The following is a 142,294-nucleotide window of genomic DNA, read 5'->3' as shown; positions in this document are numbered from 1 at the left end:
CGACCGACACAAGATCTGCGTCGACCGATGCAAGGTTAACTTGCATCGACCGATGCTCCCAATGCATCGACCAACGCATGCTCGACATAACACGAAAACCCTAGAGTTTACGCGCCGTCCTCGCATCTGCATCGACCGACGCACAAAGTGCATCGACCGATGCAATGCCGAGCATCGTTTTCCTCCGAAGCTTCTCGCTGGATCTTCGTTCCTACAACCACAAAACTCGATCCCAAGCAACAAGAAAACTTCCTAACGTCCAGAACAACGATCTAACAAGTCTAACAACACACAACAAGCAAATTAGAGAGTTCTCTAGCTTAGATAAGCCATGGTCCTGCACTTACCTTTGCCAAGACGAATCTGAACCTAAACACAAAAAGAAAACGCTTCTAGGAAGCTCCTACAACGATCCCAGCTACAAATCTCTACAGGAACAGCCTCAAATCTCCAGAAATCCCCAAAAACACCAAGAACACTTCTCTTTCTCTTTCGTTTCTCTCAAAAGCGGCTAAACATGCCTAATGAGACAAAACACGAGTTTAAAGTTTTTCCTTTACCTAAAATGCAGCGTTTGAGTTAAGTCAAAACGCAGGAACTCGACCTTGCATCGACTGATGCAACATCTGCATCGACTGATGCAACTCCCAAACCGGAATTTTGGTTCACGGATGTTACAATTCTCCCTCACCAATCTAGATTCGTCCTCGAATCTCGAACAACCATCAGCCAAGGACTCCTGTGCAACCTCTAGGCGATGGACTCACGCTCCAGGTGTTATTTTCTCTCGACTTTTTGGACTTTCCTTTACTCATAGGCCTAAACCTTGAGTTTTCATTGGCTCCTCATCAGATCTAAGTCTGCATGCCAATGTTGGCTCCTCATCGGGCCTAAACCCGCATGCCTTAATATATATAACGAAAAAAAATCCAAAACTCGTCTCTCGGGTTGCCACCCTACAGCGCGCCCCCGGATCGTCATCCAAAGTGGATATACCAACCATATTCCCAAGCCACAGAGTCTCTGAATATAGCAGTACTAGGAGAACCTAAGTCCTCCAAGAGCCGCGAGCAAACAATTTGGAACACGTCTGAGTCCTATCCCTATCCAGGTTTCCTTCCTGTGGCTCGTGTAAAACACATATTCCCTCACTGGAATACCTCATGACCACTAGAGGATCATATACATGCCACAAGGGCCGCCACAAAGGCTAAACAAAATGTCCTAAAGAGGACCGCCACCAAGGCCAAACAAAATGTCCTAAAGAGGACCGCCACCAAGGCCAAACAAAATGTCCTAAAGAGGACCGCCACCAAGGCCAAACAAATGTCATAAACAGGACCGTCACCAAGGCCAAACAAATGTCCTAAAAAGGACCGCCACCAAGGCCACACAAATGTCCTAAAAAGGACCGCCACCAAGGCCACACGTCCCGAAGGACTGTCACAAAGACCATCTGTCCCGAAGGACTGCCTAAATAGGCACTCTGGCTAAACAGCCCGCCACAAAGACCATGCAATTGGCTAAACAGCCCGTCACAAAGGCCACACAATGGCTAAACAGCCCGCCATAAAGGCCACACACGGCTAAACAGCCCGGAACAAAGGCCACACAATGTCTAAAAAGACCGCCACACACGAGCACACTGACTCGCAAGTCCGCCACTAAGGCCACACAAGCCACTCCAAGGCTCTCCACAGCTAAAATGGAAAAATTCTAACTCCCGTAAAACTTTCCATATTTAGCACTTTCCATTTTTGGAAACTTTCCACTTTTGGAAACTTCTGTTTCAGGAAACTTTCCTCCAAAACACTGCCTCACGGAAACTTTGTACTCCGAGCACCACCTCATCTTGTTACTGAGTCGCACAACCAACCATCCCAAGCGACCGAGTAACAAGAGAGATGGGCTGGAATACTCCATTCCCGCTCCAGCCACAGATTATAGATGGGACCAGGCTAAACAAGCTCAAGTCGCGGTTTGCTTCTCATACCACTTCTTTAACCTTGCCTTCATCTTCACCTCAGGCTCCCAGGTCTGATCCTCAACACCATCAAAGTCCCAAAGGACTCTTATCAAAGGAATCTTCTTCTTCCGAAGTTCCTTGATCCTCCTCCTGAGAACCCTCACTGGTCTCGCCTCCAAAGTCATGTTAGGCTGAAGATCCTCCGGAATCTTAGCCAACACCTGCTCACACTCACGAAGACACTTCCGCAACATAGACACATGGAAAACCTTATGGAATGTATGCATAACCTCAGGTAACTCCAGTCTATATGCCACTGGTCCAACCCGCTCAATCACTCTGAACGGACCAATATACCTCGGACTCAACTTAGTCTCTGACAATGACCTGTTCGGACCCCGCAACATGGCCATCTTGAGATGCACTCTGTCTCCTACCTGAAACTCATGATCTCTCCTCCTCCTATCAGCATAATTCCTCTGCCTATCATGAGCCTCCTTCATGTTCATCTTGAGAACCCGAATCTTCTCTGAGGTCTCCTAAACAAAACTAGCACCAAACATGCTCCTCTCCCCCACCTGAGTCCAGCATAACGGTGTACGACATGGTCTCCCATACAAAGCCTCATAAGGAGCCATCTTAATACTCGCATGATAACTGTTGTTGTAAGCAAACTCTACCAGGTTCAGGTGATCTGCCCAATGGCCACCCCAATCCAACACACACATCCTCAGCAAATCCTCCAGCGTCTGGATCGTCCTCTCAGACTGTCCATCTGTCTGGGGATGATAAGTTGTACTTATATGCACCTTAGTGCACATCTTTGCCTGAAATGCCTTCGAAACACCAAAGTGAACTTAGAATCCCTGTCAGACACAATGCTCGCTGGCACCCCATGCAACCTGACTATCTCTCTCACATACTTCTTAGCCAAGACCGATGCTCCATCAGTCTTCTTAATGGCCAGAAAATGTGCTGACTTAGTTAACCGATCCACAATGACCCAAATAGCATCAATGGTCCGTGACACTGGCAATCCTACCACAAAATCCATAGTGATCATATCCCACTTCCACTCAGGAATGGGTAAACTCTTCAGTAAACCGCCAAGAACCTGATGCTCAGCCTTCACTAGCTGACACACATCGTAACTCGAAACCCAACTAGCCACATCCTTCTTCATCCCGACCCAATGATAGTACCTCTTGAGATCACAGTACATCTTAGTCGCTCCTAGATGAATAGAAAACCTGCTCGCATGAGCCTCTCTCAGGATCTCCTGTCTCAACTCCTCATTCTTGGGCACACAAACCCGACCGTGCACCAAGATAGTACCATTATCTGAGACCTGATACTCTGAATCCACCTCCTTAGAGGCATTCACCAGCCCCAAATCCTTCTCCTGAGCCAACCGCACCCTACTCAAAAGATCTGCTCTATCTACTGCTTCCAAACCCAACGGTTCCTGTGAAGCATCACACAAGCTCAAAGCACTGATCTCTCCTACCACAGACTCCATCTGATGCTCCTGAGCCGAAGCTACCCTCTTCCGACTCAGAGCATCTGCAACCGTGTTAGCCTTACCAGGGTGATAGGCTATCTCCAAATCATAATATGCCACAAGCTCCATCCACCGCCTCTGTCTCAAATTCAGCTCAGGCTGAGTGAATATATACTTCAGGCTCTTATGATCTGTAAACACATGTACCTTTGCACCATAAAGATAAGATCTCCAAATCTTCAGGGCAAAAACTACAACAGCCATCTCCAAATCATGAGTAGGATAGTTGCCCTCATGCTTCGGCAACTGCCGCGAAGCATAGGCAATCACCTTCCCATGCTGCATCAGCACACACCCCAAACCAACTCTAGATGCATCAGTATACACCACATAGGGTTCTCCCTGCTCAGGGAAAGCCAACACTAGTGTAGTAGTCAACATCTCCTTAAGGCTTTCAAAGCCCTCCTCACACTCCTGTGACCAAACAAAAGGAACATCCTTCCCTGTCAACTTAGTCATAGGGCGTGCTCTACTTGCAAAACCCTGCACAAACCTCATGTAGTAACCTGCCAACCCAAGGAAACTCCTCACCTATGTGGCATTCTGCGGTCTAGGCCAATCCCTGATAGCCTGAATTTTCTCCGGATCCACAGAAACCCCCTTTGCAGAAACAATATGACCCAGAAAACCCATCTCATGCTGCCAAAAACTACACTTGCTCAACTTGGCAAACAACTTCTGCTCCCACAGCTTCTCCAGAACTGCCCTCAAATGAACTGTATGCTCCTCAGGACTCTAAGAATAAACCAGGATATCGTCGATGAAAATGATGACAGACACGTTCAGAAACTCCTGAAACACGCTGTTCATCAATCTCATAAACGCTGCTGGCGCGTTAGTCAACCCTAAAGGCATCACCACAAACTCATAATGCCCATACCTCGTCCTGAAAGCGGTCTTCCTCACATATGCCTCATCTATCGTTATCTGATGATATCCCGACGCTAGATCTACCTTAGAGAACCAAGTAGCACCCCTCAACTGATCCAACAACTCATCAATCCTGGGAAGAGGGTACTTGTTCTTCACAGTGACCCGGTTCAAGCCCCGATAATCAATGCACAACCTGAAACTCCCATCCTTCTTCTTGACAAACAACACTGGCGCTCCCGACGGTGATACACTAGGACGGATGAATCCCTTACTCAACAAATCCTCTAGCTGCTTCTTCAGCTCTGTCATCTCTGCTGGAGCCATTCTGTAAGGAGCCTTGGAAAACGGTGTCGTCCCCGGTTCCAGTTCAATGGTAAAAGGATCCGACTGAGATGGTGGTAATCCCTGCAAAGACTGAAACAGATCCTCAAACTCCTCCACTACCGGAATACCGCTAACCATAGACTTCCCCACTGACTCTGGCATAGATATAGTAACCAAATAAGCCTCACGGCCCTTCTCGATCATCTTCCCAGCCTGAATTGCTGAGATCACAAGACTCCCCGAAGTCGGTCTAATACCCTGAAAAACCAACTTCCCTCCTGGACGCTCAAACTCCACTCTACCCCGGTGGCAATCCAAATGCACCATATGCCGATGCAACCAATCCATCCCGAGAATAACATCATACAATTCCACTGGACTGATAAGCAAATCCGCTGGCCACGACTCTCCTGCGATCTGAATTTCAACCCCTCTAGCTCGTCCAATAACTCTCAAGAACTTGCCTCCCACAACTCTGACAACTCTAGTACGCTCTCCGGGATCTCCTCTGATTTCCGCACTCTCTGCACACTCCGGAGTAATGTAGCTATGAGAAGCTCCAGAATCAAACATAACATGGGACTTAAACCCGCCCACCAACAAGGACCCTACACAAACCTCATGTGTTGAGAACCTAGTACTTTATCACAGGAAAAACATAAAATCTGAACCTACTAAAAATTCACAAAGCTTAAGTACCAGAAATTATACCTGTGATCGCCCCGGCACTGGTTCCACCAGTCTCTACAGTCGTGTAAACCCGTGGCGCCTGCTCAATCCGTGCCACCTGCTGACCTCCAGGCTGCACCTGCTGCAACGCTGCCACTGCAGCCGGCTGCAACTTGGGATAAAAAGGCCTGATGTGCCCTGTCTCCCTACAATGATAACATACCCGAGGCCCTGCCGTCGGAGCACTCCTCTTGGGACAACTAGCAACCTTGTCATCCTTGCTCCCACAACTGAAGCAACTCGCACCACTCGGCTTCTGCGTAGCCTCCCACCTCATGTGGTTTCCTGTGCAGGCCTACCGCCCCTGCTAGAACCAACCTGCTGCTGAGCCTTACTAGGCTGAACTGCTGGAACTACCGCCACTGACAATGCCTGGATTTCCTCCTCAGTCTCTGCTGCAGTCTCAACCAGCTCTGCACACGTAGCATAACTCTGCCCTCTACAGTGAAATCTCAAATCATCACGTAGAGCCCTCAAAAACCTCCTGATCTGAGCCTCCTTAGACTCCATAGCCCGACCCCCATAACATAGAAGTCGACTGAACTCCAAGTCCAGCTCCCGCACTGACCGTGTCCCCTAAGACAACTGAAGGAACTGCACCTCCAACTGATCCAATGCCTCTCTAGGAAAATTCTTGCGGTTGAACTCCAAGACGAAGTCAGCCCAAGTCATCTCCCGCTGCACTCTCCTAGCAGCCACTGATCTCCACCACAACTCAGCATCACCACTCAAATGGTAGACCCCTATGTCCACCCAAAACTCCTCAGGACATCTCAGAGTATGGAAGTTACGTTCCACACTCGTCCTCCACGCATCCGCAACAGTAGGATCTGTACCACCCGAAAACTTCTCAGTGAAAAGACCCCTCATCTCCTTGAGCATAGACAAATAACGTCCAAGAAACTCCCACATCTGCAGCCACTAGCTGCCGCTCCTCCGCCACCACTGGTTGCACTACCTGAGCCTGAGCCGGTACCACTGGTGGTAACCGCTACAACACCTGTGCTAGCATAGCCGCAAAGTCTGCACTAGGGACTCCACCCGCTGGGACCCCCACACCCGGAACCCTAGCACCATCAGCCACTGGAGCATTAACACCGCCCCCTCCGGCCACACTCACGAAACCCCTGGAACATCATGCGACTCACCAACACCCTCAACTGTCGCACTCTGGTCCTCGGCCTCACTAACCTCTGGGACTCTGCCCCTACCACGACCACGACCAGCAACAGTACCATCTCTAGCCATCTGCACTACCATGAACAGAAGACTAAACAAACAATTTCTATTATAACACAGAAACATAAACTCACCGTGGAATCACACAGTCGGCTCGAAGAGGATGTTCTAGGACTCCATGTCACACACAATTGACTAACTCACATAATCAATCAAGACATGCCATCCCAAACATCACAACAGAAACCTAGCGAACCCAAACCTAGAACCGTAAGGGCTCTGATACCAAAATGAACGGACCGACCTTTTTTTTAATAAGAAATATTTAATTATATTATAATAAATAAACTACAACTAGTGGTCCCATATCCACTAGCCACCTAACCACAATCACAACCAACAGCGGAATAACAATACCAATAAATATCCAATAATAACCAATATCATAACCAATAATTATAACATCAACAATATCCAATAATCAAATAACATGAAACATAGAACCAGCAACCTAGCAATGTTCTAATGACCCAACTCTAGCAACCTAGCAATGCCAGACAACATCAAACCAAGTCCCTAGAACATCCTCCTCTTCATTGCTTTGATTCCACGATCACACTTTCCCTTTACCTGCACCACAAACACATATTGCAATGCATGAGTATTTTATAAACACTCAGTAAGGCAATCCTCCCATCTACTGGGCTATACACACAAGCAATAGAGTTATCTCTAACCATCAACAACAATCAACAAACAACAATAAACAAACCAGGACTCTGCATCGACCGACACCAACATGCATCGACCGACACCAAATGGAAGTTGCATCGACCGATGCAAGGTTAACTTGCATTGACCGATGCTCCCAATGCATCGACCGACGCATGCTCGTCATAACACAAAAACCCTAGAGTTTACGCGCCGTCCTCGCATCTGCATTGACCGACGCACAAAGTGCATCGACCGATGCAATGCCGAGCATCGTTTTCCTCCGAAGCTTCTTGCCGGATCTTCGTTCCTACAACCACAAAACTTGATCCCAAGCCACAAGAAAGCTTCCTAACGTCTAGAACAACGATCTAGCAAGTCTAACAACACACAACAAGCAAATTAGAGAGTTCTCTAGCTTAGATAAGCCATGGTCCTGCACTTACCTTTGCCAAGACGAATCTGAACCTTAACACAAGAAGAAAACGCTTCTAGGAAGCTCCTACAATGATCCCAGCTACAAATCTCTACAGGAACAGCCTCAAATCTCCAGAAATCCCCAAGAACACCAAGAACACTTCTCTTTCTCTTTCGTTTCTCTCAAAAGCGGCTAAACACGCCTAATGAGACCAAACACGAGTTTAAGGGTTTTCCTTTACCCAAAACGCAGCGTTTGACTTAAGTCAAAACGCAGGAACTCGACCTTGCATCCACCGATGCAACTCCCAAACCGGGATTTCGGTTCACGGATGTTACACCAGTTAGCTTACAAAAGTTTCCAGATTATTTTACTATTATCTATATCACTCTACTAAAGTTAACTATAATATCTAGATTTTATCTTACAAATATCTAGATTATCCTACATAAATATCTTAATATATCTATCTAATAGAATTCTCTAGAACACTTAAATGTGATGATGATTTTAAAAATGCTTCTAGAGAAATCTAGCACTTAGGCTTAACTTTGGGTTTAGTAAACCCATAATTAAGTTTGACCCAAAATCAAGTTTAACTTCAATAGGTAAGCATATTATTTTGCTCCATTTTTCTTCGAGGTAAGCATCCTCCATTTGTGCTTGATATCTCAATTGGATCACCAAAACGTCTCCATGACGTCTTACGCGTGAATCTACTCCACGTCCTCTTCGGTTATCTCTGTAACCGACTTATGCTTTATTTTTTTCTGTGAGGTAAGCATCCTCTTTTCTTGCTTGGTGACTCTCTTTGATCACCATCACGTCTCCTTGACGTATCATGCATTCCCTTGAACCTTTTTTTTGCTGAGTAGTCTTGCTCTGTTTTTCCAACAGGCAGCTTCTCCATGTTGACGTCTTCCTCACGAACTCAAAACCACTTTTTGCTAATTCGCCATGCTCTGTTTCTTCAAACAGCGGGTTCCCCGTCTTGTTCAACTGAAGAAATTTTATGATTCTCAACTTCATCAAGTGATGCCTTCTTTCCATCCTTGTGATTTACCAAGACATTGTTGAACAAAGTTTCAGAATTATCCTTCCACAATTGCATCTCCACATCCATTTTCTCCATTGCCTCTTCAGAAGATTTTCTATCTCCTTCATCCCTTTGCAGCCTTCTAGTTGAAGGTATTGTTGGTAATTGTTTGTGAAGGTTGACGGTACTCTCTTTTGTCACCACCATCTTTTCCTATTTGGTCTTCTTCTTCTTCATCTCACCCTTGATTTGTTGTCTCCATCTTTCTCTTCTTCTTGGAGCGGAATTCTTCTTATTTTAGTTTTGCTTGGATCAGGCTCAAAGACCAGCATAAGCTCTGATACCATATTATAGTATTGAGAAGAAGAAGAAACAGAGTAAGAGTCATTTGTCTCTATTCTTTTAGAGAAGACAAGAATCAAAACTAAAACTTTTCTTTCTTTGAAAATTGTTATTTACATCAATAAAAAATTGGTTTATATGGAAAACAAATAGACACAACAACACAATGAATTGTGTCTCTTCACACTTGTGCCTCTTCAATGAATTGACACAAACTGCATCGTCAAGACTAAAGCGTTGCAACTGTTTACCGAAATCAATTATCGACCAACACCTGTAACACAAAAAGAGATGCGTAAGTATTATCACAAATACTTAGTGAGGTAATCCTCCAATATACTAGACTACAAACACAAGTAATTAAGATATATACCAGGGCAATCAGGAAATGATTTGCACGAAACTGTCTATAAGTGTCGATCGACACCCTGTCCTTCATACTACTTTACAACTTCCCTCAACACTGCTCTGGTGTCGACAGACAACTTCCCTTGGTGTCGTTCAACATTGTCTCATCCTCCATTGCAAACATGACCTAGTGTCAATCAACATTAACCCATATGACCACATCTCTGTTGATCTTCCTTCTCGACAATCCAATCTACCAAGCCGTTCTCACAAGACCAACACACAAAACCAACAACCATTCAAGACCATCAACCACCAAAAAATACAGAAAAATAAGAAATTAATCCGCACATCACAAAACAATGAAAACAAAAAATCTAAACGCTCAGATAAGTCACGGTCCCACACACCTCGAAACAAAAAAAAAATATTGATTTGACAAGACCGATGCAACACAACCAAAAAAATTCCTAACATACCACAACAACATTCTTATGTCCTTCTCTTCTGCCTCACACACCAGTTCACACACCAAACCAAGCAAAGCTCTTCTCCTTTGATCTCTCACTTGATCTCACAAACCCAAACTCTTTCTCTCTTCTCTAAGGAATGAAAAAATACAACTGTCTGCCACACAACAGTTAGGGCGTCGACTTTTATGAAGAAACGTTTAAGGTTTTCCAAAAATCCGCTTAACCAGCCTGTTAAAAGCTAAACCGACCAGACCTAAAAATCAATCGACACTGCCCCTTGATGTTGATCGACACCCACCAATTTTGGGTTCAGAGGGTTAAAATTCTCTTTCACTAACATAGAATCATCCTCGAATATCACAAAGCAGTCCTCCGACAACCGTCACAACAGTTTGCCCCACTCCTGACCATCCGGCCAACAGAAACCGATCATGAGATCAATAATAATGAAGATTGAAAATATTATCATTGAATATTTTAAATAATGAAGATTTATTAGGGTTAATTACAAAAAAGCTTAATGAAATAAACCAATTTAATAATACATAGAACGTTATCTAAATATTTTTTAAACAACCAAACATTAATTAGAACATTACTCCAAATAGGTAGCCCAAACCGGAGGAAAAAAGTTTACAAAGGAAACTCAAAAATAACATTCTAGAAGACCGAGCGAGGCAATACACCCTCAAATTGGATGACCGAGGGATCTTCGGCAGGGTGAAGCGCGGGAAGGAAACACGTAGCAAGAAGAAATCATCGAGCTGGTTGGAAAACGCTGGCCAATCTTCAGGGACTTGCACTATCATGACTAATTCAGCACAATCCGTCTCGAAGTTCTGATGAACAACACTTCTGGAAAGGATACTCTCCATGGCCCAAAGAAGTGCTCTAATTCCAAATGAAGAGAAGAAGGACTTCGCCGAAGACATTTTGCTCCCAATAGTAAGGTTATCCTATTACAACACCACCAACCCAAACGTGAATTAACATCTGTAACTTTTTAAAAGCCATAGCTTTTGTATCTATGTTTTAATATAATGCTCAGATTTTATTTGGGTTTGAACATCATGAGTTATTTTACCATCTATTAGAAGTTGAGAGATTAAAACCCCACAAAATAATAAGGATCATTTACATGTTTTTGAAAAAGGTGAGGGTTTGCTTTTTACATGTTTGCCGGATTTTAAATAAAACACTCTATTTCAACTTCACCTTCCCCCCCCTCCAAAAAAAAAAAAAAAAAAAAAATTGGAAAAAGCAAGTAATCCTTGTTGATAGAAAGCCTTAAAACTGCATGATATGGTAATTATAAATTTACACGTGTCAAACATAATTTATATTATATTGCCATAATTACCGTTACATTATAATCTTTAGTCAAAAAAATCACTTAGGAAGTATAATTGATGGATGCTATTTTTAGGTAATGAATCTATACTCAATATGTCTTTTTATTTATTATTGTTCAACGCTCAATGTGTATATAAACATGAATTCCCACAAGAAAACACTTCAGAAGTTTTTTTACCATATACAATCGATGACCGCCTCCTTATAAACACATCGGGTCTTCGTGGTAAAGGTCGGCCTCTCATCCATTTTTTTATTTATTTACTAATTTTACGATGGTTTTTTGGTTTTAAATTGAGAATTCTGAGTTTTATATATTAACAAATTTTCATATATGGTTATTCTGAAAGTAGCTCGCACTTGTGAGAAGGGATCTTGAAAATAATTTTAAATTATTTCGTTTTGAATATTCGTATATTTTGAATATGTTTGAAAATTCTGTGAAATGTATACTAAACTTCTCAGATTTCATTATAAATTTCAGATCCAGTAACAAATGATTTAAGTAGACAGACAACTTATAAAAAAATAACTATAGAAAGAGGCTTCTTTTAAATTGACTGTGATTTTAAAGAAAAAAAAAAATGAGTTTTGATCCAATGCTTTGGTCAGGTTTTTCAGTTTTTTTGCGATCATTGGATATGGATATGGCTCCTATTTCAGCGTCAAATAAGACTTTGGTCACCCTGGATCTGTTTCTGTATGACAAGCCACATGATGATCCCGAAGATGCGTCAGACAATAAGCAAACCGAAGAAAACATAAACCTGGCGTCGTTGAGGTTTACGACGGATCAAGAACAAAGAGAGGAGGTGCGCCACAATGTCTCAACAAAAACAACTCTCTACACCGATCCATGGACCATCAAGAAGGAATTGACCAAAAGCAGTATTGGCTATCTAAACTATCTTTATCTGAATGGAAGCATCATTCGTAGCGACATTCTGAGATATCTCCCTATATCTGATCAAAGGGTAGTCGAAGAAGGCCCTGGATTAGCAGTCAACGTGTATGATGAAGACACTGATAATATGCACAAGCTGGTTCTTAAGAAATGGCCCAAGTGTCTAAGCTATATTCTCGGCAGTGCATGGCGTAGGGAATTCGTCGTGAGAAGAGATTTGAAGATAGGCGATGTGATTGGAATATATTGGGATCCTTATGAGTCGAAGCTTCACTTTTGTGTGCTTTCTCGTTCACCCATAAAAGAGTTAATCTGATCATTTACCCCTTTTATGTATAATCTATTGACAAAGGTGTTTTCATCGTTTTTCAAAATAATAATAATTTGACCGTTTACCCCAGTTATGTATTGTATTTATTTATTATAAGCTTTTGTTTGATATTTGCACTTAGAATCACTTCAGTTCATCATAACATTTGTGTATTAATTATTAATAAAAATGTTAACAAATGTTATGATGCTTATTACTCTTTACTATAATTTTTTATAAATTATTTTATACTTATTATACATAAAAAAAATTTACAAAGTCGCATATGTTCATTATGACTTTTCATTTAATAATTTTTCACTTAAGGTTGAGTTTTTTTGGCAAAGTATTTTTTAGTATAAGTTTTCATTTTGACGGCTGTGTTTTTTTAACTAGCAATTATATATGTTTATTATTTATGTAACTTTAACCCTATTCATTATTTTTCCTTTTTTGAAATAATTTTTAGTTTTATTCTTAGCATATATTTTCAAACTATATTATTATTTTCAAATAATTTTATAATATATAACAATATAATTTAAAATTTAAAATTTAATATAACTTTTTTTGAAATACTTCTTCCGCGATATCACGGAAGTTTGAATCCTAGTCAAAATAATAATAATATTAATAATCTACACACATAAAAAGTAGGAGTTACCATCTTCTAAGGCTGCCCACATAGGATTTAAAACAACCAATTAGGATTAGCCACTTTATTATTTAATATTTTTGAAAAATACAATAGTTTTATATATTATTGAAATATTTTAGAAAAAATACAATAGTTTTATACCCTGGTTTAAGGAATATACGGAGAGGCTTAAAATAATTGATTTAGCCACCTATATCATCAAAGTGCACTTATCTTTTCGATCTAGTGAGAGGAGCGTGTTTAAGCTGGAGTAGTTTTAGGATGGGTGACCTTCCGGGAAGTGATTGTCGGAACTGTGCGAGTGAAGACAAAACACAGGAAAAAATCATGTTGTAATGCCCCGACCGCCACCTCTCAGTGGGCCTCATGTCCACTCCTGGCCCATGGGCTCACCTTTCTTAATAGATGTAACATCCACGAACCGGAATCTCGGTTTGGGAGGTGCATCGATCAATGCATAGGGCATCGGTCGATGCAAGGTTGGTTTTCACGAACAAGTTTCAGTTAAACGTTGTGTTTTGGGTTAGGAAAAACCCTGAAATCGTGTATAAAAGGAGTAACTCGAGGGTTTGGCCGAGTTGGGCCGTTTTGAGAAAAAGAGAAGAGAGGAAGAGGTTTTTAAGTGTTCTTGAGAGTTCTTGACGATTTGTGGCTGTTTCTGTGGAGATCTGTTGTTGGGATAGTTGTAGGAGCATGCTAGGAGTGTAGATCTATCGTTTTAGGGTCAGAAACTTCTTTGGCAAAGGTGAGTGCATGACCATGGCTTGTCTAAGCTTGAGATTTCTCTGATTTGCTTGTTTATGTGTTTATATGGCTTGTTAGAACGTTGTTGAGTTACAAGAGGCTTTGGGAAGCTTTTTTGTGGTATTGGATTGTGTTTTGGTGGTTTAGGGACGGAGATCCGGCGAGGAGCTTCGGGGAACATAATGCTCGGCATGTTCGTCGATCGATGCACTTTGTGTGTCGGTTGATGCAATGCAAAGACGGTGCGATTTGACCTAGGAGCGTCGGTCGATGTCATATGGAGGCGTCGATCGTTGCAATTAGGGATTTTTGTAAAATGTCGAGCATGCATTGGTCGATGCAGTGTTAGTGTCAGTCGATGCAGGTGAACCTTGTATCGGTCGATACAAGCTTGTGTCTGTCGATGCAACCCCAGTTGGTGTCGGTCGATGCAATTGTCCTGGTTTGTTGACTGTTTATTGATTGTTGTTTGATGGCTAGAGATATTTTAATTGCTTGTGTGTATAGCCCAGTAGATGGGAGAATTGCCTCACTGAGTGTTGTGATGCAGGTAAAGGCAAAGTGTGATCGTGGAATCAAGGCGATGAAGAGGAGGATGTTCTAGTGGCTTTTGTAGGTTGCTAGAGTTGAGTTAGTAGAACATTAATAGGTTGCTGGTTTATGTTTTATTATTTGGTTGAATCACTACCATTGGTTATTTATTTATTGGTTATTGATCATTGGTAATTTTTGGTTATTCTTCTGTTTGGTTTGGTTGTGGTTAGGTAGCTAGTGGGTATGGGACCACTAGTTAATTATTATTATTATTTTTAAAAAATGGGTCAGGTTGTTTTAATTTGGTATTAGAGCTCTTACGGTTCTAGGTACGGGTTCACTGTATTTCTGTTGTTGATGTTTGGATTTGCATGCCTTTGATTGATTATGTGAGTTAGTTGATTGTGTGTGGCATGAAGTCCTAGAACATCCTCTTCGAGCCTTCAATGAGATTCCATGGTATGTTATGTTTCTTGTGTAGTTTTGGTTTGTGATACACCCAAATTCGAGGATCACTCAGCAGAATTAGAAAGGATAGAAACTCACCAAGGTGCAAGGTGCAACGAGGGAGACTTAATGGATTGAGGGGTCGCACAGCAGTTGCGGAAGGCTGTTGATATTACTAACTCCAATAGCTGTTAGATATGACACACTAGTCCAACAAGAGTAGGCTGTTGCTTGGATATTACACACCAAGAAACAAGGAAGTGTTCTAGACAAAGAACAAAGAGATAGACTCATAAAATGAAAAAGAAATTGATTGATTGATTTCTCAAATGAGATTACATGTATTTATATAGAGATAAGTAACTTGGTAACAAAGCTAAGTATTGATTATTCTTGAAACTATAAAATAATAAAGATACTAAGTTGAGTGAAGACCCAACTCTTGGTGCATGTTTCCCTTACCAAGGTGAGTTGAACTCCATTTTCGTCACTCCTCTTTGACCATAAAATAAAGTGATTATTTTGAGCTTTCTTGGACTTTTATTAGGCTCAAAATAGACTGGACTTGATAGACAACACCCCCAATAGAATTTCTCATGCTTTCTTTGGCCATAAGCTCTTGAATTGACCCATTAAGTGTTTCCTTAATATTCTCATTCTCTTTGACTCCTTGATCTAATTTGCTGATGAGAAACAACATGGGTTGTATGATCTTTTTACCTTGGGCTTAGTAGAAACAGCTCCTGGAATGCCAAACATAATTCTAGAAGCTCCTAAACCAATTGGACCAAAAACTTTTCAGGTGAAGAACTAGATTGACCTCCTTTGGAAAATGAAGTGTATCCTTGTATTCCGTGGGCCACATCTTCTGTTCCTTAGCTTGTTGGAAACATAAGACATTCATTAACATCCTCCAAGTGGTTTCGTGTCGATATTGTTGCTGAGTTGCTCTGTGTAACACGATCTTTAGCTCAGACGTGAAACTGGTACTAGGATAGATCCACTGACTTGAAATATCCATATCTTTCACATATGAACAGATCTTAATGTGATTACAAATACCCGTGGTTCTAGAGTGGATCAATATTCCAGAACAGTTTGGTTAATAGCTTGAATTCTTCTGACTTTGTCGGAATCCTCCGTTGAATGCTCGTAGGTCCAGATCGCGTAGCCATGAGTTCACCTGATTTGTAAATAAATAACTCCTTCATACGAACTCTGATTAGACTGATTCCACTTCAAGATATGCTCTAAATGAGGTAAGAATGTATTCCAAATAGTCGTTTGGCTGGAAGAATTGATCTTTGATTTCGTTCATGTTGTACAAGACTCAAGAATCTTCTTGGATGATCTCATGATCATATCAGTTTGTTTTTATGCTTGTTAGTCTCTGATCTTGGAAGAGCAGTGGTTAAAAGTGTTTGAGTTGTTGGTCGTGGGCGTTGTCGTGGTCGTAGCCAGGAAGGTTACTGAGGCCAGCGAGTATGTGGTCCAGAGTTCCACAAGGAGGCACGTCAGAGTGTCGCAAGCGTATCAAGAGAGACCAGAGGGGTTAGCCGGTGAGCATACCGGGCGTGCTAGGAACCCAGGTATGGGATTGTAGTAGGTGGAGCCCAGGGTCGAGATGATCGCTTGGTAGATCTATTGATGTGCTGTTGGAGTGGTTACCGAGAACGGTACCAGTGCAGGCTCCAGTTGTGCCTCATGTAGCGGGGTGCAGCTGAGGATTGTGGATGTTATGGAGTTTCCTTCATATCTTAGGAGGATGGAGCAATTGTAGATGATCGATACGAGATTCTTCTCGAGAGGTATCGAGCCTAGAGAGGCGGATAGGTTGAAAGATGCAGTTGAAGCAGATATTTTTCTATTTGGTGGGTGATCCAGTTGGATATTGGAACTTGAGTGGGCAGGTATGACATTGAAATGTTATACTTGGACCACGGGAGGTACTTTTGGTCGAGATATGTTTATAGATGTTAAGGCTTGTTGCTCCTGAATGGATGGTGGTGATTCTTCTAGATACAGATAGCTCGAGGGGCTGTGGGCCCTGAGAGTTGTAGAAGGGATGGTGTTCTCCCTGAGGGGATTAAAAGTTTCCCTGATACCGAGATCTCGAGGATGTGGTCCAAGAGTGAGATGGTATGACTCGAAGACGGTGGTCTGAGAGTGAGATCGGTATGGCTCGAAGGTTGCGACCTAAGGGTAGATGAGTTTGGAGCAAGCAATGTCTAGGATGTGAATATAAGCATAACGACTGAATGTAAACCTTGAGAGTTTGAGGGTGGTTCAATCTTCGGTTTTAATTGTGCTGGCTGGTAGGGCCAGGGTCGTGATGGTCGTTGCGCTCGAGGGGCTGGTGGTGTTGGAGTCTCAGAAGGAGGAGCTGTAGCAGGGTTGAGCCAAGCAGGGCACGAATGTTAGGTGCAGAAGTTTACGAGAAGCCTTCAAGGCGGGATAAACTAATCATGGCGAGGATGGTGGTTGAAATTCATTGGAGATGGACTGGATTACTAGGTATAACGATTTGGTAAGCTTACTCGTGGGAAGTAGGTCAAGTGGCTTGAGTTGATGGCTTGCAAAGCATTTGATTCGGTGAATCAGAATATGCGAACTTATGGTACTTATTTGTTTTATTACGCTCATATTGATGATATGATGTGGAGAATTGCCAGGCGAAAAAGCTATTTTTGGAATAAGCTATCTTGTGGAAGTTTTCCTAAGAGGTAAGTTACTAGAGGTTCTTGGACGGAGAAGAGGTGTAAATATTCAGGTGGCAGTCAGTTGATGCTGGCACTCTAATGGAGTTAAAGAAGCAAGCAGAGGGTTTGTTGAGAAAGGGATTCATCCATCCTAGTGTGTCACCGTGGGGAACGCCGATGTTGTTCATTAAGAAGAAGGACGAGAGCTTTTGCTTGTGCATTGATTATAGGGGTTTGAACCAGGTCACCTTGAAGAACAAGTACCCTCATCCAATGATTGATGAGTTGTTGGATAAGTTGAGAGGTGCTACTTGGTTCTCCAAGATAGATCTGGCGTCGGGTTACCATCAGACCCCAATAGATGAGGCAGATGTGAGAAAGACTGCATTCAGGACGAGGTATGGGCATTATGAGTTCGTGGTGATGCCTTTTGGGTTGACTAACGCGCCAGCAGCATTTATGAGATTGATGAACAGGGAGTTTAAGGAATTTATGGACGTGTCTGTCATCGTTTTCATCGATGATATCCTAGTTTATTCCAAGAGTCCTGAGGAGCATTCAGTGCACTTGAGAGCAGTTTTGGAGAAGCTATGGCAGCAGAAGTTGTTTGCTAAGTTGAGCAAGTGCAGTTTCTCGCAGCAGGAGATGGGATTTATTGGTCATATTGTTTATGCAGAGTTTCTGTAGATCCGGAGAAGATTCAGGCTATCAGAGATTGGCCTAGACCGCATAATGCCACGGAGTTCAGGAGTTTCCTTGGATTGGCAGGTTATCACAGGATATTTGTGCAGGGCTTTGCGGGTAAGGCACGTCCGATGACTAAGTTGACAGGGAAGGATGTTCCTTTTGTTTGGTCACAGGAGTGCGAGGAGGGTTTTGCAAGCCTGAAGGAGATGTTGAATACTACACCAGTGTTGGCATTGCCATAGCAAAGGAGCTCTATGTGGTTTATACAGATGCATCCAGAGTTGCTTTGGTTGTGTGTTGATGCAGCATGGGAAGGTGATTGCCTACGCTTCACGGCAGTGGCGGAAGCATGAGGACAACTATCCTACTCATAATTTGGAGATGGCAGTGGGGCTGGTGAATGCCTTTAAGGATGTTGATTCAGAGTATCAGGTCTAAGCTAATGGTACCATATTGTTGCACGGGTGGATTTGTGTGCCCAAGAATGAGGAGTTGAGGCAGGAGATCCTGAGGGAGGCTCATGCGAGCATGTTCTCTATTCATCCAGGATCGACTAAGATGTACCGTGACATCAAGAGGTATTACCACTGGGTCGGGATGAAGAAAGATGTAGCTAGTTGGGTCGCGAGGTGCGATGTCTGCCAGCTAGTGAAGGCTGAGCATCAAGTTCCGGGTGGCTTGTTGAAGAGTTTGCCCATTCCAGAGTGGAAATGGGATATGATCACGATGGATTTCGTGGTAGGATTGCTAGTGTCTTGGACTTTTGATGCGATTTGGGTCATTGTGGTCCGGTTGACTAAGTCGGCACATTTTCTGGCCATTAAAGAAGACTGATGGAGCAGCGGTCTTGGCTAAGAAGTATGTGAAGGAGATAGTCAGATTGCATGGGGTGCTAGCGAGTATTGTGTCTGATAAGGATTCCAAGTTCACTTCGATGTTCTGGAGGGCATTTTAGGCAGAGATGGGCACTAAGGTGCATATGAGTACAGCTTATCATCCCCAGACAGATGGGCAGTCAGAGAAGACGATCTAGACATTGGAGGATTTGCTGAGGATGTTTGTGTTGGATTTGGGTGGCCATTGGTCAGATCACCTGAGTTTGGTAGAGTTTGCTTTGAACAATAGTTACCAGGCGAGTATTGGAATGACTCCTTGTGAGGCGTTGTATTGGAGGCTATGTCGAACACCGTTATGCTGAACTCAGGTGGGGGAGAGGAGCATATATGGTGCGAGTTTTGTTCATGAGACCTTGGAGAAGATTCAAGTTCTGAGGCTGAACATGAAGGAAGTTCAGGATCGGCAGAGGAGTTATGCCGATAAGAGGAGGAGAGATCTTGAGTTTCAGGTGGAAGACAGAGTGTACCTCAAGATGGCTATGTTGCAGGGTCCAAACAGGTCATTGACAGAGACTAATTTGAGTCTGAAGTATATGGGTCCATTCAGGGTGATTGAGCGAGTGGGACCGGTAGCATATAGGCTGGAGTTGCCTGATGTTATGTGGGCATTCCACAAGTTTTTCCATGTGTCTATGTTGCAGAAGTATCTCCGCGAGGATGATCAGTTGTTGGCTAAGATTCCTGAGGATCTTCATCCCAACATTACCTTGGAGGCGAGAGCGGTGAGGGTTCTCGAGAGGAGAGTCAAGGAACTTCAGAAGAAGAAGATTCCTTTGAAGAGCAGATTTGGGAGCCAAAGGCGAGGATGAAGGCAAGGTTTAAGAAGTGGTTTGAGAACATGGCCGCGACTTGAGCTTGTCTAGCCTAGTCCCAGCTGTAGTCTGTGGCTGGAGCGAGAAGGGAATATTCCAGCCCATCTCTTTTGTTACTTGGTCGCTTAGGGGTGGTTGGTTGTGAGACTAAGTACCAAGATGAGGTGGTGTTTGGGATATGAATTTCTGCGAAGCTGAGTTAAAAGAGGAAGTTTCCAAGATGGGAAAGTTCTAAAAATGGAAAGTTTTATGGGAGCTAGACTATTTTTAGTGGTTGTGAGCCTTGGAGGGGCTTGTATGGCCTTTGTAGTGGACTGTTGAGTCATTGTGTGCCCGTGTGTGACGGTCTTTTGAGACATTTTGTGGCCTTTGTGGCGGACTGTTTAGCCAATTTTGTGGCCTTTGTTGCGGGATGTTTAGCCAATGTTTCCTGTTTAGGCGGTCCTTTGGGATGTGTGGGCTTCGTGACAGTCCTTCGGGACGTGTGACCTGTTTAGGTAATCCTTCGGAATGAGTGGTCTTTGTGACGGTCCTTTAGGATGTATGGTCTTTGTGACGGTCTTTCGGGACAAGTGGTCTTCGTAACGGTCCTTAGGGACGAGTGGTCTTCGTGACGGTCTTTCGGGACAAGTGGTCTTTATGACGGTCCTGTTTAGGACATTTGTTTGGCATTTGGCAGTCTTGTTAAGGACATTTGTTTGGCCTTGATGGAGGTCTGTTTAGACATTTTGGCCTTTGTGGCGGTCCTGTTTAGGACATTTGTTTGCCTTAGTGGCGGCCCTTGTGGCATGTTGATGATCCTTGTGTGGTCATGAGATATTCCAGTGAGGGGATATGTGGTTGGTAGGACATTGTGTTGTTTTCTTCGAGCCACGGGAAGAAAACATGGTTAGGGATAGGACTCAGACGTGTCTATAATTGTTTGCTCTAGGGACAGTGTAATGACCCTCACCAAGGGCAAAAATCCCAAAATAAAATTCAAGGAAATGACTCGGGAAAGACTTAAAAAGGAAGAAGATGTAAAACAAAGAAGAACGACCGGAGGAAGTCCGGGGAAATATTCGTGAGTCGGAGAATGGCCGAGCCAAGACTGAAGTGACCGGAGGGGCGATCGAGGCCTTAAGACCGATAAAAAATTAACGGTTTATGCGGAATTGGCATCCGCGGAAGAGTCGGGTAAGTACCAGGGAAGAATACCAAGACGTTCCAGAGATGTCCAGGTAATGTCTGAGAAAAGATCAAGATGACCGAGAAAAATCGAGAAGTTCGGGGATGGTCGAGAAAATTGTCCGAGAGGGCAAGAAAAGTTGTCCGAGAAATACCGAGAGACCGACAGTGTCCGAGAGACCGAGGGAACTGTCCCAAGAAATATTGAGAGAACCGATACTGTCCGGGAAATATCGAGAGGAGTGTCCGAGCGAGACCGAGGAATGCTTGGTTTTGACGAGAAACGTAGGACGGGAGAACAAGTTTTGCAGACACGCGGGAAATTTTTATTTCCTTAAAAATTCGATCAATCAAATTACATGCATTTTCATGCACTAATAAAACTAAGTTAGTGGGCTTAATGGCGATTAGCGATTGGAGAGTGCTAATCACGCTCCACATGCAAGCAAGGAGGGAGACACTTGTCACAATGCACTAAGGGAGAAGAGGAGGAGTTCGACTCTATAAATACAAGACTTGGGACTTCATTCCTCACTTTTTCTCATTTTCTCTCACACACCTAAAACACTAAAGCTTTTTCTCTCAAAGTCGAGAGAGATTGTCAAGAGAGGGAGATCGAGAAAGAGAGAGTTCATCGACGCTTGTGTCGAGAGAAAATCAAGAAGAGAGGGTTATTGTGCCGAGAGAGATCGCCGAAGAAAGATGAGAGAGTGATCGTCGAGAATTATCACTTTGTCGAGAGATTCTGTCGAAGAGTTCGTCGAGAATAGACAAGGATCATGTCGAAGAGATCGTTGAGAAGAACCGGTGATAGTGTCGAGAAAGAAAGATCGAGAGCAAGACGCATTTTGTGATCGAAGAAGGTCGAGAACGAGCCGAGAAAAGGAAGTGGTTGCGGATCGAAAGCGGACAAAGAAGCGGGAAGCTGTTCGACGTGAAGAGGGTGGATATTGTATGATCGAGTGGTGCGGTGAAGTCTGGTAATCATCGACGTTTGCGTAAGAGGTGAGTCTGCGGTAATGCATGTAGAATAGATGCATGTAGTTTCGGTTAAAAGTTGATGCATGCAAATATGGTAGGATTCAAGTTAGAATCACCATGTGAAGATGAACAAGATGCATGATAAGTAATTTGGACTCACTTACAATTTGGTTAAGAGGATTGCATGCACGATGAGACTTAGTGAATTTACTATCAATATTTCTTGCTTAAAATTGGTTGCATGCATGATTAAAATTGGCTAAGTTCATTTGAAAGTTTATTGCTTAAATTCATGTGAGGTTAACGTGAATGCATAAACGAATTTAATGGATTTAAAGGAGTAAATTGAATGAACTTGTGTGAGGAATTGGACTAAAGAGGATTTAAACGGTTAAATCGAATTGGTTGCATGCATAAATAAATAAACTTGTTGCATTAGTTGCTTAAGTTGATTAAATCGGTTGCATGCATGTAGATTAATCATAGGTTGCTTGAATTGTTATTCTTGTTACTTGATGATTAATGCATGTACTCTTGCTTGAAGTTTCTCGCTTATTTATGCTTGATTTTCTTGCTTGAGTTATTGTTGGTATTAGCGAGTCTCTTGAATTTGTTTCTCGAGTCTTAGCTAGAAGAGTGTGTCGATCTTCTGTTCCAAATACGGATGTCACGCGTGAGTTCTCGATGACCACTCGCACGGGACAGTGTCACGGCTAGCTAGCTACTAGCGTGACCGCTACATGACGATGTAGCGTACTTGTGGACTCATGCTGGCGACCTTTGTGGTCTCGGCATGGGAGACGTTGGGGGAACGGAACAGATTATCGAGGGCACTTAGGTGAAAGAGTCTAGGGTATTTCAAGCGCTCCTTGTTTTATTCTAGAGTTAAGGAAGTTGAACCGAGAGCGATTGAGACTCGAGATAGGAGAAAGTAGCTCAAGTATGAAGAGGCCAAGGATGTCGTACCAGGAGTTTCAAGCAAGAGAGCAGCCAGAGACGCGGCCAGTGACCTATCAACCTAGAGGCAGGCTGAGAGTGAGAGCCACTGCCCGGAAGATAGTTTACCCAAACCAAGTCCATATGCGGAACCAACCTTACTGTAAGCTGTGCGAGGGCATTGGACATTGGACAAGGAATTGTTAGAGGACGGAGCTGAGGTGCATGTGTGATCCAACGAACGTGGAGTGTGAGTGGTGCGGGATGCGAGGGCACTTTTCCTTTCGCTGCCCAAACCCTGATCTTATGAGATACAGGAGGCCGTGTGATACGTGTGGGATGCCGGGGCATTTGAACAATCATTGCTGGAGGACCAAACCACAACATCTGCCGATCCCAGAACGTGTTGTGTGTACCGAGTGTGGAGACGCGGAGCATTTTACTTACAACTGCCCATATCGAGCCGTGCAAGAGAGAATGACCTCATTCAGTCGACGTGTGGAGACGGGAGAGAACCCGATAGGACGAATTGATCGAGTGGAAGTGAACCCGCCGGATCAAGCTGGAACCTCAACGTCTGCTGCTTCTACCTCAACCGCATCTCCCGCTGAACCGCCACCTGATTAGCCAGCTAGGGAGTGTGTGTGCCCGTGCGAGGCGTGTACTAGGCTCAAGAACCAGTAGAACTTTGGGTAGTAAGGGAAATTCTTTTGGGGTTTATGTGTAAGGGTTGGATAGTATTCTTTTTGTTGTTACTAGACCTAACCATGTTGTGTTTGTCTAGGATCCGAACCCTTACGATTATCGGCTAGGTGGTGTAGAACCTTCGTATCTTGTGTAAAAGTACTTTGTGTTCTCTAGCCGTATTGCGGTGTTGTTTGTTGTGGTGATATTTAACTGCTTGCTAATCTTTGCTTGTTTGAATTACTTGCTTTGATTGTTGCTTGAGTTTTATAGTTTGCATAGTTAATTATTTGCATAATTAGCTTGCACGCAATCGATGAGGATTCACGTAAGTCACCACAAAGCGCGATCAGACAAAAGAGAAGAAGCTCAAGAAAGTTCAAGAGAGTTCAACCATGACAGAGCAGCCAGTTCGGGTTAAGAATTAAAAGAAGGAGGAGAGAAAAGGAGAAGAATGATGGAGAAGGATGAGACAAATTCAAAAAAAAATTGAAAGAACAAAAGAGCAGTGCGAATCAATCGACAGCGGCAAACAAATTAAAAAGGTCAAACCAAACATGACCAAGGAAGTGCAAAAAAAATAGTGCGTGGTCCGAGGAGTAGGACAAAGAGGATGAAAGAAGATAATGCATAAAAGAAGAAAATATTCTACGAATAGACAAAGAGGGTGCAAGAAAATAGACGGCATTGTAGAAGCATTAATATGCTAAAAGGCGAAAATTGGACAAGATTGGGTTTGATAAATTTCATAAGTATGGAAGTTGAAAAATAGTTTGGGAGAGAAGCTATATGAAGCCGAAGAAATCGAAAGAGGATAAAATCCTAAGGCGTGTAAGGATAAAGGGGTCGGAGGAACCGGAGAAGCAAAGTATTGTAGCTAACAAAGGAGAAAATACAAGTCATACGATGAGCATATCAGGATGTTGGAGTGAATCAAGCTGTAAATTGGAGGAGGAGAGAAGAGTCAGGAACAAGCTGAAGAAAGAGAAGCATTGAATCAAAGAGGTTAAGTATTGGATGAGTCATGGTGCAACGAGGCAAAAGCCTTAGTATTTGAAAATCGTAAAGATTATGAGGAGCCAAGTGAATACTGGAGATGAAGAAGCTTTCCAAAAACATCAGCAAATAGTGGTATAAGTATAAAGTGAGACCTTGGAGACGAAATAACCAAGGAAAGGAGGATTCTAATAAAGATATCGACGTGATGGTAATCACAAGGCAACGACACCTATTTCAAGGAGTATCGACATCACAAAGAGAGGAGGAAAAGGCAAGAGAATTCGGGGACGAATTCTTATAAGGGGGGGAGAATGTAATGACCCTCACCAAGGGCAAAAATCCCAAAATAAAAATTCAAGGAAATGACTCGGGAAAGACTTAAAAAGGAAGAAGATGTAAAACAAAGAAGATGTAAAACAAAGAAAAACGACCGGAGGAAATCTGGGGAAATATTCGTGAGTCGGAGAATGGCCGAGCCAAGACCGGAGTGACCGGAGGGGCGATCGAGGCCTTAAGACCGATCAAAAATTAACGGTTTATGCGGAAACGGCATCCGCGAAAGAGTTGGGTAAGTACCAGGGAAGAATATCAAGACGTTCTAGAGATGTCCAGGTAATGTCTGAGATAAGATCAAGATGACCGAGAAAAATTGAGAAGTCCGGGGATGGTCGAGAAAATTGTCTGAGAGGTCGGGAAAAGTTGTCCGAGAAATACCGAGAGACCGACAGTGTCCGAGAGACCGAGGGAACTGTCCCAAGAAATATCGAGAGAACCGATACTGTCCGGGAAATATCGAGAGGAGTGTCCGAGCGAGACCGAGGAATGCCTGGTTTTGACGAGAAACGTCGGACGGGAGAACAAGTTTTGCGGACACGCGGGAAATTTTTATTTCCTTAAAAATTCGACCAATCAAATTACATGCATTTTCATGCACTAATAAAACTAAGTTAGTGGGCCTAATGGCGATTAGCGATTGGAGAGTGCTAATCACGCTCCACATGCAAGCAAGGAGGGAGACACTTGTCACAACGCACTAAGGGAGAAGAGGAGGAGTTTGACTCTTTAAATACAAGACTTGGGACTTCATTCCTTACTTTTTCTCATTTTCTCTCAAACACCTATAACACTAAAGCTTTTTCTCTCAAAGTCGAGAGAGATTGTCAAGAGAGAGAGATCGCGAGAGAGAGAGAGAGTTCATCAAAGCTTGTGTCGAGAGAAAATCAAGAAGAGAGGGTTATTGTGCCGAGAGAGATCGCCGAAGAAAGACGAGAGAGTGATCGTCGAGAATTATCACTTTGTCGTGAGATTCTATCAAAGAGTTTGTCGAGAATAGACAAGGATCGTGTCGAAGAGATCGTCGAGAAGAACCGGTGATAGTGTCGAGAAAGAAAGATCGAGAGCGAGACGTATTTTGCGATCGAAGAAGGTCGAGAACGAGCCGAGAAAAGGAAGTGGTTATGGATCGAAAGCGGACGAAGAAGCGGGAAGCTGTTCAACGTGAAGAGGGTGGATATTGTCTGATCGAGTGGTGTGGGGAAGTCCGGTAATCATCGACGTTTGCGTAAGAGGTGAGTCTGCGGTAATGCATGTAGAGTAGATGCATGTAGTTTCGGGTAAAAGATGATGCATGCAAATATGGTAGGATTCAAGTTAGAATCACCATGTGAAGATGAACAAGATGCATGATAAGTAATTTGGACTCACTTAAAATTTGGTTAAGAGGATTGCATGTACGATGAGACTTAGGGGGTGGTATTGGAAAGTGGATTGTGAGAATATTTAATTGAATAGAATTGAATTTTTAGGGATGGTAAAAGATTCTCAAATCTTTCTTTATCATTCCACAGATTATATTTGATAATATTTTAATGGAAAGAATAGAATTCTATTAGAATTTAAACAGAAATAAAAAGATATTGCCCTCAGCTTCGTGACCTTTCTCTCTCTCCTTATGGCCGCCATCTTCTTCTTCACTATCCTAATTATCGATCCCATCCACCATTACCAGAGTTGTAACATCCACGAACCAGAATCCCGGTTTGGGAGATGCATCAGTTGATGTAAGGTCGGTTTTCCCGAACAAGTTTATGTTAAACAATGCGTTTTGGATTAGGAAAAACCCTGAAATCGTGTATAAAAGGAGGAACTCGAGGGTTTGGCCGAGTTGGGCCGTTTTTGAGAAAAAGAGAAGAGAAGAGGCTTTGGGAAGCTTCTTTGTGGCATTGGATTGTGTTTTGGTGGTTTAGGGACGGAGATCCGGCGAGGAGCTTCGGGGAAGATGATGCTCGGCATGTGCGTAGGTCGATGCAATGTGAGGACAGCGCAATTTGACCTAAGAGCGTCGGTCGATGCCATGTGGAGGCGTCGATCGATGGAATTAGGGATTTTCGTGAATTGTCAAACATGCATCAGTTAATGCAGTGTTAGTGTCGGTCGATGCAGGTGAACTTTGTATCGGTCGATGCAACCCTAGTTGCTGTCGGTCGTCGATGCATGATTTGGTATCGATCAATGCAATTATCCTGGTTTGTGGTCTGTTTATTAATTATTGTTTGATGGTTAGAGATATCTCAATTGCTTATGTGTATAGCCCAGTAGATGGGAGGATTGCCTCACTGAGTGTTTATAAAATACGCACGCATCTCATATGTGTTGTGGTGCAGGTAAAGGCAAAGTGTGATCGTGGAATCAAGGCGATGAATAGGAGTATGTTCTAGTGGCTCATTGATGTGATGTCTGGCTTCTGTAGGTTTCTAGAGTTGAGTCAGTAGAACATTGCTAGGTTGCTAGTTTTATGTTTTATGATTTGGTTGAATAACTACCATTGATTATTTATTTATTGGTTATTGGTTATTGATCATTGGTAACTTTTGGTTATTCCGCTGTATGGTTTGGTTGTGGTTAGGTGGCTAGTTGGTATGAGACCAATAGTTAATTATTATTAGTATTAAAAAAACGGGTCGGGTCCTTTCAATGGACCTCACATCTTTTCACTAGACTCGTGAGCCTATTCATATCCGACGGTCGGTTTGCTACATCCGGAAGGCGTTAAAGACTTGTTTACCGTTCCTACAAATCACCACATGATATTTCTCTATGTTTTGTCCTCACTCGCACAGTTCCAATAATCACTTTCCAGAGGGTCACCCATCCTGAGACTACTCCAGTATAAGCACGATTAACTGTAGTGTTCTCTCAGGACACTTGACCGAAAAGATAAGTGCATTTTGATGACATAAGTAGTCAAAATCAATTCTTTTAAATCTTTCTGCAAATCGAGGTATCACAAAAGGGAAAAAAAAATTAATCTATGAAAATAAAATAAAATATGTACAACATCTCATATCAGCTAAAACAATTTTAGACCATAGTTCAGAACCATTATAAATAAGATTAATATGCTTCCAAATATGAATGAACATGATAACTTGATTTATCAAGCATCCCAATTTAAAATTTTTATTGGGTTTAATCCGATGTTTTGTTTGAGTAAATATTATAATATATATTTTTATTAAGTTTATAATATTATAAATATTGAAACTGTTAAAATTTTTTAGCTTTTATAAAGTTTAAAAATATAGTAAATTTCAATTTTTAAAAAGTTTAAACTATATTGAAACTTTTAAAAGATTTAAATATTATAGATATTTAAACTTTTTAGAATATTTTAAAATATTATAAATAGTTAAACTCCATAGAAAGTTTAAAATACTATAAATATTTAAGCTCTATAAAAAGTTTAATTATCATTATTGGTTTGAAAAGATTCATGGATCTAAAACGAGTATATGGTCGAAAGTATCAATCAATAACTAAGTTTATGTGGTGACTATGTTGGTCTTCATGAATTGCACAAATCTTACGAGAATAGAGGCGATGATTTTGATCTTGGAGTTTGCTGAGATAAGTTATGTTTACTTTAAAGCAAAAAGTAAATTGTATGATACTTTTAAACAAAAAGGTTCTGAATGATTATTCAATAGAAGAAAGTGAAGAATCAGATAAGGAAGAAGAATAATTAGAGTATAACGAAGACGCAAATGGTGAAAGTAACGATGACAACTACCATGCAAAATTGACAATGAAGATAGAGAAAAATATGAAGAATAAATGAAAAAACACGAAGACATAAGTTGTGGCGATCAATTGAATATGAAAAAAACAAAATTGCTTTATGATTATTTTGATTAGATTTAACTCTTAAACACAATTAATTTTTTATAGTTTTTTAATTGTATATTTGATATAAAATTATTGCCTTAATAGTAATTTAAAGTTTTTATAATATAATATTTCATAACTATCATCCACTATATAATTTCATCTAAATATATCAAATAAAAATAATAAGGTACATCTTCCCTCCCCTATATCACATATTTTACTAGAATAGGACTCGCACAATGTGCGGGTTTTAAATTGTCAAATAAAAAATGATATATAAATATTTTGCTATAAATAAAAACTATTTTTTGGAAGTAACTATATATAAATATTTTTAGTTAGGGAAAAATCATATTCTCGTAGATAAAATTTGTTTTTTCTTTATTTTTACATTAATACACTAATTTATACTTTTACTAGATAAGGGCCCGCACGATGTGTGGGTATTAAAATCATTGAAGAGAATAAATCCTAAACCCTAAACAACTTTTAAAAAATATAAAAAAAAAAACTTATTTCTTGAAGTATATATATAAATAATTTAGTTGGAGAAAAAATCATATTTGTATTTACCTTCATACACTTATTTATATTTTTATATTTTTAATATATTATAACAATTATTACAATAATCTAAAGCTAAATTATATCCCACCAAAATCATATTTGTATTTACATTCATACACTTATTTATATTTTTATATTTTTAATATATTATAACAATTATTACAATAATCTAAAGCTAAATTATATCCCAAAAACTTTTGCCAAATACTCATCATTACAAATATTATTATTTTCAAATTTCAAAAACGTTTCACAACTTATTACAAAATAATTTACATGCAAAGAATTCATCAAAGCAACATATAATATAGTAACCACGTACAATTTTACTGTATGTTTTACCATTAAAAAATATGCTCTTAAACCGTAAATTATTTTATTATTAAAGTATGTTCTTTATCACCACCTATAAAATGTCTTTTAAACAAATTAAACAAATTTTATGTTGCTTGGTATAATTGTAGTTCTTATAATTACTAAAAAAATTTTGTGACATAATTTATTTAACCATGAATTTTTTTTACTCCAAAGATATTTTGGATAAATAATTGGTGAAAATTATCTACTCTATTACAATGGTTTTGTGACCAACCCAATCAAAGTTGAGAATTTGAAAGAAAGTTAATATAACATAATAAAAATAAAAATTTAAATATAATAATCATGATGGTATTTATAAAGCCTTAGATCACTACAAGAAAACATGGATTTGCCGACTGTAAGTTGCGATTTAAAAAGCAGTCGCTAAATTTAGTGACTGAATTGCGATTGTTTTGCTACTGAATGGCTACTAAAATAAACCAGTCGCCTAATAGACGCTAATTCGAGACTGATGCATAATGTCGCAGTTTAGTCGCGATTTTGCGACTTATTTTGGAGACCAATTTTACAGTCGCCAAATATTGCGACTAAACTGCGACTCATTAGCGACTGTTATATTTAATTTGGGCCTTAAACAAAATTTGGGCCGTAACAAAACGGCGAAACCCAAATCGATCTCATCTTCATCCCATGTTTACCCTAATCCCTCCTTTTTCTTCATCTGCCGAAGCAAACCCTAGATCTCCATTGCTCTCAATCGAGAAAACCCAAGATCTTCATCCCTGTCCTACTATCTCTCGATTTTGATGGCTGGAGTAAAGAAAAGAGGAGCAGGAAGAAGAAACCCCTCGAATCGAACCTCTGGAACCTCACAAACGGCGAATCGAAGACCCGCTACTCTTCCCAGCCAATATGCCTTCACGCCAGCGAACGAGGGAGATCCAGACACTGATTCTCAGGGAATTCCTGTCCCAATCCTCCAGCCTCCAGCGAGACCTACACCTTCTTACCGAGACTATCCACCTCCGACGAATCTGTTCCATAACTCGAGGAGCTTTCCTGGAACATCCCCTGCCAGCGAAGCTCCAATCAGGCGTCCTTTTCCTCAACCTCTCGCCTTCGCGACGAATCCACCAGAATTCTCGAGTCAACTTTGAGAGTCTCCTCAACCGTCAGTCACGAACCATCATCGACACTCTCCTCAACCGTCAGTCACAAATCATCATCGACAGTCTACTCAAGTCTCTCCTCTACCTCGACAGTCTCCTCTACCTCGACAGTCTCCTCACTTCTCAAATCATCGACCACCCTCTTGTCAACCTGGTCAACCTCGAGCAGCTTCTGCATCGCATCACAGTTCTCAAGCGCAAAACTCACATGAGGAAGAAGCTGATTCTGATGATGATGGTGTAAGGCAATCAGATCTCCCAGCTGATGTACTCGCTTCTTTGCATGACAGGCTTGTCCAACCAGGCCGTGAGTTGTATACCACTGTCCTCTCTCCCTCATTAGAGCCTGGAACCACTTGGTAAGATTAGGATTTTTAGTTGATAGATTAATTAGAATTTTACTTGAATTGATTAGAATTTTTAGGTTTGTTTGTGTTTGGAGGTTTATTTTAGATTGATTAGAATTTTTAGGTTTGTTTGTGTTTGAAGGTTTCGATTAGAATTTTACTTTTGATTTGTTTGTGTGTTTGTATTTGAAGGTTTCGATTAGAATTTTACTTTTGATTTGTTTGTGTGTTTATGTTTGAAGGTTCGGTAAAGACAAGTCATCACTTAGCCGACAGATTACAAAAGTGTTTACAAACAAGTTTGATGGTCCATTTTACAGTTGGGGTTGTGTTCCTACTGCAAGAAGAGGAAACTACTTCTTGGAATTTGCGGTAAACTTCTATGCCTTTCAATTTGATTTCTGTATTTATAGTTTTTTTTTTGGTTTTTTTAATCACTATGATAACAATCTAATTTACATGTTTTTAGCATCCTTTTTTGTCCATATTTTGCATTGTTCATACCTCTAACTTAGCATTTTTAGACCATTTACTGTAGGAATCAAGTTTTAGAGCATTTAGGGTATTGCATTTCTGCATTTGCATATATTGGATGAAAACAGGTGCTAAAGAGCCAAAAATGGGGAAAAACAAGGACAACTCGAGCATGTACCCGAAAGAGCCACCGAGCTACAAGAACAAGTCCGAACCCAAACACGATCGAAGAGGATCCAAGAGCGCGAAGAGCAACCCGAAGATCCACCCGAGGAGTTACCCGACTCAAGCCTCGTGTACCCCATCGAGTAGACCATCGGGCAGGTCTGGGAAGCTAGGTCAAATGGGTTTCCATATATAAACACCCTCTTTCCCTAGCTCGCAAACGAGCATGCCGCAGACCCTCAAACCAGAGAGCGAGAGCTTCTGTGAGAGAACTGAGCGACTCAACATATTTTTCTTGTTTTTGTACTTTTAATTTGTAGTTTTTCATAGATCCTTTATCCCTACTTTTTCTACTCTACTCTATCTTTTTAATAATGTCATTTTGTTTATTTCTATGGCTTTATCATTCGTTTCTATGTCCGAGTAGTGTAGCAAAGTTTCTAGGGATGGGATAGATGATTAGGTGTTCTTGACCGGTTAGGATGCTTAGGTTGATTGTTATGATAGATAAATTTCCTTCTAGGTTGATGTTCTTAATGCGGTCAACAGACCGACAGGTTGAGATTAGATCTAGGGCGTTTACAATGCTACAGGCCGAAAGGAGTAGATAAAATGCTTGATTAGGTCAATGCTAGAGGTATACTTAACTTTGAGTGACAAAATCAGATAAGTCTAAGTGTACTGACAAAAATGAATTGTTCTTAATGCCTGCTTGTTCATATTGCTAGTGCGACAGTGTGGTAGTATGTTCAAGGTTGATTGTCACTAGTGCGACAGTGTGGTGACAAGGTTTTAGAGGTTCATTGTCTAGGAAATAATTGCTTGAGGCATGTAAGGCATCTGTATTGGTCTAGAACGCTTAGGATTCGATTACCCACATCCTTAGGAACTTTCGTATCTCATTTCTTGCATTTTCTTTACTTACTCGACCACTTACCCGATCAGGTACACGATAACCTGCATCGAGTAATACCTCGAGCTGTTCATAGTTCACTTGCATACTCGATCACCCCACTCGATCCTGTACTCGATTTCTTGCATCGAGTGCTTAGGTCGTGTGGTTTACTTGTTTATATTCTTTTACTTTGTTTATATTAGGACTGTTAGAACGAAACCCCCTATTGCTTGGCTTGACTTGCTTGATTCTGATTGCATCCTATCTGCTAGCAATACACAACCATTTGGATTGATAACCCTTTGTACTATAACTGCATAGGGAATTGATACCCATGGTGAAAACTAGTCTATCAATTTGGCGCCGTTGCCATTTGGTTGTTTTATTTTGCTACGTTTAGGATTTCAGGACTTGCTAGATCAAGTTCGTTTGTTTATATTTGTTTCGGATACTGACTTGTTTGCTTTCGCCTTTGTTTGTTTTGAATCTCAGGTACAACCCGAGCACCCACCCGACCCGTCACTCGATCACCTGGATCGACTTGATCCTTGAGTACACACTCGGATACTTGCCTGTGCATGCAAACGCGATCCAGAGGTAGCCAGAACCTGAGTCCTTTCATCGACAACATCGACAGACCTCGGCTATTCAGACATGAACAAGTTCAACCGGAACTAGCAATCATTGAGGAGACGATGAATAATCAGAACGGTCCACCAGCTCCTCAAGCAAGGACCAACATAGGAGCAGGAGATGCTCCGACTACTCACACTCAGAGGAATGGCATTGTGCCACCAGCTGTGCAGAACAACAATTTTGAGATCAAGAGTAGTCTCATCCAGATGATACAAAGCAACAACTTTCATGGACTGCCAATGGAGGACCCATTGGATCATCTGGATGAATTTGATAGGCTCTGTAGCCTAACTAAGATAAATGGAGTCAGTGAAGATGGATTCAAGCTCAGGCTTTTCCCTTTCTCTTTGGGAGATAAAGCACACATATGGGAGAAATCGCTGCCTAAGGAGTTCATCACCACTTGGGAAGCGTGCAAGAAGGCATTCCTGGCCAAATTCTTCTCAAACTCCAGAACCGCAAGGCTGCGAAATGAAATTTCCAGCTTTGTACAGAAAAACAACGAAACGTTCAATGAAGCTTGGGAACGTTTTAAGAGGTACACAACTCGATGTCCACATCACGGATTCAGTAATGCTTCATTGCTGAGCACACTATATCGAGGAGTGGTCCCCAAGATACAAATGTTGCTGGACACCGCAAGCAATGGTAACTTCCTCAACAAGGATGTTGATGAAGGTTGGGACCTAGTTGAGAACTTGGCTCAATCTGATGGCAACTACAATGAGGAATATGATCGCTCTGTGCGATCTACAGGAGAGGAAGATGCCAAGTACAAGAGGGACATGAAAGCCCTCAATGACAAGCTCGATCAGCTCCTCAACTAGCAGAAGCATGTACATGCTATATCAGAGGAAGAGCAGTTTCAACAACAAGATGGGGAGACTATGCAGCTAGAGGATGTTAACTACATCAACAACCAAGGAGGTTACAATAGAGGGTACAACAACTTCAAGCAAAACCTGACCATGCCTTACACAAACCTGATGCAGCACCTGATACCCCCATCGAGTTTGCCTTCGACAGATTTACTATCCTTGATGCACACAGTCCTATACACTCAGAAGACAGACCTGATCAGCATTAATGCACACTTCGACAATCTCGCCTGTCGTCTGTCAGCCAATTTCCAAAAACTACATAAACGATTTGATGCATTGGGATCCAGAATCCAGGTAATTACGGATAACTCGGCTTCCACATCATACAATCACACGGAATCTGCAAAGGCGATCGCCTTACGCAGTGGCCGACAATTACCCCCTCGAACAGCACCACCGGACATCACCGAGGACAGTAATGTTCAAGATGGGTAGGATCTCGGTGAACCGACCGCTCCTACTGAACAACAGTGCCACTCACCCGGTGCTCAATCCGATCCTCTACCCAACCTCACAACTCGGACAGGTGATCGGGTTGACCCTCCAGTACCTTTGCCTCCTGCAAACAACCTGGGAAGCAAAAAGTAGAAAGAAAGAAGATTCATTCCCCCCACCTTACAAGCCACCTCTGCCATTCCCTGGACGATTTTGAAAGGAACTACTGGAGAAGTACAAGGCATTGTTCGAAAAACAGTTGCAAGAACTCGAACTTCGCATGCCCCTGATGGACGCTTTCACTTTGATTCCCCCTTACCAGAAACTCCTAAAGGATGCAGTTATGGAGCGGATCAAGCAAGTACAGGGGATGGTTATACTCAATCATGAGTGCAGTGCGATAATCCAGAGGACTGCCGCACCTAAGAAGCTCAGCGACCCCGGATCTTTTACCTTACCCTGCTCGATTGGACCATTGAAGTTTGGAAGATGTCTTTGCGATCTGGGAGCATCAGTCAGCCTGATGCCACTAACTGTAGCTAAACGTCTCGGATTTGAGAAATTCACCCCTACCGACATCCAGCTGGTCCTGGCTGATCGAACTACGAGGTTGTCAAGAGGAGTTTTGGAAGATCTGCCAGTCAAAGTAGGGTCAGTAGACGTACCAACCGACTTCGTGGTATTGGAGATGGATGTGGAGCCAAGGGACCCGCTTATCTTAGGCCGACCATTCTTAGCCACCACGGCAGCAATGATTGATGTGAGGAACGGGAAGATCGATCTGAAGCTCGGGGAAGACCTCACTATGCAGTTTGACATCCGGGAGACTATGAAAAAACCTACAATACTGGGCAAACCTTTCGGATAGAAGAGTTAGAAATATTGCGTGATGAGTCGTTTGAGGAGATAGCGATAGGGGATTGTTTGCAAACAGCACTGACAAGTGATGGTAAGGAGGGATTCGTGCATCAAGAAACGGAGCTCTACAAAGAATTGCTTGATACTTATCTAGACGTCATCGAGCTAGAGCTAAGTGAGGACGTGAGAGAAGCTGACAAAGAGGAAATGGTACTCAACGAAAGAAGCCTGGACAAGTCAGTTGTAAACTCCTATGTCATGTTCTGCAGTTGCTCGACACAACCCGATCCGGACACCGACCCGATCGCCCCACCGAGTAGAGTGATCGGGCATCACCTCGAGCAGCAACCCCAAATCACGGATGATTGGCTGGAATCTACGGCACCTAAAGTGGATCTCAAACCCCTACCAGATGGGTTAAGGTACGCTTTCTTAGGACCTAATTCAACTTATCCAGTAATTGTTAACTCTAGCCTGCCTGAAAAGGAATTGCAATTGCTTTGCACCCAATTAAGAAAGTATAGGAGAGCAATAGGCTATACTTTAGATGATATCAAAGGTATATCGCCTTATCTGTGCACCCAACGGATAAACCTTGAAGATGAATCACACTCTAGTATAGAGCCTCAGCGTCGCCTAAATCCAAACCTGAAAGAAGTGGTCAAAAAGGAGATTCTGAAGCTGCTCGATGCTGGAGTTATCTACCCTATCTCCGATAGTACTTGGGTGTCCCCAGTGCACTGCGTTCAAAAGAAAGGAGGAATCACCGTCGTCAAGAATGAGAAAGATGAGCTAATACCCACAAGGACAATAACTGGTCATCAAATGTGTATTGACTACAGGAAGCTTAACGCAGCCTCAAGGAAGGATCATTTCCCCCTACCTTTCATAGACCAGATGCTGGAGCGACTGGCTAACCACCCTTACTACTGCTTCCTAGACGGGTACAGTGGATTTTTCCAAATCCCGATACATCCTGCTGACCAGGAGAAGACAACATTCACATGTCCCTATGGGACTTTTGCCTACAAAAGGATGCCTTTCGGTTTACGCAACGCTCCCGCAACTTTCCAAAGATGCATGACGTCTATCTTCTCTGACCTAATAGAAGAAATGGTGGAGGTTTTCATGGACGATTTTTCGGTATATGGAGATTCTTTCTTATCATGTCTGTCAAACCTCTGCAAGGTGCTAAAAAGGTGCGAGGAAACCAATCTAGTGTTAAACTGGGAAAAGTGTCACTTCATGGTCCAGGAGGGGATAGTTTTATGACACAAGATCTCAGAAAAGGGGATATAGGTCGACAAGGCCAAGATCGAAGTAATTGTCCAGCTGCAACCCCCTAAATCAGTAAGAGATGTCAGAAGCTTTTTAGGGCACGCGGGGTTTTACAGGCGATTTATTAAAGACTTCTCTAAGATTGCACGGCCTTTAACGCGGCTACTTTGCAAGGAAGCGGAGTTCGTTGTCGACAAAGATTGTTTAGATGCTTTCAACAAGATAAAGGAGGCCTTGGTGAGCGCACCAATAGTTCAAGCTCCCGACTGGGACCATCCCTTCGAGATTATGTGTGACGCTTCAGATTACGCTGTAGGAACAGTACTGGGTCAGAGGATAGATAAAAAGCTCCATGTGATCTACTACGCTAGCAGGACCATGGACGATGCCCAAACGAGGTACGCCACAACTGAAAAGGAACTCCTTGCTGTGGTTTTCGCGTTCGAAAAGTTCATAAGCTACTTGGTTGGTTCTAAGGTGATTTTCTACACCGATCATGCCGCCCTACGGTACATTTATTCGAAAAAGGACACCAAACCCAGGCTCCTCAGGTGGATCCTTCTTCTGCAAGAGTTCGACATAGAAATCCTGAATAAAAAGGGGATTGAGAACAGAGTAGCAGACCATTTGTATAGAATGAGAATCGAAGACCCACTCCCAATCAATGATTCGATGCCCGAGGAGAGACTAATGCACTTCTTGGAAGAAATGAGCCACACGATCGGACATACGATAGCCCACTCGATCCCCGAGTCAACCGGGTCGATCGAGTTGATGGCAATCGAGTCAGCTAAACTCCCTTGGTACTCAGACTTTGTGAACTACATGGTGTGTGAGAAATCCCCAAAGACTATGATGCCCACAGAAGGAAAAGGTTCTTCAGAGATGTAAATAGCTACAACTGGGACGAACCTTATCTCTACAAGAAAGGTACAGATGGCCTGTTCAGAAGATGTATAGCAGAAGAGGAAGTCCAAGGGGTATTGGAGCACTGTCATGGGTCCGCCTATAGAGGACATTTCGCAGCCTTCAAAACAGTCCAAAAGATACTCCAAGCTGGTCTTTGGTGGCCAACGATGTTCAAGGACGCACAGCTCTTCATAGTAAAATGCGAGTCGTGCCAGAAAATGGGCAACATAGGTCGACAGAACGAAATGCCTCAGCAGCCAATCTTAGAAGTCGAAATCTTTGATGTCTGGGGAATAGATTTCATGAGAACTTTCAACCCACCTTCGGATGGGAACATGTACATCCTACTGGCAGTCGACTATGTGTCGAAATGGGTGGAAGCAATCGCCAGTCCGACAAATGATCACAAAGTCGTAATAAAAATGTTCAAAAGCATTATCTTCCCCAGATTTGGAATCCCAAGAGTAGTGTTCAGTGATGGAGGAACCCACTTCATTAACAGAGTTTTCGATGGCTTGCTGAAGAAGCATGGAGTCAAGCATAAGGTCGCAACAGCTTATCACCCACGAACAAGCAGACAAGTAGAAGTGAGCAACAAACAGATTAAAGCAATACTAGCCAGAATTGTAGGAATCACGAAAAAGGACTGGGCATTCAAGCTAGATGATGCACTTTGGACTTATAAGACCGCCTACAAAACACCGATTGGAACACCCTTTCAGCTTCTTTACAGGAAAAACTGCCACCTTCCGGTCGAGGTAGAATACAAAGCAATGTGGGCAACCAAGCTGCTCAACTTAAATATCAAGACCGCCTAGGAAAAGAGAGTAATGGATCTCCACGAACTCGATGAGATACGCTAGAGGCCTATGATAATTCGAGAATCTACAAGGAAAGAACCAAAGCTTTTCATGACAAGAAAATCCGACACAAGGACTTAAAAGCTGGAGACAAAGTCCTTTTGTTCAACTCAAGACTTCGGCTGTTCCCTGGGAAGCTCAAGTCAAGATGGTCAGGACCATCCGAAATTAAGGACATTTTGCCCTATGGAGCAGTGACTCTTCTTGATAGCAATGCGAAGGAATTTACTTTGAACGGGCAGAGAGTGAAGAGGTACATGGCAAATGAGAGCACAGAGGAGGAACCACCTCTGCGTCTCGACGATCCCGCGCCAGTCTTAGATAAATTGAAAGTCAAGCTTAGCGACTATAAACAAGCTCACTTGGGAGGAAATCCCAACGGTAGGTCTGTAAATTTGATTTTCATGTTTTTAGTGTTCTCTCTCTCCAGTTCTTATGCCCTACCCGATGAGCTACGCGATCCCATCCTCGATCAACACCTCGGATGCTGGTCCGAGTAAGTCGTCCGTGCACATTACTGAGCTCTCTGACGAACAAACACCGGCACCTGCTGAAGCCGGAGACGACCCTGGCTATACGTTGGCAAGCATGGAGGCTGCTGCAACCTCCTTCTTTACCAACCCATGAGGTACCACATTCATCCAAACTTTGTAAATAACATTGCATTTAGTTTAATTCATTTTGTGTGATTCTTGGATTCTTTTCCACCTTTTATTTACACATGGACTGTGTAATTTAAGTTTTGGGGAGGGTCCTAGAATGTATTTAACATTGTGTTTTATTTTCTTATTTTTTTTATTTCAAATTTTTGCATGCTAGTTTTATTCATTTGAGTTTGCATCTATGTGCATTAAAAAACCCAAAAAATTTTGAAAAATTTCAAAAATAATTAAAAAAAAAAAAATAGAAGAGTGTTCATGTAGTTGCATTTGCATATTAGGATTGAGTCTAGTTTGTTTCATTTAGGATTGTTGCATATGCATCTTAGGGGACAATGATTAAAACTACCTTGTTTAAAAATCAAACCTTAGGATTGAAGCTTTAGCCCTTAGTCACAGTTCATTGTTGCTAGATCAATCTTTGGAAAAAAATGAAAAATCTTTGCTTAGATCCTTTGTGTCGATTGAATGCTTCCTCCACTTGCTTGAACATTAGAACATCTCTATATTATTGGATTTAATTTGAACTTTAATTGTCTTGCTTATAGAACTTGAATACTTGCTCATGGTAACTCTAAAATTCGGGTTAGCACTCCACATATTTACCAATCTTTTCGTTTAACCCGATTCATTTGTCCTACCCGTGAACCCAAACCTTTCTTTCAAACCTTGTTGTGAATTGTTGAGTGAGGCCTTTTTCATTGTGCTATAGGTTGTGAAACCTTGAGAGTATTGAGAACGACAAAGAACTGCCTCTTGATTTAGCTAAGTTAGATTTGAACTAGCTAATAGATTCGGTTTTGAAAGATAGGTGGTTAGAATGTTTATTTGGGGTTGGGTTGTGGAATAAAAAAAAAAAAAAAAAGTCCCTAAGGTTAGAATTAATTAGCTCTAAGTCTCTAAGTATAAAAAAAGAAAGAAAAGAATATATCTATATTAGGAGTTTAGCAAAGAAAAAAAAAAGAGAGAGATAAAGAGCTAGAATTTTAAAGTCTAAAAGTCTAAACCTTAGGGAATAAAAAAAAAAAGAGTTAAAATCAAGGGTGTGGATAGTTAAATTCTAGGAGGTTTAAATAAAAAAATATATATATATATATATATATATATATATTATGAATGTATGAGAAAAGGGTAGATCATCAAGAGTTAAGCTTTGTATGCCCAAATTGTTCTCAGTCTTAGATAGTTTTCACGACTCTCTAGCATTCCACTTTTTGACAGAAACCACCTAAAGATTTGCTTGAAACCACCTTATCAAAAAGCCTTACCCTTGAAACCGATTGAGCTTGATTCACCTTCCATTTGCAAGAATTCGCCAAACACTTAATTGAATGTGAAAGAGATGTTCCTTATCTTTAGTTGGAGGTTGAGCTAGATCGATGCATGGCAGTAAGCATAGAAAAATATTTGTAAGTATGTTGATTGATCTTAGCACCATTAAACTATCTTTAAGGACTATAGCTTGCATCCTTCGGTTAGCATCTTAAGGTTATGAGTCCCCACTTTCAAACCGTACCTTCTTACTTACTTGCTAGAGGACTAGCAAGATTTAAGTTTGGGGGTCTGATAACACTCTAATTTATATGTTTTTAGCATCATTTTTTGTCCATATTTTGCATTGTTCATACCTCTAACTTAGCATTTTTAGACCATTTAATGTAGGAATCAAGTTTTAGAGCATTTAGGGTATTGCATTTCTGCATTTGCATATATTGGATGAAAACAGGTGCTAAAGAGCCAAAAATGGGGAAAAACAAGGACAACTCGAGCATGTACCAGAAGGAGCCATCGAGCTACAAGAACAAGTCCGAACCCAAACACGATCGAAGAGGATCCAAGAGCGCGAAGAGCAACCCGAAGATCCACCCGAGGAGTTACCCGACTCAAGCCTCGTGTACCCCATCGAGTAGACCATCGGACAGGTCTGGGAAGCTAGGTCAAATGGGTTTCCATATATAAACCCCCTCTTTCCCTAGCTCGCAAACGAGCACGCCGCAGACCCTCAAACCAGAGAGCGAGAGCTTCTGTGAGAGAACTGAGCGACTCAACATATTTTTCTTGTTTTTGTACTTTTAATTTGTAGTTTTTCATAGATCTTTTATCCCTACTCTTTTCTACTCTACTCTATCTTTTTAATAATGTTATTTTCGTTTATTTCTATGGCTTTATCATTCGTTTCTATGTCCGAGTAGTGTAGCAAAGTTTCTAGGGATGAGATAGATGATTAGGTGTTCTTGACCGGTTAGGATGCTTTAGTTGATTGTTATGATAGATAAATTTCCTTCTAGGTTGATGTTCTTAATGCGGTCAACAGACCGACAGGTTGAGATTAGATCTAGGGCGTTTACAATGCTACAGGCCGAAAGGGGTAGATAAAATGCTTGATTATGTCAATGCTAGAGGTATACTTAACTTTGAGTGACAAAATCAGATAAGTCTAAGTGTACTGACAAAAATGAACTGTTCTTAATGCCTGCTTGTTTATATTGCTAGTGCGACAGTGTGGTAGTATGTTCAAGGTTGATTGCCACTAGTGCAACAGTGTGGTGACAAGGTTTTAGAGGTTCATTGTCTAGGAAATAATTGCTTGAGGCATGTAAGGCATCCGTATTGGTATAGAACGCTTAGGATTCGAATACCCCCATCCTTAGGAACTTTTGTATTTCATTTCTTGCATTTTCCTTACTTACTCGACCACTTACCCGATCAGGTACACGATAACCTGCATCGAGTAATACCTCGAGCTGTTCATAGTTCACTTGCATACTCGATCACCCCACTCGATCCTGTACTCGATTGCTTGCATCGAGTGCTTAGGTCGTGTGGTTTACTTGTTTATATTCTTTTACTTTGTTTATATTAGGACTGTTAGAACCAAACCCCCTATTGCTTGGCTTGACTTGCTTGATTCTGATTGCATCCTATCTGCTAGCAATACACAACCATTTGGATTGATAACCCTTTGTACTACAACTGCATAGGGAATTGATACCCTTGGTGAAAACTAGTCTATCACACTAACAATAGTCTTCTTTTGTAAAAAACACACACCTGGGATCCCTCACTAACCGGTGTGGTTCAACAAAATTTTTATACCATTTGTCAAAACCGTATGAAAGACATGGTGTCCAAGGCAGCAGCTCAGCGAGATCAAGCAAAACCGAGTTGGATTGAGAAAACTCTTTGGAAAGAAATGTGTGACTATTGGAACACAGAAGAAGCCATGGAAAAGAGTGCAACCACTTCAGCAGCTCGAATTTCTGACCGTAATGGTCTTGGCCCTCACAAGCATGTATCATGACCGAAGTCTTACTTACAAATCGAACAAGAGATGGTGAGTTATCCTTTTCATTGTTTAATAATTTACATCAGATGGTTTATTATCTAACCTTTTCATTGTCTAACTTTTCAGGAAGTGGAATTGGGAAGACCGCCAACTATTCCTGAAGTTTTCATCAGGACTCATACCAAAAAGATGGGACTTTTGTGGATAAGAAGGCGCAAGCAGTTCATGAGGCATATACGCAAAAAAGGGAAGCTAAGTTGGCTGCTCTGGACAATGACGACCAAGCTGATGGTACATCACGTCGATCGGAGCTTTCTCACGAGGAGGATGATGAGCTCTTTCTTCAGGTAATGTTGCTTCTTTCTAATATGCATCATTACTTAAGTTTTTCACTAGTAAGTAATGATGTTAACATTTTCTCTGTTTTGTTATGCAGTCTACTTTCATAAACGATAGAGGAACATACTTTGGGGTTGGAAGCCTAGGGAGTTACATCAATGGGAATCGGAAGTTCCCTGGAAGCTCTTCTGCTTTCACAAGCCTGCAACAACAGCTTGAAGAAGCAAACGGCAAAATAGAGGAACAAGCAGCTCTATAAGCAGAGCGTGACGCAGAGGCTTCACGGGTTGCAGCTGAGGCTTTACGGGTTGCATCTGAGCAACAAGCAGAGATCTCACGCTTGGTGAGCTTCTTCAAGCCTGTAATGTCCGTGTCCCAAAGAAAAGTGGAAAAACCGATCAATTTATGTGAAATCATGAAATTGCCCGGTTTGGTTAAGTTCATTCGGTTTAGAGCCAGTTTTGGAAAACTCTAAGTGATGTAATTATAATTATATGGACGCCTCTTCTCTCTATTTTGTCGTGGCTGTTATTCAATACTTGTGTTGAGAGGAAGACAGAGATGGAGAGAAAGGAGAGAGCCTATTGTGGTGTGAAGGAGATTAAAGGAGAAGGAATAGAATCGTTAGGGTTTAAGAAGAAACAGTTTCGATATATCAAATCGTTGTCAAAGGTAACGAAATTTGGTAGAGTTATTCTCAAGCCTTTCATCATCATTATTTTTTTTACAGAAGTGGATTTGGATTTAAACTCGATGAGTTATTGGCAGTTTTGTGAGACACGTTTTCTCAGACGCGAATTGGGACCATCGGAGATTGTAACTGAGATCGTGGTCTCGTCTGGTTTCTGATCGGCACGAGATTTTGTAGAAAGCTTTTTGACGTCTCTGACTAGCTTTTCACCGGAGGGATTTGATAGTTAATGGTTGTTTTTTATTTTTAGGGTTTCTTCTTTGAGACTGTTCTTTTCTGATGTTTCTGTCCAGTTTTGCTATAAGTTGTTTTTGGTTGTGTGGCTTGTTGCTGGGCTGTTTCAGACGTTAGGAGAGTCTCAACTGGTTGTATTCTTTGTTATTGTCAGTTTGATAAGGTGAGTGCGTGACCATGAGCTTATCTAAGTGATTGGGTTGTATAGCTTGTTTTGTGTGAAGTTGTGTAGGTGTGATGAATGTGTTATTGGATGTTCTGTTCAATAGCTGGTTTGTTATGTTTTATTTGTGGTTGTACTCTTGATTTTCTTGTGTGTATAGCTCGTAGATGGGAGGATCGCCTCACTGGGTATTTCTGGTAATACTCACGCATCTCATTGTGTTTGTGGTGCAGGTAATGAATGTGTAGCGTGGAACCATGGCGATGAGGAGGAGGATGATCTAGGGTCTCAATTGTTGTGTTGTGGTTATGTTAGTTAGGTTTATATGTTTCCGCTGTGCATGTTGATGATTGGTTTATGTTAACTGGAGTTGTCGATGTTGGTTTATTGTTTGGGTTGTAATTAAATATTATGGGATATTTAATTATATTATTATTATTAAAAAAATGGGTCGGGTTGTTTCAAAGACTAACCCAAACTATGTCGCCTTCCTCGAGTCTCAAACCAATGACCCAAACCTTTTTGATGTTCAAAGTTAGGTTCCTTCACTATCCCTACTTTCTTTATGATTATGAAAACTTTTGTAATATTTGTGACTTGTACTTTTGTTATGTTTGGATGTTTTCTACAACTACGATGTTGGATGTAAAATTAAACTTATGTGTTTGTTTAATTTCATGTTTTAGTTATAGTTTTCATAATCAGTTTTGGTATTACAAAATCAAATAATTCGTTTTACCAGATTTTTTTAAAAAATATGATAATTAAACAGTCGTAAAACAGTCACCAAAACGTACACAAAACAGTAACCAAAATAGTCGCAAATGAGTAACCAGATCAGTCGCTAAAGCGTTGCAAATTTAGTCGCAACTTTAGCAAATGTTTGGCGAGGGAAGAACGACCACAATTATCAGTCGCCAATTAGTAGCCCCGTGTCGACTGTTTGGCGACTGATTATTTTAGCGACGCACTATTTAGCGACTACGTATTTCAGTCGCCAATCAGTCGTAACTAAGTAGTTTGCGACTGTTTAGTGACTGTTTTTGTAGTCGGTCATGTTTTCTTGTAGTGGATAATTCAGGTATACAAAATAGAAACTTTATAAACAATCCAAAACATCATATATGTCATAATCACGTTAACGATCGATGCATTATTTACTCCTTAGAAGTATCGCATTGTACCAAAACTACTTAGAACTATTACCTCATCTCAAATATTCTCGAATCTTAAGTTCTCAACTTATTTCTACCTGAATCAAAAGTTATCAACTATTTCTCTATATAAATGGATTTAAACGGTTTACGAACCAAATTCGATAGAAAACAACATAAATCAGGTTTGAAACCAATTTTAAAATGGTTTACCATTCCAACTTCCCAAATTACAAAATCGCTTCTAAATTACTCGGTCAAGCAGTTTTTGTTTAAGTACCGGAATCATTGACATTATCTAGAAGAAAAAACTCTAGATTTTGACCAAATACATCAACCACCGACAAATCTTCAAAACTTATAACGCTACTAACTATAGAATTACTTTTGGAATTTCCATCAGTGTCTCCATCCTCGACTAATTTAGTGGACTTTATATACTTTGATTCCATTTCATTGCATTTGATAGCTTCCATTGAAGAACCCAAACAAATAAAAGACCCAAAATAGATCGGCAAAATTGTATCAGAAAAAAAAATCAAAGATTAAAGCTTTTGATATAAACATGTAAATATTATGTAGATATAATGTTATTTTCTTAATTTGCTATGCCTACTACGTTTCAAAAATAATAATTCTTTTGACATAACTTATGTTATTTTTTTTAGATTTGTTATTCACTATTTAGTGATTAATAATAATATACATGCTTAATGAATTATTTTTTTGTTTATACATGTCAAAATCTAATTGAAAAACACATATAATATAATTAGCGTACAATGGAAAATATATTAGTTTTATCAATTTTCTTTTTTTATTTAGGAATTTTTTTTAGGTATAAAGATGTAAATTTTATGTAATATAATGTTATTATCTTAATTAGCTGTTTTGAAAATTAATAATTTTTTATGTTATTATCTTAATTAGCTGTTTTGAAAACTCATAATTTTGGATTTTTTTTTTTAGATATAAAGATGTAAATTTCATGTAGGTTTTTATGTTATTATCTTAATTAGCTGTTTTGAAAAATAATAATTTTGTAAAATTATCTGTATGATTATCTGTATGACCATTTCATCTTTATTGTAAAATTATATGTATGATTTCTTTTATGTTTTTGAATTATGGATTTTTTTTTGGATGATTCCTTTTCCTTTAGAATTATAAAATTGTACAATTTACAACATAATAATAAAATTTATTATTATTTTAAGAATCTTATTATTTTAATAATCTACAACATAATAAGATTTTGACACAACATAATAATAAAATTTATTATTATTTTAAGAATCTTATTATTTTAATAATCTACAACATAATAAGATTTTGACACATGTCGTGATCTTATGAATTAGTAACTTTTGAAACAATACTTTATATAATAAGATATTTTAAATTTATTATATAAATTATTAAGATAATCTAAAATTAAATAATCAGCAACCAAAAGTGTGACAACCCGTCCTGTGGACCCCACTAGCTCCCCGCTAGCTTGCCCCCATAGGCTTTAAGCTGGGCCTGCAGGGCATCGATCCTAACCCCTCACTGTGGAAAGAAACTATGTCAATTGGTGACAGCTTGTCCTGTGGAAAGGTTGTTAAAGGGTGGGGACCAGGGTTCGAGAAACGCCTGACGCACCAATGACCTATTGGTGGATTTGGATGTGAGTTTCATTCAACGGTGAGGGGTTAGAATCGATGTCTTGCAGGGCCAGCTTCGGGGCTATGGGGGCAAGCTAGCGGTGGGCTAGTGGGGTCAATGGAACGAGTTGTCACAAAAATTGATATTTGTCGCGATCTTGTGAATTAGTAACTTTTAAAATTAAAACATGTTATGATCCGGTGAGTTAGTAACTTTTAAAACTATACTTTATATAATAATATAGTTCGTAATTTAATCTTATAGTCTTCAGACTTCACTTTGACCTGAGTAGAAAGCATAAGTATGTCTTCCCATGTTCTTTTAGTTTTAGACTTTTAGGATTAGTGTCTTAGTGTATTTTATAGTATCCCTGGGCATTTGGATATCCGTTCAGGTTTGGATCGGGTATTTTGGATTTTCGGGTATTTCGGTAAAGGGGTCCTAGACCCATTCGGATATTTCTAGTATTCCGATCGGATTTCGGATAAACACCCATCGGATTCGGATCGGTTTTGGGTATCCATTCAATACCCAAAATATACTTCAGATTTGGGTACCCGTTCAATATCCAAATTCAAATCTCTCCAACTCTGATATTAAAGATGAAGAAAATGTATGGCATACATGTTTTTGTAGAAAATATTCTATTTGTTTTGCATTTCTTCTTCTTTGTGTTTTCTTAATATGTAAAAATAATATTTTGGTATCTAGAGTTCATGAGTATGGAAATAAAAAATGCAATTAAGTCTCTACATAATAAGTAAAATCTTTCATATCTAATTTTTTTTTTAAAATGAAAGTTGTACATAGTATATATAAATAGTGGAGGTTTGAGAATTAGTTAAAGATATTAAAGTGGCAAAATGGTTACAATACACCCACTTAATGCTTTAGGTCATCGGTTCAAATCCTACAAGTGACTATTTTGCACTATGTTTATACATGTTTGGGTTAATTCGGGTATCTATTCGGATATCGGATAATACCCGATCGGGTTCGGGTACCCAGTTTCAATAAATCCTAGACCCATTCGGGTATTTTAAAATTTCGGATGCAGGTTCGGATCGGATTCGGGTCGGATTTTCGGGTTCGGGTATTTTGCCCAGGGCTATGAATTTATAGTTTGGTGAAAAATAAAACCGATGGGTTATCGCCCGTGGAACCGTACCAAACCAATAACAGAATAACATTTACATTTCCCGTTTATAACCGAATAGGAACCGAAAACCCAGAATTGTGGTCGGTTTGGTTCGGTTCGGCCCCTTAATAGGGAGTGAATCACATAAACTGATAAAATAACATAACAATAAATGGTCCATACTTTTAATGTTCATGTGAAAGAATGAGAGTGACGAATTATGGTGAACGCATATGTTTTTGTTGTTTCCTAAGAGCAGTAAAGTGAGCAACAATCTGATCATAGTCCGGAAGCTTAGGATGAACATGCTTAGCTTCCTTTAAACTTATTTCTCCTTCTCCTCCTTTACCCTTTTGATCCGGCAACATTGTAAACACGTTGTACACTATATGGTAACAGTCACCACACTCTCTCCTTTGACGACTTCTCTTTCCCTTGTAGTAGTACCTCCAACACTCCATGTCTTTGGCTATTGGACTGCTTGGTGCTGATGATCTTGCTTTTCTCCTTGACCTCCTTCTCTCTTTTCTCTCTTCGTCAGTCTCTTTGAATCTGAACACGCTCTGATCTTTTTCCACCACTTCTTCCTCTATGAAATAATCCTCATCATCACATGCTTTTCTCTGATCCCTTGGTGCTTTACCACCACTATTTTCTTGCTTTTCATTTACATCCCCATCCGTGAGAGTGAACTTATACACTTCTGCCTCGCTATCAGCCTTTTGTGATGAACACTCTGGCTGATAAGAATCCGAACCCATGACTTCTGTCTCTTCTTCTGCCTCCTCGCTTTTTATTACCTACACACACCAACAAGTACCAATGTATACCATATTACATACTCGCAAGTCGCAACTCCAACAATATTAAGAAGCAAATAAGATTTTATATAGTGATTCAAAGAGTCACCTGTTTGTGAAATTCCGGAGTGTATTGGAGTGCCAAAACTTCTAGACGAAGGCCGTGCTCTGCTGCTATCTCACCCAACAATTTGGACTTGGCATCATACGATACTGTGGTCATGGAGAGTTTCTCTATAACCTGCATTTGAGTATATATATGCTCAGTTAGGTTTTTGAGGTCAGAGATGTAGTCTTTCTTGAACCTTAAGCAAGACGAAACAAGACTTGAAGTTTCTTGAATCATAACGACTTTATTTATACGAGTTCGGTGTTAATTGACACATAAAGAGAAGCGAGAAACATCAATGAACCTGAGGGTTGACACAATTGCCAGGCAGAAGATTAAGAGCCATATCCACAAAGTGCTGCCCATAACGCGCACTAAAAAGAATCCTCAAGGCTCGTAGCTCATGCAAGTCTCCACATCTCGCAGAGGCAAAGACAAGTGTTGAAACGGCTTCGTTGATGCCATCAGGAAGGTCTTTACGTCTCCGAATGTAGGAGAGGTTGAGGATGATTACGTCGGAGAAGTGAAACAACAAGTGGTAGAGAGACATGAGATTCTCATCAAGGTAGAGCTGTTGAGCCCTATGAAGAGCACGGTCTCGTTCACCAATGCGAAGCAACTGAGCTATGTCGTGTCGATAGTGTGTTGAAATAGCGTATTTCTTGTTCTTGAGCAGCTTTAAACGACATTGAAGCTGTTTCACTACACTCTTACACTTGGATGTCTTTCGCCATCCAAACAAAAAACAAAACATTATTGTATCGTGTTCTGTTCGTTTGTGTCTCAAGCCTTCGAAAGATGAACTATTGAATTTGCTCATAATGAGTTAACAGAGGATATGAGAGTTTGTAGGAGAGAGTGGGGGTTCAATCATATGGTTGTGGGGGAAGTGGGATCGACGGTTATTTATTTTATTTGTGGCAGATAAAACGTACTTTTTTACTTTATTTATTAATTTGTAAATTCTGCGTTGGAATTATGAAGCTATTGTTTTAACATTAGTTAGAAAATTATTTTTTACTAAAAATTTGTTCGAAATTGAACTTCTATTAAACTTACACTAATTTAAGTGAGATGATAATTAACGTAATAAACCTCATTGGCTATCATGGAACCAAGAAAAAAACAACAAGAGCTCAGTATACGACATTACATTATCTTCCCTAACACATCCAGAGAGACTAAACGCAAAGACCAGGTAAGAAGAAAAAGGGAGGTGATTGGTGCTCAGAGTTGGGGTAAAGGAGGGGCCTCGCCAAATTTAAGAATGTAAGCAGCCTGGTGAATTGGTCTCAGCTGCAATATGATCTGAGCATCAAGATACGCCTCGCAGCTGAAGCACCATACCGACAAGTCACTGTGCTTCCACATAGATATCAAATATCAGTCGGCATTAAAAATAACTAAGGAAGAAAGAACAAATGTAATGAGAAACATGTACCTATAGCTAAGTGCAAGGCAGTGACCAGTTCGTTGATGATGCATAAGCATGTGCCTGTTCACGAAACGGCTGCATAGAACCTCTTTACAACAAAGGCATAACCAGTTCTCTACTGGATTTTGGCACCTTGTACACATTAGAAAGTAAGATAATTGAGTTCATACAAGAATGATGTCCAAAATCAAATATACTGCCAACAAAAACAACAAAAGCTTTAATATAGTGCTTGAAATTGTATTAAACATCCCTATCTTTTCATATGTTACACTTCAACAAAACTCACGAAGCGAAAAAGTCAATTCAGAGAGACAACGATGGAACTGATTCAAAGTTAACTTTTGTTTGAACTGTTGATAATTGGGTTAATACAACAATGATGTCAAAACTGCCAACAAATCAATCATAAGAACTTTGGTACAATGCTTGAGATTGTATCCCTTAAACACTCTCTACGGCCACAAAAGTATCTTATTCTATCTTCAACTTGAACAAAAATCAAAAAGACAAAGTGCCAAATCATACATTTGAGCGTTTAACTGCAGGGAGAGACACAAAGATAAAACTAATTCTAAGTCAACTTATGTCATGTGCAACGACCTCAACTCAATTCTCACATATAATTAATTTTGTCCCCTATATGCAAGTGGTCGTCCAGGGCTCCAGGCTACAATTCAAAATGCATCAATCTAAAAGAATGATGACAAAAACAATAACAGGCACTCCACAAGCACAAGAGGTGTAGTGCTTTAGATTGTTTCCTCAGAAACTCTGAAATAACTAATCAAAAGTCACAAAGCAGAAGAGTCATTTTAGTCTTCAACTGCAGAATATGGAACTGATTCTAGGTTTAGTTATGACCTTAGCTTAGCTCAATCCCCATAGAAACTTGATTCCATGGCCTATTTGCAATTGAATGTTACACTACTGGTTCAGGGCTACAACTCAAATACAACAATCCAAATACTTGTTCAGGGATACTTCTTGAAGACTCTAACATCTTCAAGAAACAAGCATTCATCACAAGCAGGAACGTATAGAGAGAAACCTAGATATCAATTGATTCTCGCTAACCAGAACACCAAATCAAGCGTCTCCATTACCTTGAACAAGGAGTATCAGGAGTTGGTAAGTGAATCAAATCGGGAGAAAGAGAGTTCAAGTGATCGCAAGATGTACGAGCTTCGACCCAACCCGACCCGGCTCCGACCATCCAGTCTTGCGTTTCTTCTGCAACTACCTGATCAAGAGTCTTGATTAAGAAAACAGTGACATGGATGAGAGACTATTATATCGGAAAAAGAGAGGACGGCTTTGAGGTTACCGGCGGAGAAGAGGAGGAGGACGACGTTGCTTTGTTCGCCATGGATAAAATCCCCGGTGAGAAAACCCTAAACGCACCGTTTAGTAACAAACCAATTTTGACTTTTTTTTTCACTCGGTTGTTACTTCACGTATTTATTATACATGTAGTGGAAATTTTAGGAAATTGGTTAGAGTGTATTATACTAATAATAAATAATAATTCACGTTTTCAAAAACAAGCAAATTCACGTTTTCAAAACAAAATTTTGGGAACCAACTAATTTTATTTTATTTTTTTTATAATGAACAAACTAGTTTGTTTTTTAACACTAAAAAAAAAAAAAAAAAAAAAATGGTGATGATTTTTATAATGAACCAACTAGTTTTTTATCCACTCACTCTTAATGAGTTTATAAAATGGTGATGATTTTTAGGCTTTTTTTCTTTTCTTTTTTGAAAAGTGAATTTTGTAAAGAAATTACCCAAGTTCCGACTCTTTTTGTGTAACAACAAAAATTAACTACAGTATTATTCTGTTCATGTCTCACCTCTATGGTTAAAAGCTCATGAAAAGCTCATGAAGCTGGTGCTTTAAACATCACAAAATACTCCATGTGGTGTAGTAGTTTAAAAGCTCATGAGTCATGAAGGTAAGTTTTGTTCATGTCTCATGGTTTAAGCTCAAGGTAATTAAGTTTTAAAATGATGAAGAAGGATTGTGATTATGCTTTAACTACGATACAATTTTTCATTTTTCTTGTATAACTCTAAATATATCTTATAATAAAGGTTCTTTTGTATCAAACAGACCCAAAAACAAAAAGCATCAAAGAAATTACAGTTGATTTCATGTAATCTGACGTGATATTGAAGATAAACCTAAGTAAAACATGTTTGTAAAAAACCTTGTTCATCAAGAAACAGAAACCCTCCTAGTCAAGCTTCTCGAAGGCGTTGCGGTTTTTGCAGCTTCTTCGCCAGCGTTCATAGATCCAAGACTTTCCGACGAATCCGACCCACCACCTTCTCCTCCTCCTCCTCCATTGTTCTTCTCTCCTCCTCCTTTGCTTTGCAACTGCAGCTTCTTCCCAAAAATCTTCTTGGACTTTATCAAGCTTCTCATTTTGCTTATTGCCGTGGCCCCTGCTTTGTCCATGCTCTTCCTCCCACTCTCCTCCTGCAGCTTCAGTGCGGCTATCTCGCTCTTCAACGCTCTCATCTCCTCTTCCGTTGCAACCGCTTCCCATTCGTCTTCCATGACCGTTGGCACTGATCTTGAGCTACCGTAGGTCCCGCAGCTGCGTAGTTCTCTTGCCATCCCTCTGGGCAAGTCAGGTGTGCTGCTTCCAGATGAAGCAGCCGCTCTCACTTGCTCAAAGAAGAGTACTTGGACTACCACTCGTAATGGGAGCCTGTCGTTTTGCACAGCATGCATACACGCTTCTACTGATAGTTTTCGGCAATCCATCAGTTTGCACATCCTTTTCTTTTCTCCCTTTGTGATTCCTGGATGTTCCTGTGTGTATAACCCAATATCAGGAAAACCAAACTACAAATCGAACAACCAAAAACACAAATTGAAACCAAACTTAGATTGCCTCTCAAAATGTATGCCATAAAAGAGAAGTTACCTTCAGAAACATGTCAATGGCACGGTAGAGACCATCATGTGCGGGTCTGGAGATGCTAGTAACAACCTCAGCGAGATCAATGAATTTAGATGCAGGAAGGTTTGGATCTTTTGCAATTTCAGTAAGGTAGCTATCTATCAGTTTTGCTACCATTAGCTTCGAAGCTTCAGATAATATCCCGGGTAATTTTCTTACTTCCTGAACTTCGAACCCATCGTCATCATCTTGAACCTCTATCTCACTGTTTTGATCTCTTCTCATGAACTCCATAACTATCTTCTGCACTAACTCCACATCGTACAATGTTTTGCTTCCTTGATGCGACTTTATCAAAAGTTCAGCCACTGAAGCTTCCTCCAGTTGCTGTCCTATTCTTCTTACAAGCTGTTCCTTAACCGGCTCTCCAGAGTTAACCGTAGTCACTGCTTTCAGAAGTTTAAGCATAAAGCCGCAGGAGACACAGTCTTTCTCAGCTGGAAGCAACCAAACAAGTGTCTCTATGATTGTCTTATGCTTCAACAAATCTCCTTGCTCCATCACACCCTTGTTAAAACCCAATAATCTTCTATAAGCATAAGCTTTCAAAGCTTCTCCAATCACTTCTCCACCAAGTCTGCATTTGGTTTTGATGTTCATTACAACCCTTTTGTAATAATCAATCTCTAGTTCGCACAAATCTTCCACCCACCAATCATGTGGAACCTCTCTAGCCTTGATTTGATCCGCCCCGCTGATTTCTTCAGGAAGCTTCTTTCTGTTATAAGTATATGACCACTCAACGTGGGAAACATCAACACAGGCTTTACTGGCTATGGCATCAATGCAAAGGCTAACCAGTTTGAGATCCTCAGATAGCGGTAAGAACGGTTTGGTGGTCTGAAGAACAATGATGGAGTCTTTCCAGCTACGGAAAAGACTTGAGTTTAGGAACACATCAATCTTGTAGATGAGATTACCTTTCTCGACTGTCTCATGCATACCTAGATACTCAGCTGCACATCTGGTGGCCACAACGTTGTACGCACTTAGCGTTACTGTCATACCATAACAGAATTTTGCACATGTCTCAAACGCAGTTGGGCCGCCGGGAATACCAGAGATATCAACTTCATCGCTATTGTTCTTATCCGTGCTTGAGAGCAACTTTTGTAGGCATGCACACTTTGAAAGAAGAGGAAACTGCAAAGGATAAATCAGAATCATCAAATAAATCAGTTTGGAAAATCAGCTTTGATAATCTCTTTGTATAAAATGCTAATACTTGAATATTCTTGATTTACCTATATTATTTATCATTCATCAGATCAAACTAATGGATTATGTGAGACTAAATCTAAAATTGATGCTTGATGTCTGAACTATAGGTTTCACAAGATTCAGATGAAAACCGTAAAAGTCCAAACAAATTCACCACTAATGGAAAGAACTATGGACCGGTTAAAGTCTTTTCTGTGGGACTAGGACACAGAGATTTGCACCTTAAGATGCACCATGACTAATCAAATCCTAAGTAAACAGATGTGCATAAGAATGTGAAGACACAAGTCGTTTATAGAACCATGGTATTTACCTTATGCAAACAAAATCTTGATCCATCAACATTGACACTAATGTCACTAGCCAGTTCATTTTCCACGTACCTGCGTTGAGATAAAATCAACATCTAAAGTCAGCTATCATCAATTAGATACTCTGTTTATGATATTTTCTCTATACAAGAACAAGCTTTGAAAGAAAAAGTAATTCATAATGAAAGCTTGATCATAGCCTTCCGCATCAAGATTCAAATTAATAGATGTTTTACAAGATGATAGAAACTTCAGAACATATAAACATTAAACTAACAGCTGCAACAAACAAACAACAAGAAGAAACAAAAGAATAGATTGCAATAATAAGCTAAACTTGATCAAGATTGACTATTACCTGGCATTATTCCCATCAGTTTTGAACGAATCTGGCTTCGAACCAATTTTCATGAACTTCATCTTCTTCCCCTAGGCAAAAAAAGTCTTGAAGAGGTAAAGATAAATGACTTGCAAGAAGACCACCAAAAAAAGCCTGGATCACAACCGCCACTTCTTCCAAATTAGTTTAACCATAACCAAAGCCATTCCCTTAAATAGAAAGTGAGGATGTTCCAAGAACTGAGGGTGGGGACCAGAGATTGATACTTTTATGCAACTAACTTAACTTCTTCCCTTGGAGATCTAAAAGCACAAACACAGAGAAGGACCAAAAGGAAGAAAACAAAGCCTCAAATACAGAGAAACTGACTCTAAAACCAATTAGATTAGCAACATGATTCAAAACTTTTCTTTATTTCCTCTTTATTAAACTGTTAACTTGTAGAATAATCAAATTAAAAAAAAAAAGGTTCTCATTTCAATAGAAAAGCCAATTAGAGAAGCAGATTGCTTCCTTATACACTAGCAAAATGCCGTGAAGCACGGCCAAACGCAGCAACCAAAGGGGACAATACCGTAGCAAAATGCCTCAAGCACAAAATCGAATCAAGATCCACACCCTTAATCACTTCTGGTGTCATTCATTAATTATAATTAATGTAAATGCAGCTTAAGATGATGATTAAAAAAATGGATTAACCTGTGTGGTGACTGTGTTGTGTTTCTTCAAGTCTTCAAGTTCCAACTTTGAAGCACATGTTTCTGGTATTAGTTTAATCAACCGTAGAAGTTTGGGAACCTGCAAATAATAAAAAAAAAAAAAAAAATTAAAAACAGCATCTCGGTATCAGTAGAAGTAAACCACCACAACGGTAGACAAGAAGCATCTTTGTATCTTTTTTTATCCTTTAATTTGTATTTATTATCTTTGCAATTAAAGAATAACCAAAGACTGCAAACTACAGGTTCTATGATCAATTTTAAGTTGACCCATTAGCTAAATCTAAGATTTTTACAAGAAAAACTCATTTCAAAGTTGATTGCTTTATGCAAGTAACAGAGGGTTTTTAAATCACTGATTAACAAAACCCACAAAATCAAGCACAAACTGAAAAAAATTCAGATGCTATGATCAGTTTTTAGTTGACCCATTAACTAAATCTGAGAAATTTGCAAGGGAGAGCGAGAGAGAGGGTTTGTGAACCCTAAAACCCTAATCAACAAACCTATTCAATCAAGCAAAAAAAACTTCATATTTACAAGTGCTATGATCAATTTGAAACTGACCCATCAGCTAAATCTGAGAAATTTACAAGAATAATTCATTATACCAAACAAAGTTGAATGCTTTGGGGTTTACGAACCTTAAGACCCTAATTAACAATACCCACTAAATCATGTAGAAAAAAACTGCAAATTTCAGGTGCTACGATCAATTTAACGTTGACCCATCAGTTAAATCTGAGAAACTGAAATGACTAATTCATCACATACAACAAAGTTGATAGCTTTAGGGTTTTACAAACCCAAAACTAACAAAACTCACTAAATTAAGGCAATGAGATTTCAAAATCAAATTGTGCTTGGAAGCAACTTCGTGAACCAGCAAAAACGAAAAGACAGTTCCCTGAAACAGCTCTCCGTGTAAAAACCCAGAGAAACCCATTTCTCAAAGCTATCACAGTTTTAAAATTCCAGAAAGAAAAAAAAAATTATTACTTTCACATAGTTTAGAAAATATTATCCAAGTGTGTTTGAACTTTGAACATAAAACAGTGGAAATTTATACAACCTTGAAAGTTCTCTCGGACGTTACACACCGAAGTTCTTATTTTTCTTCTAAATTTGATTTCGTAAGTACAATATTTTGGTGAATATATTTTTCTCTCAGTTTATTTAGGCACGCCAAAACTGGCACGCGAGTCTTCTTCTTTCTCTTTTCTTCTTTTGAAAATGGGTTGTTCTCTTTAATTATTTCATTAAATGAAAATGAGAACCTTCATGTCTTCTCTAATTAAGTTAGTCAACATCTCGATAGGATAGCAAGAAATCTATTTCAAATGTGAATTATGATCCTAAGCTTTATTCTTTAGTGCCACGATTGATTAAAAATGTATGTAATGATTTGGGCAATGAAGAGTTTGATTGTTGGGCCAAAAAAACTAAAAAAAAAAGTTAGCCAACATCTAAAATGGTGTAAGATTAGCGAATTCTGTGTTATTTAGTTTCTTATTATCAGTGACTATTTAAAAGTAGTAATTTTATTGGTTATTGTTTATAGTATTTGTAAATAATTTATAGTTTTAAGCTTATTATTGTATTTGAATTTGTGAAAAGTATTTTCTTTTTCTTGTTCAGATCGGAGTTTGAAATCATTCGATAATTGAATTTGTTCTTCAAAGAAACGTCGTTTGAAAATAGCAATAGAGAATAGATCGGATATAAACTGGAATAACCAAAATAAGTTCCATGTGATTTTCTATAGAGCATTGCGTCTCTGACTGCCTGTCGTTACGACAACTTAAATAGCCTTCAGCCTTGAATGGATATTACACGCAAAGCAAATTTAACCATCAGCAGACTATACCCGTAACGCTCATATCCCACTATCTAAATTGAGCTTGTGATTAGAGAATTACGATGAAATAAGTTGTGATTCGAGAATTTAATTAAGTCTCCGAGAGGCTCGTGTGGATGGTATGATGAACTGTTGGAACTGGTCGAGCAGTTATCGATGTGTTGGGTAATCCGCGTTTAATTGTTTGAGCGTGAACAGTTATCGATAGTTATTGATAATGTGTTTGTAAGCGTAGGATGGAATTGGCGAGAACGGTTATTATAACGCCCTAACCGCCACTTCTTAATAGATCCTATGTCCACTCGCAGTCCATGGGCACACATTTCTTAATAGGTTTCACGTGCTCTCACTAGGCCCGTGAGTCTATCCATATCCGACGGACGTTTACGTCCGGAAGGCTTTAAAGTTTCCATCCCAACAAATCACCACATGATCTGTGTTTTGTCCTCACTCGCACAGTTCCGAAAATCACTTTAGGGAAGGGAAAGATTACTCATCCTAAGACTACACCAGCACACGCACGCTTAAATATGGAGTTCTCTCAGGATCCTTGACCGAAAAGATAATGCACTTTGGTTACATAGGTGCCAAATCAATTCTTTTAAACCTCTCCGTAAACCGGAGTGTCACAATTTACTCCCACTAACAGATTGCAACATCCTCGTTGCGCACCAAGATCATCACCATTGAAGGTGTGAGCAGACTCGACTCCACAATCGTCTGGGTTCGGCTATAATACCAACTTGTATATCTCCGACCGCCACCTCTTAGTGGGCTCCATGTCCACTCCCAGTCCATGGCCCACCTTTCTTAATAGGCTTCACGTCGTCTCACTAGGCCCGTGAGCGCATCCATTTCCAACGGTCGGTTTGCTACGTCCGAGAAGCTTTAAACGACTTGTTTATCGTCTCTACAAATCACCACATGATCTTTCCTTGTGTTTGTCCTCACTCGCACATTTCTGACAATCACTTCTCGGAAGGTCACCAATCCTATGATTACTCCAGCTCAAGCACACTTAACTTTGGAATTCTTTCAGTACCCTTGACCGAAAAGATAAGTGCACTTTGGTGATATAGGTGGCCAAATCAAATATTTTAAACCTCTCCGCAAACCGGGGTGTCATAGTTATTGGCGTGAAAAAACATGCGGATCTAACGTAATTGGCAGTATTGGATGGTTCCTGAGTGGAGAGCGTATAAAATGGATTCTGAGCGTTCTTCTTTGACACGAACGTTCTGTGATTGAGTTAGGACTCGAGAGAAAGGGAGACCTAGAGAATTATCGAAATTTATAGAGAGAAATCAAGGATTAAGAGAGGATTGTCGAGTCTGATCGGCTGGTTGTTCTTGGAGCGATGATATTCAGCGGTAATGCGAATATGTATCGAGAAGTGCAGTCACGCATCAACGATGTTGATGGCATGTCGAGATTAAAGATCTGCAAGTCGAGATTGGGCGGTGTTTGTCGTGTTTCCAAGTAGCAGTTATCGATAGCAAGATCGATGATCGAGTTTCTGCATATTTGGGGATCAATGATGAAGATCGAGAGGGTGATGGTCGTGCATGTTTGAGGCAGTTTTTGAGTTGTATCAATCTTGGTTGACGGTTGGGTTTGTTATTGTTTGTGAGTGATGGATGGTCGAGTTTGCCTGGCGGTTATCGAAAGCATTTGATCAGTAGTCCGACAGTTATCAGGAGTCATTAGTTAGTGATCGAGTAATTGTCGATGATTGGAAATTCTATTTGCGATAGCGAGTTCTCTGGTACGGATTACCGAGAGCAGTGATATGTGGTTGACAATCCGAGCGATAGATCGAGGATCAAGTTTTGTGTATGAATGTTCTGATTATCGAGAATCATAGGTTTCTGGTCCGTACTCGATGGGGTGCTATGTGAGTATGATCGGTGTGATGTATATTCCAGACATCTTTTTTGGACTTAGTTATGTGGGGATGGTTGGCTGAGTGACTAAGATCCGAGGAGAAATATTGGATGAATCATTGGTAGTTGATACATTGAAATTGATGTGATCGGAAGATGGTGCAAAGGAAGATCGAGACTTCGGATAGGTTTGGGATGGCGTTCGAGGAGTCATGCACATCTGAGTGTTCATCAGAAGCGATCAACGAACGAGTCTGCTTCTGCGAAAGGCTAAGGTATTTTACTAAGTTTAGCCTTGTTATTGTGTTTTTTGCTGCATAGATTGGATGAATTAGGTTTCTAGCTCGAATTTGATTGTTTTGAGAAGTTTCTGTGAGAAGTTGAATTGTCGTCGGAAGTTTCCCAGAATTTTACTCTCCGGCGAGGCTGCGTTATGTGTGTTTTGTGTGTCCTACGGTCGAGTATTTAGAATCAGGGTTAGGGCATTTCAATAAAACTCTATTTTCAGGACACAATACTAAATCCGTTACAAACCAAAATTATATTTTATGTAAAAGTGGTGTGTGGTTGATGTGCCGCAGATTTCTTCTATAATTGAAGAATTATAGATAAACAGCAGCCCAATCCACACACCACTGATCAACCAAATTAACAACATCCAATAACATGCACAACAGAAACATAACACATAGCCAACTCCAATAAATCATCAACACAGCAAGTGGGTGATATAAATAACAAAGCTTTCCATCGGGCGGCAAAAGTGCGGGAAGCTATGAACACCATTAAGGAGATACAATGTCAGGATGGAAGGGTGGTTGTGAAAGATAATGAAATCAAAGTGGAAGCTGAGCGCCATTTCAGAGAATTTCTGCAGGCTATTCCTAGTAACTTTGAGGGTGGTACGGTGGGTGATTTTGACGATTTATTACCTTTTCGTTGTTCTGAAGAGGATCAACAGGCATTAACACGGGTCGTATCGGGTGAGGAGATTAAAAAGGTTCTGTTCTCTATGCCAAATGATAAGTCACCTGGTCCGGATGGTTATACTTCGGAGTTCTATAAGTCCACTTGGGGGATCTTGGGAGCAGAATTTATATTAGCGGTTCAGTCCTTTTTTGCCAAAGGTTTCCTTCCTAAAGGAGTTAATTCTACCATTTTGGCCCTGGTCCCTAAGAAGGTTTCTGCGCAGGGAATGAAGGATTACCGGCCTATTTCCTGCTGCAATGTCATTTATAAAGTTATTTCAAAAATCATTGCCAATAGACTGAAGCGGGTGTTGCCAAAGTTTGTATCTAGTAATCAGTATGCTTTTGTGAAAGACAGGTTATTGATTGAATATGTGTTGCTGGCAATGGAGATAGTTAAGAACTACCATAAGCCTTCTCTGTTGGGCTGTTGCGCTATAAAAATTGACATCTCCAAGGCTTTTGACTCCGTTCAGTGGTCTTTCCTGTCTAAGGTTCTTATGGCTATGCAGTTTCCTCCTATGTTCTTTCAGTGGATCATGCTATGTGTCACTACTACCTCTTTTTCGGTCCAAGTAAATGGAGAGCTAGCTGGTTTTTTTCGCAGTTCCCGTGGCCTCCGTCAAGGCTGCTCTTTGTCTCCATACCTGTTTGTCATCTGTATGGATGCTCTTTCCAAACTATTGGATAAAGCGGCCGGTGAGCGCACTTTTGGGTACCATCCGCGATGTAGAAATCTTAATCTCACGCATCTCAACTTTGCCGATGATCTAATGGTTCTGTCTGATGGGAAGTTACGATCGATAGAGGGGATCATTGCAGTTTTTGAGCATTTCGCAAAGATTTCTGGTCTCACTATTAGCATGGAGAAGTCAACAATTTATTTGGCGGGGGATACTCAACAGTTGGATACTGATCGGTTACCTTTTGATGTTGGTTCTCTACCAGTCCGCTACTTAGGACTCTCGCTTGTCACAAAATGTTTAACCATTGCCGATTGTTCGCCGTTGCTGGAGCAGCTTCGAAAGCGTATTGGTTCATGGACGGCTCGATATCTCTCATTTGCAGGTCGGTTTAACTTGATATCCTCTGTCCTTTGGAGTGTTTGTAATTTCTGGATGGCTGTTTATATTTTGCCACGAGAATGTCTTGATGAGGTTAACTCCATGTGTTCTGCTTTTTTGTGGTCGGGGACTGAGATGAATACACGGAAATCAAAGATTGCTTGGGAGTCTATTTGTAAACCAAAAACAGAGGGAGATTTGGGGTTGCGTTCCCTTCAAGAGGCTAATCTCGTTGGTTGTTTGAAACTGATTTGGCGATTGGTGTCTCATGGAGACTCCTTATGGGTGAGATGGGTGCACATGAATTTTTTGAAGCAAGCATCATTCTGGTCGGTGAAGGGTTCCACTACTCTGGGGTCTTGGCTATGGACTAAGCTCCTTAAGCATCAGGATTTAGCAAAGCCTTATAGCAAGGTGGAAGTAGGTACTGGTGAGCAAACTTCCTTTTGGTTTGATAACTGGTCGGCTTTGGGTGTTCTTAATGATGTTGTGGGTGGTAATGGAGTTTTTGATTTGGGTATTGCTAAGCAAAGTACTGTAGCGGAAGTGTGGGCTCTTCGACAACGGAGACGGCGTCATAGAGTGGACCTGTTAAATAAGGTTGAGGACGAGTTGCAGCTGCTTTGGCAGAATCGTTAACCGCGAGTTGATAGGGTGTTGTGGCAGGGTCGGAATGATATTTTCCGTCCCAAGTTCTCCACTCGGGATACTTGGAATCACATTGGCATTGCATCGGGGGGTTTGGTTTCGTCATGCTACTCCGAAGTTTGCTTTTTGTGTATGGCTCGCCGCCCTTGATCGTCTCTCAACAGGTTCCCGTATGGTTGCCTGAAATGGGAGTGCGGCGGGCATGTGCGGGTCTGTCAGCTCACCATGGAAACGAGAGACCATATTTTCTTCTCTTGTCCCTTTGTCTCCTTGATATGGTCAGATTTGACTCAAAACCTGTTCAACACTCGGTTCTCAACTGACTGGTCTGTTATTCTTGCCTATCTCTCCAGTCCGCAGCTTCCACTAGGTGACGGGGTTCCTTCTATGCTATGTTTTTCAGGCAGCTATCTACACCATTTGGAGAGAGAGGAATGGCAGACGGCATGGGGAGACCCTGAAGAGTGCCTCTGCCATTATAGCTTGGATAGACCGTCAAATACGAGACCAGCTACTAGCTATTGGCCTAATGGGGGATCGATGATATAAGGATGTTTTCCAAATGTGGCTTCAATCTCGCTTTTAGGATCTATTTTGTTTTCTCTTTCTAACACTCTATTTCCTCTAAAAATGTTGCACTAGTTGTAAAACAGTTTATTTTCTTTTTGAATGTAATTTAACATTAAATTAAAAAAAAAAATCATCAACACAATATCATTTCTAACCATTCTATCCAATAACCTAGCATGCTTCTATAAAAGGTTCCAACATTAATAAACATAACCAAGACCAACAAGAGATAGTCAATAACCTAGATCATCCTCCTCCTCATCGCCATGATTCCACGTTGCATATTACCTACACCACAAACAACAATTGAAATGCGTAAGTATTATCAAAAATACTTAGTGAGACAATCCTCCCATCTACTAGGCTATACAAACAAGCAATTAAGGTCATACACAAGAAACAACATAAAAACGGTCAAAATAGACAATTGGAAACAAAACTGTGTCCAACACCTGCACCACTTTTGCAACGCGATTTCCATCTGTGAAGTCAGATGGTGTCGATCGACACCCAGCCTCTGAAACACCTCCGTTGACGATCTCCACCATCAACCGGCCCTAAAACTCTACCACATCATCTCCCACGATGACACAAACAAGAACAGCCACACATGGCCACATAAACACCACAAAATCACACAAAACAGAAAAGAATCAGTCATACAATCACCAAATAAATCACACAAACCCTAATTGCTCAGATAAGCCATGGTCATACTCTCACCTTGATTTAGAAAAAGATCTAGGACGAATAAGACAAGGAACAACACCAAAGCAACCTCCCTAACACCAACAATCACGAAACCTCCTTCTCTTCTCTTTGACAACCCCCAAAACAGATCTTCCTGCTCCTCTTAACCCTCCTCAAGGCTCCCTTTGCTCTTAGGATCAAACTCACAGTCTCTCTCTTTCTTTCTCTTCTCTCTCTCAGAAGGGACAAACACAACTCGGCAAAGAAAATAGGCTGCTTGTGCCTTATAAAACGAGACTTAGGGTTTCCAAACCCAAACTGAGCAATTTCAAAACAAACCAAACATCCACCAATCTAGTGGTGTAGACCGTGTCGATCGACACTCATCCTAACTTGGGTTCAGGATGTTACAACGTTAGGTTTATAAAATCCCATTCAAGAACTTATAAGAAAACATGACTTTAAATAATTTTCTCCATATCTTTCAGATTATAAGTATTTATACATGTCAAAGATCGAGATCCTGAAATATAGAAGATATACATGAATCAAATATTTTTTAAAAATCTATTCTAAGCGAAAACCAATAAACACAACCAACTTAGTTATTGAGATGTGAACTTTGCTTCTTAGCACATATGGGCCGTTGAAATAACAATGACCCATCAATACTCCACCATACCCTCCAAAAGAATTTTGTCCTGAAAGTTCTAGAGAAAAGGACTTGCATCTTCCTTGATAGCTTTTTCCCATCTCTTTGTTTGTGTCGTCATCATCGCAGCTCGTTCATGTTCAAAGGGTCACTTCCCGAGGCTACCTAACAAACATTCCTTATCACGACCAAGCAGCACATGAAATGAAACTCGGATCCTCGACTATATGAGAAGTGATCGGTGTAGCTTATTATGTTTCCGACGTTGCGTAAAGCCAACTCTAGATTCTAGTATGGTATTAATAGAAAAATTGGAAAAAGTGAAATTTTTTCTTTTTAGATATATAAAAAAAGTTTTTTTGTTACCGCAAGGTGGTCCGAATCAAAGCCGAGAAAAATGATTAAGAAAAAAGGTTTTGATACCACAAAGGTGGTCCGGATCAAGACCGAAAAATATATTACAAATAAGTTTTGATATCACAAGGTGGTCTGGATCAAAACAGAGATAGATGGTGGATCGAAGGTTGTTTTTGATACCACGAAGTGGTCCGAATCAAAAGCAAGATAACTTTGATACCAAATTGATAAATTCTCGTTCAAGAGTTTATAAGAAAACATGACTTTAAATAATTTTCTCTATCTCTTTCATCATAAGATTTATAAGTATTTATACATCTCAAGGGTCGAGATCCTAGAATATAGAAGATATACATGAATAAAAGATGTAAAATAATCTACTCTAAACGAAAACCAACAAACACAACCGACTTAATTATTAATATGTGAATTTGGCTCCTTAGCACATATGGGCCATTGAGATATCTATGGCCATCATAGATATATTATGTTGTTAGGTATATAAGGGTTTTAAGTTTTAACTAACCATTTCACATAAAAGGGATAAGGCACTCTGGGGAGTGGTTAAGATTGTATGAATCTAAGAGTGGTTAAGATTGTAAGAATCTAAGTGTAAGGAAATAGGAAAATGAAATGAAGAGAAATGATATATTTTGGAGAAAATTTTGAATTTGATGATTGTTACAAAATAGGTATGATTATCTATGATAACAAGTGTCTGCCACCTCAATGACATATAAACCCTACATACAATCAGGCATGGCCGAGAGCTAAAGCTTAACAAGCAAGAGCTTTAGAAATCACAATAAATAAGTATTTTTGAGAGAATCAAATTATTAAAACCCTTTGCATTCCAGCGATTAAGCTTCCATAATCTGTTACTCAGTTTCTTGTTTGAATCCCCCATGTGGTAACTTTGTGATACTTTTAATATTTATGGACAACAAATTTTCTTTTTGCTTTAAACAGCCCATTGTTTCTGGCCAGCCATGCATGCAATATATGTTCTTATGGTGTACACTTGTCATTAGTCCTCTAAACTTGTCTTTTTCGTATGGTATAATACTTGTTCACCACTTATCATTAGCCCCTCTACACTTGTCTTTGTCTCTTTAAGTAGAGTATGCATTATTATCATATTCTCCTTGCCACTATAATAGTAGTTATGTGTAAGAAATTTGTAGAACAATGAAAATATAAGAACAAGAAGTCTTTCTAAAAAATTTCTCTCTTCTCCCTTGACTCTTCTCATAATTCACAATTTGTTACCTTCTAGTTTATAACATGTTATCTACATGATGTCTTTTACCACTTGAACTTTTATAAGGTAAATAAAATTTATATTGTTTCAATTTTATGTTTATAGAACATACATATTATAGACATTATGAGAGTATGTCATTTTCGGATTAATCGTCATAAATGGTTGTAATGCCCGTGAACTAGAATTTCGGTTCGGGTTATGCATTGATCGATGCAGTAGGTGCATAAAATATCCATATGAACAAATTAAGTCAACTATTATATGTCTCTTTACTTTCACTTTTACATAATTTCTTTAATCACTAAAATTGTTAGCTCAAAAAACATTCGAATGAAAATTAAATTACATCACAATAGTGCATGACCAACCATGGAGAGAACCTTGGTTCTACCCTCCTCACTTATGGAGAGAAACTCAGTTCTGCCCTCCTCACTTATACAAAGAACCTTGCGTCCAACTTCCTCCACCATGGAGAGAACCTTGGCGCACCATAGAGAGAACCTCCTCCTATGGGAAGATAACTTTGCGTCCTACCTCCCCCACCTTCCTCCCTTGGGAAGATAACCTTGCGTCCAACCTCCTCCACCATAGAGAGAACCTTGGCTTTGCCCTCCTCATGTGTGGAGAGAACATGTTCACGTCTTTTAGCTATCTCAAAGTGGCTTGCTCCAGCAACCAATGAAACTAAAGACCCTTTGGAAACCAATGAAACTAAAGACCCTTTTCTAACGTCTCAAAATCTTTTGATAGTAACTAATATTAAATTTTCTAATGTATTCGTAGAAGTTTATTTGACACACCATGATGTAGTCTCTGTCTCCGAGCTCCTATGGATCCAACAACAACGATTTATGTTTTTCCAATCTATCTATGTTTGTTGCAAGCTTGTCTTTGATTAGCCTATTTTATCCAACTATTAGGTTAGATGACCTTCTCCTTTTTATCTCCTTTTGGGATTGAACGAATGGTAACAACTATGTTTGCACAAAAGAAAAGTTATATGACCAACCAATCAAGGTTGAGAAATTAGAAGAAAATTAATTTGACATAATTAAAGAAATAATAAAAAATTATAAGCACGGTAATATATGAATCTCAAATAATTTAAAGATGAAAATATAAATTACATAAAAAAAATCTAAAACTACTACAATAAATTTTAAAATACAGTATTAAACAATATTTTGAAATCAGGACCAGACCGGCCGGTTGAACCGTGATCAGACAGACAGGTATCCCGGGCCAGTTTCTTCCTAAAACCCAAACTATTTCAAACCCAGAAAAAACCGTAAAACCTCAATTAAACCTGGCGAACTGGTCGTCTAACCGTCAGGCCGGGTCAACTTCAGCCACTGAAACTTTAATTTTGAAACGTGGACTCCTACGCCTAATAATTTTAAAGCAACTTATGCAGCTATATATATTCAAGCACTAATATTCTTCTTCTTCTTTAAAACCCGATGTGGGACAAAATATTATCTATACTATTAAAAGGGAAGCACTTTTTCAAGGCAAAATGAAACATTAGATTTTTAGGACAAATATTATCCTTGAATAAATTATAAAGCATACAATAAGAGAGAGACAACCACATAATCTTATACATTAAAACGCGCGGATCCTTATGTGACCCGAGTTTTCTAAATTCGGATCGTGTTTTACAAATCGGATCAGGAATAAAAAGTTTTGGATCCAAACAGAATCGACCACAATTATGTACAATAAAAGTCAAACAAAAACATATATAATAGAAATATTTTATGGAAGTAAAAACAAATCAGTATCTGTGACAATTAATAACTTCCATAGCTATTATTATGGAGCATTAATCACAAATCCTTAATAAAATATAATTTAATATAGAAAACTATCCATATTTAAATTCAAATTTAAAATTAATCATTAAGTTGAAATCTCGAATATTACCTTATCTAATGATATCAAATCAAATATCTAATTAAACTCAATTGGTTGTTAATTAGCAATTTAAATATGACTACAATTTCAGTGATTTAGCAAAATCATTTTTAATAAGTAAATTAATGTGATACAAACTCTACACGTTTCATATATTTTCTTGATTAAGTTTAAAAGAATTTAAATTATCACATATACGAAATCTTACCTACTTACCAAAATATGTAGTTATCTTAGCTACTTACTAAAGCGGGTATAAATTCAAAATTATATATAAGTAAATATATTTAATTTGGTTATGTATTTTTGAAATGTTTTCGGAAACATTAATTATCAATTTTTTATGTTACCTAATATACAAATCGAACAGTTTAAAATAGATTATATTGAGCTAACCTAATCTCTGTATAAGACGCGTCGAAGTATTTTGTTTCAATCATTCGCAAAATCTTCTCCGAGTATCAATATTTTGAGTTTTGAGTTTTCTAACATTTATTTTTCATTATCTTTTAGTTTTTCAGATTTGAAATTCTTCAAGAACATGTGAAACATAAAAGTCAAGACTATAAAACTTCTAAAATACTAGGTTCGAACCCGCGGTACACCGCGGGTCAAATGTTTTCTAATTTATGAGTTATGATCTTTTATGTTTATTACTAAGTAAATTTTAGTTTACAATTATTTAATCTCTATTAGGTTTGAATCCGCAGTATCGAGAGACTATTTTTCCTATATATTGTGTTTTTAATATATTGTCGGTTTGCTGTATTTTCGATTGTTAGTTATTTAGGGTAAGAGTTATTGTATTATACATCGAATTTAAGTGTAAGTTTTAGTGTTTTACTATTTATCAAAGTGAATTAGTAGGTTTATGTTTTTCTTGGGGTCATATATTGATATTGGTGTAGTGTTGTTATTTAATATTAGTATTGTGAATTGGAATATATATTTTTTAGAGTTTGTGTGTTGTTAAAATGACTATTGTTTTCATATTATTACTTTCTAATGTCCTGTGACAGTTTTTCTATTGTTTGAGTTAGATAATTTTTATTTTTTAATAAAAATTGTCAATTACATATTATAATTTTTTTTATTGTTTATTATTTTACAAATTTCTCAGTGGTATACCACGAAGCAATTTTTCATCTTTTACTTATATATATATATATATATCAAGTTTCTTTGAGTTTTAATATAAATGTTATAATATTATATATTCTTACAGTAATTAATGGTATGTGTTATTGGATATATGGATATATGAAAAAGTGTAAAAAATCACTGGACGAAATGATTTATCCATGTTGTAGCACCATGTGAAATTATTTTAAAGTGATATGAATGTCGGTCCATGTAACATCCGCGAACCAATTTTTGTAAATTTGGTGTGGGTATCAATCGACACCCTTGGTGGCATCGATCGACACCATGTTTTTCCGGTTTGGTCGGGTTTGATTTAATTGTCGATTGGTTCGGTTTGGTTCAATTAAAATCTCTAAATCGTGTGTAAAAGGGGAAAACGACCCTAGGTCGTGTTATTTTGTTGGTAGTCGCCGCTTTTGAGAGAAAGAGAAAGAGAGAAAAGAGAGAGAACGTTTCTGTGACTTTCTGGGTTTGTTCTTGGGGTTTTTGGAGAGATCTGAGGCTGTAGGAGGGTTAGCTGTTGCTCGAAACGAAGGGGGAGCTTCTGGAGGTGTTGTTTTCCACGTTTCTCAATCCAATCTTCCTGTTCTTGAGGTGAGTGCTTGACCATGGTTGATCTAAGCATGAGATCTCTCTTGTTTGTGTGTTTTCTTTGCTGTTTGTGTTGTTTTGTTGCTTGGGTTTGTTGCTTTTGTGATTCCCAGTGATTTCTGAGGTAATTGGGTGAGTTTGAGACGGATTCGAGATGATTGGGAAGGAGAGTTCGATGTTCGGTTTCGCGTAGATCGTGTCTGCAGAGGAGGCATCGATCGACACTAGGAAGCATCGGTCGACACCATTTAGAGTGGCATCGGTCGACACTGTTTAGCATCGGTCGACAAAATTGTTTGTAGCATCGATCGACACCGTGAGGCATCGGTCGACACTGGTCTCAGTCGAGACTTGATTTCCTGGTTTGATGTATTGTTGTGTGTTGTTTGTTTTGCTTTAACTTGAGGGTCTCATATGCTTGTGTGTATAACCCAGTAGATGGGAGGACGGCCTCACTAAGTATTTATGATAATACTTACGCATCTCAATTGTTGTTTGTGGTGTGCAGGTATGTGACGTGGAATCATGGCGATGAGGAGGAGGATGAACTAGGGTCTCGTTTGTGTGTTGTTGGTCTTTGTTATATTGTTTAGGATGGAACCTTGGATAGAGATATGTTAGGTTGCTGGATAGAATGGATAGAAATGTTATTGTATTGGTTTTGTATTATTGATATGTTTCCGCTGTGCATGTAATTGGATGTTGGTTTATTATTGGTTGGATACTGTGTGTGGGTTGGTTTGTTTAATTAAGTAGTATGGGATACTTAATTATATATTGTATTTAATATATAAAAAGAAAAAAAGGGTCGGGTTGTTTCATTTTGGTATCAGAGCCTTTACGGTTCTAGGATGGTTAAATGGATGGTTAGAGCGGTTAGGAATTTAATTGGGTGAATTATTTTCCTTTTTGCTTGATGCATGATGTTGTGTGATGGAATTGATTATGAGTAGTTAGTCAATTTGTTTGCGGTATGGAGTCCTAGTATCATCCTCTTCGAGCCTTCAATGAGATTCCACGGTAAGATGTGTACTCTATGTGCGGTTTTTGAATTGTGTGCTTAGACTTCTGTTCTGGGTAGTGCAGATGGCTAGAGAGGGTGCTGTGGGTCGCGGTCGTGGTCGTGGGCGTGGTCGTGGTCGTGGTCGGGGACGAGGTCAGGTTCCTGAGGCCAGTGTGAGTGTAGCCCAGAGCATGGCCAGTGAGGAGGTGGCGGAGTCACAGGTTCATCCTAGTGTGTCTAGAGACCAGGCTGGTTTGGGTGACGGCAGGGCGGATGGGCCCGGTGTCGGTCACGGTGTTGCCCCGGGTGTGGGGGTTGCAGCGGGAGGTGCTCCAGGCAGGGAGGATGTCTTGATGGACTTCCTAGCTCAGGTTTTGCAGCGACTTCCAGCAGTTGTGCCGCCAGTGGTTGGTGGGCAGGATCCAGTAGTGCCGCCAGTGGTTGGTGGGCAGGGTCCAGTAGTGCCGCCAGTGGGTGGTGGGCAGGGTCCAGTGGTGCAGCCTGTGGCGGGTTTGCAGGCAGGTGTGCAACCGGGGGCCGAGGTAGTGGATGCACAGTATGTGCGGATGATGGAGCAGCTGCGGCATGTGGGAGCCGGGTATTACTCAGGAAGTACCGATCCGAGTGTAGCGGATGAGTGGAGAGAGCGGATGGAGGATATTTTCCTTTCGCTTAGGTGTCCCGACCGGTACAGGGTGGATCTGGCAGTGTTTTACTTGTCAGGAGATGCTCGTGTGTGGTGGAGGTCGGTGACAGCACGGAGGGTGCAGCGGGGTATGTCTTGGGGAGATTTTGTGGGGGAGTTTAACTCCAAGTATTTTCCTCAGGAGGCTCTTGATCGTATGGAGGCACGGTTCTTGGGTTTGACTCAGGGGGACCGTACAGTGCGGGAACTGGATGCAGAGTTCAGTCGGCTTGTGGGGTATGCAGGCCGGGCTTGGGAGCCAGAGTCAGCTCAGGTGCGGAGGTTCTTGCTGGCTTTGCGAGATGATTTGAGGACACGCTGCAGAGTGAGGAGCTATGCCACGAGGGCGGAGCTTGTTGAGGTTGCAGCTGGGATAGAGGATGACTTGAGGTCACAGTTAGTGGTGGTCAGTCCAGCGGTTCGTTCAGAGGAGACATTGGAGCAGAGCATTCCAAACAAGGATAGGCAGTTGGAGCAAAGGCGTAAAAGGAAGCGGGAAGAGACGACAGTGGCGAACCAAGGTGGCCAGAGAGGTTATGGGAGCGGGAGCATGGATCACGTGTCGGCAAGCGGGGCCAGGGGAGGTGATTCGCAGGAGTACCATCGAGTGTGTTATCATTGCGGGGAGGAAGGGCATATCAGGCCTTTCTGTCCTAAGAGGAGGCAGATGATGGAGGTTGCAGCGCAGCCGAAGAGAGGACCGGGTGTCCATTCCGGCGCTTAGTTTTAGCTTATGTATTCTTTCTTTCATTATGTATTTTCATTTGGAGTTGTAAACGATTATTGCATTTGAGGTTCTAATAAAAGTTGGAGTTCTTTGGTTTTGGGATTTGTGAAAAATCACTGGAAAGGAAATAGCACGGGAGTCTACAAATGGAAAGTTTCCATAAATAGAAGATTGCTATAAATGGAAAGTTTCCATAAATAGAAGATTGCTATAAATGGAAAGTTTCTAAAAATAGAAGTTTCCAGAAATGGAAAGTGTTGAGGTAGATCTAGTCGGGAGATACTCGTTGACATCGGACTTATTTGCTCAGGATAGTGTGAGCCCAACTCATGTGATACCGATAGCTCAATGGACTTTGTGGCCAGAGAGTGGGAGTGGTATGTTTGCTTCGGATGACGATCCGTGAGCGCGCTTTAGGGTGACGACCTTAGAGCGGGATTTTGAGACTCCCTGGATACCGTAGCTGTGAGCCGTGGCTCGGCAGTGAGCTGGTATGTCTCGAGGGTTGCGACCCGAGAGCGGGGGGAGTGGGCGTGTGAGACTCCCTGGATACCGTAGCTGTAGGCTGTAGCCTGGCAGTGAGCCGGTATGACTCGAAGGTTGCGACCAGAGAGCGGGGGGAGTGTGTGTGTGAGTGACTTCCTGGATGCCGTAGCTTAAGGCGGTTGGCCTGATAGCGAGCCGGCATGATTCGTTGGTTGCGACCACGGACGGGGGAAGCACTGAGTTGTGAGCAAATAGTGTCTTTGATGTGAGTATATTGACTAGAGGGAGACCTCGTGGTTCAGTCGGAGGTGTGCGGGCTGTTGCGACAGTGCACGGGAAACCTTGGCTGACGGTATTTAGTCTGGTCGGGGACGTGCGGGCCGTGTCGACGGTGGCACGGAGGTCTTTGACAGTTGGACGGTTTTGCGGGATTCGAGGACGAATCCTTATTGGTGGGGGAGAATTGTAACATCCGCAAACCAATTTTTGTAAATTTGGTGTGGGTGTCGATCGACACCCTTGGTGGCATCGATCGACACCATGTTTTTCCGGTTTGGTCGGGTTTGATTTAATTGTCGATTGGTTCGGTTTGGTTCAATTAAAATCCCTAAATCGTGTGTAAAAGGGGAAAACGACCCTAGGTCGTGTTATTTTGTTGGTAGTCGCCGCTTTTGAGAGAAAGAGAAAGAGAGAAAAGAGAGAGAACGTTTCTGTGACTTTCTGGGTTTGTTCTTGGGGTTTTTGGAGAGATCTGAGGCTGTAGGAGGGTTAGCTGTTGCTGGAAACGAAGGGGGAGCTTCTGGAGGTGTTGTTTTCCACGTTTCTCAATCCAATATTCCTGTTCTTGAGGTGAGTGCTTGACCATGGTTGATCTAAGCATGAGATCTCTCTTGTTTGTGTGTTTTCTTTGCTGTTTGTGTTGTTTTGTTGCTTGGGTTCGTTGCTTTTGTGATTCCCAGTGATTTCTGAGGTAATTGGGTGAGTTTGAGACGGATTCGAGATGATTGGGAAGGAGAGTTCGATGTTCGGTTTCGCGTAGATCGTGTCTGCAGAGGAGGCATCGATCGACACTAGGAAGAATCGGTCGACACCATTTGGAGTGGCATCGGTCGACACTGTTTAGCATCGGTCGACACCATTGTTTGTAGCATCGATCGACACCGTGAGGCATCGGTCGACACTGGTCTCAGTCGAGACTTGATTTCCTGGTTTGATGTATTGTTGTGTGTTGTTTGTTTTGCTTTAACTTGAGGGTCTCATATGCTTGTGTGTATAACCCAGTAGATGGGAGGACGGCCTCACTAAGTATTTATGATAATACTTACGCATCTCAATTGTTGTTTGTGGTGTGCAGGTATGTGACGTGGAATCATGGCGATGAGGAGGAGGATGAACTAGGGTCTCGTTTGTGTGTTGTTGGTCTTTGTTATATTGTTTAGGATGGAACCTTGGATAGAGATATGTTAGGTTGCTGGATAGAATGGATAGAAATGTTATTGTATTGGTTTTGTATTATTGATATGTTTCCGCTGTGCATGTAATTGGATGTTGGTTTATTATTGGTTGGATACTGTGTGTGGGTTGGTTTGTTTAATTAAGTAGTATGGGATACTTAATTATATATTGTATTTAATAAATAAAAAGAAAAAAAAGGGTCGGGTTGTTTCATTTTGGTATCAGAGCCTTTACGGTTCTAGGATGGTTAAATGGATGGTTAGAGCGGTTAGGAATTTAATTGGGTGAATTATTTTCCTTTTTGCTTGATGCATGATGTTGTGTGATGGAATTGATTATGAGTAGTTAGTCAATTTGTTTGCGGTATGGAGTCCTAGTATCATCCTCTTCGAGTCTTCAATGAGATTCCACGGTAAGATATGTACTCTATGTGCGGTTTTTGAATTGTGTGCTTAGATTTCTGTTCTGGGTAGTGCAGATGGCCAAAAAAAATTCTTACAGGATTGTTAATAGAAGAAAATACAGGCAAGGTTTGGGTTGTTTAGTGAATTTAGATTTGACAATTTCATATATATATATATACAATTGTTTTGCTTCGTAGGTGCCACTTTATGATCCAACAAAAAAAGGAAGAAGCTAAGATATTAGCAATCAATCTCGACAAAGTTTAGAAACAAACTCATATATATATAGTTCTATATCTGTCGATGAAATCGCTCACATAATGATTGAAGTTTGCTTGATAATAATATATGATTTCTCCTTTTCAACACTCACTTTGTAAATGGAGTCACCTGGCATTTTTTTTTTAAAAGGGCATGTTTAATACGACATATAGAAGGGCTTCATATAACACTTATCATAGTAGAAGTATAAGAAAACGAACCATTGGAGATGTCAAAATTAATTTGTTTGCTTGTGCTTTGGAATAGTCGGGTCGAGCTTGGTGATTTTGGGTGAGGTGAATGATAGCCCTTATGGGTACCGAGGTTTGTTCATTAGAACAGCTTCTTTCTTTGAAAGATGACTTGGCTGCTTCTGGACATCACTGAGTGATTTTGGCTTCACGTCTCTCGGAGGTAAGCGTAAGATGCAACCATTGGTTTCTTATTCTAATGACTTGTATGCTTGAGAAATGTTTTTTTGCTTGATGAGTGATGAATGTGTTTAATGTTGGATTATTTATAGTGGTCTAGTAGTTTAGGGTATCGTATAGGATCCGTTATTGATTGAGTGGTTGATGATTACGAGATTATTGGTTCTGTTTAGGATTAAATTATGATTGTGATTGAATTTGAAATCAATGTTGATTGATAGTCAGGCAAATGGAGATAATGCAGAGAGATTTGAGGGCGGGTTGATACAGTAAATATTGTGTTTATAGTTTCCATAGTTTATCCTTTGGAATATTCTTGAGATTGATTGTCGATAGTGTCAAGTATGGGCTGATGGACAATCTTCTTATAATTAAATAGGAATGCTAATATGGCCTTTTTCGTGTGAGGCCCAAAAGAGATGGAACCGGGTTTGCTGGAAAAAGACGTGGATCCTACGTTTAATGGGTCGGGGTTTTTTATTTTAAATTTTTGGACACATTTACCCTGCTCAATTAATCGATTCATTGTCCTTTTATATGTATTCAGTGGCAATTGCTGTAAATACAGTGAGGATTTCGGACATTTTTAAAAACGTACTCCTCTTTTAATTATAAGAAGATGGATGTTGTGAAACAATAAGTTGTCATAATCCATTTAATCTTACAATTCTTTTTTGATTAATTACGGTTCTTTTTGGTTCCTTTTCTTAGGTTCAGTGAACCAAGTTCTTATGAAATTTACTTCATTTTTATCTGTAAAAGTCTTTTCTTAATTATGAAACTAATTTATATTTAAATGTATTTTTACAGGGTTGAAAATTCAGGCGTAATTCAAGAAAATATATGTGAGCCCTTTTGGTTCCATTTTGAATTACTCTTATATTTTTTTAATGTTTTAAGAATTCTAATATTTTCCTTCTATTATAAAGAGTTCCCAATTACGTCATGGTTAATACTAACCATTTAACAATTAAATGGTTTGTTTACCTTTATGAAATTATATCTTAAGACTATTGTAACTGTGAAAATTGTAATATCTTTTATTTAAGATATAATATTTTAAATTAATATTTTCATTTATATATATTATTATAGATACATGAAGGTACCAATATACATTGGTGGAGGTACCAATATACATTGGTGGAGGTACCAATATATAAAATGATTTTAATATTTTTTAGCCTCACATGGTTTAATAATATTTACATGTATATATATGTTTGCAGGTTCTAAAAAGAACAAATGTTGTTACTACATATTGTGTGAAAGAGAAAACATGAAGAAGTTATTGATTCTAATCAATTTCACTAATTAATTTTAATCAATTTCACTAATTGATTCTAATCAATTTCACTAATTGATTGTGTTTAGATTTTATATATAGAGGAAAGCATCATGTAATTATATATTAGATTTGTTTATCTATTCACTTATATAACGTAGGTATATATGTTTATATATATATGTGGTATAAAAAATCAAAATGTTACTAATATATTTTATAAAATAATTAGAATTGTAAATTCACATTTTTGTTTCTTTCATTTAATTTGTATGCTATTTAAATTGGAGCGGTCAAACAAAACAAAACATATGGCTAGAATTGTCTATCAAACTGATAGGAGCCAATAATCTTAAATCAAATTTTGGAAAGATAATTATTATTTCAAATAATATAAGGAAATCAAATTTAATTATACCGCATAAATAGAACTTATCATACCAACTAAAAAGAAAGAATGCCCCTAATCTTCGTGAACCTTATATGCGATTTCATATAATCCCCCTAATTAGATTTAAACAGTCATAATTATCGTAACTGTGATAATGGATGAGGATAAATTTCATGTAACTGTGATAATGGATGAGGATAAATTTCATGAATAAATTTTAATGAATAAAGGATATCATATGATATATAAATTATGCTATTTTGATATAAATAAATAAATAATTATGATATATAAATTTTATATATTAAAGGATTTCATGAAAATATGCTATTTTCAATATTAAGAAATAAGTCAAACTACAATATGATATATAAATTATGTTTGGGTTTCTCCCAAACGAGAGTATAAGAACTTTTTGTGAAAAAAGTGAAACTTAAATGGGTTTCACTTCTTTTTCCACATTAATATATAAAATTTTGGATACCATGCTAGAATTATATATATATAAAAATATATAGTTATATTTAATTTTCAAAATCTAATTTGCATAAGTGCAACTTTGGAATGGATAAATATCTATTTTAGGAAAATTATTTCAAAAAATTTGGGTACTTCTAAAAATTACAGAGTTTGAGACTATCGAAACAGAAAATAATCTCTTACATGATCTCTTATAGGACATATTTTAAAGATCATTAGTATCGAAAATAACGTTTGTAAACAACTTCTATCCAGTTTGGGTAACTAACTTGGACTTCTATTTTAATGTTTGGTTGAGAAAAAAATATATTTTATAGATTAATTTTTTTTTTTGTAACCCCTGTTACCCACGGGTTTTGCAAATTCAGCAAGACAAATGCAGATATTGCTCATGTGGTTTTTGGAGAACCTGTTATCTACGGATAAAAAATAGCAAAATCGTTACGAGGTAGGCCTATCAATGTGGGTTTTCCGAGTTAGAAAATTTAGGTAATCCAGTTTGGTTAATCTTTATAACCGATCAATTCAGTTCACATTTGATTCGGATCCACCGTCGTGTCGATCCAAATGTTATGGTGAAATCAATTCTGATCCAAAACCACAATTATGAGATAGAAAAAACATGACATGTATGGGATGTGACAAGTTTTTCTGTCCATAAATAAACATATTATTTTTTTATTTTTTTATTGTAGTTGTTCCTACTAATAACAAAACATACCTAACTAAAACAAATAGAATATTAATTGTATTGGTATGAGTTTAGATTATAAATGTTAATAATATTTGTTAAAAATATGTTTACAAACATAATCTCACACATACATAATATATATTGTAGATCTGATAAAAAACCTTAACTTTTGAAATCAATCCCGCACGTACGTGCGGGTCTGAATCTAGTTAAAAGTAAGTGTGCCTCATTTTCTGTCGTAGAAATTAACATTACTTATAAATATTTTAGATCAACCACAAGTCCTACTACTATTGATTGGATTTGGTTTAACAATGTTTTACACTTTTATAATAATTTTGAAGATGGTATCTTAAAACATGATATGATTTCATATTCATAAAGCCTCTATATATATAACATATATAATTTTAGTAATTTATTGACCCACGGTCAGACCCGGTTGATCCATTGACCCGATGACTCAGAAGGTTTTTCGGGTTGCTTTCCGGATCGGGTTTAAAAACCTTGGTATTAGAAAAAGATGCATATATTAATCTTCTATTTTTTGGGGTTAACATATTAATCTTACCTATTCCAAACTGTAATAAGAGAAAGTAGGAATATATTTCTCTTTTGAACTAATCTATTTAAATTGTTGACAAAAAAAAGTTAACATATCTTAGTTACAATATTAATATTAACTATTATTAAATGTACTTTAAAATAACTAAACATATTTTATTATGTTAATTTTACCCATGCATTGTGTGAGACTTTTTCTATCCCAAATAGTTTGTATGATCTTGACTTTTCGTTATTTTCCTAATATTTGTTTCCATCTGTAGTGCTCATATTTGAAAATTCTAATTGAATTTGACAGATTGGAATGACCTCTTCCTCTCTATATATATGACAAAGATATGAGAGAATACATATCTTTATTTTTTTTTTCTTAAAATTAGGCCAAAGAATTCAATATAACTTAGGATTGTTTTTGTATAATTTTAATTATTGTAGAATTTTTAGGATTTTCTTTAGGATAACTATGTGTATCTTTATTGTAAAATTATTTGTATGAAGAAAAACTAGATTGACCCAAATTAAGAGGTTAATCACTAAAGTAACTCATAAAATGTGAGGGTTAGATGAGTTATTTTTTGCCTAAAATACCCTTTTTGCTTTGTTAGAAAAAAAAATAAAGTCAAATTTACCCTCCCATAATTTTTTCTAAAAAAATCTAAATCTTTTCAAAATTCTGCTGGATTAGTTGTGACAAATTTATTTGTGTATGACAGATTTGGTTTTGCACAACCGATTTATTTTTGTATGACAAATGTTTTATGACAGACTTATTTTGGACGACAGATTTTTTTAACTACAGTTATGACAAATTTATAATTGATGACAGATTTATTTTTCATGACAGACGTATTTATAAAGACATCACAAATTTTCACAATATATGACAGATTTGTAAAATGTCCGGCATATTTATTTTCCACAGTTATTTCATATTTATTTTCTTGATTAAAAGTCTGTCGTAACATGACAGATTTTTTTACAGAAAAATAATTACTAGGTTAAAAACAAATTTTCTGGGTTTTTAGTCTTTTTACCTAAAAATTGTGTCATTGTAGTTATTGGATAGGATGGAATGTTAATCTAGCAATTAATTGCCAAATTTGTATTAAACTGGTATATTTTCACTTTATGTTTTTGAATTATGAATTTTTTGTTTGGATGATTCCTTTTCCTTTAAAATTACAACATTGTATAATTTACAACATAATAATATTTTGACACATGTCGTGATCTTATGAATTAATAACTTTTACAACATAATATTAAAATTTTCTTATTATTTTAATAATCTACAACATAATAAGATTTTGACACATGTTGTGATCTTATGAATTAGTAACTTTTGAAACCATACTTTATATAATAAGATATATATATATATATATATATATATCCAACTAAAAGAAATATATAAGATTTGATATCTAACTTACCATATAAATTTGTCATTAATTATTACATTTCACCTAATCTATTTATATGATTTTTTAAAATATCATTTTTCCTATCTCACTTTTTAAAACTACCCTTTCATGTTGTTCATTTTCAAAAACACTTTTCTATGTATAAAACAACTAAATTCTAAGCCCTAAACACCAAATACTAAATCATAACCCCTCAAAACTATATTCTAAGTGTAAAATAGAGAACCCAAACCTAAAAAAAAAAATTCTAAAAATTAATTTGACATATTGCAATTGTGTAAAAAATGGTAAACATGAAAATGTTCAAAATGGAGTATTTTGAAAAGAGGTATCCCAAAAGGTGTCAGGTATTTCTAACAAATTCTAATTCCGACTGAGTAGCGTGTCGTTCTTTGAACATGCTAGCATCATGGTCATGGACCGTCGTGATCATATAGTACACCAGGATTTAGTTTCATGATCATATAATTTCCTAAATTTATAGTCTACTTAAGATTTGCAAAAGAAGCTGCATCAACCTACTTAAGATTCTCTTTAATTTCTTTCTTCTTTCTCCTTATTTGTTTTGCTTCTTCTCCACGGATCGGATGGGGGTGGTTCCTGATGTGGACATCAAGTCGACATCAACTAGGAGATAACACTGTACCAGTTTGTACATAGTTCAAACCGATCGGTACATTTCCTTATGAGACCTTATTGACTGTATCCTCTCACTTGTAGAGTTTATATACATAAGGAGAGTTTGTATCCTCTCACTTGTCTTTTTTTTTTTCTTTTTTTCTTTTTCCTTATTTGTTTTGTTTCTTCTCCGCGGATATATGGGGTTGGTTCCTGATAACTAGACCAGTTTGTACATACAAGGAGTTAACTAGACCAGTTTGTACATACTTCAAACCGATGGGTACGGAGTCAATTAGAGAGAATGAGCCTATATCAAGATCAGGTCAAGCAATTGGAGCCAGCCTAGGAATTATTCATCAGAAAGTTGGTTCATTAGCCTTATTCGCAGGCCATATGTTACCAAAACTAAAAGTTTACTTGTTTAGTTCACTGGGGAGTTATGTGTGGCGACCAGGAGACTTATTTAATCAATCAAATGCTTCCCCAAACGAGTCTAGCTGCACCAGCAGTCACATGAATAGGCAAATCTCCTTAAGCTTCAACTTTTCAAAAATGAACCAAAGAACATTCAAACTCCAACGGTCCATTTCTCACCAATGCTGCAGCATTTTGAAATGGATTAGATTAAGTAAAGTTTATCAGTTACAAACACAAGTAAAGTTAATCAGTTTCTTAGAATTTGCCTTAAACGTATTAATAGATTAAATTTTGGCATCTTTGGAGAAACTTGTTTGTTCATCTTAAGAGGAGAATTGGGATTGCGAAATATGATATTTTCTTTTACTTGCGTTTGTAACATTTTTTTGGGAAAATTATTGTACACGAGACAATCCTTGCACGCACGACAAAATATAGTTACAATATGTATAAGGCTACATTAGCTGTCAATCTGATGGCCCCTTATGCTTTATGATAGTCATACGACCATTATTGTCGTTTGAGTTAGCATCGACGCTATTTTGTGTTTATATTTTAATCCTCCCATTCTTTTAATTTTATATTTAACTATAGTTTTTTCTCTTTTTTAAATTATTTATTAAAAAATACTTCCTTTCATAATGACAATTTGGTTGGGGATTAAGGTGCCACGTGTGTCGGATATTCCCAAGCAACGTTTTTAAAAATGAAATGAAACATTTAACAATGCATCCAACATATCATAAGCAGACAATATCAGTTAAGCCTTCCTTGGTAAATGTTGTTTAACGTCAGATTTTTTTTCCAGGCCAAACTCTACATTGTCAAATTAAACCCCTTAATTCATAGTCTTGACTTCTTATTGACAATTCAAAATTTTATAGATTGATGAAGTAATGATGTGTCGATGCTCATGAATCTCGAACTACCATAGTACCGATTAGTCATGCGCCCATGAAAATCAACACAAAATATGTTTGTCACAATTTTAAATGACACTTAAAATAAACGAATGGAGTGTTAAACAAAAATAGGTATTATAATAACATATTTCCACAGAATTTCTGAGACATTCAAAACAAAAAATTAGAAGCAAATATTTAGGATTAAAAAAATTGTTTAGTAAATTGACAACATATTTCAGATATTTTTTTTATTCCATAAATATATAATGTAAAATGTTCACTAGAAAATTGTTAAAGTAACGAGAGAGACAAATTTCAATTAAAAAAAAAAAACAAAATTAAGATAATTGTTAGTATGAATCCATATTTCATTACTAAAACGCGCATTTGCTAGTATGTATTTGTAATTTCAAAGAATATTTACATTTAATCTGTAGTTACTAAAACTTCTAGCTACTTGTTAAAGATAAAAATTTGTATCTTTTAAATATTTAAATTTTAGTTGTTTTATGAAGAAAGAAAAAAAAAATGGTTAGTTGCCTGAGCATGATACTAATCTTTTCCCATCAAAAAGACCAAAATCTTTTCTAATTAAGATGTAACGTTTTGTTTACTACTCACTACTCCGTATTGTTTACCGTTCGAATCTGTCTCATAGTTTTTGCGATATAGTAATCATTGTCATCCTCCATTTTTAATAAGTTTTGTTTCCCACAGATCATTTTTAATTACTTAGAAAGAAATTGGTGTGTTTTTTATAAGAATGGGTTATAGCATTTCCACGCGCACGATCAGCCGTCCGTTCATTGACTTGAACCTAATCAAATTTGATTATTGGTTTTTTTTTGTCAGCTTATATGTATATAATGAGTCATTAGTTTAATTAATTACATTTTTCGTTTAGATTAGTGCATAAACTAATTACTAATATCAACAAAAACTGTCATGTTCAACAACCGAGTCTCTCATTCTCATTTCTCCCCTTCACATCTCTCACTTTCGTTCCCCTCAAAACATTAGACGAATTAAAAAATGCTTGCTCGAACTAACCATCCTTTTTCACCATGCGTTGCTCGATCAGCGTATTGTCCAAACGTTAAGTTACACAACAAATCTGAGATATCGACTCCACGACTTAACAAACTCCCACTTAGAGATTGATCACAAGAAGACCTTTGTCAACTTGTCTATTAGATTATGACTTCTCAAGATCTTTTCAAGCATCACTTTCCATCTTTCTAAGCTGATACGCTTAATTGATATAATTGTCTGTGGTCATTATCCAACTCTTGCATAAATAATTGTAACCACATGGTCCACATCATTCTCTTTGTTACCTTTGTTAAAACAATATACTTACTTCACAATTGATAGAGTTATGATAATCTATTTGAAATCAAACAAATACTAATACCATAAAATGTGTAAACCTAACAATATAAGATTTTTTTTTTTCCTTGTCAAATACTTGTCATTTGAGTGTATTTTTGTCAACTTATTGGCCAACCGCTTTTTCATAACAGCTTTTTAATATGAGCCAATTATAATGAGTGTAACTAGTAAGAGATTTATTTTCTTATCGTAGACTTTCTAAAACAAATCCTCAAATGCAAAGGGTATTTTATACACCAATTATAAATTAAACATCTGTATAACTCCATGGTTTTGGGACTGGTGCATCATAATTCATAATGATACTTTCTCCTAGCTAGCTGTTTCTATTTTCTTACACTCAAAAAAAATATACTCAGTACTTTACAACTTGATCGAGATATAATATTCAGTTACTTTAAAACCCTACAAATTTTAGTACCACCAAAGGTGTAAATTTTTTTGATATAAGATTAATCATTCTTGTTATTTGAGTTTATCGGTCAATTTTTTATTAGGATTTATGTTGTTTATACACAACTTTTTATCTTCTACCCGTTTCCTCCATGATCACTAAATTAGTTAGCTGCATTTAAAAAACTTGTAAGAGATTTGTTTTTAATTGTAGACTTGCTCAAATAAAACCTCAAATGCAAAGTTATTCTATAAACCAGTTATAAATTATAAATCTGTATTAGTCCATGATTTTGAGATGGATACATCACAATAATATCTTCTCCTAGTTATTTATTTGTCCTTACATTTCATTATCTTCATGATAGTATTCCAATTATATGCCGTTCAAGAATTGTTCCTACATCTTGGAAATATTACTAAACTTTCATTTTTATCCCTGACTGATATACTGCATCATTTTTTCCATTGACTAATACATTTAGATGGTAGGATTAAAGCAAGAAATTTTGCTAAAATCTGCATTGAAAATTTAAAACCAAGGCTAGTCTGAATCAAAACTTTAAGAACTAAAATGACATGTAATTTGAAATGAAGGAAGTATATATTATGATAGAATTAAAGATACAAATGAAACCAGATTCATATAGTTTTGGAGGAATTTGTATAGTTATAATTTTTTTCCTTTGATTTAATATACATATCATGATATATTGAATTACCAATGGCTACATATATATATTTTGACTCATGCCTAACAGTAACAGATATAGAGAAAGACAAAGCTTTCTTTAAGCTCAATAATTAGCTGTTCATATCTATGGGTATCAAGACCTGGTTACAAAATTATATATAAATTACTTTATTCCAAAGATGATTATAATGTTGTTTGTCCAAAAAAGAGAAAAAAAAAAGATGATTATAATGTTTAATTGGTTGACATATTAAATATATCCATTACTTCTCATGATCCTATATATAATACCCATATCAAACTCCTCTTAATCATTCCTTCAATACTCACATATTACTTATCGGATTATAATTAAGATAAACTAAAGTCGCTTAGTGATTTACTTCTTAAAAATGGAAGCCATGGGAGAATGGAGCACCGGCCTAGGCGGAATGTATACAGAAGAAGCTGACTTCATGAATCAGCTCCTTGCCTCCTATGAGCAACCTTGTGGCGGTTCATCTTCAGAGACAACCACCACACTCGCAGCCTACCACCACGGCCAGGGTTCTCAGTGGACTGGCGGCTTTTGCTTCTCCCAGGAAAGCAGCAGCTACAGTGGTTACTGCACGGTTGTGCCACAACAAGAAGAAGACGATAATAGGATGGAGGACTCGACGATCAACACGGACTTGTACCTAGTTGGTGAAGAGACGTGTGAATGTGACGTGGCCGAATACTCCCGTAAGGGCCTCTTGCCTTTGGAGAATGCTGAAGAAAGCCACGACCATAGTGTACTCCAGCCTGAGAACTCCTTGACAACGACCATTGATGAAAAATTGTTAAGACCATGCGAGAGTTCAAAGAAGAGGATGCGTGCCACATCAAGTGATGTAAGTTGTATACTTGTATATATATAGATTTTCTTTCTTCCTCAATTATGGATTTTCAACGTAAAACACAATTAGCAGTGAGTGAATTAATGGAGTATATGTCCATTAAATATTAATTTAGAATTATCTCCATTTTCTATAGGAAAAATGTTAAGAGCTATATATCCGGGTGATCCTACATACTAATTTTCAAAATTTGTAGCCGTATGGCCATATTTCTAAATATTTTCTTTGTTTCTTGTAACCAAATCAGAAGAACAAGAGAGCCAATAAGACGCGGAGGAGCCAGAAAGGCGTAGAGATGAGTGGCGATAATGACAATAGCGGCGAAGAAGAAGATACGGAGAAGGCTGCAGGGAAGAGAAACACCAAACCGTCTAAGTCGCAAAAGACTTGTTGTTCGGATGATGAATCAAACGGTGGAGACACTTTCATATCCAAAGAAGATGGCGAGGACTCAAAGGCTCTCAACCTCAACGGCAAGACTAGGGCCAGCCGCGGCGCTGCCACAGATCCTCAAAGCCTTTACGCAAGGGTAATTTATATAAATTTATTTACTAGTTAAGGCTTCCATTTCTTCCAAAGGCATAAACATGTAAAAATAAAACTCTTTATCCTGAAAGGCTGGAAAATTAAAACAAAGTCCGTTTTTGTGATGGTGCAGAAAAGAAGAGAGAGGATAAACGAGAGGCTAAGGATTTTGCAAAATCTTGTCCCTAATGGAACAAAGGTATATACTGTATATTTTAAATTCATGCAAACGAAATTACTAGCTACGTGAGCACATCAACTATATATACTCAATTTTTGTTTCTTTACTAAGAAAGTTAAATGTGTAATATTATGTAATATAGGTCGATATTAGCACAATGTTGGAAGAAGCAGTACAATACGTAAAATTTCTACAGCTCCAAATTAAGGTACGTAAGGTGGTTTTCAATGATTTGAAGTCATAATTAAACCATAATAATTATTGTATCAAAGGTAGAGAATTAAGTATTGTTTATAATGAATAATGTTATATCAGTTATTGAGCTCTGATGATCTATGGATGTACGCGCCCATTGCTTACAACGGGATGGACATTGGCCTTGACCTAAAACTCAATGCACTAACCAGATGATTCAAGAGACACCTTTGGATTTTTAATTCTTTTTTTTTTTTTTTTGGTTTCTATACATAATAATCTAATAAGCGAGAAATAGTCACATTTGACGTCTTACACTCCAATATTATTTTAAATTTTGCATGTCGAGTTATGTCCAACATTTTTTGATTCTTAAGCATATATTAATTGGTGTACGACATCTTTTTATAATGGATTCGTTTATTTGATCTCATAAGTTTGATTAATTGATTAGTTTTTGTCATACACGTAAATGATGTAATCCGAATTTAATACTTGAAGGCGCTTCATATCTTTTGGATTTTATGCTTAATTAAGCCGAAGTTAATACTCGTGTAGTTTAATATAATTTATTAGGGAACTCCAAACTTAACGACGGTATTTGTAAGTACTACATAACCATTACACATTACGTTATATATATGGATGGTTACTTTACACATTACCTTTGAATACATGTGGTTGTGAGTCCGAAGAAGGAGCTAGAGGATTCCATGTATGAGTGTTCGCTTATGCTCAATAATTATGGAACAGAGAAAAAACTTTGCAAACCGACATAATTTCGTCGTAATTGTAAAATCTAAATTTTAACCATTCATTTGTAAATACAAACCGACATATAATTTTGTTCTAATGGTAAAAAAATTAAATTCTAATACTCACTAATAAACACAAACTGATATATAACTTTATGTAATTATAAAATCTAAACCAATAGGGAAGAGTGTCACACGAGATGGAAGGTTTCAGTTGTATCTTGTGTTTGGAGGACCTTCTTGGCTTCATGATCAAGTGCTTGCTGAAGAATAAAACTTAAGAGTGTAATTTCCTGTTTCATTTCTATTGCTTTGTTTTCTGTTTTTTCATAGCTTTGTTTCAAACTATTAAATAATTTGGGTTTCTATCATATGACAAAAAAAAAAAAAAAAATCAAGCCAATATTGATTTATATTTTAAATGTATATATATATATATAGTTATCTTTACTCACTCCTGGTGATGCCACATCAGCCACTCCCTTAGTTTAATAAGCCCAATTTTTTGACACAACCCACTAAACAATCTATATTTCTTTAAAAGCCCAGTTTCATATTTCTTTAAAAGCCCAATCCATTAGTAATACATGTTTCATATGCTGTAGAAATAAAACCCTTCTCCAGGAAGCTCCACTCTGCCGTCCGCCGGTGTGCGACCTGAAGCGTCCCTTCCCTTCTTTATTTTTTCATCCCGGAACACCTAAAAGATATCTTTGAAATTAATCTTTAAGCTTATAAGGAAAAACAGTAAGATTCACTAATGTTATCATCCTCCAAAAATTTCCAAAATTCAAAATAAAAGTATTTGTTTTCCTCTTTCATAAACATTACCTACGCCTTCAAAAGAATTTAAACAAGAGAACGAGAGAACATAACTAAAAGTATAGCAAGAATACAAACGATTGGGGAAAAAAAATAAAGTCCACCACTTACCATGACAACAAAAATAGAACATACAAGATCAATGTATATTGAAAAAACTTCCCACAAACAATCTCAAAAACAGGTCTAAAAGTATTACGACCACCAGGAGATAGACATATGCAAAGAGGTCTTTAGCTTCAGGGACACCTAGATCATAAAAATTGTCGGCTTCGAAAAACAGGGCTACTTAAAAATCAAAAGAAAAAACAACTCAAACGAAAAAAAGACAAACACTTACAGAGGATCGGGGAAACACAACTATAATTTAATAAACATTAGTCGCCAGCAATTGACAAAACAATCACCAAAAAGAAGAAAATGTAAGAGATACACACACCGTTAGTTGAAGGAAAAAATGCTGAAATTCGAGTTCCACATTTTGTTCACATTAGACCTATATTGAATGACTTACTAAACCAACCACAAAATATACACCCAAAATGTTTTTTAAAAAAGCATCATAGAAGCGAAAATTAAAATTTACAACACACAATTCACATCCATTCAAAAACCACACTCTTGGGCCAACCGAAACAAAACTTAAAACTAAGATCTCAAAAACAATGGATAAATTAATTAGGAAATCAAAGGAAGAAATTTTTTTTAAAAAAAAAGAACAGATTTGCACACCAATTAACACTTAACTGGAACAAAAAAAAAACAGGGGAGAAACAATTACCCCCTACGGATGCGAAGCGAAGAGGAAAACACCCAAATACACACAAAAAAAATAAAATAAAATTGTGCATCGATGAAAGCGATGAATGAAGAAGGATTACAAACATCAAAGAAATAGTTTCAAAACTCTTATTGTCTTGTAGATCGCAAAATGATTTCTCTGCTATCCATTCACGAGACAACATATTTTCAAAGGGAACAAAACCATTTCAACCTCAATGACATACCACTAAAGATCCAATGGGCCAACACAATTTTAAGGCTTACAGAAAATAAGGTCCAATGGCAGAAACACAAGAATAAAAAAACAATGAATACAGAATTGTAAGTAAGTGAGATTTTTAAACATTTTCAATCAAAAACCACTAACTAATTACTACAAACACAAAATCATTGACAAAAAATTCCTCGCATATGTTACTAATTAAATAATAAAATAATTAAAAGATTACCTACAACCACATATAATAAAACTAAATAACAATCCAACGAAAAATGACAAATAATTTTAATTAAGCACAACTAATGACTAAAGCGAGACAACAACTATTACTATACAAATTTAACTTCTAATTCTATATTTTTTGAAAACAAAAAAAAAGATCATGATGATTTAAATTTATTAAAAATAAAAAAATTGACTACATATTATACTAGCTGAATAAACATACATAAAAAAATAAACCAACAAAAGAGTAAAGGAAAACATACAAACAACATGACCAGACAGAAAGAGGAAAAATATATAACCAAAAAACAAAATTAACAAAACAACCGAAAAAAACATCCTCATTTTCCGCGTGTAGATAAACTGTAGTGTGGATCAAATGCTAATATTACATAAAAGATTTTGATTGGTTGAAAAAGGAATAAAAAGGATCAATGAAACTAAGTATTTTTCATCACAATTAACTCGGTTGCTTACCCTAATTCTTTTAAGATTCTTGCACTTCATATAACTCGGGTGTGCCACCTTCATTTATTTCTAAGACATAAGATTTGATTTAGACATATGTATAAATAAACGAGGAAAACACCACTAACAAAAATTACTCCACATACGACATACCATGATAAATATATCACCTATTAGGAAGATCAACGAAAGTGAGCAACATTACAAGCTTGGATCGTCCTTCAGAGACCAAACCAGCTGCTTGCAATCTCCAGTGCTATGGCTTGCACCATCTCCAGTGCTATGGCTTGCACCTACAAGTTTATTATTCAGAAAATATCTACATTACTAATTTTTTTTCTTTGTTTATTTTAATAAGCAAAAATCAATTATACCACATACTTATAGAAATTCTGGTAATCCTGGGAATAAAACTTAAAATTCCTTTTTTTAGAATGCAATTCATCCTTAACATATGTAAGCTTCCATTAACATCAAGAAAACAAAAGGCTTAACCTTGATTTTCACTCATATTTATCATATACATAGAGTCATAACAAGAAGATTTGAAATACAAAAGAGAACAAAAAAGAACAACAGCTATGATATTTATTTTCAGAACTCGTGGTTCCATAAAAACAGCCATGGATTTGCTTAATTTTATACTTTGGCTTGTTAAAACAGAACTATGACCGTGGAACAACAAAAGTGTTGTGCATCTAAAGTATGTTATGCCTGAAGATAACCCTTGTTTTCTAAGTATCCAACGATAACTTCAGCCATTTCGATGGGAGAAGTTCCTGATCCTTCGCGTCCTAGAGAAATCTTCACACGGACACAAGGAAAAACATAAGGTAAAACAAGAGAATTGTGCGAAAAAAGATCATGATCTAGATAAAGAACCATTGCAATGTTTTTGTTCTTGCAGCACCCCATTGTCTCTACAATATTATTGACATTTACCTCGCAGTTCAATGGTGGCTCGTAAGGGTCATCGATCCCGGTAAAACCTGAAGAACATATCAAAACAGTAAGTATCAATTTTGGATTTCATTGAAACAAATTACACAAATACCAACTACACTTCAAGAGGTACCTTTGATCTTTCCTGCACGAGCTAGCTTGTAAAGACCCTTAGGATCCCTCGCCTCACAAACTTCAAGCGATACATCCATGAACACCTGTTTGATCAAAACCAATGTTACTAAAATATTGGAAAACTTGAATACAAGAGAAAGAGACTACAAAACCCGCACTTGTTTGTCTATACCTCAACAAAATCTCCCTCGGGGAGTAAATTTCGACAAGCATCCCTGTCTGTTCTGTAAGGAGATATTAAACTCGCAATGCAGATAATTCCAGCATCCGCAAAAAGCTTAGCAACCTCTCCTAAACCAAAAGCAATCAACAACAGAAATGTTAAAAACAGGAAAAAGCATTGGTTTTAACGAGATTTTGTTGTTTAAGCTCACCGACTCTACGAATGTTCTCAGCACGATCCTCAGCTTTAAAGCTGAGATCACGGTTTAAGCCATGCCTAACATTATCCCCATCAAGAATATAACAAAGCTTCCCCTTTTGGTACAACATTTGGTTCAAAGCACAAGCCAAAGTACTCTTCCCTAAACAATTTTTGGAAACATTAAAGATTATATTTTTCACATAGACATAATAAACCCAACACTTGAAGCTGTTTTCTAAAAGATCACAAACCTGAACCACTAAGACCGGTGACCCAAATCACACATCCTTTCTGATCAAGCAATCTCTGTCGATCAACTTTCTCAACAGGACACTCATGCCACTTTATGTTCGTCGAGTTTCCAACCGTAGACAATGGACCTTGTTTTTTCCCTAATTACACAAATCAAACCATTAATTTAATCTCTGCCCAGATGAGGACACATGACGGAGAAACCAAAAAATTGAATCTTTTCGTTTTTTTTTCTTCTTCTGGGGATCATAGCTTACAATGGTGAATCTTTTATGGCAAATCAAAGCTAAAACTCGATTTTTTTTTTTTTTTATCTGGGTAATTGAATCGAATCACAAGATATATGAAACTCACCATTAATAGATTTGAGCTCAGGAAAAGACCCATTTGTGTTATGACTCAGAGTTTGAGATCCATCCATAGAAACACAAGAACGAACAACACCGACGGATCTTGAATTACTACTCAATGAATTTCTATCAGAAAGCCCTTTTGGAGAAGCAATCGAAAGACCTAGTAGCGATTTAGCTCCGGCGGCAATCATAATCACGGTGGTGGTGAGGGGAATGAAGTCAAAAAATCAATTAAAATTAGATTGAAACAGAAGAAGAAGAAGAAGAAGAAGAACAAAGAATCTAAATTTGCGTTTGTGTTGTGTCTGAATGTTTTTTTTTTTTTTTTTTAATTAAGGAACGAGAAGAATGTGACCGTTAATAAAAAGGGAGATTGGTGTTTTTGTAGGTAGGTGAACACATAAATTGTTGTTGGCCACGTTTTTTTCATATATAATCATCTAATTGTTTTCTTGTTTTTGGGAATTTATCAAAATGGTGCCTTGATGTATTTAACGTTGATTTGCATCCACATTCCTAAAACCTGAGAAAGTGGTATTATTGATTTGATTAGACTAATTTCAACGTTTTTATGTAATTTATTAGCCCACCAATATGGGAGAGCTATAGTAGAGTTTTTGGTGTCTGGTTTTTCTATAGACTATAGTATTTAAGATGAGTTGTATTTTATTTATTTTACCAGATAAGTCAAAGTCATCGTCAGTGTGAGTCAAACCATTTTTTTTTTTTTCCTTAGTATAAATGTAAAGATTTATACTATTTTCGCAATCTTTTGACAGAAATTACAAAGAAAACAAGAAAGATGAAATACTTAAAAACTACATAAATCACCAAAAACTACAACACAACCGTTTCGTTATCTTGAGGGATTTATTGAACCGGTGTCATGTTTGGTCGTTTTGGTTAAACTAAATGTACTTAACGTGGATTTGTTGCATCCAAATTCGTTAATGTGGGTTTTTTTTACGATTTTATTGAATTAGAGATGGCCTCATACTATTAGAGAAATGGTTAAAAATAATTACTAAACAATATTAGAAATCCTCTTTCTCCCAGGCACGATTATCGAGAGACTTTTCTTCACCACGTTTTCCGGCGCCGGTGAGGCCTTTTTCCGCCGGCGTCGGGATCTATTTGACCAAGCTCTAACTCATCTCTTCTCTACCTTTTTTAGTGTAATCTTTTTTAAGCTTTTTCCCCAAATTTTTCCCCTTTTTATCTCTTTGAAAACCCTAATAAACTCTGACTCAGATCCCACCAACGACCGCCGGTTGTCCCTGCCGCTACTCCATTCACCGGAGAGGTTCTTTTCGCAAATCTCGGGCTCCAACCTTACTCACCCCTCACTGTGGAATTTTCAAGTGGAACTAGGATTTTCCCCAGTGGACCTAGTTCCCATCGCCGATCCAAACAAAGGCCACCGGATGTTCCCGCCGTTATGTCACGCACCGGAGTTTCTCTGTGTAGCACAGACATCTCCATTACTCTCGGGAAGCCGCCACACCTTTGCTTCAGCTTGGCAAACGTTTGTAAAGTTAGGATTTTCCCCAGTGGACCTAACTATTAATGGCGACACTTACCACGACTACCCCTTGGCGCTGCCGATCTCTCACTCGCCGGAGAAGGTTCACGCAATGCAGATCTTCTCGCAATCCTCTGGCAGCGACCAGCCAAGACACCCTTTGCCTCTGAATCTTGGGTTTTCCCCAGTGGACCTAGATTTCAGATTAGGCCCATTAAGTCACAAAAGCCCTAAGTCCTTTAGTCCATCCTAATTATGCAATATTAGCAGGTTCAAGCTCACTTCCTCATCGTCTATGACTCGCCTCAACCAAGCTCTGTTCTGTCTCTCAGTAATCAATGGTCGAAGACTCCATTGGCGAAAGGTAACACCAGTTCCGTTTTGGCCACTCATATATCTTGTTCAGAACCTCACTTTAGTTGTTGTTAGGAGCTTGTGGTTTGAGTATAAATCTTTGCGGTTATATAGCCTATGTTCCTCGATCTGCTCTAGCATAAGTGATATGTTTGGCCTTGAACTCATGTTCAATGACGAGTATCATTTAAGCTGGTCATCTGATGTTTCCAAGCATCCTTCTATCACCAAACCCATCATCTGGATCCTGTTTCAATTGACTTGTTATGCGTCTTATCGAAGTGATCAAATCCTTAGGCACTGGATGGTAAAACAACCTTGCCTCGACTTCAAAACCATAGTCGTCCGGATCTTTGCTGGTTTGTTACGATCGGTAGTGCTTCTCGCCCCGATGGATTTCAAAGCATCGATTCTTTTCTCAACGTCTCAGCGTCTTAGTATTATGACCGAGACAAAACAACTGTCCTCTGAGTTTCTCGAGGATGGGCTTTCGACCTACCAGGATCTCACATGTACCAAGGGGCTCTCATGCTCATGGTTCACAGCTCTCTTGGATTTACAGTCGATGAATTATCTTTCTAACCTTGTAGCATTGGGGAATGCCTTCCTTTGTATTACTTTAAACTCTGAAACTTTTGCTTCTTGTACTTGTATCTGTTCCTATCCTGAATGAATGAAAGCAACTGGTTTGACAAAAAAAAAAAAAAAGAGAAATGGTTCTACACTCAATTTTAGGAGACTCTTACCACACCAGTAAAAGTCAAAGTGTCAACCCTCTGGTCCTACCGATGTTGGGGTGGGATTGGGAAGGCATGGGAGCGAATTAGATCATATAATCTCTAATTACCCCGTGAAGCCAGCATCATATCAATATACGAGTACATTTGTCAACCCCTCTCTAGGATAATCTCAAACATCTTTGGCTGATTCAATTTCATGAAAATTAAAATTTTTTTGGACATTTTGGTATTTTTACTTTCTAATCTTATTATATAAAGCTGGATCTTGAAAGTTAGTCATTCACAAGATCATGACACGTGTCAAGTATATCGATTAGATGGTGACACGTGTCAATTTCAAATTTATTAAAATATTTAAAAACAAATAAATGTAAAAATCTAAATCTATCAGAAAAAAATATATAGATAATTAACAAATCATTATTTATACATTCAAATCAAGTTAGCTGTGTCAATTCCTGCTCAACAAAATTTTGTGCCCTATGCCATTTTTTAAAATAATAACAATTATATGATGTATTTTGTAAATTTGAAAATAATGGACCCTAATATGCCTTAAAAATTTGACAAGAAGTGATGGGACCCTGTGTTGGTGCACCTTCCGCACACCCATAGAGCCGGTGTAATACCCCTCACCACGACTAAGACACGGATGAAACTAACCTTTGCTATGGCCGGCCAACTAAAACCCAATATTCCGTCAAAGAAGGACGATTTTGGCTTGGACATTCAAAAGGCCAATACAAGGGAGTGATGAGGCACACCTAAGGACCGAGAAGAAATTGCCATATCAAGAGTTATTCTCCGTCAAATGGAAAAAATGGTATGGAAAGTCAGGCTATCGGCAATGTCCCTAAGTTGGTCGAGGAACCCATAGGTAAGATTTTAGAACTAGTCTTATCTAGGGAAACCTTAGCTAGTCTAGGAAAGCTAGGAGGGGTCAAGGAAGTTGGACTAAGTCAGGCTGGTACGGGTTAAGGCGATGGTTGGCAATGGTAGTAACAGTGGACATAAGTTGCTTTAGGCAATCCGGACAGTGGCCGTACAAGCTAATGTGGGTCACTATCAGTGATCCAGACGATGGCAGTACCAGTTAACGCGGATTGTTATTAGTAGCCCGGACAATGGTGGCACCGGCCAGCACGGGATGGCTATCGGTAAAGCAGATAGTGGTATCACTAGTCGATGCGGGTTGCCATTGGTAATTTGCACGAGGGAATGATTGGTCTGGTACGTATCCTAAGCTGGCACGCAAGCAGGTAACATTATGTACCACCCACTAGTTGGATACTCGGTGGTCAGAAACGACTGTACCGGTACACTAATGGACTGGTGGTCGAGATACAAGGGTGCTTGCTGAAGGGAATGCACGGCCATGATCGTCCCATGGTGATGCCTATCCAATCAACCTTCATCCTTATCCACAAGGGCGTGAAGCTTATCCGGTGAAGTCATCCTTATCCATTCACCATGTGTTGCCACCGGAGCCGTGATGGGTGTCCGCCACGTTTCGCGCCAAGGGCCGACCAGTGCCACCTCCTGCTGGTTAAACCAACCTAAAGAGGCTGTATAAACCTCCCTTCCGCCCCCTTTTCTCCTCAGACCCAAAACTTACCAGAAAAATCTTAGAATTTATGAGCAGAGCGCGGGGAGATGCGAAGCCCCGAGGAAAGCTAGGTAAGTTCCCGATCGTGTTGAAGTAGCACGTGAATAGACTAGTTTAATTTTTGTTTATTTACTTATTTTATTGAGGTTAGATTTAATTACTTGATTAGTTTAGAATAAGTTAGTTCAGTAAGATTAAGATAGTTAAGTAAGATTAAGTTAGTTAAGTAGGATTAAGTTAGTTAAGTGAGATTAAGTTAGTAGATTATGATTAAGTTAGTAATTAGCGCTTAAGCTAAACCTGCTTAGTGTTTGGCATTAGGATTAGAACTATTTAGTGGTAATTAGCCCCTGGTTTAGGAATGCTTAGCAATTAGCATCCAAGTTAGAACTGCTTAGTAGTCATTAGCGCTTAAGTATGGAACTACTTGGTCATTGTTATGTGATTGATTAGTATGCAATTCTTGTGTGTGACTTGATATTCTTGTTTGTGATATTGCTTGTTGTATGATCCTTGTGTGCATCATGTTAGGTACCACTTGCATTGTTCCATCAGTACATGATCATATTGCATTGATGTATTGTTAGTTAGGTAACTAGCATTAGGCGGATCATGTTATCCCATCTGTCTGTTGTGCGTTGCGTGTAACTCCATAACGTTATGGCTTATGAAGGTTCCGAGCGGGTCATGCCCGGCTGAACGCTACATGACGATGTAGTACGAAGGAATGTGGATCTCTTTTAGACTTTGTGTCTAGGAGTTTTGGGCATTGCCTTGGGATATAATGTATTTTTAGAAGGCCTTACTTAGGTTAGAAGCATGCATATTCATCATCTCCGCTTCATACTTAAATTTGAGTCTTCATGCATGAAACGACCGACCCGTTTTTGTTTTTAATAATAAATATAAAATAATAATAAATAATAAAGTTAGTGGTCTCATATCCACTAGTCACCTAACCACAATCATACCAAACAACAGAAATAATAATACCAATAAATAACCAATAACCAATATCAAATAACCCGTAATAATTCCAAATCAATAAACTAAAGATCCAATCAACATAAACCAGAAAACCAGCAATCCTAAACAACATTCTAGAACTTAACTCTAGCAACCTAACAGAAGCTAGACAACAACAAAACAAGCCACTAGTACATCCTCCTCCTTATCACCTTGATTCGACGATCACACTTTACCTTTACCTGCACCACAAACACAAATTGAGATGCATAAGTATTTGATAAACACTCAGTGAGGCAATCCTCCCATCTACTGGGCTATACACACAAGCAATTGAGATACTCTAACCATCAAACAACAATCAACAAACAAACCAGACATTGCATCGACCGACACCAACCATGCATCGACCGACACCAACAGGGGATGCATCGACCGACAAAAGTCCTGCATTGACCGATGCAAGACTAGCCTGCATCGACCGACACTAACACTGCATCTACCGACGCATGCTCGACAATTCACGAAAAACCCCTAGTTGCATCGACCGACGCCTCCACATGGCATCGACCGATGTTCCTAGGTCATCGCGCCGTCCTCGCATTGCATCGACCGATGCACATGCCGAGCATCGTGTTTCTCCGAAGCTTCTCGCTGGATCTTCATTCCTACAACCACCAAACTCGATCCCAAGCCACAAGAAAGCTTCACAAAGCCTTATTAACGTTCTAACAAGCCAAACAACACATAATCAAGCAGATCAGAGAAATATCAAGCTTAGATATGCCATGGTCATGCACTCACCTTTGCCAAGAAGATTCTGAACCTCAAACAAGCAAAACAACGCTACTAGGAAGCGATCCTACAACGATCCCAGCTACAGGTCTCTACAGGAACAGTCTCAATCTCCCAAAATCTCACCAAGAAAACTTAGGACTTTTTCTCTCTTTTCTTTTCTCTCAAAAACGGTCAATCTCGTCGAATGACGACAAAACACGACTTAAATGTTTTCCCTAACCCAAAACGCAGCGTTTAACTTAAACTCGTCCGCACAGAACCAACCTTGCATCGACCGATGCACATAGTGCATCGATCGATGCATCCCCTAAACTGGGATTCCGGTTCGCGGATGTTACAATGCATTTGATTTTGTTATGTTGCACTTGATTATACTTGTTGCATTGTATCATTGCTTGTTGGATGAGTTCTTAGTGCTTGCTGCTTGGGGATAGGTAGATGGGTAGGATTTCCTTAGGTATCGCTGGGTAAGATTTCCTTAGATATCGGGCTCACTAAGTAATACTAGATTACTTATGATTCTACTTTATTTTTCCAGGAATCCTTAGTCGAAAGATCTCCATAGTAGAAGCAACATGACCTAGGTGAATCAATGTAGGTTTTACAGCTTTTGTAAATTCTTACTATGTATATTATGTATGGTTTTCAAAAAGGATCTGAAAGCTATATAAAAGTTTGGTAACGATTTTCGCGTATACTACATATATGTGAAGACTCGAATTTTTCAAAATCTAAATGATTATTCCAACTGATATTAAGTCTAGTGCGGACTTAACACAACTCTCACTCACGGTACGGGTTGCAAAGCCTTAGGCCGTGTTCGAGAGGTTGGGTGCTCGCGGTTGGATGACCATGACAATTGGATTCGTTCTGAAAGCCTTGGTTGGCTAACTACGAGAGTTCTAAGTAGCGCTTCCGATTTGTTCTTATATTTAGAATGGGTCGGGGGTGTTACAGCCGAGGCTGGTTAAGTCTATCGATAAGATTTTGACACGTGTAAAAAAGTTTAGAAACGGAAAACTAACAATTTTATTATGTAAATTATAAGATTTAGTTTTCAAAGTTAGTCGTTAACTTGATGATGACATATGTCAAGTTATCAATTTAATATGTAAACACATGTCAAAATATGTATCACATGTCATTATATAAAGCTTTGTTTCAAATATGTCGATAAGAATTTGATTGTAAAATTTTGAAAAGGAAAACTTTTTTTATTATGTAAATTGTAAAATTTGGTTTTCAAAGTTAGTCTTAACGGAATCAAGACAAAATATGTCGTTAATATGATCGCAACACATGTCATTATAAAACTAATTTTAGTATACGACATATATCTTACATTGCTTTTTTTTTGTTTTTTACTCAAATTGCTCTTATATTGAATTAAGGCTGCTCTATACATAATCGTTCATGTAGCCACACTGGCTTGATTACAGATTCAGCATAAAAAAAGAGAAGAATTACATAAATTGAAATTTTGATATCCAAAACTGTAAGTCTTGAAGGATGTTGATTAGCTGTCTGTGTCGAGTACGACCATTGACGATGTTCATTAAAACTTCACAGTCCCCTTCTAGTATTATTGATGTGTAACCTTTTATCCAAGTTTGTTGTAATGCAACCAGCATTGCTTTTGCTTCCACTTCCAACCAGAGGCGTGTGAGAGATTAGCTGCACCCAAAGCTAAAGGTGATCCCAAGTTATTACAAATTATCCAACCACCAGTTGCTTCGTGATTTGAGTTGTTGTATCCTGCATCAAAATTGCACTTCACACATTCATCGGGTGGTGCTGTCCATCGAGGAATGTGTCGATCTTCATCACTTCTTTGATGAGTCCTATCTATTTTATGTGAAAGATCGTAGTATTGTTTTGCTTCTGATTTGGACCATAGGACTGTTTTTGATGGACTCTCCCTATAGGATCTTACATTGCTTTTAATTTTTAAAAAATTATCTCCATTCCATTTTGGATTATCATTTTATAAGTAACTATTTTTTCATATTCTTCCACTATATTCATGTATCTTAAGTATTTTTATGTTGTTAAATGAGTTGAAAATCAATTAAAACACTATTTGAACAATTTCATTCTAAATTTATTATAGAAGCATGATATATCATATCTAACATTTTGTCAATTTTTATATTTATCTCTAGCGTAGTTTCCATTATCTACTTTGGATGTTTGATTATTTTCTAGCATATTCATGTATCATTTTTAATGAGAAAATCACGTTTTTAAATGTTTTTGTAATACATCTTCTTATCTCAAATATTTTTTTTTTGTAATTTTTCATATTTGTATCATTACACTTTTGTGATATAATAGAAAACTATGTAAAGATCAATATTTTGTTTATTTTATTTATGTCTCAGGTTTAAGTAAACTATGTAAACTTTTCCTTACCAAAAAAAAAAAAAAAGTAAAAAAACTATGTAAACTTTTAAACTATGCACTCTCTCTCTCTCTTCTCAGAAGCTACATCACATCAGAGTATTCCTATTACAAAAGTCCCATGGACAGAAGTAAAAAAACCGACGAAGTTACTAGAACCTCTTTTGTATGCAAATACACTGTTTGGTAAGAGAGTTACAAAGATACAGAGGCGAAAAAACACCGGCGTTAAGGGCCACATCAATCAAAAGAACGTGTCACCTTGGGTCCTTTCCCGGGAATAAATAGAGTCTCTCAGGCGCGTTCATCATTCACATGGTTTTGGACCTCCGGTTGGCTGTCCAGTGGCATGTACTGTGCCATTATGGCTCTGATCTCTGAGTCCATGTATTGCTGTAAAACCAGGGACATAGAAAGGTTACAACAGTTTCCCCAAACAATGGAAATGGCAAGCAACGGAAATGGCAACTGTGTTAAGGTCCAAAGGAGTAAATATGAGATTATAGTAGAACTATGTTTAAATAGACATCTCAGGCCACAATAAAACGAAGATTAATTTTTGCTTTTTAACACAGCAGACAAAAGAGATGAAGGATGAACTGAAAAAACTTACCCTTAACCTATATTTGTAAACGAGGTACGCCCCACCAGCTGCAAGTCCCAATGATAACATTATAAGCCAAACGGCTGCCCAAGCTGATCTCACTTGTGCACCCGTCTTGCCTAAATTTTAACCAAAAGAACCAGTACAAGTTATTTGTATGCATGAGAATATTAATAGAAGTGTAGAAATCCTAGTTCAAGAAAACTCACTGATGCAAGTGTCATGGTCTCTCATGTAGAGAAGGTCCCCACTACAAGAGCACTCGTAGCTTCCCCAGGTGTTCTTACAGCTACATTCCGGGCACTGACAGGCTTTCTTCTCTTTGCATTCATTAATGTCTAGTGAAGGAAGCATGAAAAATTGAAAATTCTTCAGCAATAGAGTAACACACAGAAGTACGGTAACCCAAGTGTTAACAGAGGTCTAACCATCACACTTCTTAATTCCGTCTCCTTTAAATCCCGGAGGACACTCGCATTTAACACTGTCCTTGTCCTGAAGGCATTACATGTTGAGACATAAGTATCTTACTATACGGTGAGAATGTGCAAAATGAGTTAACGTACAGATTAAAACACTAACCACACAAGCAGAGAACGCATGTCCATCTCTCTCTTCATGCCAACAACCTCCATTGTTAATTGTGCATCTCCCTGGCCCGCTTGCTGCAATGCCAACACCGATTAAGTATGAAATGTGAAAAAGAACAGAAGCACAAAAAAAGGCATAACACACAACATCATCCATCTCTGCTGGGAAAGATGGAATATAAAAGTACAAAGTTTCCGTGAGATTAAACCAACATTAAATATTAGATTACACCAGGAAAATGTGAGCTATATAAAATCTAAGAGGGTATACCGAAAAATTTCTTAATAATTCACTAAATAAGAATTACAGAGCTGCTAAAAGAAGATCACATAATGTCTCTGTGTGCTAGTAACTAGACTATTATGTTGCCATATTCTTAATGCTACTAAATAATACAAGTCTGATAAAATTATAAGATAAGAACTAGTAAAAATATGACATGAATACTCACGTTCACAGTGGCTGTAACCATCCCCTTTGAATCGCACACCATCAACTGTAGGACACTCGCATACCCTTCCGCGAAATGTATCCTGCAGATTACACAGATTAACAATGATATCATAGAATTTTTTCCAAGCAAGTTTAAATTTACCTTGCAAGCAGTTATGTTGGCTGATTTATCTTGCCAACAACCGCCATTGTTATCTAAGCACTCGTTTGATTCCACATCTGCAATTGTAACAGAAGATGCAAATTTCAAATTACACAAAACATGTTAGAAGGTGTGATCACTATTATAGTTTACAATAGATTCCAAACATTTATTTGATGTCGAGCACGGGTCATCAAAATTCAAACTCTATATGATTAACAGACAAATCCTAGTCAAAAAGTAGAGGTGTGTATTACAGCATTGGTTTGGATAATTAGTGTATGTAAAAAAGATAGCTACTCCCAAGGATAGTTAGGATCAGGTGGTTCGCATAAAAGCACAGGGAGCTGTGGGCATCTATAATTAATGCCCCAAATATATCCAAATTTAGATTAAGTATAAGTATTGCTAGGGTATGGGACAGGTATTTCACATATTTGGTGGGGACCCAAATTCCAGAAACTTAAACCAACAAAACTTACGCGATACACCAAAACATATTCCGATGGATATAAAGGTGAGTATGTGTACAATCAGAAATGCCTACAAATAGTCAAGACCAACAATATTATACCTGTGCTGAGACATATAGCTGGTTCAGTGGTCTCCTCAAAACCAGAGCATAGAGCCTTGAGTACTGCACTCTTCTCCAACTTGCCTGCACGGGAACACTTTTATAACAAGCTAAACTACATGTATTGAAGTCTTAAGTTCAACTCTGCAAGACAAACCTCGGTACTGTCTGTTGTTGACAACCAAGGAAGGCAATATGGTAACATCACCCCTTGAACCCTTGCCAACCTACATAATATATTATGTAAATCCCAAACAGGTTCCTAAAAGAACATAACATTGACATGCCTGCAGAAAAATTGAGACGTAAAAAACACATAAGTAAAATTTACTTGAGCATTTTGTTCTTCCTTTAGAACTGGATTGTCCATGTCAGCATCAGGGTCTCCCATACACTTGTCAAGTTTTCTACTATCAATTCCTGTACAAACATAGAAAATAATTGATCTGAACTACCATAACTTACCCGACTTGTAGGCATTATTATCCCATAACAAAAAAAGGGGGATTTTTGCTTCCTATGAAAGAAACACTCACCAAGAGATTTGATAACAGAATCAGCACAATCTTTGTTGTATTTCTTTTCCTTCATGGGACATCTGATCTGGAAATCAGTGACATAATCCCACCAGACCCAGGGTTTCCCAGTTTCATTCGCCACCTTGTAAACACAAAGTTGTCTCAAATTTTCTACAACAACGTCTTTTCCATCATATCCTGAGCTGAAGTCCTGTTCTGGATCAGGAGCGCAATACCTTCCCTTGTTGATACACTGAGACTTGCACTGCCGGCTCAGAGTGAAAGTGTGAGGGCAATACCAGGTGATGTAGTGAGGTCTAAACTGCGTGAAACCTCCTTTCTCGAGAATCTGAGCGGCACCCTTGAAATCCTTGACGAATTCCATCAACATGTCACACTTAACCCCACATTCATCATTGCTGTTGGTCCACAATTCATACTCAACACGGTCATCAGGGTGCGGAACAGCTTCTCTCCAGTCAAGATTCAAGTTGACCATATCCCCTCCACTAATGGCTTTCTTCAATTTTTCACCAAAACCTTTGGTAACAAGAGCAGAAGGTATGGTAATATTCTCAATGTATTTTGCAGACGCAACATCCTCTTCAGGTGTATCCATGGTAATCAAAGGTTCATCAACATTGTCTGCCACAAGAACAGCAGAAGCACCGGCTTTCTGTGCATTCCAGACCTTTAAAGCGAAAAAACAATCTACACAACAACACATAACCTCCCACCATTAGGCTAAGTAAGTTAAGATATGACTGATTATGCAGAACAGTCAAAGTAAGAAAAAAACCATCACACCCTGAAGACTCAAAACCTCTAATATTGGGTGTATTAAACCCAGTGGTTCGAATCTAACTTTAGATAGAGTGTGCTAACATCAGTATCAGTTGTAAGATCTTCAATGATAATGCCAGAAGTTAAATATAACACAACAGACTCCATTAATTAGAAAACCAACAAAATCCTAATTAAAAAAAAACAAAAGTATACCGAATAAGGAAATATACACCATTTTAGGCTAAGTAAGTTACGATTAGTCGATTATGCAGAACAATAAAGGTGAGACAATATCATCAGCACATACATACTCAACGACGAACCAATTAAGCAGAAAAGCAGAGCGAGCTTGACAACTAAAATCTCTTACTGATGAGAACACTTAACTTCGGGCTTCAACTGAAACTTCAATAACACAAAAGCACTAAATCTAACATTCAACTGTAAGATCTTCAAAACACAAATACCAAATATGTGACGTAAAATCAATCGGAAACTGAGTAATGCAAGAACCCTAGGAGGACCATCAAATTCAAATGTGAAATTAAAGTAAGAGATGTATATACCTCCACGATCAACCAAGAGGAAAATAGGCAAAGCACCAGGCTGAGACTTAAACGAAATCGAGAAATCGCTAAACTCCTTACACGATTTATGATTCTCTTTAGGGTAAACCACCGTACCAGCCATGCTTCCACCGTACTGAGGAATCCCAAAGTTTCCAATTGCACTGTCATGAGTTCCCTTTATACTTTCCGGCGAAGTCACAGATAAACTGTTCTTTTCCACCACGAATCGGGCCTCGCTCAAGGAGGTTATCATCAATAGGGAGAGAAGCAACCATGGGAGAAAGTACAGAAGCTGCTTCATCATCTTCGAGATCTCCGCCTCAAACACACCAACAAATTCAAAGAACAACGATTGAATTTTGAAATTCTCTTAAAAGTTAAGGACTCGACGACGCGACGAGTGTTTCCCGAGAACAACAGAGAGAAATTTAATAAAATTCGGGTTGGTTCAACGGTTCGGGTACGACTCGGAAAAGACTATAGATGATGACACATATGTCAAAGTCAAAACACATCTTGACGAAACAAATTTTTATTTATATAGATAATATACAGTATATATAATTATATATCATCAAGGTAAAGAGATAAGTAAAAAGACTCTTTTTTTTTTTCGTTAGGTAAATAAAAAGAGATGAACCAAGTTTTTGTATTATCTTATACAGTATCAAAGTGAAATTTGTGAATGAAGTTATTGCATAGTGATGGTGATTTTTACGAAAAAAAATCATACATTCACACTACTTTTTCTTATAGCTCTCATCCATGACGAAATACGGATGTTTATCATGAATATTGGTAACTAGTAAGTAGTGATTTACTGAAAAAACGTCACACAGTCAACACATGTTTTGCTTTAATGTTTTAATTTAATTATTTAAATGTACATGTTTAAATTTGATCAGTTTTATACTATCACAAAAGATGATTTTCTAAGACTTTTACATAAAGAAAAACATTTAATGGCTAGTTATAAATGCATTATTTATTTATAATAACATATTTTCATAATTATTAACCAGTAGTAATTCAACAAATTTTAAAACTTTAAATTAATAATTTTTGAAAATTGTAACTTTTTAGCATTAATTGATCAAAGTTTACAGCAAATTCTTTTGTGATATAAAAAAAAAAAAAAAAATCCTAAGAAATCACTTTTTATGATATAGAGAGAATATATGTTTCATTCCTATATATAAGCAATGCAATCTGTGTTATCTTCGTATAACATAGGTAGTTGTTTCACATTGATGTAAAATTTATTGCACGGTTGTATATGTTGTTATTGATCTCTTCTAAACTACTACAAAATATATATATATATGATTGTCATGACTATCTTCACAGTATTGTACTACTGTACATTATACATTTTTGCTTCACATGAGATTTGGTGTATCAATCATGCTTTTGTTTTTCTCATTTACATCTCTTTGGACATGCTTAATATATATAATGGTTTGAGTGAAAAGTGTTTTTCTTTCTTTACATTTTTCACATTTTAAGATGTCATCCCACCAAATAATCAATATATATATATATATATATATGATTTTACAATAATTTATACCGTATGATAAACCATGACACTAATAGATATATATATATATATCCCTTATATATTAATAGAGAATCACTCTTGAAAAAGTGATGATATGTCGTCGCCAGAGAGCTTGAAGCACATTTTAGCAAATAAATCCTATTAATTAATTCTAATTACGTCTATGCCATTACAGACTTAAATAAAAATTCATTAAATAAATTAAACTATTTGTAGTCATTTAATTTGAAACTATATTATACTTCTTTAAAAGAAAACAAAAATAATTTCTTTTAAAAATTTAATAATTATTCATGTTTTTTTAAAATAAATTTTATACAATTTTTTTTGCCGCGTTAAAATTATTATTTACTTTCAAATATATCACGGCTGAAACATATTTTTATATAAAATAAACGTAAATTTGAATAAAACAAAAATAATAATTATTTACAGATTTTATTTTATACCAACAAATATCAAACCCCAAAGAATAATTTTATTTACATATTGATTTATCCGCACTATATGCGGGTTGTTACCTAGTATATATATTATTCTATATGCTTTAGATTTATTAAAACTGGAGAGATAAGACATAAATCACATGTTAGAAAACTATGAAGAATTTTTCCTTCCTTATCTTGCATTCTTCCCGAAAGTAATTCATAATTCATGTAATCACATGTCTATAATTTTTTTTTGTTCTTTAACAATCCAAAACCTAATATGCTGGAGGCAGAAGTGTTGCTATGAAAGAAGACAATTTATTAGACAAGTAAGTATTGTTTTCGTTCTTTTTAAAACCAAGAATTTTTGGATATCATATCTATCTTTAATATTTTTATATTTTTGGATATCATACCTTCGTTGGAGGCCAGCCTTAGATGGATTAAGGACCCTTATAGTAATGGGAACGTCGCTCTAATTTTAAAACTAGCTTATCAAGCTTCTATCTATGCCATATGGAAAGAAAGAAACGGTAGGCTTCACTCTCAGACTGCTAGACCTCAATCTGTTGTGATTCTCGACATTCAAAATACCATTAGACTCAGGCTGGATCCTTTGTCCAGAACTCAAAGAGTGGATTCCCCTTCTCAATCCTATTTAGTTACTTGGTTTGGTCTATTTCAGTCTTAGCGACCAGGTTTGCTTTCTCGCAGCTTTTGTCACAGGAAAGGTTTGTTCTCCTGGTCTTTGTTGGCCACTGGCTTGTAAGTTGTGACGTTTAATGGAAATTAAGTTAAAATATATATATATATATATATATTATATATACATATATATATATTATATATATATATATTTTATATTTCATCTCACACTCTCACTGAATATAAATTAACGTTAATGTATATTTCAATTTTGCAAAATTAAAATAGTGTAATGCATATGCATTCATGGAGTGCATGTGAGGATCGGAGATCTTTAGTACGTTTTGTAAAGGAACTAAAAATGGAGTTCCTACTAAATGTAAAATGTGACTAATAACTTCTCTTTTTGCCTCTTTCCATGTGACAAAACCGCTTATATATTTTGACGGCTAAAAGAAATAAAATAAACAGTTTATATAAATAATAATATATGTTATTTTGGAGATCGTATTAATCTTTAGTTCTAAACAAATTAAAAATTAGAGCGTTCAAGGAGTGTGACGATTATTCGAATGTAGATATTTTGAAAAACAAATAGTGTTTAAAACATGTGTTAAAAATAACAGGGAAAACGACAATACATTGAAACGAATAGTGATTTTGGATTTTAGGAAAGGACTGAGTATAGATGAAAATATTTATCCTAATAATTTCAAATTTGTTAATTTATGTGGTCATTCATAGGAGAAATAACTAAGTTTATGAACCCGATTTTTTTTCTTCTTTTTTTACGTATCTTAAACATGCATTGAATAACTAAGTTTAGCCGTTTAGGTTTTATCAAGGCTTATAGAGATGTGAAAGAAAAAAAACACAATAAGACACCTAACAAATATTTACGAATTAATTCGAGAAGCCATAAAAATTATAAAACAAGACGCTACACGATTCACATATAGCTTGAGCTTGACTGATATGTTAAATTAGTAGTAGAATAATAGGATAGATGATCAATTATCAAATGGTTGAATAAATAAAAAAAACGCCAATAATTTAAAATTGAATATGAATGAGTCTTTCCGTAAAAAAAAAAATCTTATACCAATTCAAGCCAATGAATATACCAAATGTTTGGTTGGGCTAGATGCAGAAAATTATATTGCTGGGGTCATGCTTTTTATTCTTTGAATGGGTTGGAGTTGGACACTATTAAATGAGTTTACATTAATTACTTATACAGAAAAAAAAAAAAAAATAGACAGTGACCTGGTGGTGAATGGTGGTGACCTCCTCCATACGTTTTGGTTTGGAAGAGATCAATATTATTTAACATAACTAAAAATGGTGGTGACCTGAATGGTGGTGACATTGTTTTATCTTATGTTTAAATTAAAACAGAGTTTTTTTTGGAAAACTTTGTTAATTTTTAGGTCATATAAAAATATATGGTTTATGATGTTTATTAAACTTAAGGTGCATTCCTTTTCATTTATTTTTAAACTTTTGAAAATTGGTAAAAAAAAATAGATTAATTATTTGTATACATATTTGGTTACTATGGATTTTAGAAGAATTATTGGTGTGTTTGACAATCTTATTATATAAAGTTGGGTTTTAAAAGTTAGTCATTAACAAGATTTTGACATGTGTAAAAGTTTAGATCTTATAATAGAAAGTTGGGTTTTGAAAGTTAGCCATTAACCAGATTTTGACATGTGTAAAAGTTTCTATTTAATAGGAAGGATCTGAGATTAAAACAAAAATAAAATATTTTGTTTTAAACAATATTAATAATGTAAAAAGATAATTATAAAAAAAAGTTACAAAATTAAAAGTTTTTTTTTAAAATAATTATAAGGAGATTATATATATAGATATGTTCAATAAAATTCAAAATTATAACATTATTTACTTATTTTTAATTTTCATTTATTAAGGCCTTGAATGGCTGTAGATTTTAAAAGTGTTTTTGGTTTTAGATTTTTCAAAAATCCACTTTAAAGCCAATCAAGATTATGCAAAAACTGGATTTCCTAAAATTTAGAGAATCCAGATTTTGTTGGGTTTTGGTAATTTTCAAAGAAAAACCAAAACCTATGTTTTACTAGTTTTTCATTTTTAAGCGTGACTTGATTTTTTTTTTCTGTTTTTCTTTTTTAAATAAATTTTTAACACAAAATCTAAAAACCATAAACCAAAATCTAAAATCTAAAAACTAGAAACTAGAATTCAAAAACTATTTAAAAACTTGTAAACATTCATGGCCTAATTCTATACACGTGGTAATATCTAGGAATTTTTTTATCTAGATAAGGATCCGCCCGATGTATAAGTTTTAAAATATTTTAAATAAAATTAAATTTAACAAAAATATATTAAAATTTGATGTACATTATATATAATTTTTTTTCTCTAAGACACTTATTTATGTTTATTTACAATTTTTTGTTTTAAATTGGAAAAAATAGATTAATTATTTGTATACATATTTGGTTACTATGGATTTTAGAAGAATTCTTGGTGTGTTTGACAATCCCCTATATATTAATAGAGGAACATTATGGCAAAAGAAGCTGAGGTGTCAGCATTACAAAGCTTGGACACTATTTCCTTTATTTGTCATCAGCTTTTACTAATATTTACATTTATTTACTATTGTATTTTTCCCAAAATTAAATTTTTTATATTTTTTTTCTAACTTAATTTTATTCTTTAATTATAATCTCATAAAATCTTTAAAATGAATTTTAAGAACTCTTTGTTCATATGATATAATAATATAAGATTGTTACTATAATAATTCTCACCGGTTAAATTATAATTATTATACAATTTTTTTATAGATATACTACACAATCAAATTTTAGATTTTTCAGTTACCGATAAATATAATAGATTTTTACATAAATATTACAGTAAAAACATTTAATAATAATTTTATACCGCACTATGTGCGGGTTGTTACTAGTTGGTTTATAAAGAATGAAAATAAGAAAATAGTATTTTTCTTAGTAAAATTTATTAAAAAATTAGAATTAAAAAAATGCTGAGAAAAACTATCAGCACCAAAAACTCTCTGTTAATATATAGAGATCAGTATTATATTTGTGGTTAATAAAAGAGAAATTCATATATTTGTGTGTGAGAAACTTTTTATTTATAAATGGTTTTATTTGTATTTATATTGTCTGGATAGAATAATTAAAAAAAAAAAAAACTAGTTTCGTCGTCGATATGTGTTTTTGACTAGGCGTCGTCTCTATAGTCTTCCACTCCCATCTAAGACGTTGAACAAACCACACTCAAGAGAAACTTGGCCACCATCATCGAGCACATACAAGGACGAGGATTTTCGAATTCAATCATCTCTTTTGAATGATCTGCTTCCATCTACCTGCTCCTTAATCTTTGATTTAATCCTTTTGAGTTTGAGTTGATTTGGTGGTGTGTTTGAGGCGGAGATCTCAAAGATGATGAAGCAGCTCCCGTGTTTTCTTCCATGGCTGCTTCTCTCCCTCTTGGTGATGACCGAGGCGCGATTCGTGGTGGAGAAGAACAGTTTGTCGGTAACTTCGCCGGAGAGTATAAAGGGAACTCATGACAGTGCAATTGGTAACTTTGGGATTCCTCAGTACGGTGGAAGCATGGCTGGTACGGTGGTTTACCCCAAAGAGAATCAGAAATCGTGTAAAGAGTTTAGCGATTTCTCGATTTCGTATAAGTCTCAGCCTGGTGCTTTGCCTACTTTTCTCTTGGTTGATCGTGGAGGTACTTTTTAATTTCACTACTGGTATCGATTTGATTTGATTTGTTGTGATTCCCTCTTCTTCTTCTTCTTCTTCTTCTTCTTCTTCTTCTTCTTCTTCTAGCATCGCAAGTTTGTAACTTTGTATCTTACAATTGATGTTAGATTTAGACGACCTCTTTATGTAATTTTGAAGTTAAAATTGAAGCCTAAGATTAGTGTTCTCATCCGTTGACTCTTCTGCGTAATCATAGCCTAATGGGTGCATATTTCCTTTTTCGATACCCTTTTGCTTTTTACTTGGCACTTTGTTGGAGATCTTACAACTGATGTTAGATTTAGGGCCACGACTTTGTTTTTAGGATGTGGTGGTTCTTGCCCCTATTTTGGTTGCTCTGTATAATCATATCTCACGCATACTTAGCCTAAATGGTTGGCGGTTACATTTTGTTGTGTAGATTGTTTCTTCGCTTTGAAGGTCTGGAATGCACAGAAAGCGGGTGCTTCTGCTGTTCTTGTGGCAGACAATGTTGATGAGCCTTTGATTACCATGGATACACCTGAAGAGGATGTTTCTTCTGCTAAGTACATTGAGAATATCACCATACCTTCTGCTCTTGTTACCAAAAGTTTCGGTGAAAAGCTGAAGAAAGCCATTAGTGGAGGGGATATGGTCAACTTGAATCTTGATTGGAGAGAAGCTGTTCCGCACCCTGATGATCGTGTTGAGTATGAATTGTGGACCAACAGCAACGATGAATGCGGGGTTAAGTGTGACATGTTGATGGAGTTTGTAAAAGATTTCAAGGGCGCGGCTCAAATTCTCGAGAAAGGCGGCTTCACGCAGTTTAGACCTCATTACATCACCTGGTATTGCCCTCACGCTTTCACGTTGAGCCGACAGTGCAAGTCGCAGTGTATCAACAAGGGAAGATACTGCGCTCCTGATCCAGAGCAGGACTTTAGCTCAGGATACGATGGCAAAGATGTGGTCGTTGAAAACTTGAGACAGCTTTGTGTTTACAAGGTGGCAAACGAAACTGGGAATCCCTGGGTCTGGTGGGATTACGTCACTGACTTCCAGATCAGATGTCCCATGAAGGAAAAGAAATACAATAAAGATTGTGCTGAGTCTGTTATCAAATCTCTTGGTGGGTGTTTCTTCTTACAGGTCTCGAAAATTAAAGACAAGCAATTTTTTTTTTTTTTAGGAGAATGTGGTCATATTTTCTACGTATATCTCTACAGGTATTGATAGCAAAAAAATTGACAAGTGTATGGGAGACCCTGATGCTGACATGGACAATCTAGTTCTAAAGGAAGAACAAGACGCTCAGGTAAATCTATTACATCTGAATTTTCGTCCGGGGATCTCACTGTTGTATTCTTTAAGCAGCCGTTTGGGATTGACATTTAATATTATGTAGGTTGGCAAGGGTACGAGGGGTGATGTTACCATATTGCCTACCTTAGTTGTCAACAACAGACAGTACCGAGGTTTGTCCTTCAGTGTTCAACTTAAGACTTCCAACACATGTAGTTAAGCTTGTTATATAATTGTTTCCTTGCAGGCAAGTTGGAGAAAAGTGCAGTACTCAAGGCTCTATGCTCTGGTTTTGAGGAGTCAACTGAACCAGCTATATGCCTCAGCACAGGTATGTTTTGCATACCCTTACCTAGAATATCCAACCCGATACTCGAACGCCTAGAGGCCCTAGACTAAGATTTTCCTTCTTATAGTTTTATTTTCTGAATTACATGCCCAGTGGTCGGTCATCAAATAAATGGCTGAAATGTAAACTTTGTACACTGGTGATCACACTTAAAAACACTTATTGTGAAATTTTAAATTTGCAATCTTCTATTGCATTTGACAGATATGGAGACAAACGAGTGCTTAGATAATAATGGCGGTTGTTGGCAAGATAAATCAGCCAATATAACTGCTTGCAAGGTACATTGTGATAATTCCTGGCAAGAATTTCTGTTAAATCTACTAATCTGCTTAATTTGCAGGATACTTTTCGTGGAAAAGTATGTGTATGTCCTGTAGTTGATGGTGTGCGATTTAAAGGGGATGGTTACAGCCACTGTGAGGGTAAGTGATCAGGTCGTCTTTCATAAAGTTTTTATAGTTAAGTTGACTTATGACTTATGTTATACAGTCCCAATCGAGAATGGCCAAATATTTCTCAGGTTTCTTACAGAGTGTGACATTCTGTGGTCTTACAGTATGGAATATATCATATAATTCCTAGTCAGTGAACTGTAAAGAGGATGTTGGGTTAAAAAGATAATCTTGGCTGCGTGATCACTACAACTAGTGGCAAAAGTATTTTTACAATAGGATCAACTGGGCTGACTTCTACAATAGGATATTGTGTTCTTTGCATTTGCTGTTGTGCTTCTATTTGATTCGTACATATTTGGTGTTTTGCATTGCAGCAAGCGGGCCAGGGAGATGCACAATTAACAATGGAGGTTGTTGGCATGAAGAGAGAGATGGACATGCGTTCTCTGCTTGTGTGGTCAGTGTTTCATCTGTATAACACATTTTGCACAATCTCACCGTGTAAGATACTTATGTCTCAACATGTAATGCCTTCAGGACAAGGACAGTATTAAATGCGAGTGTCCTCCAGGATTTAAAGGAGACGGTGTTAAGAAGTGTGAAGGTTAGACCTCTGTTAACACTTGGGTTACTGTACTTCTTTGTGTTATTCCATAAACATCTGCTGAAGAATTTTCATGATTCCTTCACTAGACATTAATGAATGCAAGGAGAAAAAAGCCTGTCAGTGCCCGGAATGTAGCTGTAAGAACACCTGGGGAAGCTATGAGTGCTCTTGTAGTGGGGACCTTCTCTACATGAGAGACCATGACACTTGCATCAGTGAGTTTTCATGAACTAGGATTTCTACACTTCTATTAATGCATACAAATAACTTGTACTGTTTTTTTTTGGTTGAAATTTAGGCAAGACGGGTGCACAAGTGAGATCAGCTTGGGCAGCCGTTTGGCTTATTATGTTATCATTGGGACTTGCAGCTGCTGGTGCGTACCTCGTTTACAAATATAGATTGAGGGTAAGCTTTTAATCCATCCTTCTCCTCGCTTATCGGCTTTCTTTTTTGTGGTAAAAGCGAAAGAATAGTCTCTTCTGTTTGAGTGGTCTGAGATGTTGGTTAAAACATGATTCTTCTCTAACATCATATCATGTCTTACCATATCCATTGCTTGGGGAAATGTTTTTTGAACTTGCTATGTCCCTGGTTTTACAGCAATACATGGACTCAGAGATCAGAGCCATAATGGCACAGTATATGCCACTGGACAGCCAGCCCGAGGTTCCAAACCACGTGAATGATGAACATGCCTGAGAGAGCTTTATGGTCGATCTATTTAATTTCCGGGAAGGACTTAAGGTGACGCGTTCTTTTAATTGATGTGGCCCTTGATGTCAGTCTTTATCTCGCCTCTGTTGTATCTTTGTAACTCTTTACCAAATAGTGTATTTGCAACAAAAAAAAAAAGATATTTCAAAGTTACTTACTGTCTTTTTTCACTTGTCCACGGGACTTTTGTAATAGGGAAACTCTGATGTAGCGTCAGAGAAATGGGCAAGCTAGCCTAGCTAGTCAATAGAATCAAACATCAATATTTTGAAGTTCATCTTTAGACATTGGACAAGTTCATTTCTTTGGCTACTCTGTTTCATTTTAGCACCTTTAGAAGCGGGATAGTAGTAAGAAATAAAGGTACCACAATCTTCGTATTGTCTCACTGAATAATGGATTACACATATTGCGGTTCTTAAGTAGTTAGAATTATGCATGAACAAGGTGATTGGTAACCGAATTTGGAGGCTCCACGCTACAACGAAGCTAGTAAGGTTGGGAACCAGTCTTCCCAAACAAGACAACGAGAATCAGATAGTCTGTTGACATTTTAATCTAGATTGCTCAAAATAGATCATTAGTAAACATTTATTTTTCCAAATGAAAAGAGATAAAACAAGTAAAATCTCTAGTTTAAATGTAGTTAATAACCAAAACAAGAAGCCAAAATGTAATAAAACTAAACTGAGAATAAAGGTACCAAACTGGGAACAAAGGTACAGTGCAAAGGCCAAGGATCAACCACATAATCTAATATACGAGTTTTACTGATCAACTTATCATCCCCCAAAACATAGATCCAAGCCTGACCAGTGTTGTCGCAAGAGCACACCACGAGTCTCTTACCCTCGATGAAATAACTTGGCTGAGAGTAGTGTACGTTGTCGACTAAACCCGGCAAGTTAGGACTAGACAAAGTCATGAAATTCATCCAAACCACATCACCACCATTCTCATAGTTAATCTTGTTCTCGGTCACCCAAATATCAATCTTCTTTGTGACAATGCATTGCTTTAGCAACGAAAACCGATCTTCCCTAAAGGCCCTAAGCACGAGAGCATCCCCATCATGGTTTCTCCCACATGGTAGATCACAAAATATTTTCCACTTTTCGCTCGAGAAGTCGAATTTACGAATGTGGTAGCACAAGGGATCGTTCTCTTCACGAAAACAGACCCAGTACAAAGTTCCATTCAAGGATACAGCACTTTCACCACTAACAGCGTTTGGGCTACTACTGTTACCAGGTTCTGACTTGTAGTCTATCCACACATCGGACGCAAAGTCATAAATTTTCCACATGTCAAAGTGATCATCTTCCTTCCCAGAGGAAAAAGCAACCATCTTGTATTTCTTATTGTCGTATACTATGCCGTCGACTTCCATATAAGAACCTTTAATTAAACTCGGCTTGATCCATCTACTCTGCCCCAACCATGGGTTCCATGCAACAGCTCCTCTCTTCTTGCCACATAGCAACAACTCATTGCAATCAACCAAGTTTTCAAGTTTCAAAGATTTTAAACCGGGAGTACCTAAGGTTAACTCACGTACCACTATCACGGGATCAATGCTTACCGAATAAATCTTGGATTTAGTTGCTAGGATGAACCTAAACGTCATCTTGTGGTTGTTCATGAACGTCTTGTCGTCTAAAAGAGCGTTCCATTGTTTCGATATGATTCTGAAGCGAACAAGAGATTTAGGTGGGACACGAGAGAGTATCTCTTCAATCAACTCCCATGGAAGCTTCTCCCGATGCGCCATCTCTATACCTAACTTAATTAGGGTTTTTGCTTAGTTTCTATATCTTTTTTTGTTTTTTGTTTTTTTTGCTATATTATATATTAAATAAAACAACATTAAAATTTGTTAAATACTAGATCATAAGCTAAACACTTCTATATAACTCATCGTACATCAGACTAATGCCAATTGTAACCCGCCACCCCGTTTGATCCACAACTTAGGGCTTTTGCATTTTAGTTTCTATCTTATATATTAAAAGAGAGTATATTAAAAAATAATAACTAAAATTAATAATACACTATAGTTGAAAGGAGCTCTCCTAAGCTTGACACATAATCAGCATGCTACATTTAATTTAATAAAAAGCAGATTCTAATATGGGAGAAAGATAGAACTAGTAAAAAAAGTAATCCTCTAGTTATCTTTGGATCGATGATCCTCGACTACGACCACGACCCCGTTTACCCGGTCTACCGACCATAGTCCTCTCAACGTACCCAGGGAAGAAGGACACATTTATTAATTTAAGGTGAGTTACTAGAATATTGCATAAAAGCTTCCTTATTACAAAAGTAACATACAATTGTTTGTAATGACTAGACTAACACATTGTACCTATACTACCCCTGAAACTAGTGTTGAGAAAAAACGTAATTACGACTAATGCCATTAGAAAAAAAAAAACATTGGAAGTTGGGACTAAGTCTACCGATCCTTTGATGGTAGATTTATACACGTGGACTGATTAAAGGTGTACGTCAGATATTTTTGGTACACTTAGTTGTAATGCTGGTACACTTTGCCGTCGACGTAGATGGTACACTTAGTTGTAGTGTTGGTACACTTATCGTGGACGTATATGTGTATCAAAAACTAAGTGTACCAAAAATATATGACGTACACCTTTAACAGTCAATATGACCCAAAAGATATTTATGGTAGACTAATGGCCTGTTGCGACAGATTTATTCGACAGCATTCTCTCGTTTCAAATATTTTTGGTATACTTGTTTGTTTTTTTGAAATAGTTTTCGGAGTGTAATGGTAGGTTTCTTGTCCGTGGTAGATTTAGTAAGCATTTTTGACAGCTGTAAAGTCTTACCAGAATAATACGAATTTGTTTGAGCTGTCAAAGACAGTCTAGCGTTGTGATAGACTTATTGGAGGTAGATCTAAACACGTTTGCTGTTCTTCCGATCTATGGTGTTCATGTAATAACGTTTGTAGCAGATTCATCAATCGTATTCTGTTTGTCAGCCGGAGCAAACGTCTTTTTCCTACTCTGTTTCGTTAATCTTTTCTCTGGGTTCATCCATGGAAGAGCTAGATATCGTTTCAGAAATCTATATAACTCACTTTTTATAGGTTTTTAATTTAGAAATCAGATGTTGAGATGAAAATCTACAATAGTTGAGTAAAAACCCCACAAGTGAAACCAAAAAAATAGACATAAGTCGTGAAAAATAAAGTGAGGCAGGGGAAATTAGGGTTTTCAGTCGTATGTTAGAGGTAGAAGACGAGGATATTCTGGTAATTTTGGGTTCATTAAACCTAAAATCGAACGTGTACGTACATATAAACGTGTACGTACATATGAACGCATACGTACATAACGTTCTTGAGATTAGTGTACGTACATAACGTTCTTTTGCTTAGTGTCCATAAATCCGTTTTAATGAACGATATTATTGTAATTTTGTAGTTATCTTCAACATATCTTCTTCTGCAACCGTAACTAATATTGTCGTTTTTGTTCACCGGAAATGGAACAAGTAAGAGATGTTACTAGATAACAATTAGTATTGTAGAATTGCATCTCAAGATGTTAAGGATTTTAATGGCGCTGTAATCAATATAGCTAATTTGTGCTTCCATTAAACACCAACTGAGTTCTTGCTCGTTCGATCTTAACATTACTAAGTACCTAATTTGTAACATGCAGGTATGCTTAGTACTTCAAGGAATAGGAGAAGCTTGAGCACAGATTCTGAAGCATCAAGTCACTCTCCGTTTCGACAACAACTGCTCTAGTTTGAAGTCTTGTGTTGAAGCCTATAATTTTCTTTACAAGCTCATGTGGGAATCGTCTGAGTCAGTTTTTCTGATACTCTATTGTTAAATAAATGTTTTGGTTTCATAACAATGACTGTTGATGTTCATCTTTCTTGATATGGTATGGAATCCGGTTGAATCGTATTACAATCTATTGATCCCTAATATAACTAAGGACAAACGCTAACGCTGTGTATGTATGTTCCCTCGAAACATCACCTACAAACACTAGGCTTGCGTTCATTCATTGATATTGACACCGTAACTCATTACAAACAACAATCTTTACACACCAAAGAAGAAAAATAAAGAGGAGAATAGAAACATTGCTCAAAACGCCCATCTCAACAGTCGAATCATCGGAGCAAGGTTATCATTAGCAAAATATTTACAAGATCAATAGTACAACCAGCTCTCACTGCAACCACATACAAAAGAGAAACTCTGTAAAGTTCTAACAACATTTGAACCAAAATATGAACAGAGATCACAAAACTTACTCGTCCCGAGCAAGTGAAGCTGATTCAACGATGTGTTCGTCTGGTACTGAAACTGGCTATCGTTCATTAGAACCTGCGGCACATGGTTCTTATTGTTGCCTCCCAACATCTTTTTTAGTGTGTGTATATAAATAGTGTAAAGTATTCAACTTTTGAGTAAGAAACCTGCAGACAAATGAAACTAATGAGCAGAGACGGAGAGACCTACTTAGACTAAACTATCCTAAGTAATACATATAACAATCCAACTAGAGACAAAGCTGAGAAAGTGAGATGTTTTGAGGAAACTATGGTTCAGAACACTGATCAAAGTCCGGATATATTACAAATACTAAGTAGCCAGTAAAAGTTGATTGAATCTTAATCACACGCAGATGATAACGCTAGGGATTTGAGTTGTTAATCTCTACATAGTCAATCAAGTCTAAAGAGATAAATCCTAGAGTATTAAAGTTTACATATTTGATGAAGATTGTATACTCTTTTTGCCTATTATTTGGAGATAAAAACGAGTTACGAACCAGACTGGTTGATCTGATCGTGGTCAAAGATTCAATTCATCTGAATATTTAGGTAACTTACAAAATTAGTCAAAATCTCTGAAACACGGAAACCACATATCAAACTTCAAAGACATATCCAAAAGGATCTTGTAAGAACAAGACATATCTAAAAAAAAGAAAGTTCCTGTAAGGGAGAAGCTTAAAAGAACATATGTTACCTCTTCTTTTAAAGATTGCCCATAAAAAAAAATAATCCGAATTACAATTTGTCAAAATAAATAAATCAAACCCTAGCTTCCTTCAGATCCTGCAAACACACACAAGGAAGAAAAGAAAAAATTATTTATCTTCCTCATCATCAAGATAATTTTTTTTTTGATTCTTTTCATCAACTAGCTTCGGAATAAACAAAAAACTTGTAAAATCGAAGAGAAGCTAGCCAATCAATCAATATAAAAGATTCAGAATCTTAAGAAGAAGAAGATGGGTCTGTTGAATTGTGTGTGAAACGCAGAGAAACAAAAACATCCAAAAATTTAATTTTAATTTAAGTGAAGAAGAAAGAATAAAAAAGGAAAAGAAACCAATGACCCAAAACTGCTCGTTTCTCCACCATTCATCTATGCCCACACCGCTCCATCTCATTTCCAGTATACCCGTAGCAAAAATGGAGAGAGAGAGAGAGAGAGACAGAAACCAAATGCTTGCCAAGTTACTTATCTACAAATAAAACAGCAATTGATACTTACGCCACTTCACTCATCCAGTTAGGGAGTTAAGTTAGATCAGTGAATATCGAAGTAAGAATAAAATAAAAACTAGATCTGAAAGTTTGAGTTCGAGAGAGAAAGTGAATCAAATTAGAAGGAATCAATCTGATGTTTTTTGCCTACCCAAATTTAAGAGAATCCAAAAAAAAGTAATCGATCATTCAAGTTTTTTGTGTTTCTTTCTCTCCAAAATCAAAGACAATTTAAAGTAAGAGATCTCAAGAGCAAGAGCATAAAATCTCAAGTTTTTTTTTTCCAACCAAATTTAATTATAAATGGCATAAACTGTAATAAAACACATAACTCAGATATAGAAGTAATTTGCAAACTTTTATGTGTTATTTGAGTAAGTCGAAAATCTCAACGTGTTAGTCTAGTAATAAACCAACTTTTATGTAATATTCTAGGTAATTTCCCATTAATTTATTATATGTTTTTATTAAAATACTAAACTATGCTTAATAGATCTACTACTACAGTAAAACTTCTACAAATTAATAAGGTTGGGACCATAAAATTTTATTAACTTATAGAGGTTTTAATTTATCGATAAATTAATAATTATTAATTTATCGATAAATTAATAAAAGGGTGAGTTACTAGAATATTGCATAAAAGCTTCCTTATTACAAAAGCAACATACAATTGTTTGTAATGACTAGACTAACACCTTGTACCTATACTACCCCTGAAACTAGTGTTGAGAAAAACATAATTACGGCTAATGCCATTAAGAAAAAAAAAAACATTGGAAGTTGGGACTAAGTCTACCGATCTTTTGATGGTAGATTTATACACGTGGACTGATTAAAGGTGTACGTCAGATATTTTTGGTACACTTAGTTGTAGTCTTGGTACACTTATCGGTCACTGTAGATGGTACACTTAGTTGTAGTGTTGGTACACTTATCGGTGGACGTACATGAAATCGATTCGTTAGATTAAGTTGGTAGAGGAATTTCCCTTTGATGATAGACTTTTGTTTTAAGCGCGTGTAGCGGCAAACGTAACAGGGTGGGAAGATATTTATGGTAGACTAATGGCATGTTGCGACAGATTTATGCGACAGCCTTCTCTCCTTACAGATATTTTTGGTATACTTTGTTTGTTTTTTGAAATAGTTTTCATAGTGTTGTGGTAGGCTTCTTGTCCGTGGTAGATTTAGTAAGCAAGATTGACAGCTGTAAAGTCTTACCAGAATAACACGAATTTGTTTGAGCTGGCAAAGACAGTCGAGCGTTGCGATAGACTTATTGGAAGAAGATCTAAACACCTTTACTGTTCTTCCGATCTATGGTGTTCATGTAATAAAGTTTGTAGCAGATTCATCAATCGTGTTCTGTTTGTCTGCCGGAGCAAACGTCTTTTTCCTACTCAGTTTCTTTAATCTTTGATCTCGGTTCATCCATGGAAGAGCAAGATATCGTATTGGCGTGTGGGAGGTGGAGGGTAGACAAAAAGCGCTGGTTGTTTGATGTTGATACTAGGAAAGGGTGCAGGATTATAGTTGCCGAAAAAGAAACAAAGTTTGAAGACTTTACTGCTATGGTGTACGATGACTTTGGTTTCTGTGAAAGAACTTCCGCGATAAAGTTGAGCTATATGTTAGATAGATATAAAAAAAGCGGATGTTATATGCCACCGGTGATTGTTTCGAATGGTCGGCAGTTTCAAAACTTTCTCAAACAGCATAGGAGTGAACTCATCCGGCTATGCGTTGAGATCGAAGCTAAATCTGGTGAAACCTTGTTCGAGGAAGTTAAACCGAAAACCCCAGAACCAACACCCAAGACCCCTGAAGTCGTTGTAGATGATTTCGTACGCATGGCAGAGGAAATGGGAGAGAAAGATGATGAGTACGAGAGTCGGAAGGAAGACGGTGAAGATAATGTAGGAAATGATCTAGATGAAGATGAAGCAGATGACGAGGACAACAGTAGATTTGATTACTGTGACGACAGCGATGGTGCAAGTTCAGGGGATGAAGACTATCTGCTGTACTCCAACTTCGCCCCGGATGAAGCAGAGGAATCATTGGACGACGGACCTGGGGGTGGGTCTTGTATAGAGGAAAATGTGTGTAACACAGAATCAAATAACCGTACCCGCAAGACTAACTCTGCAACTGATGCAATTGAGAAGGAGGTTCGCAAAATAGAAAACGGAGGTGGTGATATTGCTATGGGGGATAAGTTTGATAGCAAAGAAACATTGGTGGCAAGGTTGAGGGTGCTGAGTGTATTAGATAAATATGATTACAATGCTCGATATTCAACGCCCGTTTTGTTAATCGTTGAGTGTTGGGTAAAAGGTTGTAAATGGAGAATACGGGCTTCAACCATGGGTGATTCGCCGGTGTTTCATATTCGCAGATATTGTCGTGAACATACTTGCTCTGTTACGGAACGATATGGCCGTAGCCGTAATGCTAAACCACCAATCCTAGCTCAATTATACAAGGATTATGTTGGTGGTGTGGGAAGTTCTGTTGTGCCAAATCTTGTTGGGGATGGGCTCAACCTACGATATGGTGTACAGGTTGGCTACTGGAATACTTGAATATGTTTGTTTTATGGTTGGCTCTGTGAGTGTACTTGTTTATAGGGTGTACAAACAGATCCTAGCTTAAGTTTGTTGAGTTTGTCAGAAATTAGTTGATTCTATGGCCTGCACTGCACATATATATAATTCGATCTAGTTGATAGTGTTTAGTGCTGATGTCTTTTACTGACCATTTTCATATAATAGCTTGGCTACTGGAAGGCACATCGTACACTTATAAAGGCGCGAGAGTATGTTAGGGGTACACCTGAAAGTGGATACGCTGAATTACCGGCATATTTATACAGGCTGAGGTCCTCTAATCCGGGGACCCTTACTAGACTGGTCGTTGATGCAGAAGACAGATTCAAGTATGTTTTCATTGCGATTGCTGGATGCATTAAGAGTTTCAGGTATATGCGGAAAGTTGTAGTTGTAGATGGAACCTTTTTGAAAGGTGAATTCAAAGGAACTCTTCTGATAGCGACAACACAAGATGGGAATTTTAATATTTTCCCTCTGGCGTGTGCGGTTGTTGATACAGAGAACGACGTGTCGTGGGAATGGTTCTTTACTCAATTAAGTAGTGTAATTCCTGATGATGAAGAGCTTGCACTGATATCTGACCGGCATAAATCTATTGGTAAAGCTATCGCTAAAGTGTACCCCCTGGCAAGTCGAGGAATCTGCACTTATCATCTTCACAAGAATATTATCCTGAGATTTAGTGGGAGCGAAACATTCCGGCTGGTAAAAAAAGCAGCTGCAGCGTACCGTGTAGTTGATTTCGAATAAATCTTCCAGCAAATTCAAGAAGCGAATCCGCAACTGCATGCTTACTTGGTTCGTGCAGATGTAACCAAGTGGAGCAGGGCGCACTTTCCTGGTGATAGGTACAACTTCACCACGAGCAACATTGCAGAATCGCTAAACAAAGTACTGAATCCTGCCAGAGCCTATCCCATTGTAGAGTTACTAGAAGCTGTTCGGAATATGTTGACACGTTGGTTTGCTACAAGGAGAAAACAAGCTGCCGCAATGCCAACTTTACTCACCAAAGGAGTGGAGAACCTGTTACAGGTGTGACATTCATTAACATATCCATCGATATATATGTTAACGAAAGGCCTGAAAAATGTTAGTGGATATGTTTTGTTGTTTTGGTTATATGAACTTACGCTTTGATTTACTCATAGGCACGTATTGAACAGTCAAGGCGTCTAAAGGTTCAAGAAATTGATGAAGATCGATTTGAAGTAAGTGGTGGTAACTCAACGCATGTTGTCAATCTGAGGTATAAGAGGTGTTCATGTAGGCGTTTTGATCTAGAGAGGATGCCATGCGTACATGCTATCGCAGCCGCATATACGGCCAACGTATCAGTTATAAACCAGCACCATCCATACTTCCGTAGAGACAGCCTCTGCAGTGGGTATGCGGAGGCGATAATGCTGATAGATACATCCTGCATCGTTCCTACTGATATTACACTGTCCAGATGTAAACCGCCTTTTGTTAGGAATCCTCCAGGAAGGCCAAAGATGACGAGGAGGAAGTCTTTTGTCGAGGTTGCGTTGGAGACGAAGCGGCCCCGCAAACAGCATGCTTGTTCTCAGTGTCAACAGGTTGGCCACAACCGTACAACATGTCCAGCTAATACGTAGTGCATGGGCGACAATAGACGTGTTATCTTTAATTGGCATGAGGATAATACTCTTTTTTCGTAAGTGCCAACATAGCTTTTTGTAACATGTTTATGATGGCCCTTTTTAATTTCTAAGCCCACATTTTTGTTTAACTATAATTGTTGGAGAAATTGTTGCCGGCTGCCCTAAATGGGCCTATTACTCGTTTGGGCTTTTTAGAAATCTCAAGCAAACGGTTTTCTGTTTGAATAAGAAGCTTTTTAAAGGGAAATATATCTGTTTGTGGGCTTTATATGGTCCATTAGAGAGGACATAATTCGATGGTTGGATAGTGTTGACATGTTCACTTATCGTAGATAACTATTGTTATGTACGTACATATATTGCGGAGTACTAAATTTTATATTTTGTTGACAAAACATAACCATATATTATCCATAATCAGCGTAACATTGGGTTCATTCAAAAGTACAAACACACCGGGGAAAAAAAAGTTAATAAATTGCATAGATCTGTGCCGGTTCTTTAAATAAATATGGTACACTCCCTGAGTTCTCCCTTTCGCCCATATGGTTCCTTTATTCTCAAGGTACTGCATTCTCCCCTACGTGCTCCATTATATGTTCTATATAGTAACGTCCAGCGTTTTCAGATCTGCGGTAAATATAGAAAGTGTATTAACGTATTTGATAGTAGCAACAAATACAATTAGGTCTTTTAGTAGGAAAACAAAGAGCTTACATCTCCTTGTGATGTTCCATTCCCTCGAAATCTGGTTTTATATAGAACAGCGAAGAGGCGGTTGTGTTGACGAGGCAAGGAGCACCTTCAGAACATTTACAAAATTAGTTGTATATGGTTTCACAAGGCTGGTTTCCTTATCTGATCTATCAAATCGAACATACCTTCGTAGCTTCCAACCTTCCAGAACCGCAAAATACAAAAGACAGGTTCGGATGTAAAAGTAAGATGACACCCGAGTGCTTCCCAAGCATTTATGAAGCGAGCAGCATAATCATCTAGGGCACGACACTTGAGGGTTTCATTCCTACGATTTTCTCTGGTTAATATTGAACGGGAATACGAAATAACTTTAAATGTAAATGTATTGAAGTGTAGATATCCTTTACCTCCCATTCAGTAGGGTGAGGACAACTTCATTGGCCGCATTTGCCCCCTCGAGTAATCTTCTGTCTTCCACCCCAACTACACACCCACAGACATCTGATTCGGGGTAGACACATACTTTAAATGTTACGACCTATGTATTTTGATATGAAATTGTCTACTAACCTATTTATTTAGTATGAGGCCTAAAAACTAGTGATAATCACAAATATATCAATTAGCAAACGTTTTTTAACGTTGTTTCAAACGATTTGTGTAATTGAAAATTGAAGATAAGCGTACCGAATGATATGGGATGGGTAATTCTCCCTCGAGATATATCACCCAAATCTTCGAAACGGAAGTAGTGTTTTTGATTCACCGGTGAGAGCAGGCCCATCGTCGACTCATCAGTAAATTTGATTTGGAAAGGATGATGTGTATTCCTCTCCCTAAGTGTTGGCTGGATGACCTTGAAATTCCTAATTTCATACCAATCACCATCATAGATATACTTCCTCATTTTCTTATAGGTCCCTGGTAAAAACGCCACCTCGATTGTGTCACCCTACAAATTGCATATCAATTGTGTAGAAGACCACTGCGTTGGTTAACAACTTCGTGCAAATATTTTACAAAGCAAAGTGGACTAACCCGTGTATCAGCAAGGAGCAGAACCCGCTTCCAAAAAAACTCAGTAACATACCACGAATTCAAGACCTTCGCTTGGATAATCCAATTCGTTTTTCCTGGTCTAAGATCAGCGATGGCATCAACTCTAAACTCCATGGTTTTTTCTCATAAGATCCTGTTACTCGTGTCTACCCTGGGTTTGGAAAGGAGTCAGGGTGATGCTATTTAAATAAAACAAAACGTCGCGACTCTTCACTTTCTTTGTTTTTCTTCGGGTTTATATTTCAAATTTACTTTAATTCGTAGTTTACATATTAAAAAACCATAATTTAATTGCCGGTCCAACAACATTGGAGGCCCAATGCGAAAAGAAATTGTATTGTTTACTTTTAAATTGTTTTTCTCAGTAAGGCTGATGTAATTTTTGAAATTTTTAAATGGGTCCTCAACTCAAAGTCTAAAAATTGAGGCCTTCTGATGTGCGTTCGAATGGGCTTATTAAATTTGACCGAATGTTGTTTGAGTTTAAGAAATAAACAACAAATCCATACCGAATGGGCTTATTAAAATTGAGGCCCGATACCTTGAAATCATAGGGATGTGAACACTTCCCGACTTCACCAACCGAATGCACAGTAGTAACAAAACAATACATTTCTCGTACCAAACGTAAGGACCCATGTACCCACACACACTTTGTTGTACATACACAATTGGCAGATATATCTATTGTGTATAGTTCTTTTGCAAGATAGAACAGTTACAAAAGGAAAGGAAACAACATCAAGTGGTACATGCTTAAAAATAAGTAGAAGAAAAAACCATTGAAACAAAAGGCCGGATTCAGTCCGCGTAAAGCCTATGACGTAGATATTAGTACTGCGTTTATAACAGAAGGCATTTAGATGAAATGTTTAGGGCGAAACATCTAAAGAGATAATATAACTAAAGGATCTCGGATATAGATTTCGCCAACCACCAAAGGCCGCAATTGTTGCACACCATGTCATAGTCTCGATAGTTGAGAGAGTACAGACCATGCTCCAATAAACACAATTGAGCACATTTCGGAGAAGGGATCAAAGGGGCAATCGGATAGACGAATGTATCCTTGTACGTGTTTTCTCGCGCCGTCTGATATCTACCCAGCAACATGAACAACTCCCTGCCCAAAATCCTTGTTTGAGTTGTATTTAGTTGGTAGTGGTATTCCAAAAACAGGTAAAGATAATGACCCGCCATGTCGAGGTTCCCATGTAACATAGAAAAAAATCCACATGCTAGTGTGGCATCATCTCTTGCGGGTACGTTACGAGTTAGAAGTGCAATACCTCCCTCAATGTCGCTTTCCTCGGCAACAACCCGGAGACCTTCGTAATAGATTGCCTTTTCGTTCCCAGCGTCAAGGCATTTTTCAAAGATACGCCGGTGCATCCCTTCCTCTTTTATTCTACGATTTCGATGATGTAATTTTTGGAACCAAGAAGGATGGCAAGTAATGCTGGAGATGTTAGCATCCTTGAGAACTTGAGGCCTAAGCGCTGTTTTGACTCCTCGAGGTCCTGCCTTGACTATTGGAGCTAGGTAGTTCAAACCATCAACTGCGAGAAACCCGAAGATGATAATCAACATCTCATCTGGTAGATGAGGCATTTTTTGAGACGCAGACGCCATCTTGCTGTGATTTTTCAGTAGGAACTACAACTTGTACAGAAGGGTGTTTGAAGAACACAAAATTTAGGTTGCACTCAGTGGGACTGGTAATTATAATTTATAGAACGCTAACGAGATACGTATTTAGCTAACACCCTACCCGTTTATTGTTGTAATGCGCCGAGACAAACGTCACTTACTACTGTTTAATTAAAACTCGCTGAGATATAAATCACATCACACTGAGATAACACGACTTGGGGGGTAGGAGTTGTCACTTCGTCCAACCTACTGCTGTCATGTCTACCCTAAGTAGAGCCTAGCGGAATTTAAGAGAAATAATTGTCTATGTAGTGTATAACGCATTTGACATCCGTTATTATGGTGGCGCCACGTATATACTAATACGAAATAGAAGAATCTGCGTCAGCGGATATATTTATAATTAATTTGCATAAAGGGGGTTTTGCTCACCCAAACAATAATTGCATAAAGGGAGATAATGCCTGAACTATTCCTTCCCATTCTACGAACACGCAAATTGCAAAATCTAATACGTACAAGGCCTAAAGTATATACTATTGTACGTACACTAAACGTACATTCTCTTGAACGTACACTGAAATTATAAACGTTGTTATTAAACTAATATCTTTCAGGTTGTGTACGTCTTAGTATTATATATAAGTGGTTTTGCAATGGGTAGGTACGAGATTTAGGCACCCAACCTCTTAGTTTTCGTAAACAACATATTAAATAGCGATAGATTCCGCGTTCTTATGAAGGATACAACCTAGGTGTTACATGAACCAAAATGGTAGTACAACAGGGAGACATTGTAAACGGATTTAGTTGCCGTAGAAGGATTCTAGAAGATATAAGAACTGCGTTGAAAACATGATATTCGTTACATATTACGTTTAGGGCGAAACATATTATGAGAAAAGTAACTACAGGATCTCGGACATAGCTTTCGCCAACCACCAGAGGCCGCAATTTCTGCAGCCAATGTCATAATCTTCATAACATTTGTTTTTGAAACCATGCTTCAATAAACACAATCGACCACATTCCGGAGAAGGGATAAAGGGAGCAATAGGATAGACGAATGTGTTCCTGTATGTGTCTACTCGCGCCGTCTGATATCTACACAGCAACCGGAACACCCCCTTGGCCAGAAACCTTGCTCGTTCCGATTTAAGTGGGTAGTGATGTGAATCAAACAGTTGAAGAAAATGTCTAGCCATCTCGCAGTTCCCATCTAACATAGAAAAAAACCCACAAGCGAGTGTCGCTATAGGTTCCGCGGGAACGTTACGAGTTAGGAGTGCGATACCTTGCTTAATGTCTTCCACCTCGGCAACAACCCGGAAACCTTCGAAAAAAATTGCCTGTTTGTTGCTAGCATCTAGGCATTTATTGAAGATACGCCTGTGGATCCCTTCATTTTGGACTCTACCATTTGGGTGATGTGGTGCTTGAAACATCGTCGGATCCCAGCATAAGGTGAAGATGTTAGCATCCTTTAAAACTTGGGGAGAGAGCGCCGTTTCTACACCTCGATGACCTGCCTTCAGTATTGGAGCGAGGTACTCCAAACCATCAACTGCGAGAAAGCCGAGGATTTTAATCAATATTTCATCGGGTATATCAGGCATTTTTTGAGTTGCAGTCGTCATTTTCACTTGAATTTTCTAAAACAATGTTTCGTATGTGTTGCAACTTGTGGAGGGTACTCTAAATAAAGAGAAAGTTCTAGTTTGGAGTTGCAGGGTTTTTAATAATTATGGCAATGAACGGCGACATGCAAAAGTGCGCCTTTTAAGCTTTTTTTTTTTTTTTAAATCCGCGTGATGTTACCAATCAAGACATATTCTGTAGTTTTAGTTTTTTTTGGAAAAGCAAAATTACTGTTGCGGTTTCCAAAACAGTTAACACGTGAACCGCATATACTTGGAGCCCATGAACCGCATATACTTTACCCAACTACCATTTACCTAGCGGTTTCATAAATTCCGCACTGAACAAAGCAATAATTTGATTTTTCTTTTTTGTTTAATACTAATACAAGTTACAAATCCGCACATAATTCGACATAGAGAGAGGTCAAACTATAGCCTAAATACGTAGTAATCATTGTTCCATACGAACCATGTGTGAATATATTATTTGTTCACACCCTTAGTTCACACTGTGACCAGATTTCGTAACTTAGTAATGATTACAAACACATCATGTTAAACATACTCATCAAGACACATCGATGAGATATAAGTCACATCCCTCTACTTACTTGTTAAACAACTCTTCTACGTCTTCCCATATAAGACTTTTGCGGGTATCAATTGTCACATCGTAGTTGCCAACTGGTGTCATGTCTGACAATAGACGTTAAGCTGAGCGGGTAGTGAATAATCGAGATTGAGATAGTAGATTATAGTAGTAGACTTCAAATCCGTAATATGGTTATGACACGTGTATACTAATAGGGGATGTGGGGGATTATATATGGTTATGATGTAAAGAGGCCTAAAATATTCCAACCGGCCCATTAAGATTCTCAAAACGACACTCCATCTATATTGTTAGTGGATGTTTATAAACTCTTAATAATTAGTGGTTTGATATTACCTCGCCATCTTGTCACGCAGTTATATCAAGTATCATTTATATCCATACCAAATACTTCCCCAACCATATCAAACGATTGTATTATAAAATCGTTTGCATTACAATGTGCACATAATACTTTCACTACAAATATGACCAACCCAAATCTTCCTGAAGATCTTTTGGCGCAAATAGCTAAACTAATGGCAGCAAAACACTGGTGGTACATGCAGTCACTCCTACGTTCGGGAAATAGAGGCAAAACTATAGTTTACCGTCGCGACGTCTTGAAAGAGGCAAACATCTTCAACATGTGCAGTGACCCCGATGATATCATGTTTGGTGGTCGACACCGGAAGTTTTTTGAAAGGTGCCTTGATGCGGATAATCTAACGGCCATATATTATGAAGGCCTTCGTCTTGCAACAAAAGATGGGGACATTGAAGGGGCCGTAAATTTACTCCTGCGTAACGTACCAACACATGCCGACGCTACTCTTGCGTCTGCCATGTTGTGCATCTGTAAAGGGTCCGGAGTCCAGGCGGGTCATTTGCTTCAGCTGTTTTCTATAAAACACTACCCACTTGACTCCGAAGAGGTTGGAGATATGTGTGAAGAACTCATCACTGAGCTTATTCACTATGGAGCACCACACAATACAACTTATGGTGTGTTTTTTGACTACCCTGATGATGGGGAAATAACAACTCCTTCGTGCGCACTAAAATGCGCGCTCTCAATGAGGAAGGAAGACGTACTCAATATGGTAGGCCCTTACAAGCATCGTTGCAGGAAATGCACAATCTGGTGGTGCGCTCGCCGAATTAGTCAAATGCTTTGGTAGTTTTATAACGAAACATGTTTGCATTTCCTCGTTTCCGTGTACACCCTATCTCCTATCAATTCTAATTTTAATATTAAACGAAGTATTTTGTCAGCGATGCACCTTTGCAGAATAAGTCAAGCTAATAAAGGTAACCACGAACTTTGTTAGATGTGATAACTGGCTATTAGTTTTAGTAAAACTAATAGTTTATCGAATATCTTATTCTGTACGATACATGGCTAAGACCTACATCAACAGTTACATGCACGTGTAGCTCGAATTGAATATTACCCTTTCATACTTAAAATTGAAACCACTATATTTAATATATAATATAGGGAAATTAACAATGTGTTTGTATCTAATAGTAGTCGTATTTAATGCAATGACATGTTGCTATTTTTAATGCAATGGCCAACTGATTTGACGTCCATATAAGTGAATTTTAATCCATATGACTTGCAGGGTTGTAGATGTCAAATATCAGTTATGTAATTTTACTTATATACGTACACGAGTACCAAAGAACCAACATAGCTTGTTGAATACTTTTGGCGTGGCTAAGAAACATAATTGAATCATTACATTTTTATTAAATATATTCCTATACAATCAGTACATTTTACTGTTAAATACCATCGAATTAATTACCTGTTATAGTAAAAATAAAATTACCACTGTTCTCACTATATATAGATGTGTGTACGTAAGAAGATGTTTTATTCCCTACACACAGCAAATACCATCCACAGCCCATATCGTCTCCAACAAAATAAAAAACAAAAACAAAAACAATGAACACCCCTCCGAACGAGATATTCCTGGCCATCAAGCTGCCAAACCCTACAAGCCTCCTTGTCAATTTTATTCCCGTATCTGTCACTCCTATCCCCGTATTGGTCGAGGCGCTGAACACTGTCGACCTCCAAACTGTTCAACTTCGTCCGTTCATCACGTGGCCACAGTTCATCACTATGGAGTCTAAGTTCAGGCCCTACTTTGAGCTTCTCCTATACAGGGGCCACATCTTAGCGAACTATCTTGAGGGCGTCAGGCTAGCTTCAAACTCCCCCACCTTTGCTGAAGGTATGGCAAAGCTATGCTATTTTGCACCAACGGATCCGTATGCGAATTTTGCTTATGTGCTGTTTGCAACGTTTACCGGCCAAGTGACGGAGGCCGAGGCGTTTGGCAATATTTTCTGGTTCATTGTCCCTCACATGAACACCGCCGTTGAAGTCGCTGGCCTGGTTATGTACCATGTTGCGAACCTCCATCTCGGTGGTCCCCTTTTTGAAGTGAGATCGTCGCCTTCTCTCCTCCACCGCCGTAGGTGTACTTGCAGTAGCTACCTCACCGGGTGTAAGTCCTGTTTTTTCTACTGGTATGCACAGGAGTTGCGCCCGTTCTTTTAAGATCCTATTTTCATGTTTTTATTTTTTTTTGCGGATTAACCTTAGTGATGACGTTTTCAACTAGGTTAATGTATAAATATTATGTACTTGATGGTTGTTTTTTTCTTTTTGGAACCTCGAACCGTTATCCGGTGTATGCCGGAGTTTATTTTATAATCAACGTATGTATTCTATTTAGTGTTATCCCGCCATCGTACACGGTGCCACACCTATGTATTTGTGTACGTACAACGTAACAGGACATCGTACATAAATACATAGTTGTACACGGTTCCAAACTAGTTCTATTGTGTGTGACGTGTACGTACACATGGACTAGTCCCGTTCATATCATCTTGTTTTATTTAATAACATACCCTACAAATTATCGATGTACGTACCACCGCTCATATAAGTTCACATGTACGTACCAGACGTATACAACAGCACATTAAAACAAAAAAAAAAAAACTTTAAAGAGCAGCCATTGGAGATTATAGAACTAAAGGATTTCACATATAGATTTCGCCAACCACCAAAGTCCGCAATTAGTACACAATATGTCGTAATCTCGAAAGTTTATAGAGAAGAAACCGGATTGGATACAACAAATGGCGGCACAGTCTGGGTTAGGGATGAGGTGAGTAGATGGATAGACGAATGTATCCTTGTACGTGTTTTGAATTGCCACCTGGTATGTAAACAACAGGCGAAACACAGACTTGCCTACAAAGCTGACCCCATGCGATTTGAGAGGAAAGTGATGTGCATCAAATAAGTGAAGAAAATGAACCGCCATCTGTTCGCTTCCATATAAAATAGAAAATATACCACATGCCAGTGTTGCCTCAGCGTCTGCGGGAACGTTACGAGATAGAACAGAAATGCCTCGCTTGATGTCTCTCTCCTCCGCAACAATCCGGAGGCCCTCGTAGTAGATTGCAACTTCGTTTCCAGCTTTGAAGCATTTTTTGAATATACGCCTATGAATCCCTTTATCTTGAGGGCCACCATTTGGGTCGTCTGACGTTTGGATCAATAACGGATCCCAACAGATGTTGTAGATGTTTGCATCCTTTAGAACATAGGGGTCGAGCACCGTCTTCAGTCCTCGCCGACCCGACTTCAAAATTGGAGCAAGGTGCGACAGCCCATCTACTGCGAGAAGCCTAAAGATTTCGAGTAAAATATCATCAGGGAGATATGGGAGCTTATTGTGTGCTTTCGACATTTTTTCTTTTTTTTTGAGATTTCGTTATCGGAGCTATTATATATGCTTCAACAATAAAGGAGGTAGGTTGTGAAATTTGTATATAAACTGTACAATATAATTACTCTGCGTGGCCTTTTAGCACAATGCGTATTGAAGAATAAGTTACACAGAGTAATTAGTTGGGAAAAGGTGTACGTAATGCTTACGCAACATCATACTGGTTCACACGATAAAGGTTTTTCTCTCGTCGTCTCGGTAACCAAAAATATATACTGTACTCGTTGGGCAAAGTTTATAATTATTACTTGCTTAAAAAGTGATCAGTAAACACTATGATGAGATAATAGTCATTTCAAAATATAAGTAAGAAAGATTTTACACAAAAGAAGATGTCAAATCCCTGCATGTACTTGTCGCATTTAATGCTATAGCTATTGGCTGTTCCGGACGTCAAATTGGAAAGTTGTGTAGTTCGTATATAATTTGTCTCAAATCCGGTTTGTAGAAAAAGACAAGTTTCCGTACTAGCATATTTTACAAATAAAATTACACGAGTTCTCTAACTTTATAAATCAAATATGTGGCTGTTCAAGTTAGATATTATTTTTAACTGCAGTTTATTTGTCTTTTTGTGGTTAATGCATGAGAAAGACATGCATAAATTGTATACCTTTTTATTATGCTCTTCACCCTTAATCTAGAAAAGCTAAATATTTGATCTACCTTTACTCTGCTTGTAAATCTGAAACCGCTAATAACCGAATATTATTTAAAACAAGCCCGATTAAACCATCTCTTGAAGTGTTTATCACAATTATGGTACAGGGTTTTGAATTGAGGGAAACATAATTTTGGTCTATCGATGCTTGTTAACATTTATGAGTTTAATGGTTAAGGTGTGGGCTTAGCGATATCCTCTTTCGTTTTGGTCGGGATCTCGTTATTAATTTATGATTCCCAGTTATTTGTTAGTCTTGTAAATATACAAACTATACATATGTACGTATACTACATTGGGAAGGTACGTACATTTAGGGTCTTATTAAACGGACACCATGGAAAGTTGAAAGGCCGCGCCGTTTCGAGATTTCGCTCTCCGTAAATATTTAAATTGCTCTCAACCTTCGTCAAATCCTAACACAGTTTAAAGTAAGAGATATCCAAAATCTGAGATCACCATGAGCTTCAGAACCGATCGTATTGCTGAACTGGACCGTGAGAGAAGGAATTGGTGTTGGTGTATCCACACCAAGGTGTTGAACGCTTGGTCGATTCACGAATGCTTTATAAAACGAGTTCTCCTCCTTGTGGACGAAGAAGTTAGTTGAACAAGTCTTTCTTAATTCGCTAAATCCAACAGTTTTTGATGTATAACAATTTATATGTTATGAAGGGTTCCACAATCAAAGTGGCGTTTCTACAGGGTGAATACCCAAATATCCCGCCAAACCCTGAAATCGGTTCCTGGTACGATATTCGGGAGTTTAAATTAATCAATCCAACTCTCAAGGAGAGGAATACTCATCACCCATACCAAATCAAGTTTACGCATGAGTCAACCATGGATGTGATCCAACCTTTGAATCACAAAAATTACTTCCGCTTCGAGGATATCGATGATATAACTCGTGGCAGAGTTACTCATCCCGTTTCTTTCGGTATGTTTTATCTATAATTTCTTTAATATGTATATATTAATGTCCGTGGAATTATGAACTTGCGATGGTTGCTGAGATTCATTTAGTGGTCGTTTGGTCAGTTGAGGACGTTACTTTTAAGTGTATCATTTGCAAAAGTACAAAATAAACGTTACATCCCCATTTTATTTTCCCCCCCTTAGATGTTTGTGGGTGCATCGTAAATGTGGACGTCATAAGAAGAAGTTACGATGGCAGGTGTATTGAAGTTGTCTTCACTCTCCTGAATGGCAGGTTAAGTACCTATTATGCTATAGACATAGTAATATACATATATATATTGGAACTTCATAGGTTTAAATTTGAAAGCAACTGTGCGTTAATGCAGGAATGAAAGTGTCAAATGTCGTCTCACAGACTTCTATGCCCATCAATTCCTCTCTGATTGGGAATCAAAGGGATGTCATGTTCTCCACAAATCCGAGCCAATGTTTTGTGTCTTCCGGTTCTTTAAGGTTGGGAGTTATGAAGGTACGTCAGATGAAATTGATATTATGATAGAAGCAAGTACATGTAATTTGTCTAGCAACTCAATTATGTAATTGTGTGTAGGCGTACCATGTCTTGTACACACCGAAGCGTCTTCTAAATTCTTCATTCGAGCAGATTTCGAAGGACTTGGCCATCACAAGGAGATGTAAATTGATATTATATTAATAATTGGTATGAAAGCGTATGTGTTCTTATCTGTTCAGACTCTCACATGTACATTTAATTTTTTAAACTTATAGAAGTGAGTTTGCTGCAAACCACTACATTAACAATGTGATGGGACACGATGGGACAACAATTGAAACAATTGCCCAGGAAGCAGAAAGCTCCGGAACCCATACAGAATCTGCACGGACGTTCGTCAGACTGTCCGCGGAATGAGGAATGAAAAACAAACGAGAAATAGAAATCAAATGTTGTTTTCTATTTCAAATATTGGTTTAATTTCGTGAGAATATGTACAATGGTTTTATTATTAAAACGACTCTATCCTATTTATTTAATATTCGAATAATTGTTGAAATTGAGATAGAAAATAATAGGGAGAGTTTTGAATATTAAAATTGTTATTATTAGTAGCTATTTCACAAAAATATTAGTAAATGTTTATTTCTTTTTGGACATTAAATAAAGTAAAAGAAATGACGGAATGCTTGTACTATCTCCTAATAATAAGACGAATGTTTGTATTGTCTTATCAGAAAGATAATTTATTCCCCACACCATAGTTGATGTACGTTGGAAGTCATAATATATTGTGATAGTCGTCTACGTACAGAAGCTTAAATAATCTTACAATCAATACTAGTGAATAGCAACCCTCTGGATTGATCTACTTGAGAGGAAGTGATGATAATTACGTAACTGGATACACATCAAATAAACATAATGATGAGAAAACTATCATATCTAAAGCAACAATAAATACGACTCTCTTCGAAGTTGTCACATCAGAGAACCTACAAATGTCATATTCTAGGCTTAGGGTTAGCTGATGGTTGAGTTACAGCCGATATTTAACGAATACGAATATAATGAATTTGAAATCCGATAACACGAAAGTGACACGTGGTTCGCACTACTTATATGTTTTAGTAATTATAATCGAGTAGGCGTGCATGAGAGCTCATAAACCTAAAATGGGTTCCTTCGTAATTAAGTAGTTAACAAAAGGGTAATTTAAAATGACGTCATAAAGAAAGTAGTATAAATTTCCAGGATTTTCGCCAAACTCCCCAACCACCTCTCACATCGTAGGTTATATTAGTGGGCAGGCGGCAGTTTCCGTCTATTTGGTTCTGCACATATTGCTATTAGTTTACTGAACTCCCAAAAAATGGCGTCTGCTAGCCGTAAGAAGATTGATCTGCCAGAAAAGATGTTGATAAAAATAGCCAAGCATCTCGTAATTGATGGGTTCTGGCGCCTTGGCCCATTATTAAAGGCTGGTCGGCGAGGAGTGGATGCGGTGCTTGCCCCAGAAGTTCTGAAGGTTGCCAGCATCTACCACATCTGTGAACATCCTTCTTCATTCCAAACGACAAGGAATCCAAATGGTGAACACCAGGAAGAAGGGATTCACAGGCGTATTTTCGAAAAATGCTTGAAAGCAGGGAACAGCATAGCAATCTACAACGAGGGCCTACGGATCGTTGCCGAGGTGCGAGACATTCAGGGCGGTATCGCACTACTAAAAAACAACGTCCCCGAAGATGCCGAGTCCACTCTTGCATGTGGAATTTTCTCTATGTTATATGGGGACGAGCAGATGGCGGTTCGTTTTCTTCACCAATTTGATGCACATCACTATCCACTCCAATCAGAGGGAGTACGACTTATCGGGGAAGATCTGTTCCAACGGTTGAGTATGTTTAAGACGGCGCGTAAAAACACGTACAAAGATTCTTTTGTATATCCATCCAGTTCGTTGATCCCTTTCCCGGACTGTGCCATGAGTAGTTGTTTGAGATGGGGCAGGTTATCGACCGACACACGTTATTATGACATCATCTGTGTAAATTGCGGAGTGTGGTGGGTGGCCAAATCTATTTGTGAAATCCTCTAGGTGTATCGTCGGTTCCCTTCTGTGTTGCGTTTCATCTCCCCACGTATGTTTCATTAGATAATTAAATTACTATGTAATGAAGATGTTAATTAACGTGGATGACAATCGTTGTCGTTTTGGGCGTTTTGCTCGTTTTAATCTGAAAATGTCTAGTAGATGTCGTATTGCTCCTTATATTCCTAAATAAATATCAACAGTGCAGTGAAGACGACGTGTACTTAGTTTCACTGGGCAAACACACCAACAAATATCAACACTGCCGCCCAAACATATTTTTACCATTAACAAACATAAGAAAAAAAAAAAGTACAGCTTTACAAGGCCTCGAACTCGTGACACTGAAGGACACTCATGGCCAATCCTACCACTGTACCACCGCACCATTTTTGATATTGAATCCCCTATAATCGGTAAAACAATCTGTAGCATAAAGCCCTTGGTATATCGGCACTGTATCAAGCTTACGACGCCGTTCGCAACTATTGGAAAACGACACAACTTGGAAAACTTCATGTTGTTTTTCAATACAAAAAACGACACAATACAGAAAGTTCTATAAAAGGCCAACCGAATATAATAGATATATTATAAGATTCAGGGAAATTAGGGTTCATTGAACTGATTTGGGGGAAACAGAGAGAGCCGCTGCCGTAGATGTTGGATTAGATTTTGAGAGTTGGATATTCGGATAATAGTTTAAAGTTCCTCTTTTCTTTATTTTCACTCCTTCAATTACGTTATCAGTTTCGTTCTTAATGTCTGCTTTGCCAAACACGAGTCCAGTCGAGTATGACGATGCGGAGTATGGGATCCCGGCTGTTTGTTACTGTGGTGAAACGCCAAACCTACAACCTTCTTTTACAAGGACAAACCCAGGGAGGCTTCACTACACTTGTAGAAATAGAGAGGTAAGTGATTTACAGTTTCGCCGAGGTTGATTAAAGATCAGATTTATTTGCATAATTTAACTTTCGTGTAAAAAAATATTTTTAAATTAATGCAGGATGGGGACTATCACATTTTTAAATGGTGGGATGAAGCTATGATGGAGGAACTGAAAACAGTGAAGGAAGATATTCTAAAGTTAACTAGTTTGAATTTGCGTGAAGCGCTTCAGGCACAAAAAGAGGACATTGCTAACATCTTAAATATGCACAAGGAAAATCAGATGGAGTTGGAAAGGATGAAGACGTTGATTGCGTACAAGAGTGATGGATTAATTATGAAATTAAAACTGACCAATGTGTTTGTTGCGACTTTGTTTATAGTAGCAACAATGACCTATTTCTTAATGTAGTTTTGTCGTTTTCTTAGAGTAGTTTTTGGGTTGTGGGTTAATTGTTTGAAATCAAGTTATAAATGTTATATTTGGTTTAGTTACATATTTTGTCGTCTAAAAAAAAAGACTGTTTGGAACCTTGTCGTGTTAATATTATCGACCAAACCCTTCCAATTAAACATAAACATTTGTACATGTTTGTACACATACGTCTAACATTAAAGGTTGGCAGTATTAGGAAGATGCTTACCAATTTAAAATAAATATATATAATTAACCATGCGTATTACACACAAACATTTTACATCAAAATATTCCTATCCACGTTAGATAGATTGTTTGGATGTAGGTAATAAAGATAATATAAAGAGTTCAGCAACGTGGTTTAGAAGTTTATAATGTAAGCAACATTGACAAATGGAAACATAGGCTACGAATCGTCTTCACTCCGCTCGCGCTGGTCGAAGTATTCCAACCGGAGTTTGAAATCTCTAACCTCAGGGAAGGGTGGTTCAAATATCACTTTAGAAACACCCGGTTGACTAACCACTTCCATCCCTCCTGCGATGTGGAAAAATAAGGAAAAAGGGTAACCAAAATTAGTATTATGAAGTAATCTTATATTGAAAAGGTGATTGAATTATTTTAAATACGTTTGCCTAATCCGTACCTCCATCCTTAAACTTGGGCCTCCAGAATCGCAAGACTACAACTGGTTTGCCTCCGCATAGCCAAAAATTGCGGGCGAAATCATCGACCATTTCATCATAAGCCACACATTGCAAGTGATGACCCCTACCCAAAGAGACACCTTACGTTAATAGGACGGTATATCTTTAAAGTGTGTGAAAGCTAATAATCGCCAAAACGACTCACTCGAGATTCGTCAATGAAAACCGTTTCAACCGGGTCCTCTCGGCAAAACGTGGAGCAGTTGGATCGTCCACCAATATTCTTTGTTCGACGTGAGTTACTTGCCCCATCGTCTCTATGGTTTCATTTCATTAGAATTATGGTATTGGATTTGATATTAAAAAACGTAACAACACAATGCAACGTTACCTAAGCAGCAGTTCTGGGTCCAAGGAGGCCATCGTTCATAAATTTGGTCGAAGGGGACGTAGTCGATGTAGTGATTGGTCGACAAGCAACGAATGTTGTCCACAACCGTCCTAGCAGTGAATATGATCCGGTAGTTGGAAGCCACGACCTTCACAGCGGATGTGTCGTCAGTGACGACGAAATTAGAGAAGGTTTTCCACAAACCCTCCTCAATCCCCGCAGAGAACTGGGGCAATAGGTCCTTGGTGATTGTTGCCTGCATCTTATCGCCCTAAGAATACGAAAAAAGTTCAACCATGATCTACATGAATCATTTAATATTAAGTGCATATAATATGATGATGAGACGAGTCACTTACGAACACATCCGAAACAACCATTTCGAAGGTGACGATGTTCGCTTCTCTCTTTCTCCACTTGCGGATGATCTTAACAGAAACCTTCCAATCAGAACGCCACGTCTGGAGATCGGATAGCCTGTCGAAATGCACCATGACTTTGTTGCACTTATGTTTACTTAGTGATGTGATATTTTGGTTTTTGAGAGACGAATACATACTTCACCGGGTGTGTATTTGTCTTCTTATATAATCGCGAAGAAACACAAACGGATGTATCATATTGTGGTTTTTCAAACGTCGTGACTGCAATCCAGACAGATACATAGCATTTAGATAATTAACACGTGTAACAGCCGGTTAAGCGAAGACGATACATCGCACGCACCACTTAATTATGACCCTATAGTCGACGTTATATATAGCCGGAAAATATATTGGTTCATTTAACAAACCAATTCAATGTAAAACTTTATAAAACATCAAGGAATAGATCTCATCTGGTATAAACTGACAGATAAAGGCTGATATATAGTGCAAATGAACCAATAACGTTGAAAAACAGTATATTATGAATAAAAATAATTAAAGACAAGCTCAGCCATTGCACTGTGTATAAAAAAAAATATTTTTAAATAGTTTAGTAGTAGAGGCAAAATCTTCTTTCTTGCTAATAGACGGAAAACTGACGCCTCAGCTGCGACGGCGGAATCTTCTGTCCGATAGGGTTGTTTTACTTCCCAATTTCTTGAATCAAGGTGTTTAGATCTGGGATAAGTACTACAAAACGACACTCCCTACAAGTCGGCGACGGAACATTTAAGGAAGAAGAGATTACAGAGGTCGGGTGAAATCAGAAAAAGGCGAGTAGTTTCGATCCCTCTATCATCACCGGTGTTGAATCAGAAGGTAAGTGTTTGTCTTGACTTCCTACTTTAAATTGGAAGAGGGATTGTTCCCCCAAATTCTATATTACGTTGGAAGAGTATATAGCAAATACAATTAAGTATCGATTTGAGTAGCCCAGGATGTGAAATCAATGAATAGTTTTGTATTTGCGGCGGGCAGAGGCTAAATAACCCTAATCATCAACAGAAGTGAACTTTGGTAGACATTGGTATTAGGGTTAATTGGTTTAGTGTACGTACATATTAATATGGTATTAGGGTTACTTCGTGGTGATAGGATGGATCCCGAGGCTGTAGAGATCGTTCCTCAATTGAGCTTGGATCTACCGAGGAGGTTATTTGCTCTTGACCGTTACCCTCTCAAAACGAAGATAAATGCGTATTCAAAACCGGAATATCTTTCTACAATATCGAGGGTGCTGAGTGGAACAAAGGAAATGGAAAACTTGTTAGAGTCTCCATTTGGGCAGCTTTTTCGTATCCCTGCTAACAAGATCTCGTTCTCCGGTAAACTTGTTCATGGATTTGTTTGCCGTCAATTGGTGACCAAAAAGCGGCATGAGATGTGGATTGTGTTTGGTGGCAATCCAATCAAGTTTGGTTTACAGGAATTTGCAGAGTTGACAGGGCTCGAATGTGGGAATTATCCTAAAAAGAGAGATGTGGAAAGAGCTACAAAAACGGATAAAGGATGTAAGACTGTTTGGGAGGTTCTATTCCGGGAAAACATGGAACCAACGATCTCCGAGTTGGTAAAAAGGTTGGAGACTGAGGAAATGGAATCGTGGCAGAAACTAGCTTTAGCGCTGATTATAATAGTTGATGGAGTTCTAACATGCGCCACGCAACCAGTAAAACCAGATCCGAAGACAGTGGAGATGACCAAGAATATTGATTTTTTTTTTTAAATATCCATGGGGAAGGTTGTCATTTGAACGGACGCTGGAGACTATAACAGGATTTAAATGTCCAGCAGACGTAGACAGCTTAGTAAAAACTTTCAAGCAACAATCAGTTGCTGTTCATGGATTTCCTCTAGCACTCCAGCTGCTGGCTTTCCAATCTGTCCCTGTAATTGCAAGATTAGTACCATCTGACGTTCAAGATCAGGCGTTTAATCAAAGATCGATCCACAATCTGGCTAAATTGCGGCCAATCAAGACAGCAGACATCTTCGCATGCGAGGCTGCTAAAGAGGTATGTACTTATCCCTTGTCTATCAGATATAATACGTTAACGACCTGAATCTATAAGTTCCGTAAAATGTATATATTTTTGTAATCATATTATAGGTGGTTATTAGACGGATGGTTGGTAGTGGGGATCATTGTGATAGTCGAGAATTGGCGAGGCGTGACGAAGAGGAAGACCATCAAGTTGACAACATTGAAAATCTTATTAAAGCAGGCCACAAATGGGATGAGGCAATATGGATGGGAGGTGATGATAGGTGTCCAAAACAGACACGTCCCGAAGAGAAAGGTA

At 38.0% G+C, this 142,294-nt stretch overlaps 10 protein-coding genes, 3 long non-coding RNA genes, 1 other non-coding gene and 1 pseudogene across 28 annotated transcripts; 4 read left to right on the top strand and 11 right to left on the bottom strand.

The window, feature by feature from the left end:
* The first annotated feature begins 11,472 nt into the window (after positions 1–11,472).
* On the top strand, positions 11,473–12,617 carry LOC147927089 (uncharacterized). Its single transcript, XR_015581315.1, has 2 exons — positions 11,473–11,545; positions 11,926–12,617. It is a non-coding gene; the product is annotated as an uncharacterized LOC147927089 (long non-coding RNA).
* Positions 12,618–33,973: 21,356 nt separating this feature from the next.
* On the bottom strand, positions 33,974–34,080 carry LOC147927088 (small nucleolar RNA R71). Its single transcript, XR_015583165.1, has one exon. It is a non-coding gene; the product is annotated as a small nucleolar RNA R71 (small nucleolar RNA).
* Positions 34,081–48,076: 13,996 nt separating this feature from the next.
* On the bottom strand, positions 48,077–49,747 carry LOC104748693 (uncharacterized). The gene is made up of 3 exons (XM_010470296.2): positions 49,258–49,747; positions 48,954–49,085; positions 48,077–48,844 (listed from the first exon to the last, which is right to left on the bottom strand). Exons 1-3 carry the CDS (start codon positions 49,705–49,707, stop codon positions 48,263–48,265), a joined length of 1,164 nt encoding a protein of 387 aa, XP_010468598.1. The 5' UTR covers positions 49,708–49,747; the 3' UTR covers positions 48,077–48,262.
* Positions 49,748–49,980: 233 nt separating this feature from the next.
* Positions 49,981–51,877, bottom strand: LOC104747338 (uncharacterized). Of its 2 annotated transcripts, none has more exons than XM_010468962.3 (4): positions 51,716–51,877; positions 51,495–51,631; positions 50,395–50,520; positions 49,981–50,310 (listed from the first exon to the last, which is right to left on the bottom strand). In XM_010468962.3, the coding sequence occupies exons 1-4, from the start codon at positions 51,755–51,757 to the stop codon at positions 50,181–50,183; spliced, it is 435 nt and encodes a 144-aa protein (XP_010467264.1). In that variant the 5' UTR covers positions 51,758–51,877; the 3' UTR covers positions 49,981–50,180. The 2 variants fall into 2 exon arrangements, with proteins under 2 accessions (XP_010467264.1, XP_087342948.1); XM_087486822.1 differs by having other exon boundaries at positions 51,495–51,643; positions 51,716–51,824.
* Positions 51,878–52,440: 563 nt separating this feature from the next.
* LOC104747337 (phototropic-responsive NPH3 family protein NPY2-like) lies at positions 52,441–57,246 on the bottom strand. 4 transcript variants are annotated; one of them, XM_010468960.3, is made up of 6 exons: positions 57,027–57,246; positions 55,935–56,033; positions 55,254–55,388; positions 54,898–54,967; positions 53,328–54,506; positions 52,441–53,212 (listed from the first exon to the last, which is right to left on the bottom strand). In XM_010468960.3, the coding sequence occupies exons 3-6, from the start codon at positions 55,313–55,315 to the stop codon at positions 52,610–52,612; spliced, it is 1,914 nt and encodes a 637-aa protein (XP_010467262.1). In that variant the 5' UTR covers positions 55,316–55,388; positions 55,935–56,033; positions 57,027–57,246; the 3' UTR covers positions 52,441–52,609. The 4 variants fall into 4 exon arrangements, with proteins under 4 accessions (XP_010467262.1, XP_010467263.1, XP_010467261.1 ...); XM_010468961.3 differs by having other exon boundaries at positions 55,254–55,324; positions 57,027–57,189; XM_010468959.3 differs by lacking the exon at positions 57,027–57,246 and having other exon boundaries at positions 55,254–55,537; positions 55,935–56,035.
* Positions 57,247–74,585: 17,339 nt separating this feature from the next.
* Positions 74,586–74,936, bottom strand: LOC147927087 (uncharacterized). Its single transcript, XR_015582991.1, has 2 exons — positions 74,802–74,936; positions 74,586–74,709 (listed from the first exon to the last, which is right to left on the bottom strand). It is a non-coding gene; the product is annotated as an uncharacterized LOC147927087 (long non-coding RNA).
* A 9,666-nt stretch (positions 74,937–84,602) lies between these two features.
* On the top strand, positions 84,603–86,461 carry LOC104747336 (transcription factor bHLH84-like). The gene is made up of 5 exons (XM_010468956.2): positions 84,603–85,143; positions 85,397–85,678; positions 85,808–85,873; positions 85,998–86,063; positions 86,171–86,461. Exons 1-5 carry the CDS (start codon positions 84,664–84,666, stop codon positions 86,264–86,266), a joined length of 990 nt encoding a protein of 329 aa, XP_010467258.1. The 5' UTR covers positions 84,603–84,663; the 3' UTR covers positions 86,267–86,461.
* Positions 86,462–87,178: 717 nt separating this feature from the next.
* On the bottom strand, positions 87,179–91,829 carry LOC104747335 (adenylyl-sulfate kinase 1, chloroplastic). 5 transcript variants are annotated; one of them, XR_015582382.1, is made up of 9 exons: positions 91,371–91,807; positions 91,016–91,156; positions 90,775–90,924; positions 90,573–90,691; positions 90,399–90,483; positions 90,266–90,312; positions 89,477–89,616; positions 89,333–89,392; positions 87,179–87,505 (listed from the first exon to the last, which is right to left on the bottom strand). XR_015582382.1 is itself a non-coding variant. In XM_010468955.2 (7 exons), the coding sequence occupies exons 1-7, from the start codon at positions 91,558–91,560 to the stop codon at positions 90,032–90,034; spliced, it is 828 nt and encodes a 275-aa protein (XP_010467257.2). In that variant the 5' UTR covers positions 91,561–91,829; the 3' UTR covers positions 89,799–90,031. The 5 variants fall into 5 exon arrangements, 1 of the variants encoding a protein (XP_010467257.2); XR_015582383.1 differs by having other exon boundaries at positions 89,494–89,616; positions 91,371–91,771; XR_015582384.1 differs by lacking the exon at positions 89,333–89,392 and having other exon boundaries at positions 91,371–91,771.
* A 7,869-nt stretch (positions 91,830–99,698) lies between these two features.
* Positions 99,699–104,534, bottom strand: LOC104747333 (vacuolar-sorting receptor 3). The gene is made up of 12 exons (XM_010468954.3): positions 103,990–104,534; positions 102,656–103,348; positions 102,451–102,539; positions 102,277–102,346; positions 102,120–102,203; positions 101,546–101,622; positions 101,402–101,483; positions 100,942–101,024; positions 100,788–100,854; positions 100,569–100,697; positions 100,369–100,478; positions 99,699–100,148 (listed from the first exon to the last, which is right to left on the bottom strand). Exons 1-12 carry the CDS (start codon positions 104,294–104,296, stop codon positions 100,050–100,052), a joined length of 1,890 nt encoding a protein of 629 aa, XP_010467256.2. The 5' UTR covers positions 104,297–104,534; the 3' UTR covers positions 99,699–100,049.
* Positions 104,535–109,742: 5,208 nt separating this feature from the next.
* Positions 109,743–114,070, top strand: LOC104747332 (vacuolar-sorting receptor 4). The gene is made up of 12 exons (XM_010468953.3): positions 109,743–110,394; positions 110,830–111,522; positions 111,620–111,708; positions 111,799–111,868; positions 111,943–112,026; positions 112,249–112,325; positions 112,388–112,469; positions 112,817–112,899; positions 112,980–113,046; positions 113,136–113,264; positions 113,348–113,457; positions 113,653–114,070. The coding sequence occupies exons 1-12, from the start codon at positions 110,097–110,099 to the stop codon at positions 113,749–113,751; spliced, it is 1,881 nt and encodes a 626-aa protein (XP_010467255.2). The 5' UTR covers positions 109,743–110,096; the 3' UTR covers positions 113,752–114,070.
* Positions 114,071–114,448: 378 nt separating this feature from the next.
* LOC104748691 (F-box protein At2g14710-like) lies at positions 114,449–115,537 on the bottom strand. The gene has a single exon (XM_010470294.1). It carries the CDS (start codon positions 115,535–115,537, stop codon positions 114,449–114,451), a length of 1,089 nt encoding a protein of 362 aa, XP_010468596.1.
* Positions 115,538–117,769: 2,232 nt separating this feature from the next.
* On the bottom strand, positions 117,770–119,618 carry LOC104747331 (uncharacterized). 7 transcript variants are annotated; one of them, XR_015582609.1, is made up of 6 exons: positions 119,468–119,601; positions 119,166–119,294; positions 118,793–118,881; positions 118,593–118,670; positions 118,072–118,236; positions 117,770–117,989 (listed from the first exon to the last, which is right to left on the bottom strand). It is a non-coding gene; the product is annotated as an uncharacterized LOC104747331 (long non-coding RNA). The 7 variants fall into 7 exon arrangements; XR_015582606.1 differs by lacking the exon at positions 118,593–118,670; XR_015582611.1 differs by lacking the exon at positions 119,166–119,294 and having other exon boundaries at positions 119,468–119,600.
* A 4,497-nt stretch (positions 119,619–124,115) lies between these two features.
* Positions 124,116–125,427, bottom strand: LOC147927086 (uncharacterized). Its single transcript, XM_087487295.1, has 6 exons — positions 125,293–125,427; positions 124,942–125,206; positions 124,662–124,737; positions 124,437–124,591; positions 124,273–124,357; positions 124,116–124,185 (listed from the first exon to the last, which is right to left on the bottom strand). Exons 1-6 carry the CDS (start codon positions 125,425–125,427, stop codon positions 124,116–124,118), a joined length of 786 nt encoding a protein of 261 aa, XP_087343421.1.
* A 13,504-nt stretch (positions 125,428–138,931) lies between these two features.
* Positions 138,932–140,057, bottom strand: LOC147927085 (uncharacterized). The gene is made up of 5 exons (XM_087487294.1): positions 139,923–140,057; positions 139,564–139,834; positions 139,378–139,489; positions 139,172–139,296; positions 138,932–139,062 (listed from the first exon to the last, which is right to left on the bottom strand). The coding sequence occupies exons 1-5, from the start codon at positions 140,055–140,057 to the stop codon at positions 138,932–138,934; spliced, it is 774 nt and encodes a 257-aa protein (XP_087343420.1).
* Positions 140,058–141,057: 1,000 nt separating this feature from the next.
* On the top strand, positions 141,058–142,054 carry LOC147927084 (uncharacterized; annotated as a pseudogene).
* The last annotated feature ends 240 nt before the right edge of the window (positions 142,055–142,294 follow it).

The sequence above is a fragment of the Camelina sativa genome, chromosome 15 (genome assembly GCF_030686135.1).
Source record: "Camelina sativa cultivar CO46 ecotype springtype chromosome 15, ASM3068613v1".
Taxonomy (NCBI): domain Eukaryota; kingdom Viridiplantae; phylum Streptophyta; class Magnoliopsida; order Brassicales; family Brassicaceae; genus Camelina; species Camelina sativa.
The sequence above is the reverse complement of the archived record's forward strand: the minus strand, read 5'-3'. Positions and strand labels throughout refer to the sequence as shown.

What these genes read in the sequence shown, in the direction of transcription:
- LOC104747335 (XM_010468955.2), bottom strand. Translation starts at nt 91,560, where the DNA reads ATGATTGCCGCCGGAGCTAAATCGCTACTAGGTCTTTCGATTGCTTCT. An exon ending in CACCGGTCTTAGTGGTTCAG is followed by an intron (nt 90,925 to 91,015) that starts GTTTGTGATCTT and finishes AAAATTGTTTAG; the next exon opens with GGAAGAGTACTTTGGCTTGT. An exon ending in AGCCACCATTGAACTGCGAG is followed by an intron (nt 90,128 to 90,265) that starts GTAAATGTCAAT and finishes GTCCGTGTGAAG; the next exon opens with ATTTCTCTAGGACGCGAAGG.
- LOC104747337 (XM_010468960.3), bottom strand. Translation starts at nt 55,315, where the DNA reads ATGAAGTTCATGAAAATTGGTTCGAAGCCAGATTCGTTCAAAACTGAT. An exon ending in ACTGATGGGAATAATGCCAG is followed by an intron (nt 54,968 to 55,253) that starts GTAATAGTCAAT and finishes ATCTCAACGCAG; the next exon opens with GTACGTGGAAAATGAACTGG. An exon ending in CCATTGACATGTTTCTGAAG is followed by an intron (nt 53,213 to 53,327) that starts GTAACTTCTCTT and finishes TTATACACACAG; the next exon opens with GAACATCCAGGAATCACAAA.
- LOC104748693 (XM_010470296.2), bottom strand. Translation starts at nt 49,707, where the DNA reads ATGTTTTGTTTTTTGTTTGGATGGCGAAAGACATCCAAGTGTAAGAGT. An exon ending in GCAATTGTGTCAACCCTCAG is followed by an intron (nt 49,086 to 49,257) that starts GTTCATTGATGT and finishes ACTCAAATGCAG; the next exon opens with GTTATAGAGAAACTCTCCAT. An exon ending in CTCCGGAATTTCACAAACAG is followed by an intron (nt 48,845 to 48,953) that starts GTGACTCTTTGA and finishes TGGTGTGTGTAG; the next exon opens with GTAATAAAAAGCGAGGAGGC.
- LOC104748691 (XM_010470294.1), bottom strand. Translation starts at nt 115,537, where the DNA reads ATGGCGCATCGGGAGAAGCTTCCATGGGAGTTGATTGAAGAGATACTC.
- LOC147927085 (XM_087487294.1), bottom strand. Translation starts at nt 140,057, where the DNA reads ATGGTGCATTTCGACAGGCTATCCGATCTCCAGACGTGGCGTTCTGAT. An exon ending in TGGTTGTTTCGGATGTGTTC is followed by an intron (nt 139,835 to 139,922) that starts GTAAGTGACTCG and finishes TCGTATTCTTAG; the next exon opens with GGCGATAAGATGCAGGCAAC. An exon ending in GCCCAAGTTTAAGGATGGAG is followed by an intron (nt 139,063 to 139,171) that starts GTACGGATTAGG and finishes TCCACATCGCAG; the next exon opens with GAGGGATGGAAGTGGTTAGT.
- LOC104747338 (XM_087486822.1), bottom strand. Translation starts at nt 51,757, where the DNA reads ATGGCGAACAAAGCAACGTCGTCCTCCTCCTCTTCTCCGCCG. An exon ending in CCTCCTCCTCTTCTCCGCCG is followed by an intron (nt 51,644 to 51,715) that starts GTAACCTCAAAG and finishes TTCTTAATCAAG; the next exon opens with ACTCTTGATCAGGTAGTTGC. An exon ending in CCTGATACTCCTTGTTCAAG is followed by an intron (nt 50,521 to 51,494) that starts GTAATGGAGACG and finishes AATGTGTACAAG; the next exon opens with GTGCCAAAATCCAGTAGAGA.
- LOC104747333 (XM_010468954.3), bottom strand. Translation starts at nt 104,296, where the DNA reads ATGATGAAGCAGCTTCTGTACTTTCTCCCATGGTTGCTTCTCTCCCTA. An exon ending in TTCTGTTATCAAATCTCTTG is followed by an intron (nt 102,540 to 102,655) that starts GTGAGTGTTTCT and finishes ATGTTTGTACAG; the next exon opens with GAATTGATAGTAGAAAACTT. An exon ending in CCAACATAACTGCTTGCAAG is followed by an intron (nt 101,484 to 101,545) that starts GTAAATTTAAAC and finishes TGTAATCTGCAG; the next exon opens with GATACATTTCGCGGAAGGGT.
- LOC104747332 (XM_010468953.3), top strand. Translation starts at nt 110,097, where the DNA reads ATGATGAAGCAGCTCCCGTGTTTTCTTCCATGGCTGCTTCTCTCCCTC. An exon ending in GTCTGTTATCAAATCTCTTG is followed by an intron (nt 111,523 to 111,619) that starts GTGGGTGTTTCT and finishes ATATCTCTACAG; the next exon opens with GTATTGATAGCAAAAAAATT. An exon ending in AGACCATGACACTTGCATCA is followed by an intron (nt 113,265 to 113,347) that starts GTGAGTTTTCAT and finishes GTTGAAATTTAG; the next exon opens with GCAAGACGGGTGCACAAGTG.
- LOC104747336 (XM_010468956.2), top strand. Translation starts at nt 84,664, where the DNA reads ATGGAAGCCATGGGAGAATGGAGCACCGGCCTAGGCGGAATGTATACA. An exon ending in TTGTCCCTAATGGAACAAAG is followed by an intron (nt 85,874 to 85,997) that starts GTATATACTGTA and finishes TATGTAATATAG; the next exon opens with GTCGATATTAGCACAATGTT. An exon ending in TTCTACAGCTCCAAATTAAG is followed by an intron (nt 86,064 to 86,170) that starts GTACGTAAGGTG and finishes ATGTTATATCAG; the next exon opens with TTATTGAGCTCTGATGATCT.
- LOC147927086 (XM_087487295.1), bottom strand. Translation starts at nt 125,427, where the DNA reads ATGGAGTTTAGAGTTGATGCCATCGCTGATCTTAGACCAGGAAAAACG. An exon ending in CTCACCCTACTGAATGGGAG is followed by an intron (nt 124,592 to 124,661) that starts GTAAAGGATATC and finishes AATATTAACCAG; the next exon opens with AGAAAATCGTAGGAATGAAA. An exon ending in ATGGAACATCACAAGGAGAT is followed by an intron (nt 124,186 to 124,272) that starts GTAAGCTCTTTG and finishes TATTTACCGCAG; the next exon opens with ATCTGAAAACGCTGGACGTT.